Genomic DNA, 144,179 nt, shown 5'->3' on the forward strand with positions numbered 1-144,179 from the left:
GGTGAACTACAGGCACTGTTTACATCTTTGGGATCGTCTTGGTAGCCAGTTTCAATTCTGAGCTGAAGAGCAGTTCAACAGCACGGGTTTTCATAATGATATTGACCAGCTCTTTACCGATACAACTCCTCATTCCAGCTTCAAATGGAGCTAACTGAAATGTCCAGGTTTGCTCTTAGTTCTTTCTGACACATTACAAAAATTTCCGAAACAATTGGATCGGTCTCATGCGTGTCTCTGATGCTGTATAGAACACTCCATCCCTTTGGGATCTGGTGTACTGTCAAACAAGTACAGTATTATTTATTTATTCACTTACACATTTTAATTTCTGTTGTAATAAATGGGTTGCAATTAAATATAGGCTAGTGGCCCCCAAAAGCCCTTTGTCATACTTAGAAATGTCTGAATGCATTTGTATTAGATAAAAAACAAATACCAATGGGGATCTATTTTAAAGAAATATATCACAAACATAAAAGGTTAATAAGTTTGCAATGAACAAACAAGCATATTTAGTATTGTTACACTTAATTGTCAATGTTATTGGATTATGTTGATATTAATGTGATGAATCACCCCTCTGATCGACACCTGTGTGAACCTGAGAAGAACTGACTTCATATAGCCACTAAAAATAAGTCCATTGCTTCATTTTTCAAATAACATTGTGTTCACAATTAAGGTATCATTATATGAAACAAAAGCATGGCAAATTACATTTTATTTTACCATGTGTAAAAATAAACCAGACTTTAGACACATACCCTTATCTAACTCAAAGGTTTTAAGCACAGTCCTGTAGTCACCAGTCACAGTACCTCCTTCACAACACAGTCCAGGTATCTCAGTTTACCCAGATGCTCCAGCATTACATAATTCGGCTGTGACCTCACGTCCATGAAATGCAACACTGGCGAGCTGATGACCACTGGGTCTGTCGGTGGCCTTATTCTTTTGCCTGACACAACAAACACAGAAGCTGGCATTTTTAGACATGGGTCACACCAGTTTCTTAAGGTACAGTTAAATCCAACAGCCTGGATCTCTGCCCTGGCTTTAATATTGTATTTTTGAAGCAATCTTTACTTGTCTGTTTATATATATTGTAACTTAAAATTTTAAGTTAATAAAAAAAAACTTATAGGAGCAGATTAGTTGGTCATTTTTTTTTGTATAAACCACATGCTCAACAAACTATTATTTTCTAGTGTAATACTTTGGCAGGGAGTTAAATTCAGTTAACACCGGACCACCACGACCGGTATTGTGCCGAATTCTGACCCCCGCCAAATTATTACCCCCCCTAGTATTAGTAGGTTTAGGATTAGGTGTGGGGGTGGGGTTAGGATTAGGCAATCAGGTAGAGACTTCAACGAGGGGGGTAATAATTTGGCAGGGAGTCAAAATTCAGCACAACACCAGCAACAATGACATAATCCCCGTGTCCCAAAGGCTCATCTTCAGGATCCAGTGCTGTGTTACTGCTGTATCAGAGAAAAGACAAGGTGCTTGTGCGCCAGAGAAGGATGAGGGATCTTCCATTATACATCAGTGTCAAAAGTTAATTCCTTGCTTGTTTTTGTAAATGATGCAATAAACAAAATGATGACTGGCTATAGAGAATCGACGACTGGGTCATCTTTGGTGTTGCTTGTTATAAATATTGGAGGTTTTTATGGTCCACCTTCAGTGATGACATACTGACTGAAGGGCCTTAAATATTTGCCAATAATAGGCCTATATCTTCCTATAGAGAACATCCTAACTGGACTACATGGGAATTATTGAAGTGTTATGGAGTTTAGAAATATAAAGCCCTCATCTGTTCAAACATAAATATTACCTCAAATGCATTCTTCTAAAATAACACAGATCAGGCATAACATTATGACCACCTTCCTAATATTGTGTTGGTCCCCCTTTTGCTGCCAAAACAGCCCTGACCCGTCGAGGCATGGACTCCACTAGACCCCTGAAGGTGTGCTGTGGTATCTGACACCAAGATGTTAGCAGCAGATCCTTTAAGTCCTGTAAGTTGTGAGGTGGGACCTTCATGGATCGCACTTGTTTGTTCAGCACATCCCACAGATGCTCGATTGGATTCAGATCTGGGGAATTTGGAGGCCAAGTCAACACCTCAAACTCGTTGTTGTGCTCCTCAAACCTTTCCTGAACCATTTTTGCTTTGTGGCAGGGCGTATTATTCTGCTGAAAGAGGCCACAGCCACCAGGGAATACCGTTTCCATTAAAGGGTGTACATGGTCTGCAACAATGCTTAGGTAGGTGGTACGTGTCAAAGTAACATCCACATGGATGGCAGGACCCGAGGTTTCCCAGCAGAACATTAGCCAAAGCATCACACTGCCTCCGTCGGCTTGCCTTCTTCCCATAGTGCATTCTGATGCCATGTGTTCCCCAGGTAAGCGACGCACCCGGCCATCCACGTGATGTAAAAGAAAACGTGATTCATCAGATCAGGCCACCTTCTTCTATTGCTCCGTGGTCCAGTTCAGATGCTCGCATGCTCACTGTTGGCTCTTTCGGCGGTGGACAGGGGTCAGCATGGGCACCCTGATTGGTCTGCGGCTATGCAGCCCCATACGCAACAAACTGCGATGCACTGTGTATTCTGACACCTTCCTATCAGAACCAGCATTAACTTCTTGAGTAATTTGAGCTACAGTAGCTCATCTGTTGGATCGGACCACACGGGTCAGCCTTCGCTCCTCACGTGCATCAATGAGTCTTGTCCGCCCATGACCCTGTCACCGGTTCACCACTGTTCCTTCCTCGGACCACTTTTGATAGATACTGACCACTGCAGACCGAGAACATCCCACAAGAGCTGCAGTTTTGGAGATGCTCTGACCCAGTCGTCTAGCCATCACAATTTGGCTCTTGTCAAACTCACTCAAATCCTTACGCTTGCCCATTTTTCCTGTTTCACACAACTTTGAGGACAAAATGTTCACTTGCTGCCTAATATATCCCACCCACTAACAGGTGCCGTTATGAAGAGGTAAGACTGTGGTTAAGATAATAAAAAGCAAACAAATTGATCAAATGTATTTTTGTGATAATATTTTATTAAAGCACACAAATAAAAATGAGTGGGCTTTGAAACCAATTGAAGTCACTTGGGTTTGTGTAACTCCAGGTAATGCCAGTTAGAGAGTTATGGATATTGTGATTCTGTCTGCCTCATTGAAATATTGAATATCATGGTGACACTTTATAATAACTTTCATAAATAACGCTTAACAGATAATTGGCTAATGTACATTCAAATACTTGTAATGTCTTTAAACCATGATTCATCTGTTTTGATATCTGAATATTATGGAACTACTAATTTGTTAAGCAAGTCTTTAAGTTATGAGAGTTATTTTAAAGTGAAACCAATATTAGTGTTGTAAATTTCCAGGATATGGAAATATGGAAACACTCTCAGAGCTAATGACAAATGTTTTATCTTTACATTCCATTTTTTCCCCCCAATTTTAACAAAATATTGTGGCATATATACAATGGTACTTTAAATACATAAGCATACAGTTGCTTGTTAAAACTTAAATAATTTTCAGTGCAAAATGCCTGTAAAAAATAAATTTTAAGAAACAAAATAAAACCATAAGTGAATAACGAAATGATTGTGGATTTTTTTCAATGCAACTTTGCACAGAGTCTGCAGCTGGACCAATTATTGCTTATTTATTTTCATCTTGAAATGCGATTCTAAAGCATTTAAACCCAAAGCTTTCATTTCACCCTGAGAAAATAAAAATTAAATATAATTCTGTGGTGCATTTGTACATCATTCAGTGAAATGTAGCTGACGATTTTAGATTCTTTTACATTAAGAAGTGCTTTCTGTGCACATAAGTTTGAACAAAGTCTGCCAACTTTAAAGGAAAAAATGAAGCATTCTCATGCAAATGTTTTTATCATTTATAAGTTACCTAATCTGAGTCACATTCAACTCAAGGCAGACCGATGGGAAGCATGATTCCATAGCAGTGTTAAATACATTTAAAAATATTTACAATAAAAACTTCATCCTTGTTACACTAGGGAGAATTTCATACAGGTTGCAACATGACCATCAGCATCAGCAGTCACATACACACCTCCGCTCTCTCAAGTGTAGTGTTAGAGTCATTGCACTTTCACAACGTACAAAACATAATTCTCAACCTTTAAAAATACATTACAAAAAAATTACTGCATAACTTCTGTTTTTTTTTCTTCTTCTTCTTCTTCTTCAATTTACATTATTAGCCTACAGTGGTGAATATTTTGGCAGAAGACATGGAGGATGCAGTCAAAATATACCACAGTACTTTGAGAGTTACCTTACAGCGACTTGAAAAAAGGGCCAAAGCAAGAAGTATAATATAGTTTATAAGTTACGTTGTCAAACCGAGCCCAGTGTTTGGAGTTCATGTGAACGACTCTAGGAATGCTGGGACATTCCGTTCACCAGACTTCTCAGCTGCTTGACCACCGTCTCGATCAATTTCTGTTTGTCACGGTCGTTCTTCCTGAACTGGGAGAAGATGTTGTTCTTTTTACTTGTGTCTTTCATCCTGGAAAAGCAATATGAGATGATAATATAACAGTTTATAATAGCAGTTGAACATATGATGAAGACAGTATGAACACACTTCAGAAAACATCTATGTACAAACCAAAATTTATTCAGACACCTTGAACATTTCATTCATTAATACAGTTTATTCACTATAGTTTAAAAAATTGGTAATAAAATATGACAAGATCTCAGAGTTAAAGTGTGTCAGAAAAAATTTATATTAATTATGTCAGATAACACTTAAGCAAAACATGGTCAGGTCAAAGTGTCTGAATAATTTTTGGTCCTAAATTTATCAATTTTACTGGTAGTCCACTGTATGAAGAATTTTTGGGTATGTCACAGTTTACTTTATTTTGCTATCCTCACATACATAAATGAACTATAGTGTCCTGCACCCACTAGTAAAAAAAATATAAAAAATTATATCTAGTGTCTGAATAATTTTTGGTTTGACTGTATAATGAGAATCCTTAACGCGTTAAGATAATTCAACGCATCCGATTGCTCTGTTAGTACGGTTCATTTGAATAAGTGTGAACGCTGCCATCCGAAACCCCATGTGCACCAAACAAGCGGACTGAGACCCACCTTTTCAGTTCCAAACGATGTGGTTCGACGCGGTTTGACTGAAATATGAACGCAACATGGAGCAAACACATCTAAACTAATCAAAAACAGGACGTGATGTGTGTGTGTGTGTGTGTATATATATATATATATATATATATATATATATATATATATATATATATATATATATATAAAAATATAATGAGAATCCTTAACGCGTTAAGATAATTTAACACTAACAAAATTTCTGAAGCATGCAAAATTACAATCACGTAAAATTACGTAATTTACATCACACAGTTAGATAATCTTAGAAGTCGAGAGTTTATCAACAATGGCGCAAGTACCTGTAACCCTGGTAGGCTGAAATTTATTCAGTTTCTCTTCTCTGTTTGCGTTCAGGTCATTTTAAGCTGCTAAACTCAAAGTTTTCAGTCCAATTATCCAGTAAGTGAATTCATTCAAACAATCAGTCCAAAGCAGCGCAAATGTAAAGTAAACCAGGGTTATTACATCAGAGATGGCAGAGAAAATAGAGACTCATGGCCAGTTTTCAGTGAATTATTCATTCGAGTGTGTGTTTTGCTTTAAAAGGTGCAATGTGTACATTTTAGGAGGATCTACTGACAGAATGCAATATATACATAACTATGTTTTCAGTGGTGTATAAAGACCTTACATAATGAACTGTTATGCTTTTATTAACTTAGAATGAGCCATTTGTATCTACATACACCATGGGTCCCCTTACATGCCATTTTGTGCCGACATGTTTCTACAGTAGCCCTAAACGGACAAACTGTTCTACAGAGTGCGTTTGCTTGACTGGCTACTCTCTGCTGTCTCAGACGATGACATCTTTGTCCTGTGTTGGCCACCGTAGCTTCTCTATATTGCAATTCGCAATCTCACTGCTAGATGGCGCTAAAATTTACACACTGCACCTTTAAAACACAAGCTCTGTGATTTGAAGCTTGTGAAATACAGACTGAACGGAACATCAAAACATCCCACCACTGTATGGCCAGATGATACGCAAACTATGTTTCTTGGCTGGATATAGCAAACCAGCGTCTCGCTAGTAAAGTTTTGATGAATGCAGACTCTAATCAAGGTAAAGACGATTGAGGTGACGTACAGGAATCATATAGTAAGCACGTGTGAGTCCGTGATATTGATGCACAAACACACCGTGTATGCGCACTCTCGACGCACTGTTCGCACATTGTATTTATGCAGACACATTTCAGTACATTGTTTTCACACACATTCAGGATAACGTTGTTATTTGTCATGTGTATGTTGCTGTGTTTAGTAATTCTGAATGGATCCGGAAACTGTAGTAGGTATATGCAGTCAGGTCAAAGCTGTTGGTTTAGTTGGTTTTCAGAGAGGTAAGAATCATTAGTAATGATTTAGTTATGATATAGTGATGCATGACTTATGTATCATGATATGTGAATTATTCATATTATATTATTATTCAGCCACTCTGTACAGTATGTATGCTGAAATGGGTGTGGGATGAATAAATGATGGTGAAATAAATGATATTTATTCTAAAAATACTATTCACATCTAAGAACGCAAGAGTCTATTCATGCAGCATATCACATTACTATGGAGAGAAAGAAATCCATGTTGGATCTACGTACCCCCTGTTGACCCTGGCATTGGTTAGTAAAAAAAAAAAAGAGAAAGAGGACGAAAATTATATATTAGATTGAAAGGACAAAGCAGAGCTCCATTGTTCTGATCACTCCGTCTTTTGTTCAATGATGTTTGAGGTTCTGTTCCAAAACTAGCGAGTTGCCAGCTGCCTTCTAAGGGAGTGTTCACACTTGGCAGGTTTGGTTCTATTAAAAAGAACTCTGGTGCGATTGCTCTGTTAGTACGGTTCATTTGAATAAGTGTGAACGCTGCCATCCGAAACCCAGTGTGCACCAAACAAGCGGACTGAGACCCACATTTTAAGTTCCAAACGATGTGGTTCGGATGCGGTTCGACTGAAATATGAACGCAACATGGACCGAAGACATTTAAACTAATCAAAAACAGGACGTGTTGTCACAAGACGTGACCCTAAAAAAGGACAAGCGCATTTAGCCCAGCACACAGCATTGTTGTGGATGTTCGGTAAGTTCCGTAGCAAAAATGTGTCATAAAAGACAATTTTTTGTTTTGTGTCTTTAGGTTCAGTGTTAAAATTGACAGCGTGAACGCTAAGTGAACCAGAACTAAATGTATCATCATAGGCAGAGAGTGAACCAACTCCAGGGTAAAGCTAAAAAGATGCACTTCCCCTTTAAAAACACATTTAAATAGATTTACATGGAATATTTCAAAGTTACTGTCACCGCACAACCTACACATCCCAGCATAAATGCTCCCAAACAATAATTTTTTATTAAATCTACATTCACAAACCACTGTAATCACTAAAAAGCTGTCGCTCATCTCAGTTCATCGCGATCTCACAAAATTCCGTTATAATCAATGAAGCTGACTGCACAACGAATCTCGTATTTACATAATGTCTACACTTACATTGAGCAGATTTGCGAGCATGCAGAACTCAGAATCCACTTATTGCTCAAAATGTCAGAGTTTTTGTTCAGTGCTAACTTAAACACCTCTGATTGGCCATTGCGTTCAAGAAATAAACAGATATTTTTTGTGATTGGCTACACTGCTCAACGCTGCAAAAACATATTGTTAATAGAAACCTTTGATGTTCTTCAGAGTGCAAACACAGATATGCACTGGATCGTTTGCCAGAAACTGTTTCATCAATATGCTATTACTGAGAAAACTGATCCTAGACCAGCAGTTATAGGCAGCTTTTCCCTCTAAAGCAATCAGAAGCATCAGCAGGCAGCGGTTTGAGAAAAAAAATTCCACGCTAGTCTCAAGTTTGTATCCAGGGGAAGGCTAAGCCTTGCCCAGCCTTACACATGCTCCACCTATGATCATTTTCTTTTTTTGGTCTAGACCAAAAGAACCAAGAGAAGCAAATTACAAGTGTGAACACACCCTAAGGATGCATGATAAACATAATGGTTAAGCAGTCTATGAAGCTCAACTGATTTCAATGGAATTTGATTTTAGCATTTCTTCACTGAAGGAAAGAGTAAAAAACAATACATACTTCTCCAAAAGTGCTAGCGCAGTGGAGGGGTTAACCCGCAGGTACTTCGAGGTGGGCTGTCCATAGTCTGCCAGGTATGTGGACCAATCCCACACCATAAACAGATCTAGAAGCTTCAACACAGGAAACAGATGTTCCACATAATCAATGGATATACATGGATTTACAAGGATTTTTAAATATAATTTTATAGAGATTGCATACATAATTCAAGCCAATTAAATATATCAGAGCTGAGAATACAGTGAAATAATCTAGAGTCAATATTCAATATTTTATTTATTTGCATGACTTTTCCAGACCAGATATTTCTGACTTTTTCCATGTAAAAACCCTAGAAGTGCACTGTAAAAAATCCAACACGCAAAAAGTTCTTCTAACAAATGTAAAAAAAAAAAGAAAAAAAAAAGCTTGAACTATATTTTTTAGTGGAGTCGGTTTATTATTTTAAATATTCAAGTATATGTTCAAAACCTGTCCAAATGCATTGTAGCTTTAAACAATTATGTGGTAACTTTTATTAAAAATTATCACTGCTTTACATTTCAGTGTAAACCCTGGAAAGCCTGACATATAAAATAAATTGTCAGAAAAAATATATATAAATATTTGCAGTAACAAAAAAAGTTTTCTAAAAAGAAGTGTGTGAGGTCATACACTAATAGTGGGGGTTAGTACTAGGGCACTTATTGGGGAGCTGGGAGCACTTTAAATGCAAAAGGAAGAGAAATCCCTCCGTGACCTCTAGATAACCCACAGAGGAGCTAATCCTGGCTCCACGGTGCTCTGGTCAGTGGGCTCCCTGCCACTTTGCAACTCTGATTCAAAGCAAGGCTCTGGACACATTGAACTTAATTTGCTGGAGAAGGGCCAGATCACTCACCTCTATGTATGCAAATCAATATCAATCAATGGGGGGACAATTCTTGGATGGCTCGTTCATTATGAAGGGCTGGGAGAGGAGGGTTCAGGGGGCTAATAGCACTTCACACCTACTATGTGGTCCGTATTGAGCAGGTCTGTTTTTCGGACCATTATTTAGTGCTGTTTGCTGCTCCTGCTGGGCTGTGACAATATTGCTGCTAAACACACCAAGACCCTGCGGAGCATCATGGGCAACAAGATTGTGCTTGTAAATGTCAACATTTGCAGACCCTGGGCTGGGCGATATAGCTAAATCAATTGAATTTGTACTTATGCATTTTGTAGATGCTTTTAACAGAAGAGACTTATACGTCATTCAAGGTATAAATAATACGAGTTCATTGGATATCAAACCAATGGACTTAGATCTTGATGTTTTCAGGCTTTTGAGAGTATTTAATAATAGGGTTGGGTGATGTCTATCAAATAGGCATCAGACATTGTCTACAGTAAAACATCGCGATGGACGATGACATCTTTAACGTTTGAGTGTTAAGCTCAACTTCTATTGGAATTAATTAAAAACGCTCACTCCGCTCCGCACCAGTGGACATGTGCCGTTAATGTGGTGCGTGTCTGGAGAAAGAGAGAATGCGCATGGAGCTGAAAGGGCTTGAATGAAGCGTGTTTGACTTTAGGAAAAACTACTAGAGGATATAGCGTTGAAATTTCATTACCACAAACGATCCTGAGTGCTTGTGGTGTGATCCGCTGTTTTGACGCACTGCTCACTTCAACTAGAAACAGTAAAATGGTGCTACTATTCTGTCTCGTGGTGCGGATCAGGGCCCAATTGCTACTCAAAACTAGCCCAAAACTAGACCAATAGCATTTCAGGGGGGGGTCCTGTGGTAAAAATCGAGTTCCGGTGGGTGAACTCTGCATTTTTTTGGGGGGGTTTCCCTGGTAAAATTCGCATTCCAGGGGCTAAATATCACGTTATTGGGGTCGCTTTAAAACGCGGACATGAAAAACAACTCGCGGCAACACTGATAAAGTAGCCCAATTCCGTGGGTAAACCAAAGACTTGGCAATACTGGTCTGGATGGAAACATGCCGGGGCCCAGATGTGGACCGCAGTCTACCATTTGAATATCAGTGGTTTAGTTTGTGTAAAACATCTAGTAACCTATAATTAGTTTGCCGTTTTTTGCACAGTAACATCTTTACTGTTTAAATTGTGTTCATTGAACTGTTTTGAATGTAATTTGTATTGTGATCAGGAACAACATTATGTTATTATTACCTGTTCAGGAAAAAAAATTAATTATTTGAAGTAACTGCACGGAAATTGAAAGCATGCATTGTACTGGGCGATATAGTGTGATTAATCAAGATTTTATTTTTGCGGGCGGGTTGCGGTTTTGGGGGGGGGGGGGGAATCAAGATGCCGGCTCAACATTGTGATGTCTGTCAGCCATCAGCAATGAACGACTGCATTGTTTATAGGCCCAATCCTATTCGATAATCAATCCCAAAGTCCGGGACCACACTGAAAATCTGGGATGTAAAAAAGGTTTTAGGATTTAAAAATGAATATTTAAAAGAATAAAATCAAAGAATCAAAAGCAAAATCTAACATTCTGCACTATTTCTAGGTCACTAATCAAACATTATATACATTGTTCGTGTGTTCTTATTTAGTATCATTATAATCCCAGTAAAGTGCATTTCTCCCACAGATCTCACTGCTACAGTTTCACAAGCCCAATATAACCTGACACAGTTCACAGTGAGCGCTCTGCAGAAAAGTTCATTTCTGAATGTTTTAGCTGAAGATACTTAAGGCGGCATTTATAATAATTATAGCGATTTTGTAATGATTCAATGTTGTGTTTTAATTGCTAATTGTTGCAAAAAGTACCTAGATAGTGGAAAAGCTGGACTAATGTGAACAGCAAATCTATTGTTATACTACCAAAAAAAGGAGCAGCGTTGCTACTTTTAGTTACTTATTCGTGACGCTGGTGAAAGTGAAGAACACAGTAAACTAGGCATGTTCAAAAATGTGCCTTAAGACATTTTAGTCTCTGTTAAGTGATGTGAACAAGTGCATTTTTACCAGTATTAGTACAAGCATCTGCAGCCCTGCACAGTATCACCTTACAGGCAACAAGGACTTAAGGAAATGTTTAAAACACGACAGAGTAAACAAAAGTCTCCATTAGCCGCTGCGTGATTGGCAGGGACACTGTGACCTCTCTATTCGGTGTCGGCACATGCTCAAAGAAAAAAACCGTTAGCCCGGAATCTACTCCTCGTCAGCCTTTGATAGGAGCTCTAGGGCAGATCTGCATCATAATGCGTGATGGGAAGGTTATCTACGCTGGGGGGGTTGGGGTGAATAGGTAAATTCTGATCGCCAGCATTCTGCTCTCCTTATCTCTGACCCTGTCCGAGCTCGCTCCGCCCGAATTGGAGCCAGAGCTCGCTGAGTGCACTTGAGAGAAGCTGTCAGCAAATCCTCCAAGAAACCAGGCGAGGATCAAAGCGGCGTCATGCTAATGGTAATGGAGAGGTCTTGGCGAGCAGCCACAGTCGTGACGCCACCCCGACCGGAGCGTGGCATGCAGATAAAGCCAGAGCTGTGCGTTCTTCATTTCCCATGAACAGGTGGCATATGTGATTCACAGTGAGGTTTGAAGGGAGCGTACATGTATAAATTCACTATATTTGTTTTTATAGCTATCAATTTGCATATTGTTTGTAGGACAAATTGAAATATCCAAATAGAAAATCGTAGAAAATACTGAGATATATTGTATATCACCATTTAGCCTAAAAAATACCTAGATAAGATTTTTTGGTCCATATCGCCCAGCCCTAGATGGAGTCGGTCAGGATGTTCTTTACTACTGTGCGTGTGATTGGAAGACACTGGCGTCTAGCTTTCAGAAGCTGTATTACATCAAAAGAGGTATTAGATACCAGAGGGATTTTGCAATTAGTAATGCCACACCCTAATAATACTTCCCTATATGACATAGCTTTGTAGAAGAAACCTTGACATGACCTCGGTTTACACCTTAAGCACCTCAGGCCCAGATTAAAAGTTCAAACTCCAAGCAGCACAAAAAACAGCAGCAAACGAAGAAGTAGCATAATGAACCCCCAATGTGACTAAGTGATTTCCCCTCCTGAAGGTAAGAGTGTTCAGGTTGGGATAATCCATTAGTGGCTGTTAATGCTGCATGTTCTCCACCCTTCCCCTCAGCTCCACTCACAGGGACTGTGGATCAAGAATAGTCATGTCTGCAGAGAGGTCTGTACCTGTCGGAGGTCAATGAAGGCCAACTGCAGCGTGTCCCCCTGGAATCCTGGCACGGGCTCTGAACTGGCAAACACTTCAAAAGGAATAGGAAAATAGTTCATATGAATATGGGTTATTTAAACAATATTTTGGAGTGCATCATGTAAAGACATCAAACCAGATCTTGAACAATGTTTACAAAGCATTAATATTACTCTAAAATGTTATTCAAGAACAGTGTGGCTAAAGAAAGCCAACATATCCATCCATCCATCCATCTCATCCACCAAACTCAGGTCAGACATCTATCTATCCATTCATCCATCCATCCATCCATCCATTAATTTCAAGTCAGACATCTATCCATCCATCCATCTATCCATCCATCCATCCATCCATCCATCTATCTATCTAATCCACCAAACTCAGGTCAGACATCTATCCATCCATCCATCCATCCAATCCACCAAACTCAGGTCAGACATCTATCTATCCATTCATCCATCCATCCATCCATTAATTTCAAGTCAGACATCTATCCATCCATCCATCCATCCATTAATTTCAAGTCAGACATCTATCTATCTATCTATCTATCTATCTATCTATCTATCTATCTAATCCACCAAACTCAGGTCAGACATCTATCCATCCATCCATCCATCCATCCAATCCACCAAACTCAGGTCAGACATCTATCTATCCATTCATCCATCCATCCATCCATTAATTTCAAGTCAGACATCTATCCATCCATCTATCCATCTATCTATCTATCTATCTATCTATCTAATCCACCAAACTCAGGTCAGACATCTATCCATCCATCCATCCATCCATCCATCCAATCCACCAAACTCAGGTCATCCATCCATCCATCCATCTATCTACCAAACTCAGGTCAGACATCCATCCATCCATCCAATTCACCAAACTCAGGTCGGTCATCCATCCATCCATCCATCCATCCAATCCACCAAACTCAGGTCAGACATCCATCCATACATCCATCCATCCATCCATCTATCTATCTACCAAACTCAGGTCAGACATCCATCCATCCATCCATCCATCCAATCCACCAAACTCAGGTCATCCATCCATCCATCCATCTATCTACCAAACTCAGGTCAGACATCCATCCATCCATCCAATCCACCAAACTCAGGTCAGCCATCCATCCATCCATCCATCCATCCATCTATCTATCTACCAAACTCAGGTCAGACATCCATCCATCCAATACACCAAACTCAGGTCAGACATCCATCCATCCATGTATCCGTCCCATCCATGGTTTTCAAAAAAAAAAAAAAAAAAAAAAAAACAGAAGATCAAAGATCTTGGTCATATCCCAAAACTCATGTCTCTGTTCCTTCACTTTCCTGTCAACTATCCACTGTGCCACTATATAGTAAAATCAAAATTCAAACAAATCAGACTCACTCACAACATGGGAAAAGTATTTCTGTAGGTGCATCTTAACTCTCTGTGTTTTGACTAGTGTAAGATGAACTGCCGCTAATGGGACGAACACCACTCAGACCTTAGAGAAGGGTCAGGCGATCCCAGCCATACCTGTGCAGTTGAACCCTAACAAACTCTACTTCACCCTGAGACATCTGTGACCCGGGGCCACAGGTACGAGCACGCACACACGGCCTTTTCACTTCTGCTGACAGTGATGTAGCGTGACTGAAACTTTAAATGGCCAAGGAGCAGAAGATGCGATGCTAGAACCAAAGAGCTGTCTACATATTAACATTATTGATGAACACTTTGCTCTGACATTTCTATTGTCCCATTCAAAACGAAAGGAGCTTATGTGCTTCCCCAGGGAGATATCAGAGATGAAACCTCAACAAGATCAGGTTCTGCATTTCACAAAAAAATAGAGAATATTATAGAGACTTGAGGAACTTTGGACTTGGGACAGTGTCATTTTAAGGTCAACCCCACTAGTAGACTCAAAATGTAAGTATTTAGAGCCTAAGCATCTAAATGACTTAAAGTATTAATTTCTTTCAGAAAACATCTCATTTTGTGTTCCACAGACAACAGCTTTGTCAAATGGCTTTGAAACAGCATTAAGACGTAAATGATTTTTCTTTTTTTGGGTCAACTATTCCTAATATGGGCGGGTAATGCATGCAAAAAGAGCAATTGTAAGATGAATGAATGTTAAAATGGATAAGTGACTAATGTTGCACTAAACAGTTCCATATCAGTTCGTATCAGAACAGGTGTGGATTTCCAAGAGCAGGTGGAGTGCGGGTAATCAGGAATGTTTCTTGAAAGAGTATAACTAAGATAACTGCTTCTGAGAACAGCTGATAATATCAATAATAGCTGCTGCATGAGTGCATCTACCACCATGCTGCGCTTCACAGAGCAAGAAACCAACATGCCCGTCTGTTAGTGTATTAGCCATACTCTGCTTTGAAAATGGTTTATAGTAAAGCATATTTTGAAGGGGGTCTGTATAATTAAGTAATGAACAACAGCAGAGAGGAAGATACATTCAAAACAGCTTCAGACGACTTTGAAAATTGAATATTGAGTTATTTTATGGTTCTTTTATGGTGTGAATGACAAGATGGGTAAATAATGACATAAGCTTAATTATTGGGTGAACTGTTGAAATGAGCGTGGCGGTGACATTGTAAATATGCAATTATTAACTACTCACGTTCACACTGTATGACGTCCAGGTTGAACTGCTGAATGGCTCCCATGCTGATCTGTTTGAGCTCAGTATCCAGAAGCATCTGCATCAGCGATGTGGCTAGGTGCTTACAGGCAGACATACACGCCGTCTGCGCCACCTTACCCTGAGGAGCGGCACACAAACACACCAACAAACCGTTACTACGGGTGTCCTACCGTTTGTATCAGCGTTGGGGTCACCTCCACTTTCTTGATGTCTTAATGAATTCGTAGTATGAACTTGAAACTGTCTCTGAATAGCGATTTCACACCTTTTTCTTATATATTCTTCTTTTCTTACACCAGCGTTCAAAAGTTAAAGTTTTTGAAAAGTCTCCTATGCTGACCATGGCATATGCACTGTTCAAAAATACAGTAAAAACAGTAATATTGTCAAATATCATTAATATTTCGAATAACTGCTTTCTATTTGAATATATTCATATTTAATTTTCAACACTGATAATAAGAAGAAACGTTCCTTGAGCAGCAAATCAGCATATTAGAATGATTTCTGATGGATCAGCTTCGGAAAAAAATTTGAATTTCAGCCTTGCCAACACAGGAATAAAAATTGAGCTTTGCCATCAGAGGAATAAATTACATTTTACAATAAATTCACATAGAAAACAGTTATTTTTAATTGTAAAAATATTTCACAATATTGCTGTTTTTACTATATTTTTGATCAAATAAATGCAGCCTTGCTGAGCATAAAAGGCTTATTTCAAAAACATTTAAAAAAAAAAAAAATTATTCCAGACATGTAGAGTATATATATATATATATATATATATATATATATATATATATATATATATATATATATATACAGTGGGTACGGAAAGTATTCAGACCCCCTTAAATTTTTCACTCTTTGTTATATTGCAGCCATTTGCTAAAATCATTTAAGTTCATTTTTTTTCCTCATAATGTACACACAGCACCCCATATTGACAGAAAAACACAGAATTGTTGACATTTTTGCAGATTTATTAAAAAAGAAAAACTGAAATATCACATGGTCCTAAGTATTCAGACCCTTTGCTCAGTATTTAGTAGAAGCACCCTTTTGATCTAATACAGCCATGAGTCTTTTTGGGAAAGATGCAACAAGTTTTTCACACTTGGGGATCCTCTGCCATTCCTCCTTGCAGATCCTCTCCAATTCTGTCAGGTTGGATGGTAAACGTTGGTGGACAGCCATTTTTAGGTCTCTCCAGAGATGCTCAATTGGGTTTAAGTCAGGGCTCTGGCTGGGCCATTCAAGAACAGTCACGGAGTTGTTGTGAAGCCACTCCTTCGTTATTTTAGCTGTGTGCTTAGGGTCATTGTCTTGTTGGAAGGTAAACCTTCGGCCCAGTCTGAGGACCTGAGCGCTCTGGAGAAGGTTTTCATCCAGGATATCCCTGTACTTGGCCGCATTCATCTTTCCCTCGATTGCAACCAGTCGTCCTGTCCCTGCAGCTGAAAAACACCCCCACAGCATGATGCTGCCACCACCATGCTTCACTGTTGGGACTGTATTGGACAGGTGATGAGCAGTGCCTGGTTTTCTCCACACATACCGCTTAGAATTAAGGCCAAAAAGTTCTATCTTGGTCTCATCAGACCAGAGAATCTTATTTCTCACCACCTTGGAGTCCTCCATGCGGGCTTTCATGTGTCTTGCACTGAGGAGAGGCTTCCGTCGGGCCACTCTGCCATAAAGCCCCGACTGGTGGAGGGCTGCAGTGATGGTTGACTTTCTACAACTTTCTCCCATCTCCCAACTGCATCTCTGGAGCTCAGCCACAGTGATCTTTGGGTTCTTCTTTACCTCTCTCACCAAGGCTCTTCTCCCCCGATAGCTCAGTTTGGCCAGACGGCCAGCTCTAGGAAGGGTTCTGGTCGTCCCAAACGTCTTCCATTTAAGGATTATGGAGGCCACTGTGCTCTTAGGAACCTTAAGTGCAGCAGAAATTTTTTTGTAACCTTGGCCAGATCTGTGCCTTGCCACAATTCTGTCTCTGAGCTCTTCAGGCAGTTCCTTTGACCTCATGATTCTCATTTGCTCTGACATGCACTGTGAGCTGTAAGGTCTTATATAGACAGGTGTGTGGCTTTCCTAATCAAGTCCAGTCAGTATAATCAAACACAGCTGGACTCAAATGAAAGTGTAGAACCATCTCAAGGATGATCAGAAGAAATGGACAGCACCTGAGTTAAATATATGAGTGTCACAGCAAAGGGTCTGAATACTTAGGACCAATGTGATATTTCAGTTTTTCTTTTTTAATAAATCTGCAAAAATGTCAACAATTCTGTGTTTTTCTGTCAATATGGGGTGCTGTGTGTACATTAATGAGGAAAAAAAATGAACTTAAATGATTTTAGCAAATGGCTGCAATATAACAAAGAGTGAAAAATTTAAGGGGGTCTGAATACTTTCCGTACCCACTGTATATATATATTATATATATATATACACACTGACTGCTCTTTTCCATATAATAAAAGTGAATGGGAAATGGGTCTGTTAAGAACTAAAAAGACAAAAAAGAACATAAAAGTGGTCCATATGATTCGTACTCAAGTCTTATGTCACAATATAGCTTTGCATGACAAACTGGCTCAAATTCAACCCGTTAAACTTGATACGTTTATGTTGTGTTTGTGTCATTTTAGAACTTGGTGGCTCTAGTCACCATTCACTTTCATTGAATTTCGGCCTGGATATTCTTCAAAAATTCACCTTTCGTGTTCCACTGTGGACAGACAATCATCTGGGTTTGGAACATTATGGTGAGACAGTAAAGGTGAACTATTTATGAGTGAATGCATGAAAGTATGCATAGCGATAAGTGTATGTTGATTCATTTCCAAATATATACCCATAATTCATAAAGTCCTTAAACAACATACAATCATTGGATGTAATGGCACAACATGGAGATGACAAAGGCCTTCCAACTCTTGAAAATCCACCATCTGATGGATTTCAATTCAGAAACACATACAAACACACAGTAACAAGTCTCATATCTGCAGCAGTCGTTCATGCAAGCTGACACGGCTCATAATGAGCAGGGTTATAAAGAGGAAAGAGGTGAAAGACCAGTCAAACCCGGCAATAACAGACAACACTCAAACACACATGAAACTCATGCAACAGCTGCTCCACCAGTACATGCTGACGACTAGCAAAGAAATGAATGAACAATTCCATTCGGTTATTGTACCCAAAGCAAAAAATGCAAACAAAGCTCTCTGGAAAAAAAAACAAGCCTGTCATTATCATGTTATCACGTGTTAATATCCATTAGACACATCACAGATCACTATAAACAAGATTTGTGTGTAAATTTCATGTGTAAGCAACACAAAACACTTAAAGGGTTAGTTCACCCAAAAAAAAAAATTCTGTCATCATTTACTCACTCTCATGTCCTTCCAAACCCATAAGACTTTCGTTCATCTTCGGAACACAAATGAAGATATTTTTAATAAAATCTGAGAGATTTCTGTCCCTCCACAGGCAGCTACTCAACTACCAATTTGACGCTTCAAAAAGTTCATAAAGAGATTGTAAAACTAATCTATATAAATCGAATGGTTTAGTCCAAATTTTCTGAAGAGACTCAATCACTTTATATGATAAACAGATTGAATTTTGGCTTTTATTCACATTTAAACATTGATCAGAGTAACACACAAGAATGAACTTCATTGGTTCAAGCAAGCATGCTTGAGCTTCCGTTTACCACAACTGATGTGTGCGTTGATGAATGTTTATATGTGAATAAGAGCCTAAATTAAATCTGTTCAGTTTATAAAGCGATCGTGTCTTCAGAAAATTTAGACTAAACCGATCAATTCATATGGATTAGTTTTACGATGTCTTTATGAACTTTTTGAAGTGTCAAAGTGGTAGTTGTGTAGACTGTCAATAGAGGGACAGAAATCTCTCAGATTTTATTGAAAATTTCTTTTGGGTTTGGAACGACACGAGGGTGAGTAAATGATGACAGAATTTTCTTTTTGGAGTGAACTAACCCTTTAAGCACCACATTGAACAACCAATTCCATTTAACAAACATATGCATAATAAAAAAAATACACAAAGCCAAAAAATTCAGAACGTGTAGAGCCTCGAATGTATGGACATTCCTCTTTATTTCTAAAATTTTATAAAACATTGAAAATCGAGGCTATAAAAACCCTATCGAGGCTATCAAGGCCCTATAAAACATAAAATTTTACCCTTGAAAAAACTATTGCACAAAAAAGTGTAAATGTTGCACCACAAATATAAAGGGCAACATTGTGTCCTAACCAGAATGACATAAGGGCAGAACATACTTTATGTTTAATAATATACAGTTATGCGAAGCAGGGTTATTATAAGAATATTTTCTTTACTTGATGTAAAATAAACAAACTGAAATAAAATAAAATACAATATAAAAAAAAACCTTTTTTTCCCCTCTTCCAATTGCCAGGGCAACATTTCTCTTTTTCATTTTCATTTCATTTCACAAATCTGATGTATTAAAATAACTAAAACTGAAATAAAAATTAATAAAAACTATATAGACATTTAAAAAAAAAAAAAAAAAAAAAAACTATAATTAATAAAACTGGCAAAACCACAGAACTAAATTATTAAAGCTTTAAAATTAAAATGAAAACAAGAAATATATATATTAAAAAAACGATTTTAAAATATTAATAAAAACTATAATAGTATCTCAATAATACTAAAATAATACTGATGTGGAGTGGACTAATAGACCAATGAGATTCGACTGTGGGCGGGACCCATCACAACACCAGATATAAAAACCAAGCGATCAACAAAACATCTTGCCATTTGTCGCATCCCGTTGTGTTAGAAAAATGTGAATGGTTTTATTAAAGCATGAGTTGAACAGCTATCTTATTTATGCTGTGCTCATCTCTTTCAACCACAAATGCAATCATTAACGGACTATATTTATACTGTCTAGGTTTGCTTATATTAGTGAATTAGTGTGAATGAAGTTAGCTGTGCTAACATACAGATTATATAACATCTAAGTATACTTATTAAAGGTAATTATGTATAGCTGTCCTGATAGTGTAGTAGATTAAAATGTTTCATTATGCAGCATTACTAAAGCAGCATTCTGATTTGAGACACACTCATTGTTGAGACTATCATCTTAAAGGGACAGATCACACAAAAAACAGTGCGAAACAACAGAAGATAATTAGAAAAATGTGCTTTTTTCCATACAATGATACTCAATGAGGTCCAGCATTGTTCTGGACCCCATTCACATTTATTTTATGGGCAAAATGTTATTTAAAATATTTTCCTTTGTGTTCCGAAGAAAGAAAGAAAGTCATACAGGATTGGAACGGCATGAGGCTGAGATAATGGTGACAGAATTTTTGGATGAACTGTCTCTTTAAGTGCTGGTACTAGTGCTAGTGAATCTCAAGTAAGAATGGCACGTGTGTTCTGCAGATACTGGTATCAGCTTCAGACAATCATGGGCAGCAGATCAGGGGTAGCATGCCAATCGATCTGGTTTACATTCTGCATTACACGTGAAAAGGGAAGCAAAACAAGGCTGGCAGCAAGTCCACAGAGCTGACATGAACATGCAGTTTTAATGTCTTTTTTTTTTTTTTTTTTTTTTTAATAATCGTAATTTTTCTCTTCCTCCTCTATAGTTTGAAGAGGGTCTACTTACCGACATTGCAGCATGATCATTGTAGTTATTCTGAGCAGAAACCCCAAGAAAATAAAACACGGACAGGGAAAGAAAGTATAGCGATAATAAATGGACAGACAAAGGAAAATCAGAAATACCAAGCATGCCTGGCAGAAAATAAATCAAAGGATACATTCACTTACAGGAAGTATGTTACATTGTTGAAAAACCAAAGCATAACCAACTTAAACTGGAGGTTAAAGCAATTTGTTTAAGAGGACAGGGCAGCTGAAGAGAAATGCAAGCAAGCTGTATTGTTCTTTTTTAAATGGATGGGTTGGGAGTTATCTGTGCTGATTATGTGAAAGAATATACAGAGATTTGACTGGTTTTAGGAATGGATGTCTAATGTGAATCTTATATTTGTGTAATGACACCTAAAACACCAAACACGACATTCCTGTGCGCTTATGTTTTGATTTACACCTAATGTCAAACAGTGGAAACTAGAAAATGTGTCATTCTGGAGGTCTACTAGAACATCCGCCCAAGTATGACCATCTAAACAGCTACAAATGCAACATTGTTTGATGCCACACATGCAATAACACACATTACATGAACCAACAGGTGGAGAATGATCACAAAACAATGACCAAACTGCATGTAAATAGGATGATTTGGAACTCACCGGAAGGTGCGTGAAGACTTGGAAGGTGCTGCGCAGGAAGTTAATGAGGTCCATAAGGTAGCCGCTGGCCCTGCCGTCCGACTCCGCCATGCCCCATTCATAATCAGCAAGCTGAATGAACTCATCGATCTTCTGGTTGAGTTTGGTGTATATCTCTCCTTCAGCTGCGTGTCTGGCATCCTAAAAATAAGAAACCATGCAACTTCCTCTAGATGTGTACAAACACTGGTGCAACCAATTGGCAATTGAATCCTGGAATGCTTTTAAACAGTATTGAAACGATCCATTTTGCAACCAATATGGGTGTAACGGTACACGTATTCATCCCGAACTGTACAGCACGGACATCACAGTTCGCTTCATACAGTCAGACGACGAATACAGTCAGTCACAGGCGATCCACACTCCAATCCAGAAGGGGGCGTGCGCGGTAATGCGACGCTGTTTGCTAACCGCCACAACAGGAAAGGAACAGAAGAAGAAGAACGGATGATCTAGATATGTGTGTAATCCCTCAACCAGGGATTAAATAGTTAAAAGACTTCAATAAAACAGCCTGAGAATATCTCACGTAGCATTACATTTACCTCAGGTAAGTCATTTAGTGTCGAAGCTTGTTAGTTCAAACTAGAGAAATGAACTCTAGAGGGGAGCATTTCACTAAATATATGCACTGTATTAGCTTTTTATATTCATTATATTTACTTTACCTGTTAGTAATGTCTTAATTATTTAATATACGTTTAAAAAAACTGTCATGAAAACAAGTTGAACTGTGACTTCAATACTGAGGTACGTACCGAACCATAAAGTTTGTGTACCGTTACACCCCTAGCAACCAATATATGTTTGCTTTTTTGTTTAACTTTTCTACAATCAAACATATTTTGCATGCATATCTAATGGTATGCATTTTTGGATCTTCAATGGTAAAAAAAATTCTCTATCAAATGCAAATCCAAGTTGTAAAACAACAAAATTTAGAAAAGGGGGGTGAATACTTATGCAACACATTAACTTGAGCAATGCCAACATGCTGCTGCATGCTAAATGACTCAAAAAGAGGTCACCTGATAACACCTCAGTTTAAATACATTTAACACACTGGCATCAAAACAAGCTCTTCATGGAGTTCATGAAGCCCGAGGCGGCTCCTGTCCCATGCTGTCGATGACAGCTTTACTTTGAGCGCACTGCTCCAGTCGGCTGATCTCTGATCAGAGTGTGCCCATGGCGGTAATTCGAGTGAGTGAAATGTGTAATTAAAGAACATGTCTGTGAATGACTTTACCTTGAAGGTGGAAAGCCCGTAGAGTCTTGTGGTGTGAACCGTTTCCGGGGAAACATTGGTGATGTTCGTGATAAAATCCTCCAGGTATTTACACGCGTGCTCTAAGTGGGTGGTGTTGATGATAATTTGAACTAGCTGTAAAACATAACAGAAAGGAAGGTATAAGTTATTTTTGAATTGGGCTTTGCAGAGAGAATAAGTCATTGCATCAACACTACCTCTGTTAATCCTATGTGCGGCTTTTTGATGAGGTTTTGTAAGCAGCTGCTCAACGTCCTCGTCAGCAGCAGGTTGGTGGATTTACGGAGCATGTCGTCAATCTCGGTTGAGCTGAAACACAAGTTAACCAAGAAATATGTCCAATCATTGCACTCTTAGGCCCTGTTTACACCTGGAATGAAGATGCGGTTTGGTCGATTGGATCACAATTGGACGACGCTAAATACAGGTGTAAAAGAGGTCTAAAAAGTTGAGCTTGTCCACTTTCGACCACTTCCAGAGGTAGTCGAAAAAGCATTTGACTGGATTGCTTTCGTAGTGTAATTGCTCATGTGGCTGAATGTGTTCGAACAGCCACAAAAGACCGCCTACTCTTCGCCTACTGACCTAACATGTAAATATTATGGGAAGCGTGCTAGCCAGAAGGGATTTAAACTGTCAGCTGAAGACTCAAGTTGACAAAAAAATGTACCAAGCACAATGTTCTCTCACCATTCCTGATTTCTAACACTCAATCACAGCGTTAGGCATGGTCTTGTGGATATCAGAGCGGAAATGAAAGCTGCTGCTCTCTGTACGTTTTTCCGTCATCTCCAGTCGAGATCATAAGTAAATTGCACAAGCTTATTTTGTTCATTAGATTGAAAGATCTGGAAAAAACATACATTTACCTGCCCATAGACCCGGCCCTTGAAGAAATCAGAATATAAGTGGTTGACAAAAAAAGATGGATTAAACCACCAGATTAACCGGGTGTGAATCTCCCTTGTCTACTTGTAAAAAGATTGAGCAAAACGCATCTTAATACCAGGTGTAAACAGGGCCTTAATCTATAGTTTTGAGACCCAAAAATGGACACTGCAAAAACTGAAATTTAGGAGACATCAAGGCAATTTTAAGCAAACTAAAACATAGGATGCACAAAATATTTGTGTGAGATGATAATATGCTTTCCCTTAATTGATAAATTTGATTTTTCAAAGAAAATTGTTAAAAAATATATAATTATCATCAATGGACATGTACCCTAAATTGTAGAATGACTCTTATTTCAACCATAAATTATTCTGATTGGTCAGTTGCAGCATTCTGTTGTCAAATAATTTTGTATAATGACATTAAATTGACTTTTATCAGGCCACTGATTTTCTACATAACTGTTCTAGTTTCAAAACAATTTTTCATGTCCATTTATTTATTTAGTAAGTAGACAATGGACATGTCTTCGCAAATGTACTTTAGCAAGAGAGCAATGTGCTGCACCGCTACTTGCCAGAATTAAATTATCTTGTTAACTGAAAGCTACATTGTTTTGAAAACAGCTTAGCCACTGGGGAATGTTAAAAAAATTTATTTGCATCGCATTACTCCCCAAAATGACTTTCTTCTACATAACACAAAATAATTTATTTTTAAGAACATTAGGGTAGAAACAACACTGGACACCTTTGACTTTCATTGCATGGACAAAAAAAAAAAAAAAAACCCTTTTCAAATATCTTCTTTTTAGTTTCACAGAAGAAACCATCTTTTTAACTCTGCTTGCCGTCTGCACTCATCAGGGTTGACCGGGTCCACAACTAGCCCTACTGCTGCCCGGAACGCTTGTAAGGTGTGAGTGTTTACAGGACACTGCTGGTTGGTGTTGATTTTACAGTTGGGGACTGCATGTCTCAGTGTGAGGTGTTGATTAGGAGGAGTGATCAGGTGGGAAACGCTCCATGAAGAGGTGCAGAGGTCGCTCATTATCGCTTGCTTAAATAACAAAGAAACCATTAGAGAGGAGTGTGAAATCTGCAGTCGTTTGCATTGATTAGCGGAGGGACAGGAGGGGAAAAGACTGTGTTAGATCAATCCATAAGTGTTCTGACAGCCTCTTGTGGGTCTCTTCACACTCTTCTCACTGCTCAAAGCAAAAGAAGTTTCATCGTTTGGCTAGTATTCTGTAGAAAATCCTTGGCAAGCACCAGTGAGTGCACTTGCACAACTTCGGTGGAACTTCATAAAAACGCACAATGCCGCACACGAATTGATTAACTGATCATTTCTTCCTCTTTACAACTAAAATAGCATGAAATAAACATGAATGAACATTACGTTAGGGTTGTTGAAATAAACAGTACAAGTTACTGAAATGTATCATGTCTAATGTAATCACTCAATCAGGGCTCCAACCGTTGAAAGACATCAATAAAACATCTTGTTAAGATAAAATAACTCGAGAGGAAAATTTTGCTAAATATATGTACTATATTATGTATTCATTATATTTTTACTTTGTCGTCTTCATTATTTAATGGATGTTTGAATAAATCTGTTGTGAAAACAAGTTATTACAGCCACCATTTACATGTTTATATTTTAACACCGAATTGGAACCAAAATTATTTAATTAAAAAGCTGATATAAAATGCCCGCATTTTACTTTCGCTTTCAAATTAGACTGTGATTACCGGTATTGTCACACGTCGATTAACGGGTGGGAAAACTTCCTCACCATCACATAGTGTGACGTAATTTTGAACAAAATCAGGCTAAAACAAAGTTCGTTTCTGGAGTCCGAAACAGCTTGCTGGAAATGCTCGCTCCAGCTGGTAAACACCTTCAAACTACCATCGGTCCATGGCGATTACGTAAATGGTAGGTGTGGCTCTGTGGTTTAATCTTCTTTGATGTGAAAATCTTCTCTGGTTCATTTCTTCTGTTCAGTCCGTCGAGGTCAGACGCGAGTAAAACGGCTAAGCTGACACACTGGAGAGCTGCTTTATAGTAGAAATTGAAGTTGCAACTCTAATTGAAAGAGACACTGACACTGTTTTATCATGTTTATTACTGTAAAGCTGCTTGCTTTAAAGCAATCTATTGTATAAAGTTCTACATAAATAAACGTGACTTGACTGGAGTGCCAAATTGCAGAGCTTGCACAGACATATCCCTGTCATTAAGATCAGGTGCTTTCTTTACTGCGGTTTTCTCACTGCTGTCATTTTGTTGTGCATTTATTTTGTTATTGAGAGGAAAGTGCGCAGCACATATTTACATATTCATGAAACACCCCACCCCTCAGTGTGGGTGGTGTCGGGATTTTCGCTAACAGTATACCACTGCATTGGTATTTCAAACTTCTTTTTACCCCTAAGCAAAGAACAAAAAAAAGAACTTCGCCGTGAGTGGGCCTTAATCTCTGCTGCTGAGCAACAGGGCTACTCGCCTGGAAGGGATGGGGTGGGAGGTAAAATCCACCAGCTATGTGCACTTCTAACCCTCTGGGAAAGAATTTGGGGTGCCAGTGACAAGCACAACACAGACCCCTCACAACAGCCAGCCGAATGCCACAGAGCTTAAAGAGAACAAATATTGTCAGAAGGGATGGCTGGAGGTGGAGGGGAGGGTGGTGGATTTAAAGACAGTCCAGACCCATAAATGTAGGCTTCCCATGAAGACAGTTATGTCACAATAACAGCTCCACAAGCTTATACTGACAAGAGATGAGTGACAGGACTGAATGACTAACTCTGCTCTTAAGTGTCTTCTATTGGGTTGTTTGGTTGACAAGAGCAATTCTGCATCCAAAGCAGAATTTCCATCAGTATTTTCATTTTGTTGTGAACAGGAACTAGCGTGCTGGATGGAATGAGACTGAAAAATGTTGAATGTCTGCTGATGAAGATTCATGGGTGTTGTGGAGTCTGCTCACCTGCGATGGAGTGACTCTGAGAACTTCAAGCTGGCGTAAATAAACTCCTTTACTTGAGAGTAGATTTGAGGCACTGACTGGGACATGGGCAGCTTCTTTGGAAATTGTTGCTGTTCAGTGAAGAAAGATACATGAAATTACATATTTCCAAGAATTTATGAATCATCATTTTTGGTAATTATATTCATTCAGAGACTATTCTACTATACAAGACACTATACAAGGCACTAATTACTTCAATTAATTGGCCAAAATGGCGTTTTTGAGTGTTTGACAAACCTTTTCTATCTCTGCATCATGGAAGGGGAAGCGACTGACCACAGCCTTATACTCCTCTTCATTCTCCACTGGAATGGGGCTGTAGTTGTCCTGCTCAAAAATATCCCTGTTTCAGCAGAGAAAACGCAGATGTCATTGTATAACAGAGAATATAACCATATAAATTCACTAACATCAAAAACAATGCAGTTGTGGTTCAGTTCAGCTCACCTGAACACCAGGGCCCATTTCTTGAGCAATGTTTCATTGTACTGATCTCGAACCTCAAACAAAAGGTCAAAAAGTCTGTTCACAGGGAAGCCATAACCCTACAAAACCAAAACAATCACAGTGAGTAAGCAGCCCAAATATCAAAATAAATATCAATAAAATGAAAGGTAATTGGAAATCAACGATATGCTTTAACTAAAACATGAACAAAGAATACCTGTAAAGTGTCTGCAAATATAACTATCAGGTTCTTCAGTTCTAGGACCAGGTCGGGATCATTGCAGTAGGACTATTGGGTTAAACAAAATAATAATAATAAGAAGAATGACAATAAGAATGACAACAAAATGGCGCAACTTCACAAAAATAAAAGAAATAAAAAAGAAATTAAAATTGAAGTCAATTTTACCATAATGCACAAAAATAAATAAAATAATTCTCATTATCATAATACAAAAAATTCCAGATATAATATTTTTCCTTAATAAAACCATAATAAATAAATAAATAAATAATGTGCAAATACAACCATGATTATTTCAGTAAGATTTTTTTTCAAATAAATTAATACTTTTATTCTGCAAGGATGCATTAAAAAGATCAAAAGAGAAAGTGAAGACATCTATAATGTTGCAAAAGATTTTTCAAATAAATGTTGTTCTTTTGAACTTACTATTCAACAAAGTAACCTAAAAATGTATCACGGTTTTCACAGAAATATTAAGCAACACAATTTTTTCCAACACTGATAATAATATTAGAATGATTTCTGACGGATCATGAGACACTGAAGACTGGAGTAATGATGCTGAAAATTCAGCTTTGCATCACAGTAATAATCTTAACTGTCTTTAAAAAAAAAACAAAAATAGGCTTAATTTTAAATTTAAGCTTAAATGTCTTTCTTTTTTTAATTTTGGCGTGAACGTTCTTTGATTAAATTCACCCCTACAACTGCACAATAAAAACTTGTGTTCTCCATTGATTCACACAGAGGAATATTCACTGAACCACATTTCTGTGGACCAGATTAGTTTAGGTTCAGAATTTCCCTTTAAATGGGTAACTCACAGCCAGTCACTTATTGATCAAATACACTTGTGTCTTAATGAGTTTTTAGGTTACATTAGCATCTAAATGAGGCCGTCCAGCCCTCCCCCCGTTGCTGATGGAGGCCTGTCCATGAAGTTAAATAGGAGAGAGCAGCGCTTGACCCAGGCAGGGGAGTGATGACTGACAGGGTTAGTGAATGTCTGAGCATACAGGCCTGCCCACCCACTGATGTATGAAACCACACGGCACCGGGCGGCACCGTTCCCCAAAACAGCAGCAAAGATGATTTGGACAAATCCTTGAGGATCTGTGAATAATGCTTTTGGATTTTTCCAAGTGTTCACACCTTTCATTATCACTAAAAATACAAAATAAAGCTAGAACAGAAACGTGTTGCTGCCAAATTAATGCAGTTCTTCTCAGTCTATGGAAGCTTGATTCAACTACAAAATAAAAAATAAACATGTTAATTCTGAGATTATATCTCACAATTCAGACTTTAAGTCTGAATTACTGCAAGTTTATATGTTGCAATTGCAAGTTACATCTCACAATTGTGACTTTTTCCCTCAGTATTATGAGTTTACATCTTGGAATTTAGACTTTTTGTTTTGGAATTTTATGTTTACATATCGCAAATCTGATGTTTTTCCTCAGAATTCTGAGTTTACATCTCTCAATTTTGAATTGTTGTCTTGGAATCCCGAATTTACATCTCACAATTTTGACAATTTTTTTTCTGCCATAAAATAAAAATAAAGGCAATTGCAGTTCTGATTTTTTTCTTGTAATTGCGAGTTTATATCTTGTGATGGAAAAAAGCTTCCATACAATCAATTACTAATGAGCGTAGTTAATGATTCACAGTAAATTGCAGATGCGAATTTGTCCTAACGCTACGAGATAAACCATAAGGCTGGCATCTTCAGCATTCGCAGGGATCTCCAGAGCTTTTAACCATGAGCCAGACAAGTCTCTTCCAGGTTGGTGGGGTTTAATAGTGAGGGTGGTTGTACAGGAGCTGCAGGTTTGATTTACAACCCCTTGCACTAGTGTGATTCTCTTGTTAAACATTTAGATAGGGCACAGTGGCCTGCCTCTCAGACGCAGGGAGTGAGTGCGTAAATCACACGGTTAAATAAGCACTGGTCAAGCTGCAACACACGCCGTCACTCCACACTTCAGGACATGATGTACTTCATTGACAAAGCATGTGAACGTGAACACACACACACGTCACGTCATGACATACACATTTTTAACATAAAACCACATTTTATAAACTAACCAATTTTGTTGTCATATATAAAAACAAACAAACAAGAAAATGCTTCTATGAGTGTATAAATGCAGCCTGACCAGTGAGTTACACACTCAAAGTTCCCACACTTTTGACCAATGACTCTCCAAGATTTTTCCAGACATTAATTATAACTATTAAGATTTTAAAGCATTTTTATAGAGATCTAGGGTTTTAAATTTGCAATTAATAGATTTAAATGTCTGTACAATCGTCTCCAAAAACGATCTATTTTATTCTTTCAGGCAGCTCAGGAGCTAAGAGGGCTTTAGTCGTGTCTTTCAGTGAAGTTTATTTTCAAAACAAGGCATTTGGAATGATAATTGGAAGCATTTCCTGGTGAGCCCTTTCAGTGGCCATCCATTCAATCTGATCTAATGGAGAGGTCAGTTGGGCCTAATGAGGACAGATTGCAACAATAACAGCAGATTAACTGTGAATATTCTAAACTGCCGGGGCTGAGAGTGTGTTTGGAGGGCCAGTCAGTTGTAAATCAGTGAGGGATTATGCAAATACCCTGCGGCTGGAGCTCACAGCCTGAGTCCTGCGGCCCGAACAAAGGGGTCAAGCCTGCTCTCTCCCACTGCTAGCTAACTTTCAATCACAAAAAAAGAGACTCGGGCCAGAACACAGCAGAAAGAGAGAGAGAGAGAGGTAGGGGGGGATGTCAAAACCTTGCATGAGGCTCCTTAGTGCATCCCCCGCATACTCAGACTCAGTCGAGACTAGTGTTGTCAAAAGTACCGGTACTTTGGCACCAAGTTGATACTTAAAGGGACAGTTTAGCCAAAAGTTTAGCCAAAAATTCTGTCATCATTTACTCACCCTTATGTCATACCAAACCCATAAGACTTTTGTTCATCTTCAAAACACAATAAAGAATCTGAGAGATTTCTGTCCCTACATTAAAAGTCTATTCACCCAAAACTCAGATGATTCAAAACATTCATAAAGAGATTCTTAAGATAACTGTGTTCACACCATGTCATAATTAGCGTAATTACAACATGTGACATTCTACTAGGAGCTGTTCATGTCCTCAGACTTGTAATTATGCATGTCCGTTAGAGCTGCACGATTAATCTCGATTCAATCACCCACGTGATCGTATTTTATTAATGACAACAATTCGCCCTTGTCTATTAAACCTTTGACAAAATCACACCGGAACATTAAAATCTGTGTTCGTGCTGCTGTACTGAGCCACAGAGAGCAGTTTTGAACCACACAGTAGTTGTTTTTGTGTTACAAATATTCAAATTATCACAGAAGTACTGAGATAAAAGTTTAAAGATAAGATATAAACACTGATGTCTACAATAGCAATCAAAATGGAGCAAACCACCTTTGAAACTAACTTGGCGCTTTAAATAAGTCGTATCAATTACATCTTATGCCACTAGGTGGCGACATGTGACTGTTAAAAAATGTATTTGCCATTGAATCATTCATTCAAAATATTTGTTCAAAAACACTGATTCCAGTAATGAAACAAGTATTTATTAATGAGTCACTGACTTCATTTAAAACAATTTTTTTTTTAATTTATTCAAATTGAGCAATTAGAGTCCAGCAATTAATATTTTGTCAGAACCTCTAGTAAATTACATGTTGTTTTGTTTATATATTCAGAATTGTGAGAGAATCGTGATCTCTATTAGAATCCAAAAAAATCGTGATTTTCATTTTATCCAGAATCGTGCAGCTCCAGTGTCCATGGCAATATTATCAATATTAAAATATTAAATGAATTTGCAAAGGTTAAGTGGTACAGCAATCATGTGGTACAAGTCGGACCTCTCAGAAAATTTACAAGTTGTAATTACGAGTTCTACGAGGACATGAACACTTTTTACAAGTCGTAATCAAATAATGAAGATATTTTTAATGAACTCTGAACGATTTCTGTCCCTCCATTGACAGCTCCGCAACTATCTTCAAAAACTATGCTTCAAAATGTTCATAAAGAGAGTAAAACTAATCCACATGAATTGATCGGTTTAGTTCAAATTTTCTGAAGAGACTTTATATGATGAACAGATTTAATTTAGGCTTTTATTCACATACAAACATTCATCAACGCACACATCAGTTGTGGTAAACGGAAGCTCAAGCATGTTTGCTTGATGTGCGAGAACCAATGAGGTTCATTCTCGTGTGTTAGGCAGCAAGTTTGAGCTTCCACAAGGTTTGTTCTTGCGCGTCAAGCAGGTTAATTTGAGCTTCTGTTTATGTTCGCTGATCAATGTTTATATGTGAATAAAAACCTAAATTAAATCTGTTCATCATATAAAGCAATCGTGTCTCTTCAGAAAATTTGGATTAAACCACTCAATTCATATGGATTCGTTTTACGATCTCTTTATGAATTTTTTGAAGCGTCAAAGTGGTAGTTGTGTGGAATGTCAATGGAGGGACAGAAATCTCTCAGATTTCATTTAAAATATCTTTTTTTTTTGAGTCTAATGGGTTTAGAACAACATGAGGGTGAGTAAATGATGACATAATTTTCATTTTTGGGTGAACTAACCCTTTAAGTCTTACAGTGTAAGTGCAGTAGACCTGCCACATGTTCTGTTACCTGTACTATGTTTCTTAGTTTTTCATTTTATTAACTTTTCATTTGATCTTTTTAATGCGATGACTTAGTTGAACAATATTTGAAGACTACAATAATGTAAGATTTACTTATAATTATTATTAGCATTAATAATTTCCTAATTTCATTTATAAAATATTTTTATTTTCAATTAGTTAAAAAAAAAAAAAAAAAAAAATTAGTTGCAATAGTTTTCGCTATGGTACAAAAATTGGTACCAAGAACCTAGATATTTTACTGGTATTGGTACCAACTACTGCAATTTTGGTATTGTGACAACAGTCAGGACGACTGTGTGTGTGCGGGACTCACAGAGTGTGTGCGGAGCACTGCAATGATTTTGGACAGGGCCATATTCCACAGCTCATCTGTGAAGGCTCTGGTCACCAGACCTTGTGTGGCATGTAATATGTGATCTTCCACCACAAAGAACCTGCAAAGCATGATGGGAGTTGGAATTACATGGTGTAAATCAACTTTGTAAATAAGAAAAGTACTCACTGCCCTGCACATAAATAACTTCACAAATAAATCCAGATTTAACTTACCCAACAATCTGATTAAAGTACTTCCTGTAGCCCTCCACTGTTTCATGCTGGAGTGAAAACGTACAATTAAAGCATATAAAAACAAATAAAATCAATGGGATTGTTTAAAGAGCAAAGAATACTAACCATGTTAGATTGAGGCTGCAGAACCAGTCTTGCTTGTTTTTTTCTTTGTTTCCTATAGTAATTTTCAAATGTCTCTCTGTCTCCCTAAAAAAAAATATGAATATGGCATTAAAGTGGGTTTAAATAACAAATTAATATTCATCTAATTTGATTGATACAAGAGCATTTATCTTTGACTTGCACGGTATGTAATAGTGCATTTTACCCCAGAGCAAATCGCATCTGGAATTTATCAAATGAGACTCTGAGAACTGAACTAAATCTTGTGTTGAAACCAACCTAGGCTCATTGTACATTTCTGAAAAACCAGAAATATGCTGCTCTAAGTAAATTTTAGGGTTGTCAAAAGTACCGACTTCAGTACAAAGTCATTACTGAAATGTAAAAAATGTGATGATACCAGCATTTCCCCCTAGCGTTTTGAGCACTGTTGAGCGGATTCTTAAACACCTCTGATTGGCCACTGTGTTCATACGCTCAACAGATATGTCTGTGAATGGCTACAATGATCAATGCTTCAAAAACATGTTGTAAATAGACATCAATAATGCTCTTCACTGAGCGCTTACACAGATACACACGGGAGTGTTTGAAAGCAGGCATCTATCAGCGGATCCATCTAGAGATAAGATTTTAAATTTCAGTACTGACTTGGTACTGAAGTCGGTACTTTTGACAACCCTAGTACATTTTTCTGCTCTTTTCAGGTTACATGTCAACAAGAGGAGCTTTTTTCCTCCATTGCAGATCCAGGTTTATTAAACAGCCCAGGGTGATAGAAAAAAATGTGCCTGTGGGTGTATTTTTGCAAAACGATATTGTATTACCTGTAGTACGTTTCACAGCACTTCCAAAGTAAAATGTCCAGTGACTGGCGCTAAATAGCATGTTCAATTTTCTCAGAAACAGTTAAAACGTGACTGTGGTAACATATTATTACATTAATTGTTGTACACATCATGGTAGTTTGAGAATGAAATGTCCAGTGAGTGGCGCTGAAAAATTAATGCTGTAACGTGTTTGAAATTAACATACCCCTACGCTAAATCCTACCCTCAACGTAACCAATAGTGTTAGCAAAAGCAAAAATGAGAAAAAAAAAAAAAACACTTTTGCTGAACCAATCATGCCACTTTAACTTGCTTATACAAGGCTGTGAGCTCTTTTATCAAGTGTTGTGAGTCTCGTACCGCAAGTCTAATGCTGTACCAGGTGAGCTACCGAGCAAGTTTACTACATCAGAAAAGCCATACATATGGAGTTGGTTATGTGATGCAAATCTCAAAATGTATTAGCATACAAATCATGCACTATGAAATAGGAACTGCTCTGAAATAAGTCTTTATTCATTGATTATTTGGCCCTGTAATCATAACTTGTGTGAAAAGGAATAGCTGTTGCCATTTTGCTGCCTCTAGTAGTCATTTTAGCTGAAAACTGCATTGAATTGTATGCATAGTTAAAGGGTTAGTTCACCCAAAAATTCTGTCATTCCACACCTGTAAGACCTTCGTTCATCTTCGGAACACAAATTAAGATATTTTTGATGAAATCCGAGAGGTATATGACTCGTCCATAGACAGCAATTTAACCACCACTTTATACGACGAATTCATATGAGGCTGAGCCAGGAGCCAGCCAATAATGAGTCAGCGTTCTGATGTAGAACCTGGAAGTGCTGAACGTAAACAGTGTTTGAGAATGACACAGAAGAGAAGATATTGTTAAATAAAGTCCTTATTTTTGTTTTGTTTTTGCGCACAAAAAGTATTCTCGTCGCTTCATAAAATTAAGGTTGAACCACTGCAGTCACGTCAACTTTTTTAACAATGTCTTTTTGTACCTTTCTGGACCTTGAAAGTGGTGGTTAAATTGCTGTCTACGGAGGAGTCATATACCTATATATAATGTGTTCTGAAGATGAACGAAGGTCTTACGGGTGTGGAACGACATGGGGGTGAGTAAATAATGACAGAATTTTCATTTTTGGATGAACTAACCCTTTAAGTTTTTGCAGTTATTCAGAAATGTAGGCAGAGTCAAATATATATCCAATAAGCAAGGGTTGGTTTAAACATACAATCTCTCTGAATGTTAATCACCTGCGCCACCCCCCCCCTCTCTCTCTCTCTCTGTGTGTGTGTGGCTGGTGAATGGCCCTTGGCCCCTGCCAGCACCTGTGAGCTCTCGGGTAGCACAGCGGTCAAAAGCGCTCGTGTTCTCATTAACTGAACCATTGAGGGGAAAGCGCTTGACTCATCCTACGCCCAGTGAATGCACTGCAGTTTGTGCACAATCTGAATGCCGAAGCGAAGAACTTTTTCACTGCTTTGTTTTTACGGCGAAAAGGGGGTTACTGCTCGGTCAATCCCATTAGATGCTGCAGTCTGACCCCTTTTGTTGGCGTGGTGATGGACTCTGGATTAGTTCTGACCAGATGAGCGATGGCACCAAGCGCTAACAAACCCGATCTCACCTCTCTATAGTTTGCGTTTGGTTTAAGGCAAAAATAATATTGATGGCACAACTATCCAAACTCTGGAAATCCCTTTGCTTATTTAAGCCTTTAATGTTTGAGGAGCCACTTGGGAGAAAGCGTTTCAGTGAAAACTCTGGGCACCTATTAGAAACAGATCAACAGGAATGTTCTCAATAAAACACATATTCTGTTGTAATGCAGAACCCAAACAGGATTTCATAACATGTTATGAGATGGGCTGTTGTTATATTGGTTGTTCACTGTGTGCACGGCATGTCTGTTGTGAAGGAGACACTGGGAATTACCAGAACAGTGTAGATGTGAAGACATCGGTATACTGGTGAAAAATCCACCAGATCCTGCGCCGTCAAGACCTTAAAAAGAAAACGAACAAGGTTTAAGGAACATTTCTTGACCTGGGGTGCATTTCCCGAAAGAATCGTTGGTCGCAAGTTCCGTCGTTATCAACATAGTTTAACAAGTTCAACGAGTCCTAAACCATAGTTCCAACGAACATTCGCAAACAGCATAGAAAAGTTGTGTGGTTGGAATTAGGGCTGGGTGATAAATGATATCAAATCGAGATCACGATACAATTTACGTCAATAATGATGATAAGCGACAACAGCCAGTCAGTACATGTCGCTAATAAGTGATTTCTGTGTGTCTCTGTGTGAATGAACGGCACGGTTTCGTCTGATACACAAAATTCACACAGCATCTGCGTCTCAATATATGAGGACATGAACACATTAACTTCATCTCCAGAGCAGCTTTGAGAGTCACTTCACAAGCTTTTCACTGTTTCATTTGAGAAAAACTACACACTGAAATTAAAACTAAAACTAAAAGATCTTCACGAAAAACCATCAAAATAAAAGTTCGGTTTAACATATGACAGAAATATAGGAGTTTAATTGTGAACAAACAAGTTTACAGGTTTACATTCAATCTCAAGGTCTAACAAATATGTGGAAAGCATTTCCTTCCCATTAAAGGTAAATGAATATTGTGATAAATATCAATACTGTATGATATGGAAAAAAATAAAATATTGTGATAATATTTTTGGTCATATCACCCAGCCCTAGTTGTAACGGCAGCTCTAACCATTTTTCTTGTTTGCGTGACATGTGGACTTAATAGATCCTTATGTTGTGCAAAATAAGCAAGCTGACATTCAGTACAATCTAGATCTTTTATTTGGAATATATACAAATGTCGTTTACGTCTTTTAGTTTGTCAAGAGATTTAAAGTGCCATTTCTGAAGAATTTCGGGCTCTAGTACGTAAATAATAAAATAATAAAAATGAGAATTCTCTTCAGATGCCATGTCTGTAATTTATGGCAAAAAATCTAGCATTAATTCGATCTCAAACTGATTAATTAACTGATTAATTACTCCATCTGCGTGACATCATTAACCAACATGGCTGAACGACAATTTTGCAACAATACGGTTTCGAGAAACAGTCGTGACTAGCTAGTAGATATCTTCAACGATGCATCGTACTATGGTAGTGAAGCAGCAGGGTTACGTCATTGTACGGGAAACACACCCCAGAGCGGCTTTCCTGGCAATGGATACCACTAAACAATGATGCTTCAAGTATGCTTTAAATAGACTTGATCAAACAATATATAGAAATTTAACAAAATATTCCTTCAATAGCAGGTCCTGTTAAAGGCATAACAGTTAAATTATGAAACAGATTGCAGTTTACACCGTATTAACATACAGTACCGGTCAAAAGTTTGGAAACTACTATTTAAAAACAGTAATATTGTGAAATATTATTATAATTTAAAATAATGGTTTTCTGTATTAATATACTTTAAAATATAATTTAATTCAAATAATATTTTATTGATGCAAAGCTGAATTTTCATCAGCCATTACTCCAGTCTTCAGTGTCACATGATCCTTCAGAAATCATTCTAATATGCTGATTTGATACTCAGTAATTATCACAGCTCTGCTGCTTAATATTTTTTTGGAAACTGTGATACTTTTTACAGGTTTCTTTGATGAATAAAAAGTTAAAAAGAACAGCATTTCAAAAATATTCAAAATGACATATTCAAAATAGAAATCTTTTCTAACAATATAAATCTTTACAATCACTTTTTATTATTTTAACTCATCCTTGCTGAATAAAAGTAATCACTGGTTTCAAAAAAAGAAAGAAAAAAATGACTGTCCCCAAACTTTTGAACGGTAGTATATATGTTACAAAAGATTTCTATTTTAAATAAATGCTGTTCTTTTTCTTTTTCTTTTTTTTTACTTTTTATTCATCAAAGAATTCTAAAAAAGTATCACAGGTTATTAAAAAAATATTAAGCAGCACAACTGTTTTTTTTTCTGTATTTTTGATCAAATAAATCCAGCCTTGATGAGTATAAGAAACTTCTTTTAAAAAAAACATTAAAAATAGTAATGTTTCCAAACTTTTGACCGGTACTGTACGTCTTGAAATTACATAATACATATTTTGCATTAAAATTGAGTATTTTATTAACACTTTAAAATATACACACATAGATTTTATATGTCAAATGTAATTTTGGGATTAAATCTGGACATTTTCCCCCAAAAAACTGGATGCTGATGCCAGATATTAAACAGGGCCACGGTATAGTGCTTCAAAAAAACAATCATTCATTTTGGACACATTGATGCTAAACGTTCTCAAAATGTGACAGTACATCATACCTCCTCATCCATCTCCTCTTCATCTGCTGCCTCTGTGCTCAGGCCGTTGTGATGGAGGGGTGTTCGGCCGTTCAGACCATACAGAGGTTTGGCACAGCTCAGAGAGTCCTGCTTCTGCACCGCACTGTTAAACGTACGGTGCTGCTGAGCCTGCGAGACACAGGGTGACGTAGAGAAGACCAACAATAATGCCAGTCACGTCATATGTATTGTACTAACGAGTCTGCAACTTTAGATTTCTATTAGCTATGCGTGCTACAAATTTAGTACACATTTCAAAACCTAGTTAGATGTCTACATAGACAGCATTTTAAAGCATCACGGTTTTGCTCAGGCTGTTCCAAAAGGTAGGCATCATTAACATGCTAAAGTCAAGCTCTACTGAAATCAACTGAGTGTAATCTCCCATGCACTTTGTGTGATATGTAGACGCCTATGTACAGTAGTTATGTTTGATTCTTGAACTAATCTTTCTTTTAAGTCAGTAACCGGTTGAGAACCAGTTCGAAATGAACAAATCTAATAGAACAGACTCAAAAAGAACAAAATGATCTGGTTCTGTCGAAGTTTTCAGAGGATAACTTTTAACAGTTAGATCCGGATCATTTGGTTCTTTTTTTGTCAGACATGACCAAAAAGCAAGACTTTCAGGTTTGATTTGTTCATTTTGAAATGGTTCTTTGGTTCAATGACCCATCTGGACATGCTCATTGGATCATTCGGTGCCGTGCAAGAAGCGCGAGTGCTACTTCGGATGTGAGTTTTGCGTCATCAACCTGGAACTAAAGTTTGATTCAGTTTGATTCTTTGCACTGGTTTGATCGCGCAAGTATCGAACATAATTAATGTACAGCATCCCAAAACAGTCACTTTCAATTTCAGTTATGATGCTAACGTAATGTAACGTAACGTAACAACATAATCCCACCTGTCTCATTGCGGTTTCACCAATCTTGTCTGAGTGTTTTCGGATACTCTCCAAGAAGTCTTTCAGGTCAGACATGGAGATCTCCTTAATCTCCTCTCTGAGTTTAGGAAGTGTCTCAGCCATAATTTGGCAGAACCTGTACTGGCTCACTCTGGGAATATAAATGTTTTCTAGCTGCTCCATAGTTTTCAATGCAGAGTAGTATCTGAAATGGAAAATATTCATGTCAGTCAGCATACTAGACCCTAAAATCCCTTAAAATCACTGAAATTTCTGTATGATAAAAGCAATATGATGATCAATAAAGAGTAAGACGGGATCAATATTCTTTAAAAAGCAAAAATCTGGGTTACAGTGAGGCACTTCTTAGGGGTGTAACAATGCATTGAAAAAATAGATGCATCAATCAAATAAACAACTGGAGTACCTCAGTTTGTTGTGTATGGATAGTAGATCTGCACATTTTAGAGAGCAAAGACTGAATTCATTGCTTATCTCAATGCACAAACCATATCATCAGATGATTGATGATCTCATGATCACTTTTTTCTTCCTTTTTTATTTTTCAATTTTATTTAAAAAAACTAAAGTGTATATTTTTTTTTAATGTCTCAATTGGGATACAGGATTTGCAATTTTCATGTTATATTTTGGATGCATTTTTGAGTTAATATAACTGGTCGTGTAAAACAGGCACATATCTTCGTAAAATCGATCGCATGCCCCTGAATCTAATCAAATTGTGATGTTTTGAGGTATATATTGTATCGCTGGCTAAGAGAATCAATGTCAGATCATATGAATAACAATCAAGAAAAAGAATCTGTAAATGTTAAAAAAATACTCACTGTTCCAATAGTACAGCCACAAGATCTAAACAATATGCGTGTTAACATGACTTTGGTGGAAAAAAAATGCTTACTAACCTTTTCTGTGTAAAATCATATTCAATTTTATACCTTTGTTGCCATAAAACCCTAAAATGACTGTAAAAATGACAACAACAACTTTACAGATAAAATAAGTTAACAGAAGAATTAATGTACGTATTTTTATAAAATTATACATTTCACATTTCTCAAAAAAAAAAAAAAAAAATTGCCTCATTCACTTTCATCATAAGTGCCTCATTGCAACCTAAATTTCTTTTTTTTTTTAAAGAAAATTAAACAAAAGTATTTTTTTTTGCCATAAACACTGTTGATTTAGTTTAACTTGTATCGAAACCAGAAAATCTTTAATATTATTTGTCAAAGTTTTTATAGTTACTACAGTCTGTTTATGGCTAATACAGTGCACTCCACTAATATTGGCACCCTTGGTAAATATGAGCAAAGGCGGCTGTGAAAATAAATTTGCATTGTTTATCCTTTTGATCTTTCATTAAAAAATACATAAAATTCTAACCTTTCATTTAAGTAAAACAATTGAAAATGGGGGAAAAAGCTCATTATGAAATAAATGTTTTTCTCTAGTTCACATTGGCCACAATTATTGGCACCCAATTATTGCAACGTCCTTTTGCCAAGATAACAGCTCTGAGTCTTCACCTATAATGCCTGATGAGTTTGGAGAACACCTGACAAGAGATCAGAGACCATTCCTTCATGCAGAATCTCTACAGATCCTTCAGATTCCCAGCTCCGTGTTGGTGCTTCTTCTCTTCAGTTCACTCCACTCATTTTCTTTAGGGTTCAGGTCAGGGAACTGGGATGGCCATGCCAGTAGCTTCATTTTGTGCTCACTGACACATTGTGTTGGTTTTGATGCTTGTTTTGGATCACTGTCCTGATGGAAGATCCAACCACGGCCCATTATTGGATTTCTAGCAGAAGCAGTCAGGTTTTGATTTTTTATCTGTTGGTATTTGCTAGAATCTGTGATACCATGTATCTAAACAAGATGTCTTGGACCTCCAGCAGAAAAATAGGCCCACAACATTAAAGATCCAGCAGTATGTTTAACCGTGGGCATGGGGTACTTTTTATCCATGTGTGCACCAAACCCATCTGGTGGGTTTGCTGCCAAAAAGCTTTTTTAGTTTCATCTGACCATAAAATCCGGTCCCGTTTGAAGTTCAAGTCTTGTCTGACAACTGAATATGCTGGAGATTGTTTCTGGATGAGAGCAGAGGATTTTTCTTGAAACCCTCCTGAACAACTTGTGGGGATGTAGGTGCTGTTTCATCTTTTTTTTTAGGCATTCTGAGACTCAAGAATCAACTAATCTCTGCAATTCTCCAGCTGTGATCCTTGGAGAGTCTTTGGCCACTCAAACTTTCCTCCTCACCACGCATTAGGACGACTTAGACACATGTCCTCTTCCAGGCAGATTTGTAACATCTTTAGTTGATTGGAACTTCTTAATTATTGCCCTGATAGTGGAAATAGGGATTTCAATGCTTTAGCTATTTTCTTACAGCCATTTTCTATTTTGTGAAGCTCAACAATCTTTTGCTGCACATCAGAACTATATTCTTTGGTTTTACTCATTGTGATGAATGATTAAGGGAATTTGGCCTTTGTGTTTCCTCATGTTTATACTCCTGTGGAACAGGAAGTCATGGCTGGACAATCTCATATTCATGATCACCCTGGTGTGCTAAAAAAATGTAAATATGAATGGGAATATACTTCAGAAATATTTTACTCATAAAAAATTCTAGGGGTGCCAATAATTGTGGCCAACATGTATTGGAGAAAAACATTTATTTCATAATGTGATTTTCCCCCCACTTTCAATTATTTTACTTAAATGAAAGGTTAGAATTTTATGAATTTTTTGAATGAAAGATCAAAAGGATAAACAATGCAGATCTATTTTCACAGCCACCTTTGCTCATATTTACTAAGGGTGCCAATATTTGTGGAGGGCACTGTATAAAGTGTCTGGGTATCACAGGTGGGCATTTATCAGCATTGCACAACAACACTACCACAACAAACTCTGGGAAGAATAGACCAATAACTGTCACATCATTTTTTACTTGTATTATTTAAAAGTGGAGGTCAAATTTTCCTTCTAGGAGGTCTTTTTCCATCTATATCCAAACCAAAGAATTTTTGTTTTTAGAAGTTATGCAACATGGGCTCAAAGATAACAATCTTGCAAAATGTATGAATGTGCCTGTCCATGTTCAACGTATTAATACAATTATTAACTTGTACCACAATAGCCAGTGCCTCTGAATGCTCCCTGACCTCACCGCTCTGTAGTGCGCGTGCGTCCGTGTGGAAGGCCAAAGTGGCGCCCTTCCCAGCGAGTGTTACATGTGAACTGCGAAAGAATCCCTGCCTGATTAGACCATGTCCCAGCCTAGTCATTAGCGCGCAGTGGCGACACACAGATTAATGGAAAAACACATTGCACTAATTGCCTCAATTTGGAGGAGGCCTGTCATGGGCCTGCCGGTACAGGGCAGTGCTGTGAAGAAGGGCACACACAAGGTCAATTGTCTTTGCGTTTGAATAGTTTATTTATTCATGATGTGTTATGACTGACTAAGTAGACATTAATGGACAAAGAAGGGTCATTATTTTCAAGTTCAATGTGACCTTCCATTCATCCCTTCATTCCAGGAGAAAAGAAAAGGGTTTGAATGTGTTTTTAGCTGAATTATAATAGTTCGATTGATTTTTTTCAGCAGAATACTGAAACTTTCAACACGCTCCTTTACTTTTTAAAGCAAAGGCACAAATATCATGTTCTTTGAAATGAAAACTATTAGATATCTTAAATTAATTACTATTTTACATAAAATTATAACTTGTTTTTTATATACACAACATAAAAAGTAGACAACTTTTAATGATGAAGAGTTCAAATGTCTGCTCAATTCATTGCAGAATTCATTTTTTAATTATTTTAATTACCAATCACATACTATTTCATTGCTTTATTCAATTGTGACTTCAAGGAAGTGACATCATTTGGACCTTTTCTACAGCAAGCTATAAATAGTCTCATTCCTTTTTCTCAAATTTCACACTAATTGTAGTTTTGACTTCATTAATCAAGCTCATTCATTCAATTATTAATCACAGATACTACATGATCATGAGAATTATTTTTTCTTAAATTTATGGAATAGGTTTATCAATAACTAAAAACCAACAAACCAACCTTTTTCCTAAACAAGCCTACTTAGTGACAGTATCATTTTGACAAAATTTTTGACTAAAAACTGCAAACCCCAAACCTAACAACTTAAAAAGCTCATATAATATTCAGTTTGACATCATGAGGTGGATGAAAAACATTTTTGAAGAGTTTCAAATCTATTTCGTCACCGTTAAATGACCATGACTGATTTGCAATCAAGACAAAAACTTACCTTTTCGATTCAAGCTGCTCCTTCAATTTGCTGTACATTTCCAGGACTGCAGAAAAATAAATAAAAGAGGGTAATACAGAGGAAAAAAAGACATTGTATTAACAATAAATCAAACTGAAACATTTTGTTCATTCGGTGAACTGAAACCACTTCCTAAATATCTATTATTGCTTTTCGAAAGAAACAGACAAAAGAAACCACAAACTAACTTCATTTATCTACAGCATCGTCCAATAAGTTTCTTGATGAAACCACTGTAACAACAGAACATCAAATTCTCTTTCTGTCTAGTACTAACAGCTAGGAATTGTTGTATTAAGTTTTAAGTCCAAGAGATAAACACTGAGCACTGTTTAATGAGGACCTGGACTCATTACTGTAATAAGAAACCATGGGAACATTCACATTTACAGTTTCTTGATTGTTTTTAATAGTCTTTTGATGGAATCTCTAGAGTGGTTCCAGGCCATACGGCGAGATTTTAAAGAGCGCCTTTCGGTTACACGAACGCGCCGTCTCACCGGGAATGCAGAGCTGCAACTTCTCCACAGTGGTGGCCATGTTCCTCTGTTGAACCCGGCAGCGGATGACCTCCTCCGTTTGGGCCGTCACCTTACATAAGGGAAGGTCAAAGAGTGTGAAGCCCTCTCAATTAACGAGACAGTCCTCTCTGTGCTATTGTCTGATAATCGACATTCTTTTCTTCTGCCCATCTAACGGCAGACATGCTAACAAAGCCAGACTGTGCCATACCTCCCGTCCGGCGTCTTGAAGTCTTCGATTGGTGTCACTCACTTGGCCCTTAAAACATAATATCACTTTTGTTAGACAAATAAGCCCACGATTCCCTGTTGTAACTGCTCACCCTTGTAATCAGATCATACTTCATGAGGAGTCAAGAACAAAGCCATGCAAATTCAAATTAAATGTGCAGCGGGAACTTGAACTTTTGGTCGGTAGGGAGCTTTTATGGCCAGTAATCACTTCTGACAGCCCTTTCTAACAGATTCTGTGACAAACTTCTCAATTTTACTTGGGATTTTTGAACTTTGGTTGTTCCTCTGGCTCTGTCAAACAATTCAAATCAATGACCCAATTGACCATTGGTCCCTTGTTGGTAACTTCAATGAGCTCTATGTGCCATTCATTGTCTGGGGTAAAATGCGGATAGCATTTTCTGGTAATTAAACATTCTTTTTTTTCTTCTTCTTTTTTTCGGCTAAACACAAACGCTGGGTGGCTGATTAACAAATGTGAAGACCTCCACACCACTGCGCCAGTATAGTGCCCCAGGTGCAGGGACCGCACGGCCGCAGACTTTCCCACATATTAAGTCTCATTAGGTCATCGTAATAAGGAACCGCTTTTTGAGTTATTAAAAAACTCATTTATTCGTGAACAAAGAGGGCCCAGCGACCTCATTGATGCCGTATGTGCTCTCTTGTTATCTGAATATGCTTTATATAATGTGGGTCTAATTACGAGGATTGGTGAGCCACTCCTGTGCCGTTTGGTCACCATATTTCACTCTGGGAAGTGGAAAGGGAGCTAAAGAGAATTGGCGTGCGATTCCAGTGCGAGGTCTGGAGCGCGCTGCTGAACCCCATGAACGCGCAATGACCAATCTGTCGTGGATGAAAGCTAGACACTTTGGGCATCTCTCCATCCAATGGGAGTTTGCGGAAACCAACAAATAATAGCACAATAACTATGCAAATTCAATTGTGCTACAAACTTTGTTCTGGAGAATGGTGCTTAACCTTTCTTAATACAGTTTCAATTTCTGTATACTCTACTGTAGAAGAATGCATATGTTCTGTTATTCAAAAGCCTATTTAAAGGCTGATACTGTCTAAACATGCATTTGAAATGAAATACCCCTTTCTATGGGCAAAATACCCAAAAGTCATTAGCAACATTATGTTCAAACAATACTGAGAAATAATTGTTTTATCATGCTAGTAATTCATTGTTAAAAGTAGGGCCGGACGATTATGAACTAAAATTAAAACCTCGAATAACTGAAAATTTTACCTTGATTACGAAGGTTTTTTTTTTTTTTTTTGGCCCTCATTTTCTGACATAACAGCTCACTTTCAGCAGTTATTTTATCTATGGTTTGTAACATTTCTTACAGATTTCTGCTCGTTGTAAATCAGATAAAGATAAATTAGCACAGTACCAGTAAGTAATGAGAGCGATTGTGTGTGAATTAGTCATACTGTCTCTCTATTAATTGTGAAGCTGTGGGTTGTAAATAGTTCCTTCAAAAGTAGAAAAATATATGCTATAATAACTTTTGAGTTTCTAAGCTACTTTAGTGATAAATCTCAGGAAAGCGATGACAACTAGTTTCTGCTCCTCAGTGCGCGAGCACGGTAGCTTGATATAATAATACACATCCGATCGTCTAAATCGTTTTAATGTCTAAACTGGCAAACCTTAAAAAAAAAAAAAAAAACATACAACTGACAAAGTTTAGTGAAGATGCAAGGCTCATCGCTCGCATGCCATCACTATATGTTGAACCGGCGTTCACCTGCGTGTTGACTGGACAGAGTCAAGTGGCTACAAACGCTAGTTTGTTTTAACAGGATTAAAAAAGTAGGAAGTATTAACAGGATTAAAAAAACGAAATAACTGACATGGGAAAATTACGTCAGTTAGAGGTCCTGAATTTCAGTTTCGATTACATTTCAATTAATCGTCCAGCCCTAGTTAAAAGGCATGTTCTTTTTAAAAAAATGTTTTTCACTAAATGAACACAAGGAATAACATTTTATTTACTATTATTTTTCTTTATACACTACTGTTCAAAAGTTTAGGATCAGTAAGATATTTTAAGATTATTAGTCTTATTCAGCAAGGATACATTAAATTAATCAAAAGTGACAGTAACACGTTTATAATGTTACGAAAGATTTCTATCTCGAATAAATGCTGTTCTTTTGAACTTTCTATTCATCAGGCCCTGAAAAAAATTATCCAGGTTTCCACAAAAATATCAGAATATCAAAAATATTCTGTTTTTTTGAGCAGCAAATCAACGTATTATAATGATTTCTGAAGGATCATGTGACACTGAAGACTGGAGTAATGATGCTGAAAATGCAGCTTTACCATCACAGGAATGAATTACATTTCAAAACATCCTCAAATTTATTTGAAATTGTAATAATATTTCACAATATTACATATTTTACTGTATTTTTCATGAAAGAAAATGCATCCTTGTTGAGCATAAGAGACTTATGTCAAAAATGTAGAAATCAAACTTTTGAACAGTATTGTATGTACCAATATAAAAAAATACAAAGTAATAAAAAGTAATATTTACCTACATGTATTTCTTTTTACAACATTTTAATATATAAATAGTGGCTGATGGACTAACAAGGCTTTTTGAATTGATTCTACTAAATTTTTATGGAACTTAATTAAATGCTAAAGCTAAACAAGATTTAAAAGGTGCAGTGTGTAAATTTTAGCAGTGAGGTTGCGAACTGCAAACAACTGGCAGCTCAGAGAAGCTACAGTAGTCGAAGTCAAAGATGTCATTGTCTAAGACAGCAAAGAGTAGCTTGTGTAAAGCAATGAGGTTTCTTTTTACTTCTAACAAAGAACGGCCTCTGCTTCTAATAAACCAGACGACTACTACTACTACTACTACTACTACTACTACTACTTTGTGCGTATTCAATATTGTGACAATGCAAGGTATATTCCAGTACCATGATTTTACCATCTGATACTATTATAATACCATGGTATTGTCACAATATATAGCAGGAAAAAATTTCTCACTAATAATGAGTAACATATAATTTCTAATCCCTAAAATAATTTTGATCATGATTTCCACGTACCATCAGTTTCTCAGCATCCGCTCGGACTTTCAGCAGTTCTGTGATGGCGTCCACGAATCCCTGATGATGGAAGTTGCACATTTTCTCAATCTCTCTGTCATGGTTGCGTATTCTGGCATCAAGTTTCTCCATAAACCTTTTGTGTGCGTTGGGCTGATCATCGTAAACGGATCTATAAAACAAACATCAAATGAACATTAAACTATTTCAAACAACATAAAAATCTAAATCTTCTTTAAAGATAGACTAAAGTGTCCCAGAATTCTTCATGAATGAAACATGTCAATGGCGAATTTGACATTTTTAGATTTATAACCCCTTCAAAATGATCTGTATTTCAGCATGAATGGCTCATAAATGTCATCTCATCTTCATTAAAATCAACAATACACCAGACTTTTTCATGGAGAAGCACCACTTTAGAAACTGTAAAACACCTATTTTTATGTAATTACAGGGCAGAAACACACTTGGCGCTGATGTTCACACCTTGTGTTTCCCCTTCAGATACACACACACACACACACTTATCCTTCAATACTCTGCAGGTGGTGTTCTCAATCTAAGAGCATGTATGTATCAGTAGCTGTGGTAGCCTGTGTACAGCAGTGAGAGCTGGCGAAGTGAGGCCAACAGATGGGCCGCTTCTTCATAGTGTTGTGAGATCACAGAGTGTGTTGCCCTCCTCACTGCTCCAGATGGCCAAAGAGAGCCACCTCTCTCAGTGAAGAAGAACAGTCCGAGATGATTCAGGGTCTCACTTTCTGGCACAGACAGGAAGTGTGAAGGGAACTAACGCTGTACAAGTGCTACATGAGTTATCATTTACAATGTGAAACAGTTTTATTTTCGTAAAGTAATGTATTTTAAAGCAAAACAAAATGGGCCATTCAAAATGTTCTTTTAATTTTGGACTTTTTACCCATTAGTGATTGATTTGATTCAGAAAAGTGGTAAAAAATGCCATGGTACTACCATGATTTATAACCCAATGGGGGCTGTAACACATTTCAAGAGGCTCTATGAAAAATCAGAGAAAAAAAAATATTTCTTCTATAAATGTATATCTTAAGATATTATTTAAAAATGTTTAAGACAATATTTTAACAAATTTCTCTGGTACAATACAGTTCCCTAAAACTAAAACCATTCAAAAACATTTTCGTTACTTGAAATAAAATAAATGTTATATTGAATAAAATAAAAACTTTATTTTATTTTAGCTAGTTGCCAAGGTGACATCTCATTTTCTTTTAGTTAAACTTGACATACTAAAATAAACTAAAACATAAAAAATAAACTAAATAAAAAATGAAAAAACAACAAAATAACTTGAACTAAAATGAAAATGAAAAATATATAAATAAAAAATATTTTTTAAGTATTAATAAAACCTATAATATTATTTAAATTATAATAAAATAACTGGTGCAATGACAATATAAAAGACAACTGTTAAATTTTGTTGTCTTTACAATAGAACACTTAAAGGGATAGTTCATCCAAAAAATGAAAATTATGTCATCATTTACTCACCGTCAAGTTGTTCCAAACCTGTATGAATTTCTTTCTTCTGCTGAACACAAAAGAAGATTTTTTTGAGAATGTCAGTAACCAAACAGTTGATGGGCCCGAATGACTTCAATAGTATGGGAAAAAAAAGTCAATGGGGTCCATCAACTCTTTAATTACTGACATTCTTCAAAATATCTTCTTTTGTGTTCAGCAGAAGAAAGAAATTCATATGGGTTTGGAACAACTTGAAGTTGAGTAAATGATGACAATTTTCATTTTTTGGATGATCTATCCCTTTAAATATTTTTTTACACACCACATAATTGGGTTTTTTATATTCACATATATTTTATACATGAGAAAATGTAGCTGCCTTTATATTTTAGGAAGTGAGTCCCTCAAAAAAAAAAAAAAAGGATTGTATTTGGGGGTCCTTGACATTATTATTTTTTTTTTTTTTTTTTTTGCCTGCAATCCATGAACATTGTGAGTGAAAGCCACTGGGAGGGAGGGGGTGGGTGATGGGGCTGGATGGTGGACTCATGAATAGTTCTCCAAGTTCGCCATCCTGTGGGCAACAAGGGAACACAGCATGTTGAATCTGATGCAGCCACAGATCAGTGGTTCTCAGGTGGTTCTGCTCCAGGAGCCAGAGTTTATACTGAACATGAAGCAGTTACTCAAGTAACAGAAGTGATGTACAAAAGTAATAAAGACGTCCTTAGAATCAAACACTAAAATTCATTAATATTACTATGTATCGAATAGACCCAACAATATGACAGTCCAAACAACATTCAGAAGGGGAACGCATTTGCATACATATGTATTATATATATATATATATATATATCACAAACTCCTGCCTACTCTGCTCTGATTGGCCAGTCTGTTGTGATTAGTCTATCAGTTACAGCGTGTCAGAAACAAAACACCCATTACCATATCTGAATTTCAGCACAGGAGGCTTCCACTCGAAAATGTCAAAATGCCTTTTTGAAGAGTATTCACACAAACACAGTGAGTTATATTTTAATTAAGAGTACACAGCTGAGAAGGAAAACGCGTGTGTAATAGTATATTGGATCTGTGCATTAGCTCTTAAAGTGACAGCAGACTAATATACCTGCTGCAGTCAGTCATTTTGTTAAGTTAACGTCATTTCGTTCTGTTGTATTTATTTGCCCATTTTGTTTGTATTTACTTTCTTTGTTCTTATTGTATTGCTGATGGTTTACTTGTCTTCTATAACTGTTTTGAGGACCTTTCTTACATTTGTTAACCCAGTATTAGTTTTTGCTATAGTATGGATAATTCTGAAAATTCACTGCTATTTAAAATGACTAATATTGTGAAACAAGACTTTGATCATGTCGCCCACCAATAATCATATTAAATAATCGTGATTTCAATACCGATGAAAAATAAGCATGATTATGATTTTTGACATAATCGTGCCGCCCTAGTTGGCACTATGCAACTTTTTTACAAACCTACATAGGTCTGTGCAGGAAGTTAGACTGGAATTACTGACGACTCATTTCAGGCAGTTCAGAATTGGTTCTTTCTTTTGGGAGATAAAAGCTCCATTTATCGCAATTTGATCTTTGAAACTTTGCACACCTTTTCAGGGCTCGACAATAAGAACTGCCCGATGGCCCGGGGCCAGTGTGTACGACGCTCGGGACAGTTGACGGAATGGTCACTTGCCCGATCGGGCCAGTGCTGTAAGGTGTGTGTTATATATCGTCTATGATATCGTAATTGTTGATTTAACGATCTGACATTATAGAGTAAGTCCCTCACTTTACAAAAACCAAACAAAAACACAACCATTGAATGCACGCATACACTAGGGGCAAAAATGCCCCAGTATGTCTTTTATATTTATATAATTTAATATATATAATTTGGTTAACCAATATTACACGAAGAGCACCATTTTATCCAAATATAAGCATGATTACAAAAGTGATAATGATTTTATACAAATGTACAGTTTAATAAACAAGCAGTTTATATTAAGTGACTTACATTTTAGACACCAAATCGCTTATTTCGCTCTATTTCGCCAACGAAAATAGTTCCAAACAAAGTCCACTTCTGCGTCTCTGAGCAACACTTCCTGAATGAATCAGCTGTTTGAATGAATCGGTTGAATCTCAATGACTCGCTTATTAACAGGGACTTGCTGCCACCTACTGGCGGGTTTAATTTTACATTTAAAGTATCTTTTCATTTTATAAATAATTTCAAATAACAGTATTTAACGTTTTATATTTCCAACAATTCAAAACATTATTTATGCATCTGTAACTGCTCTTGACTGATTCATTTTAATAAAGTTTAATCTGTAGTTCTATAGTTATACATTAGATTACAATTTCTGTACCTGAAACAGGTTTATGCCTACAAAAAAAAAAAAAACATGAAAGAACTGTTTATTTCATTTGTTTATTCTGTTGTATTTATTTGTGCTATTACTTGTAATTTGATTATTTGTTCCTATTTTATTACTTACTCTTTACTTTAAGTGAGTTAATCTAGTAGCTTTTAGTGAAAAAAACAATAACTTGGCTTATTTTATAGGCCTATTTTCTTTTCTTTTCTTTTACTTTATTTTTTTTTATTGTGGGCCCAGTCAAGATTTTTCCAGGGCAAGTAAAAATTTGAACCACTGGCCCAACCGGGCCAGCAGAAAAAATCCTTAGCGTTGAGCCCTGCTTTTACATTCACAAAAGGCTACAGTACACACTACATGAAAGGTAGTATCTGAAAAAGCACAATGGGGCACTTTAAAATAGAAGATAAATTAAGCAGAACAAAGTGTGGTGACATGGTGTTGGGCTAACAAAGTTCTGCTATTCTTTTGCTTCCTTGTTTTATTGAGGTGACTGCCTTAACTGAAAATGTAAAGTAACTCATTACAAAACATTATGGGCCAGATTTACTAACAGCTTGCACCAGCGCAAACCCTCTTTTGGCGTTAGAAACTTCTGTCAGGATTTACTAAAGACATGCAGTGAAAAATCAGCACTGAAAAGGCGGCTGTCTGTTATTGCATATGCATTTGTAGGAGTTTACCTTTCAGATGCAAAATTTATGGGAGGAGAATGTTTAAATGAATCATGCAAGGTAATTTACTAAGGTTTGCGCTAGTCAATTTACTGGTATTTGCGCCATTATTTACCACCCAAAAAAAGCATGTCTTAAACCAAACGCTAATTTGTGCTGCTCTTGGTAAATTGCGTTGGTCATTATGGAAATGATCCGGCTGCGTCTGTGTCCTTTAATTTGTGTGTCGTCAGTAGATCATGCGCAGAACTTTCCACTCTCATCTGAGCTTTTTTGGATTTGCTCTCTCAAGCTAATTTGTGCCGTTTAGTAAATCCGGCCCCCAAGAATCATGATAAGAATAATAAACTCAAGAAGGTTCCAAAATTTACTCTGAAGCTCTGTTCAAAGATCCATTCAGACAGGATAAATGGTTTGTCCCTCTACGACTCACATGTGAGTATCAGCAGAAGCAGGTGCTTCCTCTGTTCACAGGAGTGTTTGTGTCAGAGGCAGAACTTGCTTTGAAACTACTTTATGAGACATACTGGAAATGTAGCATCTGAACAGTGTCAGTAATTAGCATGGGGTCATATGAAGCAAACTGCATTAAGTGATCTCAACCAAAACTAGACAAAAATAAAGATATTCATAATAACAAATTAGCAAAGTCTTGGATAGCTCAACGCTAGTAAATCCGCCAGCTGGCTCTCTCTATCGGATGCCAAGAAGAAGGTTCGGATGAAATCCAGGTTGCCATTGGCAACACGGCCTCAACGTCTAGACTGAATGGCAACCTTTAAAATGGCACTACACAATGTTGCAAGTTCTGAGTGATTTTTACCACAATATGATACAATTGCTAGGGTGTTCTGAGTGGTTGAGAAACCAGATTTGAAATGTTCACAAAATATTTTCAAAAATCTATTTTCTAACTGAATAGAGGAAATGATGAGTGAGCACCAGATCTTTTCAATGGTCCACAACAGCCAAATATAAACTAAACAGCCCCAGTGTTAATTTCTTGTTTTTGTCATTGTTTCTTGTTTGACGAAAATAGCCTTTAAATTAAGTTGTCGTATGCACACACACACACACACACACACACACACACACACACACACACACAAAAAGTACTTTAGTTTACCAGTGTTCATTCACTGTTTGGCTACAGCTCATGCTTATCAAACTGGTCAATAGAGTGCATTAGAGCCCGTCCACTAAGAACTTTTTCCATTGGGATTTTTTTTTTTTTTTTAAAAAGTCTTTGTTACAGCGTTATAAGCCAGGAACCAAACCAACAAGCAACGAGGTGACTTTTAAACATTGCTTCCAATTAGTTTGTAATAAGAATTTTAAAAAGAGAAAAGAGAAGGATTTAATGGCTTTAAAGGGTTATTAGTTCAGTGTTTCCCAACCTTTTTCTTGTCATGACACAGCTTTGATAAGTGAAAAATCCCACGTCACACGTTTTTCTTGTTGAATATTTAAACAAAATCTCATTATATAAAAGATGAAGCGCTATGCACAGGATATTTAAAACAGCATAGGCCTATAGCCTAAATACTTTGAATGTTGCGATCCTGTCGGACTTATGATAGCTACCTGAATCGTAACAAAGCACTGTTGGCCAGAGGAGAACTGGCCCCCCGACTAAGCCTGGTTTCTCCCAAGGTTTTTTTCTCCATTTAAACACCAATTTGCCACTTGTCTGCCACCTGATGTCACCTGATGGAGTTTGGGTTCCTTGCCGCTGTCGCCTTTGGCTTGCTTAGTTGGGGACACTTGACATTTGACTTGACATTTGATATTCAACAGTGCTTTGATCTGCCTGCATTGACACTATTCTTTTAAGAGCTGCTGTGCAGCTAAATAATGTACCAGTTATCAATGTAAAGCTGCTTTGACACAATCTACATTGTAAAAAGCGCTATATAAATAAAGGTGACTTGACTTGACTCAAACATGCTGCGTAACACATGAGAATGAACCTCACTGGTTCTCGCACACATCAAGAAAACATGTTTGACCTTCCATTTACCACAACTGATGTGTGAGTTGATGAATGTTTATATGTGAATAAAAGCCTAAATTCAATCTGTTCATCATAAAGCGATCATGTCTCTTCAGGAAATTTGGACTAAATCACTCAATTCATATGGATTAGTTTTACGGTCTCTTTATGAAGTGTCAAAATAGTAGTTGCGTAGCTGTCAACAGAGGGATAGATATAGCTCAGATTTCATTAAAAAGATCTTCATTTTTGTTCTGAAGATGAAAGAAAGTCATACGGTTTTGGAACGACATGAGAGTGAGTAATTAATGGCAAGATTTTAATTTTTGCGTGAGCTATTCATTTTATGAAGAAAGGAATTACAAGTATTGGGAATGACATTGGGTGCTTTCAAACTAGCACTTTTGGTGCACACCCGGGTTCGATTGACGTCAGAGTTCAGTTTGTTTGATGATGTGAACGCTGTTTTCCGAACTCGGGTGCGCACCTGCAAATGTTAAAAAGCCCCAACGCCACATAAAAAGGGTGGTATGGGGTGTGGTTCATTTAAACTCTGGTACGGTTCGCTGCTGATATGAACGCAATCATACTAAATTGTGTTGAAAAGTGATGATTTTTTTTCAGGATACATTTTTAATTCTGGAGCCCATCTGTTGCACTCTATACCAACAGCATGTTTCAATTAAAATTGTTTAATTATCATCATAATGCACCTTTTTGTGAAATAGGTCTCCATTATCAATGACAAAAATTTGACAACCTAGGTGGAATCTTACTGGCCAAAACGCTGAAATGGAAAACTGTAAAAATGGAAAGCTTATATTGTAAGGCCTAGACCAACTAAGCTGTATTCAGCTTTACAAAACAGTTTGCCCTATATATATATATATATATATATATATATATATATATATATATATATTATATATATATATTTTTTTTTTACATTTATCTATCCCCTGTGCGGTTACCTGTTCGGCCTTTTCCTGCAACCCACATGGAAAATGCTGAGGGCCAATTTCTATAGAAAACACGCAAAGCTTTCTAAAATCGGTACCCACTTCCACTGAATTTCAGGTCATATTACACCCCATAATAGGATATCCTTTCTGCGAATCTGCACACATGCACACAGAACTACTATCAGCAGGACCATGTTCACAACGAGTTTCCTCCTTCCTGTTATTGAATTCAACAGACCAAAGAGCAGCAAGTTCCGGACAACTGCCAGAAGGTACTGAAGGAAATAAAGACAGAGCGAGTAAAAGTCAAGCCTCTTCATTTACGTCTCAAACACAAAACACAGAACATTAGGCTATACATTTACAACTACTGCCACAGGGTAGTTAATGAAACCAAACTACACCCTATTATAACATAAGCTTGAACACAATCCCTGTGTTTACATGCACTTTTATGAAAAAAGGCTTGGGGAATTCCAGATTATTCCAGGGTTTTTGCAAAAAGCAGCATTCTGAAACATCATGTAAACGTGAACAGTGTTCTTCTTATGCTGTTTAAGGGATTAAGACAAAATGGTTTACCACACCCAGTTTTTTGCCAGAGAACACAGCACATGTGGTCATATAAACGCATAAGTGACATTATTACAGGTTTCTGAAGATAATCTATAAGTAACATGGCTGAAGTAACGGAAAAGTGTGGAGAAAGCCGCTTGATGATGGCGGCAAACATTTATTTGGGTTAAAGGGATAGTTCACCCAAAAATTTAAATTCTGTCAACATTTATACACTCTCATGTCAATCCAATCCCACAAGACTTTGGTTAAACTTTAAAACACAAATAAGAGGTTTCTATCCCTCCATCAATGTAACCAAAGCTGAAAGAATGCAAAAAGGTTTGTCGTAAAATGAATCCATATACATATGGGTATATTAGGGCTGTCAAAATGGCTGAAAAACTAAACTTGAATTTTTATACTTAGATATTACTAATATTTTAATTATATTCTAATTTAAAAGGCATAATTTCAGTTAGAGGAAAGAAAGCTTTTGGCTTGTCTCTTGAGGCCACAAGAGGGCGCAATAAGCAAAATATTAAGCCACTGCATTAAATTGTTTATTCAAAAACAATGAAATAATGATTGTCTGTTAAAAAAGAAAAAAAAAAAGTGCATAACGTTTAAACTAACGTTCAGAAATCAAATATAATTTCGGAAATTGCATAAACAATTATGAACATAACAGCATCATATATTTATGGCATAGTTTAACACAAAGAGCCGAAGCACGATCACACAGTGTACTTTTTTGCATTTAAAACACGACATACAGTGGAACGAAAAAAAACCCCCCGCAAAGTCTCGAGACAAGTTTTTTTAAAAGCTGGACTTCTTAAACATGCGGCTCTCTTGTGTGAGACATGTAACCAAGATCTTCTCTATTTCTGCAATGTTTTGCATCTAGCACCATATCTAGTGGGATCAACTGAATAGGCTAAGAAAATCCAAAAAAACCACAACATCGACATCATGGCATCTCGTGCGCCACTGCCTGACACACACCTAAAATTCAAATGCACCGTTTTTTGCATTCGAATGTGCATTTTTATTTTAAATTCAATGAATATTCAAAATTCTAATTTTAATTTGACAGCCCTAGTGTATATAGTGCATAAACTGCATTTTTATTTATTTATTTATTTTTTATATATATTGTAGCCCAATAGTACTTGAAACCAAAAAAAAAAAAAAAAAAAAAACATCATTGAAAACAAATGCTTCTTGCTAGAAAGCTGTTTGAGACATTAAAGTATGTTTGCACATTTTCTTAAAGGCAAAGTTCACACAAAAATGAATATTCCGTCATCATTTATTCACCCTCATCTCGTTCCACACCCTTAAGTCTGTGGTTAACCTTCAAAACACAAATTAAGGGTGTATTCACACCAGGAAAGTTCGCTAGTTCACTTGCTTTGGTCCGGACCAAATACAAAATGTAATTTTTTTTTTTTTTTTTTTTGGTGTGGTTCGCTGTCACACTACCCTTTTTGCAAGTTAACCAAAATTTGTAAACAAAACCAAACGTGTGCTAAAGTCATCCATTCATTGGACAGAAATTCTCACGCAGAGAACTATACCAGAGTTCATTTGGAACCGGACCAACACCACCTCTTCAGCTGGGTCTCGGTATGGTCGTTTGGTCCACACCCGAGTGCGATTGCTGTATTCACACCTGCCCAAAAGATCTGCATCAAGGGGGGGAACGAACTTGAGTTCGATTCAATCTAACCAAACAAGACAGATGTGAATACAACCTAAGATATTTTAAATGAAACCTGGGAGGTTTCTGTCCCTCCATTCTTGAAACTATGTTATGTTTAACGTTATAACATGTCTTTACATTACTTTTTACTTGATGGTTACACCACTTGACCTTTTGAAATGAAATAATTAATTTCAATCTAATATGACTTTGATTTAGTGGAAAAATCAGTTGCTCCAAAATCCCTTATTTTTTTAAATCAAACTGTTTGCCAAATTTAAACATTTAGTACAACCAAGTGGAAAAGCTGAGGCACACCATGATAAAGCACTTTCCGTGCACACCTTTGAGCTTACAAGGTAATATAAATATGTTAAAAGCAGGTGAAGTTTTCCTTCAAAGACTTGATAGGTAACATTTCTGAGGTCTGTTGAATGAGAAAATACAGATGACGTACTGGTAATGATTAATGTGTGAATATCAGTAAAGAACGTGTGGCCTCAGGACATGTTGCACATGCTGGAATGTCGACAAATTTGCATGTCCTGAAGATCTGCTTTCTAGAGGCCTTTATCAACAGCTGGTTTGGCTAACATCCAAAAGAATGAATCTCTCAATACAGTCACAGTTCAATATCATGAGATCAACTAAGTAATATGAGCCATCTAGAACTTCTGTTATATAACAGAAATGTCTCATTTTTATTCACAACAAATTGCAAAGTGATTTATGGCTTCCAGAAGTTTAAGTTATAGCCTAAATGGCTACTACTATCTTGAGAGTTTTCTAACAATATTCACATTCATATTAAGATCTAGATGAGAGCATGCACTCACAGTGCAGAAGGTCAGCTGAATTCTCCTGAAATAATTTCTATAATAATGATCAAGCCAAAAACCCATAAATCCATGGTGTGATGTAGCCAAACTTAAAACATCATAACGACTAAAGCTAAGGGGCAGCTGTGGCCCAATAGTTAAAGAGTCAGATTTGTAACCCGAAGGTCGCAGGTTTGAGTCTCAGTACCGGCAGGAAATGTAGGTGGGTGGAGTGAATGAACACTCTCATTACCCACAACTGAGGTTGAGCAAGGCACCTAACCCCCAATCACTCCCCGGGCGATGCAGCAAAACCAGCTGCCCACTGCTCTGCGTGTGTTTTCACGGTGTGTGTATGTGTGCACTTGGATGGGTGAAATGCAGAGCACAAATTCCGCGTATGGGACACCATACTTGGCCACACGTCATTTTGACTAACAATCTCATGATGAGATACAGCTATGCTCTACTGGAAAAAATATTAAGTCAAGATCATGATTCATGACATCACAAATTCTAATGAAGTAAAAATCAAGTCAAAGAAATGACTTTATCAGAAATCATAAAGCCGATAGCCTCGTGGGCAGCATGCAGTCATATAGCGCCATTGCTCTTTTCGTGAAACGAGTTCGAGTCCCGGCTCGTGGATCTTTACGGATTCCATCATCCCATCATAAAGCCAAAGTACTCATGATGGGATGCTGCAGAACAATAACGAAATCATGATTTTAATCAGAAATCATGAAGCCAATGTCATGACAGGATAGTTGAGTGCTTCCACAATCATGATTTTCATTTTGAAATCATAAAGCCAAAGATGTCATGACGGGATGCAGCTGAGCGCTACTGAAATCATGATTTCATGAGAAATCATGAAGCCAAATATATCATGACAGGATACAGTTGAGTGCTTCTGCAATCATGATTTTTACTAGAAATCATACAGCCAAAGAGGTTATGATGGAACGCAGCTGAACTCTACCAAAATCATTACTTGTTTTCTTTAGAAATCATAAAGCGAAAGATGCCATGATGGAATGCAGCTGAGCGCTACCAAAATCATGATTTTGTCAAAAAAAATCATGAAGACAAAGATCTCATGACAGCACACTGAAGAGCGCTACCGAAATTATGCTTTTTTTTTTTTTTTTTTAGAAATCATGAAGACTCAAATGTCATGATGGGACACACCTGAGCACTACCGAAATCATGATTTTATCAGAAATCATATTAAAGCCAAAGATCTAATGATGGAATGTAGCTGGATGCTTCTGAAATAATGATTTTATGAAAAATCATAAAGCAAAAGATCTCATTATGGGATACAGATATACGATACTGAAATCAAGATTTTATAAGAAATCATGAAACAGGATGTAGAAAATCTTTACTGGACTAAAAAGCATCATCATGAAATCATGATTTCTACCGAAACAGTCAAGCTGAATATCCCATGATGAAATGCCACTGTGCTGAAATCATCAAATTGTGAGCGACATCATGATTTCAACTGAAATGATCCAGCTACAGCTGAGCTCAGAGCAGAATATTAATGTCCAGCTCAACCCAGACTCATTTGCTAACGCCACACCCACCCATATTTCGTCAGCTTTCATCCTTCCGTAGTTGAAATGTGTTTGGAAAAGGAAATAGAGTGTATACTGGAGTATTTAACCTGAAAGAGCTGTCCATTTGGGAAAAACTAAAGCTATTTTCTCCGAGCTTTCCACCTGTCGACAGCCCCATCATATTCATAATGCAGTGAGACCGTCACTGGGCCTGTACCGCTTCACCTCAGATGTTTACATCTTATATTATTAAATCACAACACCAGACAGATAGACATATGCATGGCACAATATGACAAATAATTCACACATCACATCACCCGATATTACTCGCTGAATGACAGAAAAACAACGACCAGCAGCCCGTGTCATTGAATGTGTGTTTGAATCAGTGTCAGGACAGCATACAGCGACCATTCAAAAAAATCATATGGAAAAACACGAAATCACATCGAATCGATCAGTACTTTATTTAATAGCTCTATCAGCAATGACAAAATCCTGCTGAGCTGCATCTTTAGCAAACAAAGGCCTGCTTTCCATCCATCAGACAGGAGAAAACATCACACCACCATCTGAACGTTAAATAAAAGCAGATGATGCACATCTCTCACCGTAGCGTCGGCCCCACGCACGCCGTGTCCGTGCTCTCGATCTCCTGTAATATTCGTTCATGTTCGGTAATAGTCTCCAAGCTTTCGCTCTCCGCCATGTTGGCTCTAATCGTCACAGTGTTCATTTGTGACAATGCTGAGAGAGATGCAGTAACACGAGCCCACCGAAAGGGGGAGCCAGTCTGGCAGCTCGCTGGGTTTGCAGGCCAGAATAAAGGGTCAAGCTAAAATAAGTGGAAGCTTGTAAAAATTGTGTACAACTCTCTTTTCTCATCTCAACACTTTTGATGAATAGCTATGCTCTTAATTTTGTCATTTCATCTAAATTTGTAAGATTTAGTCAGTCAAAAAGGGGTTAATTGATCTAATTTAGTCTCTGGAAAATAGAGTTCTATGACATTAAAGTATTGAATCAAAATAATTGTTTTTGTGTGTGTCTATTTGTTAATGAGGCATTTGTGGAAACATTAATGTTTTTAGATTTGTGGGAAAAAATATTGTTTTTATTTTGAAGTGAAAAGATAAAATTATTATTATTATTTTTAAACTTACCAAAAAATCAACATTGATAACAAGAAAGGATCGTGTGAGACTGGAGTAATGGCCGGTAGAATAAATATACCTTTCAGATGAATCGCTTTTACTGGATTCTGCTTTGTCTGACATTCATTATTCACTAAATTGTAAGAACATCATTGCTTCTTTGAATAATTTTACATTTTGTTCTTTGACAACTATATTAGCAAATGGTTCTGTTTATTTCCCTTAACAACACACTGGCTAATGCATCATCATCATCAGTGTTGGGAAAAGTTACTTTTAAAAGTAATGCATTACAATATTGCGTTACTCCCTTTAAAAAGTAGCTTGCATTACTTAGGTACTTTTTGTGGAAAGTAATGTGTTACATTACTTTTGCGTTGCTTTTTCTCATCTTGGCTGGGCTTGCTTGTTTGTTTTTATAAACAAAAAAAATTCTGTTTTTCACAAATGTGAAGGCCCTTTCATACCAAAAGTGAAATGAATTAGCATGAGGCTGAAGGAAATGCAAATTCACTCCTGTACATTAGAGGGCGCAGCTCAAATAAATCTTTCAGCTGTGCTTCCATTCTGGATTGCAGAAGAATGGGATGCAGGAGAAGAAAATTCACCATTTTTAGTTCAGCAATAAAAACAAAAAAATGAATCAAATGTGATATTTATCCAAGTCGATTTTGCTTAATAGTATGGTTGAATTGGACCATCAAAGGTCAGCAGCAAAAACAATAAAGTGCCATTGCAGGTTCCTGAGTTTGCATTTCACTTTTTTTATTCATTTTGAGGAATACTGAATCTGTGTGATGAGTAAATGCATGTTCATATTTAGTCCAGAACTACAATAACCATCATGTTTACACACAACGCCCTCTGCACTTATTCATATTTCTCTCAAAATGATGACAGGAGAGCCGTCAGTCAATAAATGGGAAAATAAAGTGTAACTTCTGTTACTTACTTGAAAAAGTAACTCAGATTTTTTTTGTAAATTTAAAAGCAATGTGTTACTTTACTAGTTACTTATAAAAAGTAATTTAATAACGTAACCCGCTTTACTTGTAATGTGTTACCCCCAACACTGATCATCACCATTCTGCACATGCTAAACATATCTAAATATTTTACAATTTGCAAGTAAATGCACATTGTTCTTAAAGGGTTAGTTCACCCAAAAATTAAAATTCTGTCATTATATACTCACCCTCATGTCGTTCCACACCTGTAAGACCTTCGTTCATCTTTGGAACACAAATTAAGATATTTTTGATAAAATCCGATGGCTCAGTGAGGCCTCCATTGCCAGCAAGATAATAACACTTTCAATGCCCAGAAAGCTACTAAAGACATATTTAAAACAGTTCATGTGACTACAGTGGTTCAACCTTAATGTTATGAAGTGACAAGAATACTTTTTGTGCACCAAAAAAACAAAATAACGACTTTATTCAACAATATCTAATGATGGGTGATTTCAAAACACTGCTTCATGAAGCTTCGAAGCTTTGTGAATCTTTTGTTTCGAATCAGTGGTTCGGAACGTGTATCAAACTGCCAAAGCCTCGTGATTTTAGTAAACGAAGCTTCTTTAAGACATAAGTGTTCCGAAATTTCAATGTTTCACCACTGGGGGGCGTGACTTTGGCAGCTTAATACACGCTCCGAACCACTGATTCGAAACAAAAGATTTGTAAAGCTTCGACGCTTCATGAAGCAGTGTTTTGAAATCCCCCATCATTAGATATTGTTGAATAAAGTCGTTATTTTTTATTTTTTGGTCTTTAGTAGCTTTCTGGGCACATGAAAGTGTTAATTATCTTGCTGGCAATGCAGGCCTCACTGAGCCATCGGATTTTATGAAAAAGATCTTAATTTGTGTTCTGAAGATGAACGAAGGTCTTAAGGGTGTGGAATGACATGAGGGTGAGTAATTAATGACAGAATTTTCATTTTTGGGTAAATTAACCCTTTAAACCTTTACAATTTAGCTTTCCCAATATGAAAATATTTGTTTCTATTCTTAGACAGTACAGTAATGGTATTTAACGTATTTTGCTGGTGTTTAAATATAACATTAGGGTACGATTGTCTTATACAGCACCTCTTCTTGGCATGCCTTTCACAATATGGTTGCATTGTCTGTAATGATTAATAAGTCATAAATAAGTATTATTACATGTAATTGTGGGAAAAGAGCACGTACGGTTAATCCATCGAAAACACTATTATTTTATCATTTTACCTCAAAGTCGTTCCTAGGGGCAGGTCTACTGATTCCAGTTCTGCAAAAACATTCCCATAGACCTTTCCTTCTCCTTTGTCCTCTTCTTGGGGACTTGTGGGAGTCTTGAGACTGCTACTGCTGCCGTACATGTCTGTGTGTTGTGTTGGGAGAGCTGCGCTCCAGCAGGACATACATATACTATGGTCAGCAGAAAAATGCAACTAAGGAAAAGGGACAGACCTTGTGATCACTAGTACTTTGAATCCAACAAAACAGGCTTAAGTGCTGTCCTGTTAAATATTTCCCAATTGTGCTTCAAGATTTTTCACACTTCTGGACTGGGATCTTTATTTTATGGTACCCGAGTTACTATAAAAGACTCAGAAAAGGTGTGTAATATTGTAAAAATAGTTTACAAATGTTTATGACAAATTCATTTATAATGTATTAAAACTGTTTGTAAGAATGAACTCAAATCGTACAGCATATGTCTTAAATATATTCACAAAAGTTATAATCACAAAAAGTTTTTTTGTTGTTGTTGTTGTTGAAGGAAGTCTCTTTTGCTCACTAAGACTGCATTTCTTTGACTGCATTATTCAGAAAATTAGACTGAAGACTGGAATAATTGCTGCTGGAAATTCAGCTTGGCCATCACAGGAATAAATTACATTTAAAATATATTCACATAGAAAACAGTTATTTTAAACTGTAATAATATTTCACAATATTACTGTTTTTATTGTATTTTTGACCAAATAAATGACTTGGTGAGCATAAGAGACTTCTTTTGAAAACATTAAAACATTTGTAATGATTCCAAACTTTTGACCGGTAGTGCAGATTCGGCTTATGAAACTGAAAAGTGAACAAAGGAAGAACTCAACAGAGAAATAATGAAATAATTTACACCATAACAGCAATGTTTGATTGCAAGAAGAATTGTCATTTTGCACATCATCTTACAAATTACACAGATTGCAAAACACTGTTCTGTTTGCAAACTTATGTCTCAACAAATGTTTCCTCACTGCTTCACAACAACAAGAAGAGTTTGTGACCTAAAGGAAACAACCTGATGAACTCTTCATGAAAAGATAAAAAATGTTTAACTACACATTTAACTAACTTCAGTTTTGTCATGTTTTTATTGTCAGTTTGCGACTGCGCTGGGGAGGGTCACACAGCCTAAAAGCAATCTGTAAATTCATCGTCCTAGTGCATTATATAGCAGGCTATCTTCCACATATAGTGTCTTTTGGGCTTATTTGGTTATGTATTATGGCTACACTAGTATTTAGCATTTAATATATAACATTTTATGATATGTTTGTGGGGAGTCTGGTGCCAATGCCAATTGTCATAAGGTCTATATAATTGAAGTAAATGTAAATACACTACCGTTCAAAAGTCACCAAGGCTGTATTAATTTGATCAAATGTACAGTAAAAACAGTAATGTTGTGAATATTACAATTTAAAACAACTCTTTTCAATTTAAATATATTTTACAATGTAATTTATTCCTGTGAAGGCAAAGCTAAATTTTCAGCATCATTACTCCAGTCTTCAGTGTCACATGATCCTTCAGAAATCATTCTAATGTTCCGATTTGCCTCTTATTTCCTATTATCAATGTTGAAAACAGTTGTGCTGCTTCTTATTTTTTGTACATTTTTTCATGAGTCTTTGATGAATAGAAAGTTCAGAAGAACTTTTTTTTGTTTGTTTAACATATTTGAATCACCTTTCATAATGAAATCTTCTGTGTTGGTATATTGATAATTATAATTCAGTGCCGCTGACAAACATGTGAGTTTGTTAACGTACATTAGAGAACAGCTGAATCACATGAGGATAGAGGTATGATGTAACCAGCATTGTTTACAACCAAAAATTAGACCAATGTTTTTTTGTTAGAGAATTGTACACTTCTGTTTTATGAACTTAAAAAATGTTTGCTTTTACTCAGATAACAAGTATCTAAGCACAATATCAAGACAAGCACAGACAAGTGTATCACTTTATCCTCACAAAAGCCCAGGATGTACAGTATTTCCATCTTCACCCACAGGAAAATTAAACAATTGCACCTGTGAATCACAATGAATCACTGAGTCACACTTCACAAAGAATCAAAAAGGCACATGTGATTCAGCGCGCAGCCCATATATCAAAGGTTAGGGAAACATTCTAGCACTAAATACAGGATCAGTCATGTACAATGTTATCTGAGCTGGTCAGGAGTTGTAGAGCAGGGTGTGAGGGCATTGTGTGTGCTCTGTGTGTGTGTTTTGCACAAAAAAAAAAAAAAAGAAAAAATAGATGTTACATTAAGAGATTATTTTAATTTAAATTTTTACTAAATCAATTATAACTAGAGGGGAATGTAATATGTGGCACACCAGAAATTGAACACCATATTAGTTCAAAGTTTTGTCTGATTAACTAAGTTTTGAAACTTATAGCTTCCCAAGTGACCAAACTAGTAGGACATATTTCTTGTTATGGTTTTCATTGTTTTATGATATTCATTTATTACTAATATTCTGCATATATGACATTGACTCCATTTGCAATTAGTTATTTAAAACTAAGGCAGCTCAGGAAATGTGAAATAACTTTTATTCAGAATTAAATACATACACGTAAAAAAAGATTGTTCAAGAATGTTCAATTAAATTAATTAAGGCATAAAGCGTTTTGGCATGTTGATTATTTTTCCAATCACACATTAAGATGTTTTACAAAAAGATACCATAATAAGCACTACTTTAACAGACAAAAACCAGCTCTTACTCAAGGCCAAGCAGAACAGTGTATGTGTGTTTTTTAAAGCATGGTTTAAAAAAGCACTTTGTGATTCAGCCACCCCCACACTATAAAAGTGAACGAGAAGGACTGTAATTTGTTTAAATGAGTCACATGATGATTTCACGTCTGGTCATCTTCTTGGAATGGTGGGTGGTCTCAACACAACCTTCACTGTATCTCCTGCGACCTGCAATGTAAAAAGTCAACACTTTACTAATAGGTGAATGTAAGATTTCTTTTTGTAGCTTACATTAACATTACAGAATAAACTGTTTATTATATAAGCGTACAATACAATCACTTTCAGAGTAAACGCAAGTAACTAACTTGATCTGTCGTCCAGGATCCTGTTGCTAAAGATGGTTTCACTGGTGGCACAGGAGGTGCAGGCGGCTTGATTCCCTACAATTACAGAGAGGATTTTCTTGCTGAGAGAATGTATAAACAACTACACAAACACAATGAAACTATGTAAACATCATTAGCTCTGTTACAAAACCTATATCATAACTATATCATTTACACAAGGTGGATAATGTGTTAATTTTACACAATTAGATGTGACATTATCAAACCGAAAATACAAGCTTTTACAAACTGGGGAATGAGTCAATAATTTTCAGTGGTAATCGACTATGTGTTTGTCTGAACAATGTCAGACTGCAGGCAAGGGGTTGCGAAAAGGTAGAAAATAAAAGAGCTGGATCTATTTGCAAGCAGTATCTTTAATCAACAAACTCAGGATGATGCATCTCTCAGGATCTCAAGAAACAAAACACGATGAACAGAGCAACCACATAAAACTGACAAGATCTGACAAAGACTGAACAAAACACAGGGATATAAATAGACAGGTGGAGCCGAAGAGACCGTGCAACACCTGGAGACAAAGGCGGGGCCGTGGTGATGAGTGTCTGAAGAGGAGTCAGGGTGCCGGAGGACTGAGGCGGAGCCGATGTGACTGAGGTCTGAGGTGGAGCCGAAGGGGATGGAGGGGCAGATGGAGCCAAAGGGGTGAAGGGCCGAGGACAAAGGCCAAGAAGTCTGTGGCGAAGGCAGAGCGATGACTGACCAAGGCAGAGCCGGAGTGATGAGGACGCCCGGTGGAGCCTTAAGGACGATGGTCCCAGGTGGAGCCAAGGGAGGAAGGAGCAAAGGTGGATCCGAGTAGTCGACGAGCTGATGTGGAGTGACGGGCTTGGAGGTTCGAAGTGGAGCCAGGGGGTCAACACACCAGGGTGGAGCTGGCAAACAGGAAGCCCAAGGTGGATCCAAGCTTTTGATAAGTGCCAGCAAAGGAGCCGTTAAAGGGCTGGAGGAAGCCAGTGGACGACGGCCCCAGGTGGAGTTAAAGGAGAAAGGAGCCAAGGTGGAGCCAACTGGTCGACGGGCTGATGTGGAGTGATGGGCTTGGAGGTTCGAAGTGGAGCCAGGGGGTCGACACACCAGGGTGGCGCTGGCAAACTGGAAGCCCAAGGCGAATTGGAGCTTTTGATAGGTGCCAGCGAAGGAGTCGTCAAAGGGCTGGAGGGAGCCAGTGGATGACGGTCCCAGGTGGAGCCAAGGGAGGAAGGAGCCAAGGTGGTGCCGACTGGTCAATGGGCTGATGTGGAGCGACGGGCATAGAGGTTCAAAGTGGAGCCAAGGGGTCGACACACCAGGGTGGAGCTGGCAAACAGGAGGCCAAAGGTGGATCCGAGCTTTTGATAAGTGCCAGCAAAGGAGTCAAAGGGCTGGAGGGAGCCAGTGGAAACAGGGCCGAAGAACTGGATAGCACGGGCAGAGGTTTACAAGACTACCTCCTTGGCTATGACAGAGAGGGCACAGAGTTAAAAAATGGCCTCTCTGGCTGATACAAGACGGACAGAGAGTTTAAAAACGGCCTTCTTGGCCGATACGGGACAGGCAAAGAGTTCAAAAATAGCTTCCTTGGCCGATTTGGGATTGGCAGAGAGTTCAAAAGCAGCAACCTTGACCGATATGGGACAGGAAAAGAGTTGAAAACTGCCTCCTGCAGCGTGCATGATGCATCCTCACTCTCTCTGGTGGTGAAGGGCAATCCACACTGATGTAATACCCACTCGACAAAATCGTGGAATTTCCCTCGAGGGCCTGTTGATTCAGATCTGCCCGGAAAAACATGCAGAGGCTGATGTCATCGTAGTGCATGAAGGGGGTCAGATCTATAATCCTCTGTGTGTGCACCTCGAGGGACTGATCCCACTTTGAGAAGAGGAGGATCTGAATTGCTGCTACATCCATTTGTTAGGTGAGATCTTCTGTCAGCAATGGGTTGCAAAAAGGCGGAAAATAAAAGAGCTGGATCTATTTGCAAGCAGAATCTTAAATGAACACAAACTCAGGCTAACACTTCTCTCAGGATCTCAAGAAACAAAACATGATGAACAGAACAACCACATAAAACTGACAAGATCTGACAAAGACAAAACACAGGGCTATAAATACACAGGGACACACTAGGGATTAAACAAGGTAATTAACTAGACACAGGAGTCACACGTGATGGAAAATCAAAAACCATGGCAACTGATGAACAAAGACAAAAGAAAACTGAACTGGGAACAGTGCAGAACTAGCTTAAACCAAACTCAAACCCAGAACAGGTGTAACACAGACAGGGCGGAATGGACAGAAGGAGGGTTTGGAAAAATTTTTTTGCAATGACAGAATTTTCATTTTTGGGTGACATTTTTTAAACATCATTAATTGTATTTTACAAAAGAACGGTCACCAAAAAAATGTGGATTTCTGCTATCAACAGTTCATCTCACCTGTTTAACTGTAATCTGCTGCGGTTGTGATGGCGGCTTTTTTGGAGGCTGCAAGTAGAATATGAAAACAAATGCATTTTTATGTTTGTACAGAGATGCAAAAAGACTGCTTGATTCTTTCCTGTCCCGGAAGGGCATTTTATGTGAAACTACAAGTATTTCACCCTAGTTTTACCTTTAGTCTGTCCATATGCCTTTTGTATATTGCACACAAAATTGGAAAGCATTGCTGTAACAATTGTGGACTCAAATCTTTGAACAATACTAGAGTTATGTTTGATTAAGTAGTGATTAATTAGATATCCATGAGCAGAACTTGTTCAACTTTTCAACATGTTCAAGTACCTAAAACTTTTGAACAGACAGAAATTCTGATCCCAAGTCCATTCACAATTTACACAATTTTAAATGAGTTACACAAAGTTTTGGATGAGTTTCTTCAGCAGTCTATTATTCTTGTATGAATCATTTTAGATTTACCCAGCCCTAAAATGGCATGTTAAAACTGTGACTGGGTGCATTACGTGTTGGCCAGAAGGTCTAGATGGGTAGTTCCTGACCAGAATAAGCCATTATGCAAATAGCCAAAAGTACGGTAATATTTATTTGACCCTAATCCTAGTTCCTAATATATTTCACATTCAAATGTCTCAAATAGGGAAAAAACTTTTACATTTCATGCAGTCAGAATAGATTTTTAGATTTAGATCATAATAAATGGGCAGCATCATAATGAAGGTTGTACTAACTGGGGGGGCAGGACGGGCTGGGCCCACTCTAGCAGTTAGAGGGGTGCAAGGTTGAGTTACGGTGGTCCCCATGAATATGGGCTGGCTGATCTGAGGGCGGTCATTATTGGCACTGTTGTTCTCAAAAAGAAGGAGCTGCCCTGAAGATGGAGCTTTTCTGTAAACAAACAGACAGACGTAAAATGAACAGACAGATTATAATCACATAAACTCACAGCTAGTCAGAGATAATGACCAATGAATTTCCAAGACACTTTCAGGAAATCAATTGGATGGTAACTATGCAGCATAACATGTTTTAAAGATGCACTCAGTAATTTTTCCTTCATTAACAAAAGTTTTACACACAAGTCATGAGTAGTACTTCTGAAAAAATGTTGAGATCTCACATGAGATAAAGACTCCAACTTGCAAGTTTTATGACAACATTTACTATCAGAGTTTTTCTAAGAACTGTGGCGCAACACATTTTAAGGAACAAAATCATGATGAGTCTACCTATTTTTTTTTCACACATTTGTTGATCTTATATATAGGCTGTGTTGTTTGTCTAGAATATGCAAAGAAAAACAGCTAAATGACACCCACTGTCATAGGGTCAAAAAATCCATCCAACCATTCATTCTCAAAACCTCTTGTCTTATGTATGTCATTTAGGCTAGAGGAGTACTGACCCTTGACTGAGCCTAGTTTCTCTCAAGTTTTTTTTTCTCCACTACTGTCACCTGATGGCGTTTTGGCTCCTTGCCACTATCGCCTTTGGTCTGCTCGGTTGGGGTTTAAAAGACAATTAATGTTCTGTAACATTATCAATTTAACCGCAATGACATTATCAAAATATAGCTGCAAGCAGCAATTAAGGGGCCAAGCATAACAGAAGCAAACAAGGAAGCTAGCAGAAGAACAACAGTGTCATAATGGACCTAACAGCAACTGAGACAAAGACACTGCATGTCAATTTTGAAGTCAATCAGACCAACAGTACTGTGGTTACAGCCAATTTCATGTTTTTTTCAATTATAGCAACACCAAGTGGCGCAGTCCCACCGATTTTTTTGTGTGTCCTCAGAGTGCCCCCATACATAAGCATGTCAAATTTGGTGAAAATGCCTCATTTCGTTTAAAAGTTAAAGACATTTATATGTATGAACACATAAAAAGAGTTCCGTCTCGATCTGACTTATGGTTTGTAAGATATTTGTGAATGTTTTAAACGCTAAATCGGTAAAACGTTGCTCTAACCATAAGGCGAAACCTGGTTTGTTTGGTATCGTTGGACTCCCGTGAAAATAAGTCAACCACAAGCATGTAAATAATTTTTTCACCCCTAGGTGGTGCTGATCTGAAACTTCTCAGACTCCTTCAGGGCATCGTGTCGATGATCAATACCAAGATTCGTAATGATACGTTCATGCGTTTGTAAAATACAGCATTTTACTATAAAATTCAAAATGGCCGATGCCCCAAAATTGGATATCATTCAACTTGGCATGACGCCTTGAATCTAACGACCATTTTTATGATTTTTGGACAAACCGGTCAGAAGCAAAAATAGCCATTTCTTGTATCTCCGGACCTGTAGGTGGCGCTGTGCTGAAATGCAGCATGTAACCTTAGGTCATGCTTGTGCTGACATTAACCAAGTTTGGTCTGAATACGATAGAGCGTTGAGGAGATAAAGCCTTAAGTCTATATTCACAAGCGCTACATAAAATCCGTTCGCACGTTTTTCGAAAATGGTTTGACAAATCAACTTAAATTCCACAACTTTTTGTCGGCATGGTCTGAAGATAATCTGGTTCAATTTTTGTGAAAATTGGAGCAACGGCCTAGGAGGACTTAAAAAAAGTAGGTCAAAAGTTATAAGCATAAATATAAGTGCAAGTTTGGACAGTTGGTGGTGCTACAGGGATTGAGTTACAGACTCCAAATTTGCTATGGTGACAGTTCAGCATCTATCAGTGTGCCAAATTTCATAACTTTTCCGCAAGCGGTTCTATGGGCTACCATAGACTTCCAGAGCAGAGGAGGAAGAAGAAGAAGGCCAACGGATACAATAGGTGCCTACACACCTTTGGTGCTTGGCCCCTAATGAGAACAAAATTTGAACTATATTGACCTTGATAATGACACTAATGTTACTGAACCAACACTGAACTGACTTGAACTGAAAAATGAAACTAATGTGGTCTCCAGAGCTGCTTAAAGTTGAAGTGAATTTGTTTCATAATTGATGAACTTTGCAACACTGACGCAGTTACTGAACTGAATTGAAACAACACTGAGCTAAATTGAGATGTATAATGACACTATTATCTTATTCTGTAGAGCTGCTTTACCGCTGAAATTTAATTTGTTTCATAATTAATTAATTTTACAACATTAACACTGTTATTGTCCTGTTTATTCATTTGAAGCTGCTTTTCTATACTGTATAACGTATAGAAGTATGTTTCCCTGCCTTTCGTCTCAGGCCAAAGGCAGGGAAACATGCTGAAAGGATGGCCAGTGGGTCAAAAAAGAAAAACTATATAAAATGGTTTATTGCCACTAAGAAATACTGGTTGGGAAAAAAAAAAGTTCATTTAAGACCGTGTGCATACAATGTCTTACATTTGGCAAAGCATGTCAAATCAAACAACTCACGTTTTGTGGCTGATGATCCCTTTTCTTTTTTTACGATAAAACACTACTCCACATATTAGTACAAGTAGAGCGATTGCAACTGCTACTGAGATGCCAATGATCTTTGGATGTACTAAGAAATTGAAAACAAGAGTAGAATTTATTAAAATGGCACATTACACAGGTCATTTAAATGCATTTATGAATTTTCAGAAAAAAAGAGTGTTTGAGTTTGATTACCTGGTGGCGATTCAGAATATTTGAATTCACAGAAAGGAGGTGCCCAACCAGGCTCACAGTGGCATTGTTTTTTATGATTACAAATCTGCAAAATAAGAAACAATAGCACTTTAAATATGGCTTTTTATATTATGAATTATAAATATGACATTTTCCTGTTTGTTTCAATGCAATGGAGGTTTGATCTCACCCCTCTACCGCTGCATTTCAGGGAGCAGTTTTCATCACTGCCGTAAACATTCAGGTCTTGGCACATATAATTATAGCAAACCTGTTGAAGCATAACTGAGAGATTTCATATTTGTATCTACAAGACAGACCTGCTGTGATAGTTCAAATAAAATTCTTACATGCTTACCTTATTATGTCCACATTTTGTGCCAGTAGGAACCATGCTGAGGGTGTCCTCCTCTGATTGTTCCCCAGCTATGTTGCACATTCCCCTTAATGTTACTATGACAGCTTTCTGACCGGTAATGGGGTACTCATTCCCTCCATCACAAAATATCTTTCCACACATCATGTTTCTATATAAGGAAAAAAGTGAATTTAAAAATCAGTTTAGTCTACAACCGGTGCTATAAATACTGATGCTGGAAAAGTCATTTTGTGAGCTATTTTCACACAGAAAATGATAAAAGATCACATACGCTTTAGTACAGGCTCTGTAGCCATCTTTGGTCTTTCCACAGTGAGAATCATTTTTTCCATATGTGTTGTGTAAAAAGCATGCTTCAGAAGCCTTTTTGGCACCTAGTGACATAATCAGAGACACAACATTGAAGCAAATATCAATTCTTTTAGTTTTTGAAGAATGAATAACTGGCCCTTTTTTGGAGATTTGGTAAAAGAATCAGCTAATTATAGTCAACCTTTCTTTCAGCACATTCAATTCAGACTGCAAGGTTCATAACTTAGCTTATAAAGCAATTATTTTGCCATTGTGATTAGACGCCATGGTGCAGCGCACAGTATTTTTGTAAACTCCCAATCCTACAACCCAGATTTGAACCATGATTGTGTTTCTGAACAAAGTACTATTGTAGGCCTAGGTTACTCTAAGGCAGGGTATTCAAATTACTTAAAGTTAATTTTCAAATATTTTAACAACACATTTGCATGTTTTCTGATATTGGTTAATGGTCATACGACATTATATGATAAATTAATATAGGGCATCCTGACTTGTCCACAACTCAATATTGTAAATATTTTGTCATATATTGTGATTTGAGCTGCAAAATGTGTATCATATATGTCATATATATCATATAAAACATATCATATAGCTATCATATAGCTGATGAGCAGACTCTACTGCTAAAGAAAATACTTTCAAGGGTGTTCACACTTGGATTCACTCTTTACAAGAACCAACTAACACTACAAATACTTATTTCTCAAACTCTTCACTTTCAAACAAGCTTTTAACATGTCAAATCATCAAGATTTTATTTTGGCAGAATATTGGTGAAATGCTGTAAGCTTCTGCCCACAAAAATGTTGGCAATTATGCAAACGTGACCATAAATAAAGCGAACCTAGTACACATTGCGTTCCCAAATTCATATTAAACTCACAATGCAAATGAGGAGCAGCATAAATGTTGGAGAAGTTTTGGACTCATGCTTACTTGTTCCCCAAAGTCTTTGGCAGTGCTTGAGGTGTGTGGGGCATTGGCCATTGTAGCAGTAACCACTGCCAGAGCTGCAAGGAATGCCATTCATCTTAAAATCATTCTCTGGGCACTTCTCTGAGAGCCCTGTGCAGTACTCTGGAATGTCACACTCATTCACAGCTTCTCGACACAAGTTTTCAGCATCTTTTATCTAGCATGGAAAGAGAGAAATGAAAATCTGTAAATAACAATAATTGTCAACCACAGCCTACCATCAAATTATCTAGAGTTAATGTCGTCCCACATGCTTAACACGTAAATATAAACAAGGCATTGGATCACTTGCACAGCCATGTCTCTCACGCATTTTAGAAGTAAACAGGTTGAAAAGATAATAGACAAGTGTAGGTGATGAAGGAATGGTTTGGAAATTTTGGAAAAGCTTGGAAAAGCTTGTTTGCATTAAACATTCACTGCAATTAGATCCACCTCTTTTATTTTGTGTTATTTTAACCAACACGCTGACAGAGGGACTGCACAGTAGTGACTGTAAAATTAGGTTATTTAAAGGTTTTCTGGTCGAAGTTCTACCAGTGTTGAGACTTTTGGCAATTAGTTGAGTGCTTTTTGACAGAAGCTCGAAGCTTGAACAGAAGCTCGCATGACATTTTCAAACTCTTTTTGCTGCACACTATACGGGAAGCCAATGGCAGCAGTCGAGTCTAATTTACAGATCCTGGGTCCAAATCCCATTTGTTCATTTGCTCTCTTGGATCACTCTAAAAAAGGCATATATTCTGCTGAGACTCAAGGAAATCTATTTCTTTGCCCCAGTGTTTATCTCAGAGTGTTGGTCATACAAAAGCCTAAAAGAAGAAAAACCATCAAGTTTCTCATGAAGGTGTTTGGAACACTAGCCAATGTGTATAGTAGACTGGCTATCTAGAATGTAAAAAGAAGCCATAGAAAGGTTGTCCGTTCATTTCCCACCAGAGTCACTTTGGCAATTTAAGTGCATTTTATGCTAACTAACCCTTTAAGACACTTATGGCGCTTTTCCATTACATGGTACGGCTCAGTATGGCTCAATTTTGGGGGGTTTTCCACTGTGTACAGTACCTAGTACCTGGTACTTTTTTTAAGTACAACCTCAGTTGAGGTTCCAAGCGTGCCATACTGGTGCTAAAATGTGACATGTAAACACTACCAATGTCATTGGATTTGCGACACAAGACACCAAACCCGCTAGATTTAAATAGACAGCAACAGCCACCGCAGTAGCATTTGTTTGCACGACTTTTTTAAACAAAAGTAAAGCGAGCTGAATCATACCCCGACTTTCACTTCCCCAAGTTAAGTTAAGTAAATAACAACTTATAAATTGTGTCTTTACTTCGCATGAAGCTGTTGTATGACTTCACAAGACTTGGAATATGAAGAAGAGACATTAGTCTCTTTTTGATGGTACTTTTGGTGTTTTTTCGTCCTTTTTAGAAGCTTGACATTGTGAATCACCATCCACTTTTGTTATGTGGAAAAGAGCAGCATGAGCATTCTGCTAAACCTCTCATTTGAAGGATGGTGAGTTGCCATTTTTGGGTGAACTATTCCATGAATAAAGACATGTTCTATAGTGTAATTTATAGTGACATTTTTCAAGTCATTTTATTTCACCACTCACACAAGCTAACTTCATACCAGTCATTTTATCCACAATGCTCTACAGTGAAATGAAAAACACAAAGTCACTTATGGACATTACCTGGCAATTTTTACAGCAGTCTCCGTGAGCACACTGTGAGCCTTCCGTGAGTTGACAGGTCGTGGGATTACAGCATGGATTTTCACATTCCTTAGAAGACAGTAAAACACAGTCATCAATGAGATATCAGATGTGAGTCAAAGATTAACCTACATTAATGCATTAATGATGTCATTTAAGGATTTAAGGATCATTTCAAAGTTGGGCATCACTGAGTCACTACAGACACAGGATGTGTGTGCAATACCTCCACTGTTCCACAGTCACACTGCTCGCCAGGGTCCAGGAAAGCATTACCACAGACAGGCCCACTGTAGAGTCTATTTGAGCTGGGTCTGTCCAGCAGGCAGCTGGGGTTGGCGCTGTCTAGAAACACACTCAGCTGCTCCAGACTACAGTCACTAAACTGCTCCGGGAACTGCGTGCTAGATACACAATTTCAGAATATGTCATTTGCAGACAGTGCACACTTTAAACTGCTACAAGGCAGAGCAGTCCACATACATTTTTGTTTGTTTTTTACTACGATCTATCTCCAACGGAACACTCACATAGTGTTTTCATAGTGAAACCTAAAGTTTTCATGACATTTCTTAACACACTTACAGTATCTCTCAGAAGTGAGTACACCCCTCACATTTTTGTAAATATTTTATTATATCTTTTCATGTGACAACACTGAAGAAATTACACTCTGCTACAATGTAAAGTAGTGAGTGTACAGCTTGTATAACAGTGTAAATTTGCTGTCCCCTCAAAATAACTCAACACACAGCCATTAATGTCTAAACCGCTGGCCCCAAAAGTGAGTACACCCCTAAGTGAAAATGTCCAAATTGGGCCCAAAGTGTCAATATTTTGTGTGGCCACCATTATTTTCCAGCACTGCCTTAACCCCCTTGTAGAGGTCTGCGCGGGACTGTTTTTTTCGTCCCGCTCCCGCAATGGTTTTATTCCGCACGCACCCGCTCCCGCCTAAAATTCAATCTGTGTTCACCCGCTATCCGCATATAGTGATTTTCTTCCCGACCCGACGGGTCCCGCTAAAGATTGTTTCCAGAATCTCGTGTTTAATCTTCCCCTAAAGAAAGTGAGTGATTGGGGATAGCAAATATAAAATGTTGCATACACAAGATTTGTATTTGTTATTTGTCTATGATGCTGTCAACACCCTAAAAATGTCAGAGAAAAAATGTCACAAAGAATAATAGGCTAAATATCACAGAGAAAAGTAGGCTAAATTAAATAGCCTACAACATGTCCCTCAAAACTATAGGCTATGCCAAAATTACATAAATGAAAACTGTTGGCTTACTAGCTATAGCCTACTGCAAAATGAAATCTTTTTTAACATCCACGCAAGAACAGAATGATGCTGACTGACGACCGTTTCAGAACGTCTCTCCTTCAAAATCTGATCACAAAGGTTGAATGTTCTCTGAAGGTGCACTCGCGCAGACCTCTAATGCAAATAACATATCTTGCCAGCTTTCTCAGGACAGGGAACTGGGGACTGTGTGAATGCCGCCACTGCAGAAAGTTTTGTTCACTTCAAGTTCAAGCACAGATGCGCTGATGTCAAAGCATCTCGGGAGCGACCGGGTTATTGTCAGACCGTCCGTTCCCGCCTAAAGTACACTAAAGTTACCGACCGCAATCCACCTTTCATTCAAAATTTAATCCCGCGCAGCAAGAAATCTTATCGGGTCCCGCGGTTTCCATGGGAGAGCCGCGGGAATGCAGACATCTACCCTCTTGGGCATGGAGTTCACCAGAGCTTCACAGGTTGCCACTGGAGTCTTCTTCCACTCCTCCATGATGACATCACGGAGCTGGTGGATGTTAGAGACCTTGCACTCCTCCACCTTCCGTTTGAGGATGCCCCACAGATGCTCAATAGGGTTTAGGTACCCTCAGCTTCTTTAGCAAGGCAGTGGTCGTCTTGGAGGTGTGTGTGGGGTCGTTATCCTGTTGGAATACTGCCCTGTGGCCCAGTCTCCAAAGGGAGGGGATCATGCTCTGCTTCAGTATGTCACAGTACTTGTTGGCATTCATGGTTCCCTCAATGAACTGTAGCTCCCCAGTGCCGGCAGCACTCATGCAGCCCCAGACCATGACACTCCCACCACCACGCTTGACTGTAGGCAAGACACACTTGTCTTTGTACTCCTCACCTGGTTGCCGCCACACGCTTGACACCATCTGAACCAAATAAGTTTATCATGGTCTCATCAGTCCACAGGACATGGTTCCAGTAATCCATGTCCTTAGTCTGCTTGTCTTCAGCAAACTGTTTGCGGGCTTTCTTGTGCATCATCTTTAGAAGAGCGTTCCTTCTGGGACGACAGCCATGCAGACCAATTTGATGCAGTGTGCGGCGTATGGTTTGAGCACTGACAGGCTGGCCCCCCACCCCTTCAACTTCTGCAGCAATGCTGGCAGCACTCATACGTCTATTTCCCAAATACCACCTCTGGATATGACGCTGAGCATGTGCACTCAACTTCTTTGGTCGACCATGGCGAGGCCTGTTCTCAGTGGAACCTGTCCTGTTAAACAGCTGTATGGTCTTGGCCACCGTGCTGCAGCTCAGTTTCAGGGCCTTGGCAATCTTCTTATAGCCTACGCCATCTTTATGTAGAGCAATAATTCTTTTTTTTCAGATCCTCAGAGAGTTCTTTGCCATGAGGTGCCATGTTGAACTTCCAGTGACCAGTATGAGAGAGTGAGAGCGATAACACCAAATTTAACACACCTGGTCCCCATTCACACCTGAGACCTTGTAACCCACTAACGAGTCAAATGACACCGGGGAGAGAAAATGGCTAATTGGGCCCAATTTGGACATTTTCACTTAGGGGTGTACTCACTTTTGTGGCCAGCGGTTTAGACATTAATGGCTGTGTGTTGAGTTATTTTGAAGGGACAGCAAATTTACAATGTTATACAAGCTGTACACTCACTACTTTACATTGTAGTAAAGTGTCATTTCTTCAGTGTTGTCACATGAAAAGATATAATAAAATATTTACAAAAATGTGAGGGGTGTACTCACTTCTGTGAGATACTGTAAGTACACTTTTAAAAGGCACACTTCATAATTGTCCAATTAAATGTTTTACAATAAAGTACATTTTAAAGCATTATCTTTTAATAATCTTAATTTGTCATGCTTTAAACAAAGTACACTTATTTTTAAGTGTTGACTAACATACTAAAACATCATGTAAAATACTTGATTATAATTTTAACTGTGATGTGTGGTTTGCTATTACATTTAAAGTTAATGTACATTAAATGTACTAAATTACAACTTCATCATTACAAATGTGTAATAACAAATATATTTACTGAAAACATGACATACAGATTTCAGTCGAAATTACATTAATGTATATTATTAAGTTTACCATAAATGCTTGTCAGCAGAACACTTTAAACATATTTCAAAGACAAAAAGTAATTATGAAATTATATATAAAGATGTACTTAAGTCCTACTTAAGTGGGTCAAGAAAGCACTCTTAAGTTCCACTAATTGCATTTTATATTTAAACTATAATACACTTTCATTTAACTGTAAATAACATGCAATTAAGCATCAGAAAACATTGCATTCAGTTAACACTTAAGTAAATTTTAAAGTATATTATTTTCATAATAAATTGTTTTTTCATAAGTGTGATAAAGTGTACTTCTATTTCACAAGGGTAAGAGGTTGCTTGGGCATTGTAGGTTGTTGCTAGTGTGCTACTATGTGGTTGCTAAGGTGTTATGAGTGGTTGCCAGGGCATTCTTGGTGCTTATAGGCATTGATCAGTGGTTGCTTAGGGAGTGAGTGTTTGGTAGGTAGACAGATGGCAGGCAGTTACCAGACAGACATATCTGACTTCTAAAAATGAACAGTAGTACATTGAAAACACTGTGTAACATTACACAAATACCGCTTACCCCACACGCTCTGTCATGATACAGATGGAATTGTATAAAGTGTCTGAGCCACAAGTGCAGTGATCTTCATCGTGTGACATGCCCATGTTATGACCCATCTCATGCGCAATTGTAGATGCCAAGCCCAGTGGGTTCTTATTATGATCCTGAAAAATAACAGCATATAGCCATTTATGGAATTGCATTATGTAATTAATGTCTTTGAAGAAATAATATTTTTTGTTCAATTATAGGAAGTAATTGGAAGTCATAAATACCTGATTGACTCCCGCTGAGCTTTCCGCACACATTGCATATTTGTTTGCCAAACCAACTGTGTCACCCAAAAAATCAATTCCGCTAGAAGAAAAGAAAACCAACAAATAAAACAGTACCACTTTATATTATGGTCATGTTTGTTAACATTGATTAATGCATTAGCTAACATGAACTATGAGCAATATGTTTTTTACAGCATTTACAAATCTTTGTTAATATTAGTTAATAAATATATACAATTGTTCAGTGTTTGTTCAGGTTAGTTCACATTGCATGAATTAATGTTAACAGATACAAATGTATGATAATTAATTATTGTATTAGTAAATGTTGAAATTAACATTAAATATGATTAACAAATGATGCAGAAGTATTGTTTATTGCTAATTCATGTAATGCCATCAACTAATGATAACAATCAAGTGTTAGCATTATATTAAAGTGCACTAGGTTCTGCTATGCTACAGTGTAGTGAACGTCTTAGTCATCCAGCTGAGTAAATGGTTCATATACTCACGTCACAAACTGAGCGTTGTCATGCCTGACCCTTTTAAGCAGATTGCTCTTTCTCCACTTGATAAACCGACTAAGAGTGTCATCAGAACTCACACTGACTACAAACTGGTCGTGTTTTGTCCAAACCTCAAGACCCACCAGCATAACCCGGATATTATGGGGTCGATACAACTGAAAAAAGAATAAGATGTTTATTAAATTATATTTCCTTAAGACATTTATTAAAAGGGACCTATTATGCCTTTTTAAACTAGAATACTAGAATAGGTTTTCATGCTTGAACATTCAAAAAACACATTATTTATCAAATATTTTACATTGTTGCAACACCTATCTACCAAGTCTGTCAGTAACGCTCTGTTTCATTCCTTTTATAAAGCCCCTCCTTCCCGAAAAGTGCAATGTGCTCCGATTGGTCAGTTGGACCCATGTGTAACTTGTGATTGGTCGAGCGCTTCAAGAAATGCCACGCCCCTTATTGTAACTGTGAGTTTCAACACACTACTAATGCAACTCAACCAGGACTTGGCCCTTTTTTTGTGCATGCCTTGGGTGGGAATTATTTAAATGAGTAATATTGTGACGTGTACGTTTCCGGAAATAAACTCAAGATTACAGTCAAGGTGTTTCAGGAAATTCAGAAACAGTGCACACTTATATAGAGAATAACTCCCTTTGGAGTGACTTTGTAACTTTGCAGACCTTTCTCATGCTCAAACAGCAGCATTACACACTAAAGAAAGTTGACAAAACATAATAGGACTCCTTTTAGCTGATTTTCAAATATTGCAGGTTTGACTCTATTAATGTAAAATATATGAATATTTACCTTGTCAATGTGATTTGCAACCTCCAGCATCCTGGCTCTGATAATGTCCATGTTAGAACCATAGTTTCTGTACTAAAGAATAAAATATAGCAATCACTTGTTTACCTTTTTTGGAAAATGTACTTTTTAGCTTTTGCTTGAAGTATCATGATATTCTATCAGCAAGATTTTAATGCCTGGATATTTGCACCACCATCAGTCATTGAAAAATTCATAACAGATGATAAATATATACTTAAAAGCTTAAATTCTTACCTCAGTGTTATCGACCACAAGAAACAATTCCACAAATCTTGGAGTGTGAGAACTTTCCATTTTCTAAGAGGATATATCAATGGTTTAAAATCTATATATAATTTCTTTCATATGCAGAACATTTGTGCTAGAAGATCTGATTACCCATCCTCTGGACTTTAAGGGGAGTGCCACTGGTGGTTCATGGTCATAAACAGTGGTTTCTGGTTCACCACAAGAGCTTCTCTTCCACCTCAGATGTTGGTGCTTGTAGAGCGCATGATCTCCATCAGTGTGGTTGGTCAGGGGCTCAATCAGGTATACTTGATTTTTCAACCTAACAAAACCTCTGTGGACAGAGGACAGAATGCTGCTGTTCAAGATCATATAAACATGGCCTGTAATACTAGCACATTTCCATTAGAAAAGCGTCTTGTAATAGGAGCATGCAGTTGTGCATGATACCTGATTCCAGAACAGATTGTCACACTGACTGAGGAATCTTCCAAATCCTGAATATGGCCATGATAATAGCAATTTTCCTGATACAAATGATACAAAAGTTCATTTCTGATCATCATCTTCGAAATACAGATGTGTTATACATCTTATAGATAATTATTTCCGTTTCTTTTAGCACATGGGAAATGGAGTTGAGTGCAGATGTTGGTAAAGGAAGTAGTTTATCTACTGTATGCATCTAGAATACTACAGAAAATACTACTACTACAAATAGTATGAGAGGTATGAAACATTGGTATTGTTAAATTAAAGTAAGTTACCTTTAAATTTGGATTTCTGCTCACAATCAATCCATCATCTTGATAGTATATTTCAGTATAATTATGTCCAATGAGTTGCCTAAACCACAGTAAATATTTATTTAGTCCTACTTTAGAGTACAATTGTATATTTTATTCTATTAAACATCAAAATGAAATGTAAAGACAGAAGCTTTAATACACCCAATTGCAACACTCACCTATTCTTTTCCAAATGAATCATGTGATTTTCCCCTCCAAAGAATAATTTATATGCAAGTCTATCAGGATACATTTCATGGCTTTGTGGACTTATATCAGACTGTACCTGCAATGGATTTATATGTTAATCCACACATAAACAGCACAACTCCTTTTTTTCAGGCATTACTAGCTGCTGTAACTGAAAGATCAAGGTGGTAAACGGAGGTACCTTCCTGATGCTCTGTCTTTTAGGTCTCACCACATCAAACTGCTCTACATGAGGTAAAGTATGGATACTTTCTGCTACACATCCTGATGAAGAATCAAAATATATTTCAACGTTTCACAAATACACTAGCCATACCATCCACAAAAGAGTTAACATCCTTGATAAAAGACGTTAAAAAAAATTAATAAGTTGGGAGCTTCTAATACAAATTCTAAAATAGCCTATTAACTGATTTGCTATCAACAAGAATAAAGATAATAAACTAACAAACTAATAAAGCTACTCTCAAATCGGGTTGTAAAGTTACTCCATCACTATACACTATTTATAGACCTTTACTAACTTACTAATACTATAGGTATCCCATTCGCAGGAAATGTAAATTGCCTTTATATAAATATAAATAAATTAATAAAATAGACAAATAGCGACCGGTTAAACCTTTCAGCGCAAATATGCTTTATAATTAGAGGCATTAAGGAGTAAAACAGACATCTTCATAATTAAAAGAATATCATCTACATACCCCAAAGACAAAGACAGCAAAGTACACGAGCTGTGAAGGCAGAGCACTGCATGATTACTGCGCGTTATGGTACATGTCTGGCGAAGCACATGCCAAAAGATAAACTTGAGTTCCGCCCAAGTGGGCTGCATTTTCACTTTATCAGGACAAACGCATAAAAAAAAAAAAAAAAATTAAAACGTAGAATGACCATTAGCATGAATCAGAAGTTTTGAAAGGGGCGGGGTTAAGGGACGTCACGAAGGGTCGAAATAATAATTATTTTAATTTGACCAATTTAAATGTTTATTTTTAATTCTGTGTCAATGCAAAAATTCTCAATGTCATTATGGAGGTGTAAATTATTGTACATACTGCTGCTGAAATAGATCCTCGACGACGTTGTCACGTGGCAGCTAATACTTTTCTCGGCGCTGGTCTTGGTGGACCAATTACAACCGTTTGTGATGACAAGATAAATATCTCTGTAAATCCTTTTATATTGACTGATGGGGCGAATTTTGAAGTTCACTGTTTTAATGTTTTAGATCACAATCTTTGAAAATTAAAGAATTAAATTATTTTAGGTTTTAGTGTGCAAAACAGGACCTGAGATTTCAATTCGTCTCAATGTAACGGTTGGTGATTTGGGCCTCGCTCCGAGCGCCCTTGCATGAGCACAGTTGTGTTTCCTCTTTACCACCCAGTGGGACAGAACGCCACATATCCCGTAACTACAGTGACTCATATAACATTACAGGAAACACATGGTGTAGCATTTGTTTAACATGTAGTTATAGCTTTTACCTTAAGAGTTTGTTTAATTCCTTCGTAATCTTATTATTATTGTGCAATTGATGTAGGCTATGTAAATGATTTTAAACACAATATTTATAAAAGTACTGTAGACCTGAACAGTCATTTGCCAGAATTTACTGAAATAAGGTTCAAATAAACCCAAAATATAATTATGGACATTATCTGAAGGCTTTTTTCTTCCCCAAAATAGGTTGAACACTCATTAACGCATGTAGGCCTAATGTTATGACTTGAATAAATAAATTATATCACCATCAGTCCCATTTTTCCCGAAATTCTTTTATGAAAAATCTTTTTTCACTTGCATATCACAACCACTAGAGGACAGATCATAGACACAAATTTCTGCAATACACCACACAAGTAGCTTTGGTGTCTCAGTCAGTAATAACAAGCATTACACACTAATTCACTACGTAGGCTACATTTATTTAGGCCTATTTATTTATTGCTAGATTAGAGACTTTTACTTTGTCTCTTCTTGAGAAATTGCTCTGATATATGAAACAGAGGACATTTTCTCCGTTTGCTGGTTGATTGTTGAAGGATTCATATTTTGACATTTAGTCTTTGAATGCTTATTTTCTGAAGATGACTAAATGTAGAAGAATAACAACTTGGGGCAGTGGTTGGCCAGTGCCAAAAATCATACTCTATGAATGATGTGAAAAGCAAGAATATAGTTTTGCCTGCTCTCCATACACCATGCCAGAGAACCATTCAACAGTAAATCAGGAAGAAAAAAGACAAATAACAACAAAACAGGTGGTTCCACTAAATTAAATGTCATGGAAAAAAAAAAAATAATAATGTTATCTAGTGTGACACTTGAAAAGAGATTATCTCCTAAAAGGGAGAGATGAGTGTAGAAATGGGTGTGACACCTGTATGTATAATTTTAGTATATAATAGAAGTTCATGTAAAGGTAGATTACATTGCTTCAGCTATGAAATCTTGATTAGATATGCTGTCAATAGATGCTATTTTTAAATGTTTTTATTAAATGTCCTTCTAGCTAGTCTCTTTGCCAATAGCTTGGATTTTTTTTTCTAATTTCCTAAACTGCAATAATTAGCATGAAATTGCAGCTGGCATTCACAGTGGTTGCTTGTGTGATTCACTGACTCATTTAACGTAGAATGTGTCGTCATAGTTCTCACGAAGTTTTGCAATCAGAGGCAAGACTGTTTAACAAGCTGTAAAAGACAAATGGTCCTTTTTAAGAAGTGCATCATATGCACAAATCTTGCTGATGTCAAAGATATAATATAATACATCATATTACAGCAGATGGAAATGATCCTTTCAGAAAGCACAGTAAGTAATATGTATTCTCCAGAGATGACGAATATTTGTGTGAGCTTTGGCACTGCTGTTCAGATGCTGTCACTAAGGTTTTAGTAATTCTTTTATATTATTTTCAGACTGTATTGATCATTTTCTGTGACACAGCTACAGAACTGTCACAGAGATAGTGTTTGTTCTCAGGCCTGTTTCACACTCCACACAAAAGCAGCGTGTATTTATTTCACGGCCAGTATGTTAGCATTTTGGATCTATGCTTCTCGACTGATTTTGCTTTAGGAGCCAGATTTTACTTCAGACATCCAGTGGCAACCAAACCAAAAATATCCTTTTTAAAGCATTAAAAGTAAAATGTATTAACCATATAAAGCCTGACTCATGAAATCTTAAAATCTTTTTTTAATGGAACAGTTTATATAAAAGAAAATCTTAAAATAAGTTTGCCTGTGTGTTTAACATTTTGTATCATATTTGATACATCTGGCTGGTATGGCTCATGATATCATGAGAATATAGAGTTTATACTTGAGGGGAAAAAAACAATTTTATTTAAAAGGCAATTTGGTACAGATCCTATTACATACACAGCCAAAATTAAGATGAAAATCTGATAGCCTATAATATAAATCAATGAAATTGATAATGGTATAACAGACTACTAGCATAAAATGCATATAAACTGTCACTCTACATGTATATCTCCCAATAATATGTCTTAGTAAGATGACATTTAAATGTTTAGTTTTATGATCAAAAAGCTCTGTATTTTTTATTGTGGGGGGTAAAACATATAATGCAATGTAATACAATGATGATTGAAAGATAATAAACAGGGGTGCACATAACTTTTTTGGTCTGGTTCTCAAGGGAGCACCTGGAGATGTTGCTAGGTACTCACGCTTTATGCGACACACTTATCCTAATCTTCTTTTCTCTCGAACATGGAAGATGATGATAATGCTTTTTTTTATTTTATTTTACTAACATTAATGACACAGACAACAGCAAGAATATTAGGCTGCTGTCACTTTAAGAAGGAAAGCACAGACCGAATAACTGACACACATCCGGTTTCTTTCTCAACTGTTTACTTATGACACAACCGAGAGAATTCAGTAACCAGTAATTCAGAGCACGTATCAAACTGCCAAAGTAACAATTTTGGTAAACGAGGCTTTGTTACATCATAAGTGTTTCGAAATGTTTCGCTAGGGGGCGATGATCTCAGTAAACCCATGAACTAGTGTCTATATGATTTTGACCTGATCTCGGTGCATAGACGTTTAATTTGTATAATAAAAAGGAAGAGTTGTAGTTAAAAGTCTCTTATTGGTATGATTAACCAAGCTCTAAAACAAACAAAACAAGCCCTACAATTTAATAAAATAACACATTATAAAGGCCCCTAATATTTAATGGAATTAGATGATATGTTTATTGCTTTGTTTATAAAACATTTTAATTGTTTTGTATAAGGTGTTTTTATGCATGTTTGAGCTGAGTTTTCATTGCCTTTACACCATTCTGACCAGCAGACATCACCAGCGTGTGGCGTTTTAAGCACTTCGAAGCTGTGAATAATTTTGCAGAGCAATTGGTTCAATTGATTCAAATTTTTGAAATACTTTGTTTCTCCCATCACTACTACATGCAACAGTCACTTTATTTACCAAAATTTACCAAAAAATAAACACGTTGGAGCACAGAAGAAAAACTGAATGAGTCAAAATAAGGGCTATAAATACACAGAGAAACTAAAGGGCTAAACAAGGAACAGGTGAACCAAATCAATCAAACAATGAGTAGCTATGACAACAAATGAGAACATTCTAGAAACCATGAAAATAAAAAGGAAACAAAGAGTTACAAACTAAAAGTCCATGAAAACGAAACAGAAACCAAACTGAACGTTAGAGATACTCACATTTTAACATGATTTATTTTAAAAGTTGTTATGAAAGTAAACCTTAGTTGCTTCAGTCCAGTAAATGTTCTTCTTGAAATATTATTAACTATATAAATTGTATTGTTATGTTTACCTTATATAAATCAGTAAAGATTACACAACTAAAAGACACATGTACCACAACCTAAAGATGGACATTTCTACAATTATAAACTAATAAAAGTATATTTTAAAATTTAAAATAGTATTGTACTTGCCAAAATAAGTATGAACTGTCAGATGACAGAAGGCATATAGACTGTGTACAACAGGTTTTTCAGCAAATGTTTTGATTATGCTGATTATTTAGAGGCCTTATATAGAAATATGATACAGCAGGCTTTATAGAGTTTATTATGAACTGTCTAGGGCCAACACTATGCATAAATATGAACATAACACAGGATAAACATTGGTTATTTTGGCATCAAAATGTATTTTGATTTATTTTGATGGTTCATCCAATATAAGCACATAAAAGATTCTGCTGTCAGCTTGCATTATATTATTATATAAGAATACTTGTCTCTACACCACATAGCGCTCAAAAGATAGAACATATTTTATTAATACACTTATATAATCACATTTTTACATCTACACGTATGTAAAATATTATAGTAAAGCTTGACGTCATTTTAAAAGTGAGAAAAAACTGGTTTGGATTCAGACCATTTCATTTTATGGATGTGAAATTTTCCTGGTATATTAACGATTGTATAAGATATGCTTAATCAGTTCCATGGTCATTGAAATATAGCGATGTCAAATCCACCTGGAAATAAAGATTTAATTTCTTCTTAATTAAATGTTCATCAACCCAGAATAGTTGTGTTTATATGCAATGGAAAAATAAATGAAATACTTTTACAGAAATAGAGTAATCAGTGTTTAGTTTAAAATGCTCCAGAACATGTTTAACTCGATATATTCTATGCATTCTATGAATTGTTTTTGCACCTGCTAAGATACTTGCAGTCCCTTGTCACTCTTTTTAAGGAACAGGGCTCTTCAAATTAAGGGAGCCCTTGGCAGTGCTTAAGTGTGTGTTGGTGACAGGGAACTATGGGTAATTTGCAAGTATCTACTACTCCAGGTAGGCAGCCCTGCAGGTGTTGAATTTAACTTATCAACATCATTTACCTTTCTCAGATAGTGGTAACTGCATATCCAAAAAACATGATGATATATAAACATATATGATATAAAAACATGATGATAAGATGATATATTACAGGATAGTTCCCGATTTGCTTGTCATGTGGTTTGTTATGGAGACTACAGTTTTGGGAGTCTTTTCCCAGCTTGGCCTAGACCCTGTGTGCCTGACAGCGGGATTAAAATGACATTACATTCTCCACAGATGGGCAAAGACTTTCAAAACTGCAGTCTTGAGGATTTAGGCTATAAACCAGAGAAAGTGAAGCCATGCTTCCATTGCCTCTTCTAAACACATATATGGAATCACATGATTTTAAAGTAACATTTCAATGAAGTCTATCTTAAATACTGTAACCAGCAAGCATTGCTTTTTAGTTTCAGTTTGACTACTTTTGACTACTACTTCAAATTTTAAAAGTCTATTTTTAAAAGACTGTACTTGCATATAATAATTTTAAAGTCATCATGAAATCTTTTCTTCCCTATTGTGATGTACATCTGAGTGAAACGGCTTCTTGAACTAGAAAAAAAAATGTAGGGAGGGACTTGATTTTGTCTGTCGGGAATTGAATGGATCGTTGAATCACTGAGGTTTGCTATTGGTCAGTTTCACGTGAGTGACAGGTTGTCCCGCACTCGTGCCAGTAAACACATCAGAGAAGAGAAGAGATGGTGCTGCATGAGAGAGGGGAAGTTATTTTGATTTAAGATTACATCATTAAGATTAAATCATTTATAATAAACACTGCAATATTTTAATAAAGAATAAGAATTGTCCATTTAGATTTCATGGTGGTTTTAATCAAATATGTTAAATGTATATTAAATACTTAAAGTACACTTTCATGACTGTGTTTCTTAACTCACTTAAGTACACTTTTATTAATAATAATGTCAAATTAAAAGTTCCACTTTAAAACACATTTTAAATCATTGTTTTAATAATCTTTCATCATGCTTTGAAGAAGTACATGTAGCCTATTTTGATGTTTTGACTAACATACTAAAGCATATGTAAAGTACTGTAGTATGTTATTTGATATTACATTTAATGTTAATATATTTTACAACCCAAATTTTGGGAATGTTGGGACGTTTTTTAAATTTGAATAAAATGACATACTTTCAAATCACATGAGCCAATATTTTATTCCCAATAGAACACAGATAACATAACAAATGTTTAAACAGAGAAATTTTTACAATTTTATGCACAAAATGAGCTCATTTCAAATTTGATGCCTGCTACAGGTCTCATAATAGTTGGGACGGGGGCATGTTTACCATGGTGTAGCATCTCTTCTTCTTTTCAAAACAGTTTGAAGACTGAGGTTATGAGTTTCTGGAGTTTTGGTGTTTGGTGTTTTGGTCCCATTCTTGCCTGATATAGGTTTCCAGCTGCTGAAGAGTTCATGGTCGTTTTTGACGTATTTTTCGTTTAATGATGCACCAAATGTTCTCTATAGGTGAAAGATCTGGACTGCAGGCAGGCCAATTCAGCACCCGGACTCTTCTACGATGAAGCCATGCTCTTGTAATAGCTGCCGTATGTGGTTTTGCATTGTCCTGCTGAAATACACAAGGCCTTCCCTGAAATAGACGTCGTCTGGAAGGGAGCATATGTTGCTCTAAAATCTTTATATAATTTTCAGCATTCATAGTGCCTTCCAAAACATACAAACTGCCCATACCGTATGCACTTATGCACCCCCATACCATCAGAGATGCTGGCTTTTGAACTGAATGCTGATAACACACTGAAAGGTCTCCCTCTTCTTTAGCCCGGAGGACACGGCGTCCATGATTTCCAACAAGAATGTCAAATTTGGACTCGTCTGACTATAGAACACTTTTCCACTTTGAAACAGTCCATTTTAAAGGAGCCTTGGCCCACAGGACACAATGGCGCTTCTGGACCATGTTGACATATGGCTTCCTTTTTGCATGATAGAGCTTTAGTTGGCATCTGCAGATGGCACGGCGGATTGTGTTTACCGACAGTGATTTCTGCAAGTATTCCTGGGCCCATTTAGTAATGTCATTGACACAATCATGCCGATAAGAGTGTCGTCTGAGGGCCCGAAGACCACGGGCATCCAATAAAGGTCTTCAGCCTTGTCCCTTATGCACAGAGATTTCTCCAGTTTCTCTGAATCTTTTGATGACGTTATGCACTGTAGATGATGAGATTTGCAAAGCCTTTGCAATCTGACGTTGAGGAACATTGTTTTTAAAGTATTCCACAATCTTTTTACGCACTCTTTCACAGATTGCCCATCTTTACTTCTGAGAGACTCTGCCTCTCTAAGACATCCCTTTTTATAACTAATCATGTTACAGTCCTGATATCAATTAATTTAATTAGTTGCTAGGTGTTCTCCCAGCTAAATCTTTTCAAAATTAATTGCTTTTTCAGCCGTTTATTGCCCCTGTGCCAACTTTTTTGAGACCTGTAGCAGGCATCAAATTTGAAATGAGCTCATTTAGTGGATAAAAGTGTAAAATTTCTCAGTTTAAACATTTGTTATGTTATCTATGTTCTATTGTGAATAAAATATTGGCTTATGTGATTTGAAAGTCTTTTAGTTTTCATTTTATTCAAATTTAAAAAATGTCCCAACATTTCTGGAATTCGGGTTGTAAATGTACTACATTGCAACTTCATCATTACAAATGTCTAATTAAATAAAATACATGACAAACAAGATTACATTCTACAAAGTACATTTTAGTTAATAAATAAATGTTTGTCAGTTGGCAGCACACTTTAAAGGGTTAGTTCACCCAAAAATGAAAATTCTGTCATTAATTACTCACCCTCATGTCGTTCCACAGCCCTAAGGCCTTCGTTCATCTTCAGAACACAAATTAAGATATTTTTGATAAAATCCGATGGCTCAGTGAGGCCTCCATTGCCAGCAATGTCACTGAACCTCTCAAGATCCAGAAAGGTACTAAAGACATCGTTAAAACAGTAGAGGTGACTACAGTGGTTCCACAATAATTTTATGAAGGGACGAGAATACTTTTTGTGCGCAACAAAATAATAAAAATCACGACTTTGTTCAACAAGTTCTTCTCTTCCATCTGGTCCTCTGACGTGCGTTCACGAAAGCACCATGACGCATGCGCAGGAAGATGACGTAGAAGTCGGCGTGAACTAACCCTTTAACATATTTCAAAGGCAATAGAAGACAATACATTACATATAAAAATCTAAAATCTACATTTAATCTAAATTTAAACTACAATACATTTTCATTTAATTGCAATCATGCAATCAAGTGTCCAAAACATTACATTCAGTTTGCATGGATATTCTTAGTTACTTCCATACTATTTTTAAACGTATGCTTGTTTTTCACAAGGCATCTGCTTTTCAGGGAGAAGCAAACAGATTGACAGCTGAAATTGCTTCTGTATCTTAAGAAACGCTTCATGAGCACAGGTTCAAAACAAGAGGTTTGCCCTCTGTTTAAAAACCAATCATTTAATTTCATCTTTAGAATTTTTCATTTGCAAGCCAACAAAATGAAATGCCCCCATCAATAACCCACTCATCTTTACCGCTCCATTGCATTGATTGTGAATCCAGAATACCAATAGCTTGCTGCAGAGAAACCACATTACAATTTCAAATGTCTCTGACACTGGACCAGGACTGCAGCATTTGCAATGCTGTATAACATTCATCTTTTTCTGCTTCATTGATGAGTCAGTCATTCATTTTCAGACTTGATATACAGTTTCATATCAGCTTTTCACCACTGAGAGGAGGCAATGAATGTTTTATTGTGTTTTTTTTTTTTTTTTTTTTTTAAATGACCTGACACATTAAGAACCCTATTTGTTCATGTCTGTTCTAATATTGGAACGCAGAAGAAATTATTGCACTGATGAAAGAATCATTCGTTTGTACTAAAAAGCATTTCAGTGTGAATAGAGCTCAGTATCTTTCTGGGAATTAATTTCTAGGCAAATATACAGTAAACTTTGTGAATTTGTGAAGTAAAGTATAAAATGAAGTGAAGTATTCAGGTCAAAGATAAAGCTAACTTGTAATATTCAGCAGGCAAATGCATAATAACATAATCACTGTAAAACTGGATAAACGTTGCACAAAATAATGATGTGCAATTATGTAAGTGTGCCTGATTTTTACTATTAACCTCACATTTATATGCAAATCTACTCCTTTGTGTCATAAACCTCATTCTCCTGCTTCTGTGCAGCTCTTTTCAAATTATTCCAACTCGGTTATGGTTAATTATAGCTCTCAGGTTAAATTATTATAAACTATGCTCTTTTTTGACTCCTAATTTCCATGTTTAGATAGCGTTTCCAATTGTGATTGTTTTATTAAAGCTATGCAATTATCCTGGAAAGATCAAAATGATATATGATAGAATAGAGAAAAGACACTGTGACTTTAAACATGGGGAAAAGTTTGTGTGGGGACAGAGCAATTTGTATTCTCTTAATGAATATAGCTGTGGTATTGGAACAAACAAGCATTAACAACAAAAACCACCACCACATTTTCCTAAACACCTGTCTGTAAATATGGAGTGAAACTGACCTGATCCATATAGTCACTGCATGCAATAAAACAAGATGTTAACAATTAATCATGTTTTTTAATTTTTTAAACATGTGGCAGATTTATAGCTAATGAGAATCCCAGAAAATGTAATGGATATCTGAAGACGCAAGACTTGTTTAAGGTCATTAAATCAACAATTCCTGATTCAGAAATTGTTAAATATGTGAAAGGATATTATTTAGGGTAAAAAAACCCTTGTTGCTGGGCTTCTAAAGGGCTCACAGAAAAGACCATCTCTGTGATCAAAAAGGTCATTAAAAACCAAATCATAAAATACATAAAATTTTCATGAGAGTGTTTTTAAATATACAGTGTGTTTGTGTGTGTGTGTGTGTGTGTGTGTGTGTGTGCATATTGTTGCATATATTTGCATATTTTGCTATTTCACTATTGACCCTATCGCAATTACCTTTTGCCCCATTTATATTTACATAAAAACAAGCTTCTTGTATTATTTCTCTTCACACAAATTGTTTTTCTCACACAAAAATCAATAAATAAAAATAGGCACCTTTTCCTTATGGTGTTTCCTTTAGTGTTGTTGTACCCTATTTCAGGATTTCTTAAAGGTCCAGTGTGTAATATTTTATACATAACTATGCTTTCAGTGGTGTACCAAGACCTTACATAATGAAGCGTTATTTTTTTATTACCTTAGAGTGAGCCATTTCTATCTACATACACCATGGATCCCCTTACATCGAATTCGCCATTTTGCGCCTGCATGTTTCTACAGTAGCCCTAAACGGACAAACTGCTCTACAGGACGCGTTTGCTTGACTGACTACTCTCTTCTGTCTCAGACGAAGACATCTTTGTCCTGTGTCGGCCACCGTAGCTTTTCTATGTGCTTCGAAAGGGAGGGGTGAGCGGGGTGGACTGAGCCGTTGGTTGCAATTCGCAACCTTACCGCCAGATGCCGCTAAAATTTACACACTGCACCTTTAAATGGGGGTTCATGAAGGAACTGCAGGGGGTTCGTGAGAGGAAAAGCTAATAATCAATTTTATCCAAAGTAAAATTTAAATAAATAAATGGGGCTGAACAATAATCGCAATTTAGCTTAGTGGTATGTAATAAGGACTGAAACATTACACTATACAAAGAGGTTTGAGTCCACTTTTAAAGTCCAGCTACAAAGTGAAAATAAAACACTTAGGCCCTATCATGCACTCGATGCAATGCGGCACCAGGCGCAACACAAGTGTTTTTTGCTAGTTTCAGCCCGACGCAGTTATCATTTTCATGTCCAGCACCCACATTGTTTAAATAGCAAATGTAATAGCTCATCTGTTCGCCCATGAGCGTGCTGGTCTGAAAACGAAGTGTGTTCAGGCGCATTGTTGGCGTGTTGCTATTTTGAGGCAACTGAAAACGACTGTGCCACTGACCAACAAAAACCTGGTCTAAAGTCAATGGCACAGTGTTTTGTTTTGTTTTTTTGTTATTTAAAGTGTGTTAGTAATATGCGCCTATAGGCGGGTGCACAACGCATGTACACTCTGCTTATTACACACACAAGGACGCGCAGCAGCACACAAACATGCCAAATATTAAAAATAAAAGAATTGCAATGTAAAAGATTATTATTGTGTACATAAAGATAAAAATGCATACATATCATAATGGATAGTCATTGAATGTATCAGAATTACCTATTTGCAGTAATGACGAATGAAATTGGCTAATTATTTGACCAATACACACATATATTTAAACTGACTCATCAGGTTGAGGGTGTCTATATTCCACCATGTAGCGAATCCGCCATGGTGCAAGCGCACCTGGCTTTTAAAGGGAATGGGAGATGACATTCTGATTAATTTATTACATGTTGCGCCCAAAACACAACCATGACTCATTAAGAGACTTATTACAACCCTTTTGGACCATTTTTTACCGACGTTAAACTAGCAAAAGTGGATTCGGACACGCCCTAAGTGCACCTGCGCCATGCGTTTAAATCGTTAAAATAGGGCCCTCATCCTACTAATAGAAGATTAAATATTTTATCTGTGTACTTGCATGCCATGTGACCTTTAACCAACATCAGAGAACGATGAGAATGTGTTGTTAAAATAATTAAAATATTAACTTAAAATACTTTCACAGACAGGGCTTAGCGTAAGCCAGGATTAGGCCTTAGTTCAATTAGGGCATTTAAGTAGCTTTACTGGTGTGCATCATGAGACAAAACTATGGCAATGACATATTTTAAGACATGTCAGTGCAAATTGCTTTCAGTCAAGACAGCTCAAACATGCATTTTAGTCTGGGACTAGTTTAAGCCTTGTCTGTGAAACTGGGGGCTTAAGTAATTAATTTACATCTAAGGAGTTTGGCTGACAGAAAAAAATTTGGGAACTCCTGCCCTACTTCGTATTAATACAATATCCTTAGCTGGTCAGTTGCTACTGTTCTTAAATGACAGAAGAAATAATGAGGCTCAGTAGTTTTATTGTGTTGCTGCTGTTGGGGACTTTTCTTCATACAGACTCTGCCCTACAAACCACTTTATTCCATCTTAGGTGGGCAATTACCCTGATCGGATATAAAAAGGAGATTTGAAAAGAACCCATTGGGTCGACTGACACATTAAATTAGACCCAGCAGCTGGGCTTAAGAGATACGAGGTAGGAAGCCCGTTTCTTGTTTTACAGATGGATGGCTTTAGATGTCAAGATGAGAGAGAGAGTGTGTGTAACTGCAGCCAAAGTCTGGTGAGAAAGCATACTATAATTTATTGAGTGTGCTCACAAATGTCTCCTCCATCCTCAAAATACAAAGCAGAACATGGCATTAATGAACAACCGCAATGAATAACAAAGACTCCGGTTAGTGCAGAACATTTCAGATCATTCAAAGGCTGTCTATGAACATGAACAGCCTAAAATATTAAACTTCATTGTAGAGGGGTAAAGAGAAGCCATACTTGAGTAAATGTACAGACCTTACAGCGGAAATGACTCCATTACGAGTTACAAGTCACCAATTCCAATACAACTTGAGTAAAAGTCTTAGAGTATCTGATTTTAACAGTACTTAAGTATTTGAATTTAAGCTCAAAGATGCACTTTGGTCCTCAACGCCCAAGAAACAGTTGATTTGTTAGGAGAGCAATCATGTTTTTTTTCTAAAATCACTAAACTGAACACCTCAATATTGCAATAAATCAAGGTGGACACAACAGCCTCTTAAACATCTACAAACCCTCAAGTCTCAGTTAAAAATGTCATGAAATCAAAATTGACCCTATTTACTTTGTTAGCGCACATTATTAGCCTTGTAGTGAACAATTAATCTGTGCAAGTTAAAGGGGTGGTTGATTATGATTTCACTTTTTTAACTTTAGTTAGTGTGTAATGTTGCTGTCAGAGCATAACCAACATCTGCAAAGTTACAATGCACAAAGTTCAATACAAAAGGAGATATTTTCTTTTAAAGAAATCGCTTTTTAAGGACTACAACAAACGGCTGGTAGGGACTACAATGAGCTTCTTCCCGGGTTAGTGTCATCACTAACCTTAAAATTATGGAATTAATATTGTGCCATAATTAAACAAACAAATCCAGCATTTTGCAAACAAACACGATCTGCTTTGCAAAGGAAAACTGAACTCACAGACAGAAAGTGATGTTGACAGAAACGCATGTTTCGGGGCTTCTCTCGGGAGACTAGCGTACATTGACCCATAGCAAAGCGCCATCTGCTGTTTTAGAAGAGGAAGTTGCTCAACTGCATTTGTGAGAAAATCTGCCTGCACACATTTGTGAGAAAATCAAGCCGAGCGATCTCATAAAAAGACAAGTGTCTCACAATCGTAACAGACGGGTGTGTTTGTATGCACTAGATTTGGTATTTGTTCAAAGATTACATGCCATTTGTAGGATGGTTTGTATTTATTTGTGAAATATGATGTAAGCTCATTTATTTATATTTGTAAAACAATACATTTATTTGTTACTCCTCTGCGTTTTCACTCAAACTGACCTCTGTATTTGCACATCACTTTCTGTTTGTTTGCGAGTCGAGTTTTTCTTTGCAAAGTGTTTGTTTGCAAAATGCTGGATTTGTTTGTTTAATTATGGCACAATATTAACTCCATATAAAATTTACATAAACCCTGTCCCCGAGAACATGCAACAAAGGGGTGAGGCCATGTTATTGCAATACAGTACTTAACACAAATGCAATAGCATGTCAGGAAAGCAAGATGACAACATAAGTTATAACCGTAATTAAACTAAACTATAGTTCTATCTTCATGCAGCATATATTCTCTGGCTCTGTAGGATCTTACAACAGTTCCCACACGAGCGATTTATAGATTATCATGACAGAATGCGCTAATCAATGACTTTAAGATAGTTAACTCCACATCAGCTACATAAATTCATCAACTAACTATTCAGAAACGTCCTGTTGCATTCTACATGTTGTCACTTCTTTTTTTTATTATTGTAAAAGGCTGAAGTTTCTGACATTTTCAGTGTGTCTGCTTGTGCGTGAGGTAATCAGAGCTGCTAACGCAAGCTCTTGAAACTCCGCCCTCTTCTTGGGATCAGCAGCTAATTTGCATTTAAAGGGACACAAAAACACAATGTTTTTGCTCACCCTCAAAAAGTGACAAATTTAACATGCTATAAAAAATGATCTGTGGGGTATTTTGAGCTAAAACTTCACATACACACTCTAGGGACATCAAAGGCTTATTTTACATCTTGTAAAAGTGGCACTGTATGACCCCTTTAATACACAGAAAAAATTTTTGTTTGTTGTGGTAATCTTTAATCAAAATCTGAAAATTTGCTTTTGCTCTGGATTGGCGTTCCTTCTCTGATGACGTCAGTTTGGCAGCTTGGGTTGAATATCCTTAACCACTCCCCTCCAACCGTCAGTCTGCTATGAGCGAGGGATGGGGAGGTCTAAATCAAGGTCTAAATCAAAAAAGTCTCTTCATTATAATGTATAATAAAATAATGTTAAGTAAAATAGTCAAAGCCTAATTGCACTGGATGTGCTGGTTCTGGCCTCATCACCAGCTGCAGCCACATCCTCAGCTTATACAGTATATGAAACACCTGCGATTCAGCAACTACCTGCTAATGCACTTGCATTCACGTAAAGTATAGCCTGTTGACAAGTTTGGGTGAGTAAGGGCAAAAACGCACAAGATATAGTACCTTCAATGCCCTATAGATGGCGATATTGCTTCTTTTGTAGCAGAAAACTGCTGCAGAAAAAGTTAGGTGCCATGCAAAATGTAATGAGTAATTGCATTACTCATCACAAATGTATTGAAATAAATTGTACATATACACAGGGTTTGACATTAACACCCGCCAACCCACCAAATGCGAGTGGATTTCAGCAGTGGCGTGTAATGCAGTCACTCCTACAAGATCTTTGGCGGGTTGTATTATATATACAATATTGATACTATAATTTCTGAAATGCTTCTATTACGCATTTTCCACCGAATATATACATGATACCAGCTGCGCTTTCTTGCTCTCTCATCTCTCCGACAGCGAGTTGACACAAAAATCTGCCTCCACTCACTCACTCGTTTAATTTGCTCTGGATGAATATTGTTGGTGTTACATGACTTGAATTTAGGCATGGATGCATATTGCGCATAATTTTACTCATTTCCGCAGATTTTTTGCTCACACCCAAAGTGTGCGTACACAAAGAGGCTATCTGCTTATTGCGCTTGAACAGTCAAATACACACAAAATAATGTCAAAATGCCGGTCTTGGCGAGTATTCACTTTAACACAGTCAGTAAGTGAATGTAAACAGTTGAAAAGGAAAACGCATGTGACAGCATCCGTGCGTCAGGCCTTAAAGTGACAGCAGCATAATATACCTGCTGCCAAATTTTGAAATAATATTAAAAGTGGTTAGTGAGTTTGGAAAACCACTAGTCACAGTGCCTGGTGAGCAAAAAAGTTAATGTCAAACCTTGCACTTATTTAAAAATGTAGTAAAGTAGGGAGTAAAAGTTGCTAATATTTTTTATACTCAGTATACAAAGTTGCCAATAAGATACTTAAAGGTGCAGTATGTAGGATTTATGTCCGCTAGAGGTCGCTAGAAGCCTATTCAAAACAAAGGCGTAGCTTGATGACGCCAAGTTTGAGCGCGGAATCTTGGGACATGTAGTCTTCACCTCAACGGATGGTGCAAAAGAATAGGGATAGGACTCGGGAAGAAATCATGTTCATAGATGCGATTATTAACGTTACTGTAGTATGAAGCAGCGCAGTTTGAGTGTTGTGGGAGCTGAACGAGGCCACTGGAGCGATTGCGCAACACACGCCTCACGAGCAGCGGAACTTTTATTATGCCGCAGTCGCCGGCGCTGCTTCCGCTTTTCCGGTCATGAGTATGAGGTAACACAGCTCTGTTTAACATATTAGATACATTTGAGTGTGTTGAAAATGATGTTATAGCGTTCGCTCAGTGGCTGCTGTGAGACACTTGTTTGAGACACACTGCAGTAGGAATATCATATCATATTTTAGAATATCATATTAATAAATGCTGGGTGGCTTGTGTTGATAAATGGCATGCAATTCATTTTAAAACGTATTGTATGATGGAGAAAATGCTGTATTACTGTTACTAAAAATAAAGCTGCATCTGATTATTAGCTACTTGACAAAATAGTGTTTTTCTCTGAGGCATGGTAAAGCATGGTACTCACAAAAAATCAAGAAAATTAGATTTAAACCATAAGACTAAATGTGTTGAGCTATATAACAACAATTAGTTTTCTGTCTATAAATTAGGGCTTGCATAGACTAGTCGAGTAGTCGAGAGATCGACTATTTCAACCACTAGTCGGCGCTGTCGGAAACAATCGACTACTCGAGTGTGCATTAACCATAAATTCATTTAAAAAGAGAGAGAGATACGTCACAATATTGTAAATCTTTCCGTTTTAAACCAAGAAGGGGAGCCAATGGACATCACACAAGAAGCAACGTGCAAACTTTTGCAAGAGTTATGCCGTGAAAGCTTAACCTCGGTCAGTAGGCTATTCAAAGTGAAAGTAAAAAGTGATGGAGCTGTCTGACGCTGCATTAACGGACCATATTCTCTCAGAGACGGATTTCAATAAAATATGCTGATAACGGTATATAACTGTCTTAATTTATTCCATTATTTTTCTTGTGGCCCGTATATAGTGAAACAAATGAGAATAATGGTATTTCGTGTTAAACAGGTTGTATTTTTTAAGTCGGTGCTTGAAGTAGGTCTTAAGTTTCATTCATGATTGCAGTCAGTGTTAGGAAATATTATAGACTATTAATAATTTTAATTATAGGACTATAATTAATTGTATAATAGACCTAAAAAATGTTTAAAACATTTTCAAAGATGAGCTAATAGCCAAATCTTTTATTATCCTCACAGTACGTCAGTTATGTGGTGATGCGCTATGAAATTATTGCGGGGCAAATTTATTAATATTGATTTAATAATAAAAGTAGCCTAATCTAATAGTAATAATAATAGACTAGAAGAATGTAACATGCCTACATTAAATAGAAATATTATACTATAAATATTTCAAAACAGTTGTTCTCTTGTCTATTAAAACGTGTAATATATTAAAGCGTCTTTGGTGTGTCCATGGTTTCTATACAAAATAAAACCGGAAACCGAGGCAGACCAAGGGTTAACGCGGGTATGACGCAATTGACAGGTGACTCCTCACACGTCCCAGAGCCTTTGTTAAAACTGCAATTTTCTCACTATTTACAAATAGTTGGAAACATTTGGGATATTGTAAGTACTCAAGTGAACAAAATATATAACACTGGGTTAGTGGTTTTTGGATACTTTACTGCAAAAATCTTACATATTGCACCTTTAAGTACAGTAACTAATTACATTTACTCCAATACTTTACAGCACTGCTTTATTGGATATTTTATTAAAAAGTGACTGCTTGCAAGTCTATAATCTGTGATTAATTAACCCAAACACCTAATTCACATTTTTAATCTTATTTTTATAGTAACTATGCCTGAAATGAAAAGGTTAAATTGCTACTTTGCATACACATTACTTTGAAGACAGGTTGTCTTCCGGGCTTTGTTATATAGGTGCCAACACACAGGCACAAGGTTTATTGAAATATGCGTTAATATGAGTTTATTCACTTCATGAGGTGTGAATATTTAAGCTGCAGTAACCGACTTTTCTTTTGCTTTGAAACAGGACTGAATTGTTGACAGCACAAGCTCTTTGAGGTTATTAACAGAGGCACTACATCCATTATGGCACTCATTTATTTTGAATGACTGACGGGAGCCCATTTGTGCTAGACATTCAGTTTAAATAAATGTAATCATAGGACACTCTTGAGATCTTTTAGAGCAAAATAGAGGTCCTAGTCCCTCTGTTTCCACTGCCTATAACTGTGAAAAATGTAAATAATGATAATGATTCTGGGCTATTCAGCACTCATGTAAGAGAAAATATCTGTGGGCCTAATATATGTGCAAAAATAGAGATAGTTTCTTACTGTGCTTTTAAACAAGGACATTTTAATTGCTTTATCAAGCATGAGACAACACATTATTCAAATGCAATGTTTTTACATTTAAACAGAATTTTTCTATTTTGCAAGCCATATCAAGAGAGACTATTATATTTTTTCTTTTATCAATGTATGTGTATTTCAAGCTTCAGACAATATTATTGTGGCAACACCATCATTTTACTATTTAATTGAAAATTAAATACTAAGTTTTGTCTCGAAAACAATAAAATGAGATGAATGCAGAGCATTACATGGCTTATTCAGGTATTTAAAAAAAAAAAAAAAAAACATCAGCACCTAAGTGAAGCTAATGTCATTTACAACAATCAGCACTTATATGTAATGTAGTTTTGATGTATTGATGTATCTTGCCTGTTTTCATTTTTTTAAGCAAATTATGCACAGTCAGTTTTCAGTTAATGATGTAAATCTGCCTTAATTATTATTTCTGAATAAAGCCAGCATGCATGCACAGATCACATCTTCATGCACAGAAAATCTTTTGCGCTTGAGGATAATCTTTGAATCCCATTTGTCCTGATTAGTGCGAAAATTTAATTGCACAGAAAATTAAAGAGATCTGTTTGTCAAAATTACTGGGTTGCTATACACTGTCTATGCTCCATCTTTATGACAACAAATTATCACCTATATTAGTCACACTAGAAGCGGGAAATTACCTGAATAAATCCATTACTCTCCGACAGAGTCATTTTTTCATCAAAATTTTAGCTTGTGTGACGGCAAACATTAAAACAACAGCATTATGGTTCTCTGCAGATCTCTAATTTGTCATTGACTCTTAAAAATAAAGCTTCCACATAGGGGTTTTCACGGCGATGCCATAGAAGAATCATTTTGGGTTTCTCAAAGAACCTTTCAGTGAACAGTTCTTAAAAGAACCATTTTTTCATAGTATGAAGAACATTTTAAAATGGGAAACACTTTATTTCGATGGTCCCTTTTGAACATTCTGTTGACTATAAGTAACTTTGCAACTACATGTCTGCTAACTGTCATTAGAGTATTAGTAGACTGTCTGCTTAATATCTGCTAACTCTTTATTGTGATGGTCTAACTTTGCAAGTACATGTCAACTTATTCTAACCCTAACCCTACCAGTCTACTAACACTCTACTAACACTCTAATTAGAGTTAGTAGACATGTAGGTGCAACGTTATAGTCAACAGAAGGTGTTGACCATCAAAATAAAGTGAAACCAAAAGTGTTCTAAGAAAGTTTTTCTGACGTTCCCGTTACGTTATGAAAACATTATTTCTGAATGTTCTCTGAACGTCCATTTTCAAAATGTCAATTTTTTAAAAATGTTTAAAAACATTCCAAGGAAACATTCCAATTTATCATTCAGCAGTAATTTTGGGAACGTTACTTTAAAAAAAAAAAAAAAAGTAATGTTTTTGTGCTAACGTTTTGAGAACATTATTAGACCAGATAACTTTGAACGAAGGTTCCATTAATGCTACTGAAAGAACATGTGTTCATAACTTTGAAAGAACCTTATAAGCCAAAGTTCTGAGAACATTCCCTGTTAGCTGGGAAAGAACCTATGGAGGACTGGAAAGATGCCATGGATGTACAATATAGATGCTAGTAAAGAACCTTTTATTTTTGTAAGAGAACTGTTCTGCCCACCAAATAGGAGCTATAAATCTAAATTTCTAGTGTCTTCAAAATGTATAGGCTAACAGTAGGAATATTTATTATACAGGGATCTTTCTATTTCTGTTGGGGAGAAGTTGGTGGAATAACAGACAACCACACGTCAGGGCTAAAGCCCCTCAGCGGTACCATTAATCCTGGCTTGAGCCTCACATTCTGGGTTTCCTTCCATATCAGACTGCAATTTTCCACTCATATTCACTGTTTTCAGAACAAATCTGGTATTCATTTATTTAACAGAAAATAATTACAAACAAAATAGCCAAGATAATTCACAGTAACACTTTATAATAACTTTGATTAATAACTATTATTATTATATTATATTATATTTTAGTTTGGCTTTTAAAAAATATGTTGAAATGTACATGAACTACCACTCTATTAAGGATTAATGATTTATCAATGAAAGTTATTACAAAGCATCGCCCTTTTCACATTGTTTCAAGTCTGTCTGTATTCTCCTTCTCCCCCAGTCAAATACTCTCACACACAGTCGTTGCAGACAAGCTTTTACTTCTGGTCAGTCTGAAAGCAGTGTCGCTCCTCGTTTCTGAAGCAAACCTCCCAGATGAGCCAGAGTTGCGCTGCTGGATTTTAGAGGCCGAATTTCTCATTGAAGACTTATTGGTCAGACTCATGACAGATGAAATCTTCTCTCTGTAGCTTTCTCTAAATCTTCTGGCCGATCTGTACAAATTTCCAACAAAGCAGTAGCAAAGAGGGTTGAGGGATGAGTTGGTGAGACCCAGCCATTGCGCAAAGGGTCTGCTCTGGAGAATCCAATGATGTTCAACGTTGCTCAGCTCATCATGTCGATCAGGAGAGCTGGGAATGTGGGAGTCGATCCAGATATCCACGGCATAGAGCGGCAGCCAGGAGAAAGTGAACAGCAGCACGAGCGCAAAGACCATTTTGGCGATCCTCTTGCGCGTTTTCAGGCGCGATGTTGAAGAGGTTAGCGCGAGCTGGTTAGGATCTGATATTGATGATGTGCCTCCTCTACTCAATTTCCAGCAGGTCAAAAAGCAAATGACCAGGTTAAAGACCACCGGAAATCCATACAACGCGCAGAAGAGTAAAAAGTTGTAACCCTGGCGCAGTTTGACTTTAGACCAGCTCTCCAAGCACACGGTCACTGTATGCAGTCCGTCTAGTAGGGAAAGCGTCTTAGTCGTGTTCATGAAAAACAATGGCAAACATAGTGCAGAAGATACGATCCACACCACAGCAATCATGCATATCATTCTCCTGGCCGTGAAGAAAGATCTGGCGTGCAGGGGACTGTGGACGCTGTAGTATCTGTTCAAACTGATCACGGCCAGACTCAGAACACTGGCAGAGACTGATACCGCTTGAACGAACGGCACAGCTCGACACAGAAAGTCGCCAAACACCCACGCGTTATACACCTGATGTCCTAAATTAACCGGCATGCAGACGCAAACTACCATCATGTCACACACCGCCAGGTTGACCAGGAGTCTCCTGGTGGCTGAAGCTCCAGACAAGCGATTCCTCCGGCGCGTCAGGACCCACAGAGCCATTATATTCCCCACCAGTCCGGTCACGAATGATATCATATACATCACCATTAAAACTATTGTGTCAGGTTCATGTCCCGCAAACAGAAAGTCGATGGAGAAAGGCGTCAAACCATGGGTAGTCCAGTTCTTTTGGAGATGCTCCCAAATAGAAAAGTTGTTGGGCAACAAGCGTCCGAATGTGCTGTAAATGCTCGAGGTGTTCATGTTTCCTCTGTGTGCCATTTCATCTGACCATCCGCTACTTAAGGATCTCCATAACGCCCCCACCCTCAGGAATATGATAAAGGAGAAATGATTCACCAAAGGGAAAAAAATCAGTATTCCATAATTTGTTAAATATCAGATAATGTACGCGTGTAATTAAAATATCTATTAGAGTGCAGGATGCTTATTTTTATGTATAAATTAGAAAAGTGCAGTTTCAATGTACGCAAGCCTATCTATCTATCTATCTATCTATCTAAATACAATGAAATATAAAATAAAATGCACAAAAATATTATTTGTGGATAAGAGTTGTTATATAGCAAGTATAATTAGCGTTGTATAAATACAATTAAAGTAAATGTACTCATTTAGATAGCTAAGTAAATGATGTGTTTTGTGCGATTGTGTGATAGTCTTCCACAACTCCATTAAAGGCAAATAGCCGCCACACAGGAAGAATTATGGGAAAACACACACACACTAATGTCTCTCACTTACTCTTTCTCACATCTGACAGTTATTAACCAAATGTAGAGGTGTATGATAAACAAGATCATGAAAATGTATTTTCAGTCATGAACACGTATTCCCCAAGTTATTCACTCCAACAATGCTTTGTCAGTTAACCTGCAATGTGTTTAATGTAATATCTTACAGTTTTTCTCAGTCGCTATATTTCTCAAATCACATTTGGAATTCTCAAACCTACTTGTTCAACCTCCAGATCATCTAGTCACTAGCGCACATCATAAAAGCAATTTCTCCTTTTTGAACAAATTTCCAGTGCTTTGATACATTCATGCAACTGATTATTTACAAATGTCTGCCATTTCCTACATTATCAATTGTTTGTCAGTTAACTTGCAATATGTTTCATGTAATATCTAAATTACAGTTTTTCTCAGTTGTTTTGGTATATTTCTCAAATCACATTTGGAATTCTCAAACCTACTTGTTCAACCTCCACACCATCTACCCCATCTAATCATAAAAGCAATTTCTCCTTCTATTGAACACATTTCCGGCGCTTTGGTACATTCATGCAATTGATTATGTACAATTGTCTGCCGTTTCCTACATTATCAATTGCTTGTCGAATTGATCAAATATTATACTGGTTCTCTGTTGAATAGTTTTCCCCAAAAAACATCTAAGCATTAATTCATTGCATAAATCATTACATGCAAAATGGTTAAACTAGTTGTCTTAATTTATTAAGCATATTTTCTATACATTTCAATTAGACTGTTTTTTGTAAATGTGTAATTACACAGGTGAATCTGGAATTTAACTAATGTAAATGTAAATGTAAAGCATTATATCAAGCAATGATTAATCAGTTCTCTAAATAACTCAGAGGTCATTTCATGACCCATCATTTGATAAACACATATAGACAGCACAACACTATTGCAAATTAATGGAAGAACAACAAGGAAATGAACAGGGTCAACAGCTGGGAAGAAGAAGAGGAGTAAGGATGCATGCTAGAAGGGCAGAGAGGCTAAACAGAGGAAGTGATAGAAGAGGCCAAGGACATAGGCACGTTTCTGATGAAATAAGGGGCACTATTGTGCACCATGTTCTCAATAGCCTTACAATAGCTGTGGTGGGTCGAAGGGTGCGGCTGAATGTTGGGAGAACAACCATGTCCTCAATCATTCAAACGTTTCGTAGACAGAACAGGCTTGAAATCCAACATTGTGCACTCTATTATAATACTGTATACTTACTCTAATGCTTCATATTACAGTAGTCCACTTGCATTTTACAGTTTACGGTAAACACACTTTATACAGATACATACTGTATAGTGTATGTCAGTGTAGTGTGGTAATCCAGCACTCTTGACCCGGAATTAAATAAATAAACTGTCTTAACAGTTTTTCTCAATTGTTTTGGCACATTTTGAAACAGTCTTAACATTTTCACAACTGTTCGCTGAAACATCAGAAAGCTATTGCATGTCTGCAAAATGTAGTTACTCACCCAAAACATTTAATTAATGTTTCAAAACCTAGTTTTTCTGTCAGTAAATTGGCCAGTGCCACCAAAATAACAAGTGTTTTTGTCATCGTGTGAGCCACACTGGTCAAAATCTTTAGATGCTTTATATAATCTTTATATACAAATTGCATTTGTTTTCTACTTTTTAGTTGACACTGTATGTTTTCTACACTGTACAATAATGTCAGTGCTCAATGCTCTTGTGTATCAGCAGTATGTAAAAATTTTAAAGGAAAAGTCAAAAAGAAAATGGACATTTGGTCACACTTTATATTAGGTGTCCTTATCTACGTACTCACATAAAAAAAGTATGGTTTACTTACTGTATTCATATTGTATTGCAAAACACATTTGCTGCTATTGAGGTGGATATGGGTAAGGTTAGAAACAGGTTTAGTGGTATGGGTAGGTTTAAGGGTGGGTTAAGGGGTAAAAGAAGGCTCAACAGTGTAATTACAGCTGTATTTTTTTTAAAAATAAGTACAATGTAAAAACATGTACACAATAAGTGCATTGTATCAAATGATTTACAATAAAAGTTAGTACAAAGTAGTTAAAGACACCTAATATAAAGTGGGACCAAACATTTTTATTTATACAGCACATTTATTTTGGTAGAAATGTGCTGCATGTAAATTGAAAGTTAACAGTTGCTTGTTCATTTTTACATATTCTATTACAGTATGTCTTCCCTAACAACACACATTCTTACATATCTTCCTATTTCTTTTTCACGAAAACATTTCTACAAAAATAAACTGCTGTTGCTGTTTAGGGATTTAGACATTCTTCCATGTTCAAAAATGGCAGTGATTGTGCTGGGCAAACTCCATAGAGCCTACTGTATGCTTCCAAACTTGACTGGTTGATCGGTAAGATTGTTATTCCTATTTCATTAAAATGGCAGGCCATTTGCCAAATCAGCAGATATTACAAATATTCCATGTCATAGGTATTTATGGAATATACATGCATGTCTGATAGATTTTGATGACTGAATGGATCATTTTGCATGTGTGGAGGCTCATACGATGAAAGCATGTTTAGAAGTTGTGAAGAGTTTGACAGTTTCACTTAGAATCAACTCATCAGTTTTGATCAACAAGCCATGTGCATTTAGATATTCTGCAAATTGTAGACAATTGTACTTACTCTTTTGCACACATGTGCCAAAACACATGCAAATTGCTTAAATCAATAAGAAATCCAAATCTGATGTGAACAAGAAACTAATTGTTCAGAGACCTGAACTTATTGTTTTGAGAAAAAAAAAGTCTCGTTCGAGAATTGAGCCAAAGCGATTGAGAAAAATTGTAATAAGCCAAGGAATGCTCTGGAGAATGTGGGGGCTCTGGAGAATGACGAGGAGTCGACAGAGGGAGACATCAAGAAGGAGATGATGTAGGAAGGAGCAAGAGAGGAGACGACAGAGGGAGAAGCCAGGGATTAACCCTGAGCAGAGCCATCAGGACGAAGGACCACGGTGGAACCGAAGGGGTGAGGAAGTGCCAGGAGCCTGATTGACTGTGGTGGGGCTGGGAGAGGTACAGACCCAGGCAGAGCCAAGGAGATGAAGACCCAGGGCGACACCTTTGGACTGGAGGGCTGAACCGGAACCACAGACTCGTGGGAAGGTGAAGTCGGAGGGATGAGGGAGCCTGGCAGAGCCTGAAGGATGAAGGACCACAATGAAGCACAGCGAGCGTGGAGCCAAGGTAGTCTCAGCCTCAGACGTCACACCCACGGACCGTTCTTTAACGGTCCACCTGGAAACAAATGTGTGACGCCAAACCCCATCATGGAAGAAGAACGGTGTCGTGTTTACAACTGTGATAATGAGCGCTTACCAGGATCAATTAAACTCTGGATTTTCAAACATATGTGAAGTTTGCAGCTCCATTGTTACAGTAAACTAGCACAACATTCTTGAATGAATAATTTATTAGATGCATGCCGGTCTTTTATTGTAGGGACATCGACTTTACATTTTCACGCCCCAAAATATGACGTGAAACAAAATGAACTACGATTGGTGTAATGGTCACTTAGAGCATTTACGGTAATTTGAGGTAGAATGCATCTGAGAGAGATGTGAATGGTGAGCAGGAGAACAGATAACCGCTCTACTGACCTTGTACTCTTTTCCTTTTATTTTCCTTTTACTATTTGTGACCTAAGTTGAATGTTTATTTGTATCCTTTATCTCACTCAATCCCCATGTATGCGGACGAGTGTGACGATGTTTAAGTCATTTTATTAAACCCGGATAAAATATGCCCGCTCTCATCTCACGTGCATCATTTCCTCAAGCTCCACACATTTGTTTTTCTCTCTGGGCAACAACAATTTAACTCTGCATTACATGGGTTGCATTACTTGTCAGTCAAACTTCTCTTGGGCAGTCCTTGGTCAATGAAAGCTGCGATGGAGTCCAGAGGCTTGGAGGCCTGAGGTGTAGCTAGGAGTTTGACACACCAGGGCAGAGCTGGAGACCTGGAAGCCCAAGGCAGATGCGAGCAGCAGGGCAGAGCCAGTGAAGAAGGAGCCAAAGGGCTGAAGGGAGCCAGCGGAGGTGGGGCTGAGGAAACTGGATGCCGTTGGCAGAGGAGGAGGGAGTTGGAGGCTGGACAGGACCATCACTGACAAAGGAGACATGGAGCTAGGCGGGACCAGTGGCGATTGGAGACTGGATGGGATCTGCAGGGATTGGAGACTCTGGGAACAGATCCTTTCCAATTTCTCAAATATTTCAATGGGGACCGAGCACAGCACACTCACTTCAGTGATGGGAGGATGGATGGGACTCCACTACATGCCTTCAAACTCCACTAACACACCCTCCAAGACGGACATTGTTGCTGGCTCTTGCACCTGGTCAGACTTCGTTACAGGCTCAGGCTCTGGGATGAAAATGGCCACAGGGGTTAGCTCCTGGAAGGATGTAAGGGCCGGCTCATACATCTGGTCAGACTTGGCAATCTTTGGCTCTGGCTTTGGGTCCTTGACGGGGTTAGGCACTGGTTTCGTGGTGGGCACTGGCTCGAAGTCTGCGTTGGGCTCAGGTGTGAGGTCCTCTGGGTGGACATCCTGGAACATGAGGAGTGGGCATGCAGGTGATGATGTCAAAGTCCTCTTCAACCACCCCCATCATCATGGGGGAACCCACCAGCCATAGCAACATATTTCTGGAGCGTGCAGCTGGAGTTTCCCACCGGCATCATCAACTTACCAGTCTCTTCCAATCAATACCCTTCCTAATGTGTAAATTTGTACTGCTGAAAATAATTTTTGCCATACAAAAAAAGTGCTGTCTTGTGCATTTACAATCACTGTCAGCAAAACCGTTGCCATAGTTTACATCATGAAATACTGTCAGAGTACACTGTTATATTGACATTAACAATATGGCTAAGCATTTTGACTATCTTTGTGAACAATGACACAAGGACTTATCATTCTGATGGCACTAAAATGTACATTGGCATAAATACTTTTGAGAGATAAACTATGGATTTTGAGCAAGTTACCATCTTTTGCATTTTCCATTGTGTGCTGCTGTTTGTATGAATTGTTTTGAGAAATGCAGTAGCATCGTTTGCAAATGTTAAATGATTAGTTCACTTCAGAATTCAAATTTCCTGATAATTTACTCACCCCCATATCATTTAAGCTGTTTATGTCTTTCTTTATTCAGTCGAAAAGAAATTAAGGCTTTTGAGGAAAACATTCCAGGATTTTTCTCCATATAGTGGACTTAAATGGTTACCAACGGTTTGAAGGTCCAAAGTGCAGTTTCAGTGCAGCTTCAAAGGGCTCTACATGATCCCAGCCGAGGAATAAAGGTCTTATCTAGTGAAACAATAGGTAATTTTCTTAAAAAAAAAAAAATATATTTTTAACCAAATGCTCGTCTTGCACTAGCTCTGCGATGCGCCACGCATTACGTAATCACGTTGGAAAGGTCACGCGTGACGTAAGCGGAAGTACTGCAGTAGGGCAAAAAACTCATCAATCAATCAATCATTTTCATCCAACATCGTTGTTTTACCTTTTTTTTTGTTCAGGCCGTTTGCACATTTGCTTTGTAAACACTTGGTACTTCCGCCTACAGTACGCGCAGGGTTTGAAATTAACACCCGCCAACCCGCCAAATGCAGGTAAAAATCAGCTGTCAAATCACCAGCCAAATTGGCAGGTTACTTAATTGTTTACTCACTTTGCTGGGGAAGTTCGTGTAAGCCAAATCTGCGCAGATTTAGCGCAAACACTCAACTCATGAGTCATCGTGGCTGCGTCCGAAAAGTGGAAAATTTTGCCTTCAGAGGACACATTTCAAGGTAGTAAGGCATCAGTCTGAATACCATGTTAGCTTCACTTCCTGTCTCCTGAGATACCTTCATCTGATCGATTTTTGAAGGCAGCATATATAGATGTATCCTTTACTGCCTTTGATATCCCACAATCCTGTGCTTTCCATTCTGTCACAGTTGAGCTAGAAAAATAAAGATGGCGTCCGAAAGTTGCGTTTGCTGGTCAGTTTCTGTGTAAATGTATGTTTTTGACCAACATTTTCCACTTTTGATGTCATTTCTTTGCTGTAGATCATTAAACCGTTACGCTGCCTCAGAAGTCTGTCTGAAATCAGTTTCGTGAGGTGCCTTCATCATGCTCAAACACTGCCTTACAAGTCATTGCCTGATAGGGCAGCAAGGCAACAAGTCAGCTGCCTAGTTTTTCGGATGCAGCCCGTGATGTATTAATACAGCGCATTGCGCATAATTTGCGCATATCTGGCTTACTTGAACATACACGTCACTAGGCAACAAATAAAGCCGCGATGGTTCATTTTCATTGAAACGAAGCATAATAATGTGGCGATACATTTGGTTAACAGAAAAGACATTATTATTTTCCAGTACAACTTTAACAGACCCTGGCTTATCCTGAAACCGCAGGTTTGTTTTTTCCGCGTGGTGTTTGGTGTCCTTTGTAGGGGAGAGCAGCGACTGTACCATTTTTCAGAAAAACTTAATTTTTCAGAATTAAACTTAAAAAACTTAAAACGGCACCTAAAATCACACAGACACACACACACACACACACACACACCCAAACAGACGCCCAGCGTAGACTAGGACGTCACATTACAAATGTAGAACGACTTCAGCATAATTTCACTTTGAACATAAGTTGCACATTGTTACTTTCAAACCCTTCATACCTGATTATGACCTTGTTACTATGTAACTGCAAACATGTTTTTTCCCTTTATCTTTGAAAAAAAAAAAAACATGTACATTTTACTGTATTGATCTGTCCACCTAAAAAAAAAAAAAAAAAAAAAAAAAAAAATTGTTGAAAAGGATAAGGATGAAAGAGGAAGGAAGGAGATGGCTGGATGACAGGATTTTGTTTGAATAAGAAATTAATATATGAAATCCAGATTTTATTTTGTATATATATGCTGTGATGTAGTTAATCTGGTTTATGGTTGTTGTTTTTTTTTTTTTTTTTTTTTTTGGCTAGTAAAAGTTCTGAATGGCCGGTAACTTTAGTAGCCAAATTGGCTACTTGGCTCATTTCAAATCCTGGTCACGCGTGACCTATCCAACGTGATTACCTAATGCGTGGTGCAGAAGTGACTGAAAAAAACTGTGATTGGTTTTGTCTTTGACTAAATGGTGAGTCAATATTAGGTCATCAAATAAGGTCAATCAACTGCTAGTTGTCACTTTTTACAGTGATTTTGCAGCGGTGATTTTCCAGCACATATAAGAACTATAAAATGTAAAAACAATACAAAATCATTAGTTCCATCTATAAAATCTCATTGCATTAGTCATGTTCGAAGCCGTTGCTATAAACAGCCACTGTTAGAGGCTAATGAGCTATTTCATTTGGCAGAAGAATCGTTCATTATGAATAAATGTAATTATCTTTTGAACATTTGTGTCTTTTATCATATTGCTGTTGCCACCATTTATGAAAGCAATAAGCCACTCAAGGCCACATTACAATGTGTTCTCAAAGACATTTTTGTTCTTATGCCTATTGTTACATTTTATATATGAAACTTTTAACAAATCATAACATGACTATACATTTGCCTTAATTGCCTTTGCTATTTTATTATTTATGAACAGAAATCCTTATTATTTCTTCTTCACACACCTCAAAACTAACACATTGTGTTCCAATCCACCAAGCAGCAGTGATGAACAGACTTACATAACCGTCCTGCTGTCAAAGTGTTTTTATTCACTCATTCACATCATGCTGACATGTCAGCTTCAACCTACAACATGACTAATTTGAGAACTAATAATGATTTGTTCGTCATATCAGACACTAAAAGACACTGCTTTAGTAAAGTATAGGAAGGCAAATGATGTGATTTGAGCGTCACTGTCTTGCAAAAAGATTCATCTGACAATTTCCATCACATCTGATGGAACAAATAGATTTAGCCCACATATTTATTACTTTCTTTACATCACAAAGCAATGCCTGATCTACTGTAAATGCACTGCAGTGGTGTAGTTTGTCCTCCACTCGATAAGCTCATTGCATTTAATGATCAAAGTGATTATCTTTTGCTATCTGTTAGTAATAGAAAAGTGTCATCCTTCACAAATAATATTTGTATCACTTCTTTCCACCACCTAAATGATGTTAAATGTAAATTATTATGTAAATTCTGTATTTTTTGCTGTGTCCTGTCATTTTTCAATTTTTGTTAATAAAAGCATTAACTGGATGCAACAACTTGAGGGAATAATGTAAAATCTTATGAAATTTAGTGAAGAACAGGTCTAGGCTCAAGAATTAATGTAATCTTAAAAGTTTTGATGACGCTTTACAATAAGGTCAATTCATTCACTTAAATTAACAAATTGTGAAATTTACATTGTACAGTTTTCATTTGTTAACATTAGTTAATTACATTAGTTAACAGAACCTAACAATGAACAACACTTGAACAGCATTTATCAATCTATTAATTTAGTTAATGTTGATATCAACATTTACTAATACACTCAAAAGATCAAAAGTTGTAACTGTTAAAATTAATTAATGCACTGTGAACTAACAAGAACATGTCCATTTTATTTCTTTCCCTTTATTTAACCAGATAAAACTCTCTGAGATTAGAAATCTCTTTTACAGAAGTGACCTGGCCAAGATGAGCAGCACAGCAAAAAAAACAAAAAAACTAACATTAACAAAAAACTAACATTAACAAAGGTTAATAAATGAAGAGTATGTTGCACATTGTTAGCTGGTGTTAGTTAATGCATTAACTAATGTTAACAAATGAGACCTTATTGTAAAGTGTTACAGTTACCAATGAATTATTTTACTATTAATTTTTACATAACTCAATTTAATTAATGTTACAATGCATACAATTACATATTAAAATATATTAGTATATGTAGAAATTAACATTAACCAAGATTATTAAATGCTTTAAAACTGTTCATGTTAATTAATATACTTAAAGAATTGATTAATGTTAACAAATTTAAAGTGTTACCATATTTTTAAAAATGATAATTAATGACTGATAATTAATGATATTTTTTTGCTGGATGTAAACTGATTGAATTACAAAGTGAAACCTTAACAGAGCTATTTATCAGCACTAGATTTGGAGAAACTTTATAATGGGAAACTCTTGTAGAAATTTATTGCAGGATATTGATAAATTGATTTTAAATAGTGTTAGAAATGTGATTTACTTGAACTACAAACAATTTCATGGACAAATTGCACATGACAGGCTGACATCTTGGCTCATATCAGTTTCCGTTTGCAGAAATTGATCTAAAATTAAATCTTGTGTGGAAAATGACACCGTTTGTACCGCCAGCGTAGCATGAACTTTCGTGCATTGTTAAGGAAATCTACTAGATAATCACGAAACCAGTTTCCAGAAACCGTATTGCCGCAAATCTGTTATTCAACCACGTTGGTTACTGATGTCACGCAGGTGGTGGAGTAATAACTTTTTTTAATGAATCTGTTTGAGATCGAAGTAATGCTAGATTTTGGACATGACATCTGAGGACTAATTCTCATTTTTCTCAGTTATTTTGCCTTCTGTATACCTGCCAAATAATCAATCAATCAATCAATCAATCAATCAGTCAGTCAGTCAGTCAGTCAGTCTGTCTGTCTGTCTGTCTATCTATCTATCTATCTATCTATCTATCTATCTATCTATCAGCCTTCTGTCTGTCTACCTGTCCAATCAATCAATCAATCAATCAATCAATTAGTCTGTCTGTCTGTCTATCTATCTATCTATCTATCTATCTATCTATCTGTCTATCATCTGTCTACCTGCCTGTCAGTCAATCAATCAATCAATTAATCAATCAATCAATCAATCAATAAAATAAATAAAAAGGGCAATTTTGTGTATTATCATGACATGAAACTGTCCCTCAACAAATAAGACAAATTTGTCATGCATCTTCAAGCTACACAATGTCAAAAACGTAATTATATGTCAAGCAGTGTAGGAGTATCATTCCTTTAATCCAGTACTCTAGAGCAGCACAATCGGCAGCAGTCAAAAGGGTCATGTGAAATTAAAAGACACCAATTGTTTTTGCTGTGATTTCCTGTTTTTGAGTGCTCAGGTTTCATCTTTACAGATGGTTTCATTCCCCCATTGACCTCAAACTATAAACCAACAACAGCACTTCAGTTCTTTCACCATCCACTGACAGTTTCAAGATTATTTGTGGCTCGAGAACGCCTCCATCTCTATTTTTCATTCACCACTCGCTTCTTTCACACATTATTCATCAAAGGATCCATTCGAAAGCGCCATAGGACATTTGGATTAGATTGGTGAGATGGCACTTTTTTTCTTTTTCTTTTTTCACAAGGTAATGCCTTTAGTGGTGAGTCATTTATTGTGTTTATCATCCTGGCAAGCTGTGCTCTGTACTGATCTAGAAGTTAGAAGAGAATCATTGACATGAGTAATCTTCTGGCCTGAAACATCTGAATTGTTTAGAATAACACCAGAGTGCAAAATGAGATCTGACTGGGTTAGTTGGGAGGCCAGAGAGAAAAAACCTTCTGGATCTGTTTTGGATGGGTATAAATTTTTCACCTATACGTCTCCTGATAATCACCTCAGGGTTCTGTTCACAGCAAACTCAGATTGTCCAGATGTGAGACATGTCTTCAGAATCAATACTGTGACTGATGGAGCTGACAGTCTTCAGGCTCTGGGGTGTTTGTGGTGAAATTGGAGGCTCAAAATGAACATGAGGAACTCTAGAATGTCTTGTTTGGTTGTATTTTGGAATGACAAATGAATTAATTAAATAAACAATTCTTTTATTTAATCAATTGATTTGTATTTCCAAAGGTCATACTAAACCTTACCACAATTTATTTGCTCTTTTATATGCTTATTCTGAGAGAAGAATTCTCTTTCAAATAGAAAGATCAAAATCTACTTTTTTTTTTGCCCACGAATAAACATAGGCAATAAACATAATAAACATAATCTTTGTGTTTGAGTGTTCATTGAATAAAGACTTTTTGCAAGATCCTTACCTCTCCTGATCCCTGCTCCATGACACCAATAAAATGAAATATGTTTAAGTTGAAACACTAAAATTTACTTGAAATAAATAAAAACTAAACTAACTAAAACTGAAATAAAAAATAAAGTAAACTAAATAGCAATATTTAAAAAAAATTTTTTAAAAAAAATAATAAAATGAAAAAAGCACATAACAATTAAACTGAAATGTAATAATTCAAACTATTAAAACTATAATAAAGCTAAAATTAAAATTGAAATAATAATTGTTATTATTATCATCATTATCTAAAATGTTTTATCATGTGTATTATTACATTAATGCTGTACATAGGCTATAACAAATCTAATCCAACATATTCTACGAATGAAACAAGTATGACTAGGTGGATATTTTAAAATAATTTTAATAAAATATATATTTTAATAAATATATAACAATATATTTTCACGTAATAATGACTTATTTTCTCATAATAATGAGAAACTTTCTCGTAATAATGACAACATCTCATTATAACGAGAAAGTTTCTCGTAATAAATCTGGTCAAATCTCAGCAAACATATGGCACATTCTGCAAAAGTGGAATCCATAATATCATTAAACAACATTATTGATAAGTTATCAGTATATGAGACGGGATATAGTCTTTTATTCATTTGTAACATTAATTTGTATTTTGTGAATGAACAAGCAGCAACACAGGATGGTAATCCAATAGATAGAGGAATGATAAAACAGCACACACCTCATATCCAAGTCTGTTAAAGAACGCTTCATCTGGAAAGCTGTCTACAAACATCTGCTAAACATATTTTCATAACGTCTAGGCTAACCTGCACATCAAATAGCCTAGACTCATCCGTGAAATACGTGTTAATATTAACACATAAACCCACACATTTTATGTATATTCCTTCATTAATCTGATAGTTTTGTAAGCCTTTTGTAAATTCATGCAACAGTTTCCACCGGTGAGCACAAGCAGGCGTCGTTCATTACCACGGTACCACCTTCTCGTGCGCATGGAAAAGTACTGAAGATATGATAATTTATAATTGATGTTATTTAATGATATTATAGTTTGCACTTTGTAGATTACACTGACAGAAAACAACTGTTCTGCAGAACGTGCCACGTTTGCTGTGTTCTCGCATTTACACGGCTTTGATGTCGCTAGCACGCCCTTCTGCTCCGCTGCTTTGCGCATGCGTAGACGTTTCTCATTATTACGAGAATGTTTCTAGTTATTATAAGTTTCTCATTATTATGACATACTATATCATTATTATGAGAAATTATCTCAATATAATGATATACTAAGTCATTAATATGAGAAAGTTTATATTTTTTACTCAACTGTGGCGGAAACGGGCTTCTGTAATTTTATGATTATATAAAAAGACATTTTATCAAAATGATCAGTAGGAAACCATTGATGTATTGAATTTGGTGACAGTACAATGTGTTACAGTGAAGTTATTTGAATGTTTTTTGTAGTAGGGGAGCGCGGGGCACAAAATAACGCGGGGTTAGTTGTAACACACGTGGTTTAAATACTTCCACACACGCTAGCATGAATTTTTTATTCACTAGTTGCCATCGACAATATAGAGAGAAAAAATTGCGCCAAAATTCAGAAATCTTTGGAAGATATCACTGAACATTTATTTAACAATAGCAAAGTAAATTTATTACTTAAGCTAATTTTTCATCTATATTTTTTGTGTGTAACACTGCGTTACAATGTGTCCCATTAGTACTATTCTATACAGTTACGATACAATTGGCATGATCAACTTTTATGAATTTCTGTTGAGAAACCATGGGGGAAAAAGTGAATAAAGACTGAGAGGAAGAACCTGAACATTCAGTAAATATTATTTAAAGAAATGTTTAGCATTTATAGCCTACTGTCTCGTCTATTTGTCTCGTGTTCTATGAGAGCTGTGAGTGGAGGGAGAGGAGTGTTTTTGTTCAGCTCTGTGTTTTTCTGAATGTCTGGATATGTTTCATCTGTTTGACTGTATTGTTTTGACCTAGGTTGTGTTTTACAGAGTGTTCATTGTCGAACTACAAAATTATTTAAATTTGAATTTCTAAAAAAATGCTATTATTTCATATGAAAAAAAAAAAAAATAGTCTTTTATTGACAAAATATTTTAGTTTGTCATGTATATATTTTTAATTAAATTAGATAACATTTTTAGCTGTCATATGGTCATTTTACAACGTGCCCCATCACATGTTATACGCTGACCGTATTCTTTATAGGCTGCTTAAGTCCAAGTCCAAAGTAAAACTCTGAACCGCTCAACGTACTGTACATATAGTGTAGAGCAAGCAATAAATTATTGCATGGCCAGTCGTGCCATAGGCCGATACATAACGCTACAGCACTCTGGGTGAATACATCAACACCCCGCTCCACCCCCCGGCTGTACTGGTGGTACGATCCACCAGCGTACAAAAACAGAATAATGAGTCATTTTTTATGTTTGTTCAAAAATCTGATTCGGACCCAACAACCCAAACTTGTAAAATCGAAAATTAAACTTAGTGACAATTATCCGTTTGTGAATTATTCTAAAGAAATGGAAAATAAAGTTTGAGGCCAACTTTTCATTTGGTTCATTTAACTGCAAAGCGTTATTACATGTTTTCTTATACTGACTGTAAAAATCTCGATATCATTATTTGTATATAGACTTACTTGTAAACAACAACAAAAACTAGATTCTGTTTTGTTTTATTTTATCAGTAGGAGGATTACAAGGGAAGGACCTTTATTTTGAAAAATAAAGCCTTTTGGCGGAATTTTACAAATTCACAGTTTCTGACTTCCTATTATTATGGTGTTGTCAGTTTCACTACTGTTATATCAACAGATGCGTTACGTGCTGTTCAGAAGGACTAATAAGACTACTACTAGATAAAATAAAAAGGGTATTATTATAGGTAAACAAAACGTTTTATTTATGAATGTATATAAAGATGGCTAGCTGTAAATAAATAGCATCAGCAAATTCGTCGATCTAGTTCTGTTGTTTGTGTACGTTAACTGATGCATTCATTCATTCATTCATTCATTCATTGAGTTTGTTCTCGTTTCTCAGTTGTGGCTATTTTTGATTTCAGGTTCTGGTTTTATCTGAAGTCATCATGAGTGAATTCAGAATTCACCATGATGTTAATGAGCTTCTCGGGCTACTTAATGTCCGCGGAGGAGATGGTGCTGAGGTTTATATTGATTTACTGCAGAAGAACAGGACTGGATATGTGACCACTACAGTATCTGCACACAGTGCTAAGGTGAATGTGTTTCATCTCCCGTTACACGTTTTCTGAATGCACTAGACTAATTCACATTGTCTTTCAGGTCAAAATGGCAGAACACTCCAAAACACCTGAAGACTTCTTGAGGAAATATGACGAATTGAAGTCAAAGAATGCACGCAACCTTGATACACTGGTGTATCTGCTCTCCAAACTCACTGAGGATAAAGAGGTATGTTTAATGAAACTCTTAACAAGAATATTTCAATCTCCCCAAAACCTGTCAACCTGTCATATGTCTGGGTCACATCATGTGAGTGACAGGTTGTGAAATCATAATCAAGTACCCCTTTAACTTTCATGAAAATGTCAAAGCAAAAAAATCTGATCCTAAAACCAGGTTTTTTATTTTGATATTGGGATATTGTGAAATTGTGACCTAGACATTCTTATCTAAGCCACAACTGCTTCTACTCTTCAGACTTTGAAGTTCCTGCAGCAGAATGCCAAGGAAAGATCGGAAATGTCTGCAAATGCAGCATCCACCACCACCACGTCGTACAGCATTCCTGCAACCAGCAGCAAAATGTCAATGCAAGAACTAGAGGAATTGCGGAAAAAGCTGGGAAATGTCACAGCCAGCTCCAGTGTGCCACAGGTAGTATAAGGAAACGCAAAGATGACATTAATGTCCATTAATTCTGTACATTGCATGAGTTAACAATGGTTTTATTTTCCTGCACAGTCTTCTGAAGCAATCCGTAAAATGCTGAGGGACCGGCATAATAAGAAGAACCCCACTCAGCCGAACCCTGTGTTTCCAAACTGGGTGTATGACCGGCCTGCTCTGATTGGGGATTTCATCACTAGCCCCACCCCAGTGGGAGATCCCGTGGTGGCTATTGGTACGTGACAGGCCTTTCCAAACTTAGAGCCCTAGATGAATAGGGAATTGTTACAGAGGTGGAGGTATAGAATTTGATGAGAGATTATAAATAAATGTGGACACTTTTAATTTCACCTATACTTTACATATTACTGAAGAAACAATAGATACCAAATCTGGTTATAGATGTGACTGAATTCTTAAAGACGCCATAAAACAAAAGTTGTGATCGTTTTTTCTTCAAATTGAAATGGCTTCTGAAAAAATGTATGGCAGGACTTGATTTTGTCCATCTGTTTTGGTTTTCTAATTGCTGGGATTTCTGTACTTTATTGTTCTTGAGGGCAATTTGTTTCGTAGACACAGTATAAATCCATATATGTATGGAATAATTGATGACGGGCCATTGAATTATTAGAAAATAATGCACACCCGAGGTGGTAATGTGGCCACGATGCGAAGCAGAGTTATTATCTACATTAGTCCAGTTACATTATTTTCTAATAATTCACCGGTCCGGAGTCAATTATTCCGCTTAAACCACGATTACCACACCTCAAGACACTGTTCAGATGTTGTATTTCAATACATTTGTCAGGTTTTTGATTCCAAAACCTCATTTCAGAACTAGTAACGGAGGCTTGAGCCTTGATAGCAGAATAATACTGTTATTAACGTATTTTGTGGCAAAAACCATGACAATAATCTGTCGTTATCATCCTATTGTTTACTATATTTATTTGCAAGGTCTGTGTCTTTGTGGGCTTTGGTTCTTTTGCGGTTGTCGGCTGTAAGGACCTTTTGAAATAACTGAAATCATTTTGCGAAGTGATATGGAACTGTAATGCGGTCAAGACCTGCCTAGAACTACTTTAGCCGTGCGTTTCCCTGAAAATAACTGCACACCTTAGAACGTTCATCAACAAATCAGATTTGAGCAGTCAACAGCCCCGTAGTATAAAGTAACATAACATAGGGCTGGGCAATATGGCAAAAAATAAAATCTCGATTTTTTTTTTTTTTTTTTTTTTTTTTTTTTTAGAACGATTGAGCGATTCACGATTTTTTGTTTTTGTTTTTTTTCTGTTTAACTAGTCAACTTAAAAACTTAACTACAATATGATTTAAGTAACATTCTCTTTATGAACAATCTGGTTAAAAAAGTTCCATTCTAAGTGCACCACACATGAAGTGATCAACATGGTGTAAATGTAAAACAATTTGTTAAATATCTTTGCAGAAATATGCCTGAAATATGAAGGCAAATGTTGTACAAACTTATCTTAAACATATCCTATATACTCAGAAATAATATAAAATAAGAAAATGCTAAATATTTCTTAGCCAAAAAGTAATAGCAATAAATAACACCAGTAATAGGCTATTATTAACAGCAAATGCTTTGTAAAAACAGAAAACAGCAGCAGCTTTCAGCCTGTTACCATCATGCAAACATGAAATATCAAACAGGTTTACAGGTTTTTGCAGTCCATTGAACTATTTGTCCTATTGTTTTTATGTTTGGCGGACATGTTTAGGTGTTGCACTTGTGTCTCGCGTCTTATGCAGCGTCTCACCCATGAAACGGGATTCTAAAAACACGGCGGTCAAGTTAAAAAAAAAATTAATCAGTTAATCGGTTAATCAGGCGCGCCGGCGCAATCATGAGGTCGGTTCATTTTCTTCTCCTAATACGGTTATCATTGCTGTATTGTCGCGATTTCTCGATTTAAAAAATAATAAAATCGAGGCAAAACATCAAATTCGAATTAATCGAAAAAATCGGAACACATTATAATCAACCATTTAAAAACATTATTGCTGCAGGAACAAAAAACTATTTTTGTGTCTATTTGATTTACATGAAGGAAGTTTAAATCTTGGCTTGAGAGGAGAAGTTAAAATTCAGTACACATTCTTACCCTATGAATTCATATTTGTGCAATATTACTTTAATCAGTCCCCACTATCTTGGGGACACAAAAAACGGCGTCTTCTCAACATGTCGACAACACGAACCAAACTCTTCCAATCTCAGCTACAGCTACAGTGTTTGAGGGCGAGGCAAAGTAGACGTTGTTTGCAGGCAGCCAATGAAGACCATATGCTGGCATTATGCAAATTTGTTACAAACCTACATAGGTTCGTGCAGGAAGTAAGAATGGAATTACTGACGACTCATTTCAGGCAGTTCAGAAATGGTTATTTCTTTTGGGAGACAATAACTCCGTTTATTGTGCACTTTGATCTTTGAAACTTTGCAGACCTTTTACATTCACAAACAGCTATATTACACACTACATAATATAAGAAAAAGCATAATGGGGCATTTTAAGACAGGTTCAGTAAAACAGGTATAAAACATTTTCACACAGAAGTTTCCTTAGAAAATGCATACGCTAATGACATCAGTGTTCACATCGAGGTGAACAAAATTTAATTTCATGTAAGTGAGTTGTTTCCTGGAAAAGAGGGCTTATTGTCCCGCCTTTGTGGCAGTGTCATCAGAGAAGAGTTATTGTTTCATGAGGAGGGGAAGTTAATGTTTTTGATTAAATTACGAAGGCACATGAATAAAGAAAATTAATGAAGATGGGCCCGGATAAATCATTTATAACAAACACTGTAATATACCATAAAAATAAGAATTGTCAATTTGAATTGTTTTCATGGTGACTTTAACAAGTTTCATTACAGGTACAATGCCGCTGGCTGCACAGGAACAAGCTCTGGTTGAGGACCTGCTTTTTGTTTTGATTGGTGTGGATGGGAGAGACATCACAGCTCAGCCTGTGCTTGGCAGACAGAGCCGCTCCTTCATAGTAGATCCTTCCCTCGACACGTCCGTCAAAGAGCTGGTCAACCGGATATTGCCGGTCGCATCTTGTTACTCCACTATCACACGGTTGGTGAACGATATTATGGTTAATAGTTATATTACTTGTGTGTTTATATTAATAAACAAGTTAAACAAAATAAACCAGTTTTGTTAATAATGTCAGGGGATTTTATTGGCCCAGTGAAATGATTCTCTGAAAAGCATTGATATTTCATGATCAAATTTTGCATGGCTTGCTCACGCTATTAATTTGCAAAATCCATGTCCAGCTTCACAGAGGAGAAGTCATCGTTTGAGTACGGTCAGGTGAATCACGCCCTGACTGCAGCCATGAGGACTCTGATGAAGGAGTATCTCATCCTGGTGACACAGCTGGAGCATCTCCACAGACAGGGCACGCTCTCCCTGCAGAAGCTCTGGTTCTACATACAGCCCACCATGCGCACCATGGAAATCCTGGCCTCCATTGGTAAAGCTGTTAAAATGTGTGGTTACTGTTAAAAGAGCAGCACTCAGCATTTTGGATGTGTCAACAGGACTAATGTGTTCATTTTTACACTTCAAGCTTGTTCTTGCTCATGAAAATTACACAAAAACAGCATTCTGGTCAATTAGAGAAGTAAAGTTTCTCAAAACAAACTTTGATGTTTAAAATTTGATGGTTAGGCAGTGACCGTGTGATTTTGAATGTTGTTAGCATGTTTTAACATTTTTTAACATGATACTAACATGTTGCTAACATGTTTTAACACATTGTTAGCATGTTTAGCATGATTCTAGCATGTTTCTAATGTATTGACACATCACTAACAAATTTTTTTTTTGCACATTATTAGCCTGAAGTAGCAGTTTTCTAACATGCTTTAGCATGGTGGTAGTATAGTTTAAGATCTTGCTAGTGTGTTCCTAACATGTTTTAGAATATTGTTAGCCTGTTTCTAGCATGTTTTAGCATTTTACTAGCATGTTAACACTTTGCTAGCATGATTTAACATAGGTGCGTCCCAATTCGCGTACTTATGCACTATTCTATGATGTTTTTAAGTATAAATAGTGCAAGTAGTGTGTTCACACTGAAAATTTCAAAAAGAAAAAGTACACTTTAAATACCCAGATGATGCACTAAATTAACGAAAAATGCTAATGCGCTTTCTCCCTGGTCTCTTTCATGCAGCCACCTCTGTCGACAAGGGTGAGTGTATGGGTGGCTCGACACTCAGCCTGCTTCACGATCGTACATTCAATTACACCGGAGACAGCCAGGCTCAAGAGCTCTGCCTCTATCTGACCAAAGCAGCCAGTGTCCCCTATTTTGAAATACTTGAGAAGTGGATCTATAGGGGCATCATTAAAGACCCATACAGGTACAGTGTGACCCCTGACCAACAGGGCTTTGAGCCATTCAGAGCTCTATTGAGAACAGCTTTTAAATGACAGATTCTGAATTTAAATCAAGGTAGCAAAGGATGCTGAATTTTAATTGCATTTTGAATTTAATGTGTAACTGCTGGGTGGTTGTTGTTAATACATTTAACTTTTTAGTATGAATTACCAAATAAACATGTTATATACACAACATATGGACCCTTTTCACATTTCCGGGGTTCTCAGAAGCAGAAGACTTCAGAGTTGGGTAGAGTTTTTTTGTGGTAAATAGAAACTACAGTAAATATATTTTTTGCATTCCCGTTTGCTTCAATAGCAAAAGAAAAAAAATCCATTATAGCATTTCTGACTTTCTGTGATAAATGTTATGTTATTTTTTTATAGTGAATTCATGGTTGAGGAGCATGAGCTGCAAAAAGAGAAGATTCAGGAGGATTATAATGACAAATACTGGGATCAGAGATACACTATTGTCCAGCACAGGATCCCATCATTCCTTCAGAAAATGGCAGATAAGATTTTAAACACAGGTGAGGCATTTTTATATACAAAGCATTAGCTCAAGGCTCAGCATTTTATAGGGTTGGTTCACCCAAAAATGAAAATTATGTCATTATTTACTCACCCTCATGTCATTCCAAACCCGTAAGACCTTCGTTCATCTTCAGAGCACAAATTAAGATATTTTTGATGAAATCCGAGGGTTTTTGATGCACACATAGGCAGCAATGTCACTGCACCTATTGAGGTCCAGAAACATCGTTAAAATAGTCAACGTGACTACAGTGGTTCAGCCTTAATGTTATGAAGTGACGAGAATGCTCTTTGTGCGCAAAAACAACAGTTCAAATTGTTAAATAAAGTCGTTATTTTGTTTGTTTTTCGCACCAAAAGTATTTTAAACCACTGTAGTCACGTTGAGGGTGAGTACTTAATGACAGAAATTTAATTTTTGGGTGAATTAACCCTTTAAGACATTAATAGAAGGCATCTGCCTATGTAGATAGTATACAGCAAAAGATTGTGTATACTAGAAAGCAATTCTGGAGCAATGGTAAGAATGTCAAAAGAAAAATTCTAACAATTTCTAATGATTGCAATGCTCAGCTGAAAAGAATAGAGTAGCTAATTGCATTTTTTTCATAAACAGTCCTAACTTCTTTCTAATTTCAGGCAAGTATCTGAACGTTGTGCGAGAGTGCGGCCGTGACGTTACCTGTCCAGATGCCAAAGAGGTTCTCTACACACTTAAAGAGAGAGCGTATGTGGAGCAGATCGAAAAAGCATATTACTATGCCAGCAAGGTTCTGCTTGACTTCCTGATGGAGGAAAAGGAGCTTGTTTCACGCCTGAGGTAAAACTTGAAGTTTAAAGTTGTGTGGGGTTTTTTTGTTGTTTTTGTTTTTTACAGTGTTTCCTGCAGTAATTTGAAATCAAATCAAGTGTATTTGTACAGTATAGCACTTTTAACAATATATATATATATATATATATATATATATATATATATATATATATATATATATAATTTCAAGATAGTTTTATAGAAAATTTACTTTAGACCTTAGTGAACAGAAAATCAAATAACAAGTGAAATAACCCCTTAACAACTGGATCAGTTTGACTGATTCACTAGTAACCCAGAGTTGGTCATCTAAAAAAGTGTGTATCTGGATCAGGGTGATCCAATCCAGTTTTGCTTTGAAAAACCAGCAGAAAAGTAAGATGGATTACCTGATCCTGGATAGCAAAACATGGGATTTCCAAATCCAGATCATTCTGATCCAGATTAAACTTTTTGAACAACTGGCCCCAGTAGTTTATTGTTGTTGTCTGCTCGGTTTCTTTTGCAACTTTGAAACAAAGTCCCACTTTACTTAATATACACATAAATTGTAAGAATATCACTAACACTGATGAATAAACAGTATAAGGTAAGGCAATTAAATAGCAGTCCCAAATTAACTTTTGTTAATACAGTAAATTTAGTAAGTTGGTAGCCACCACAGTCATCAAAAATATAGAAAATGACACAAAGTAAAAATAAAGTAGTATTATGGGTTAAGGTTATGGAAACTACTGTTACCTTGGCAAATGCACAATACTAACGTGAACTGTTAATAAAACATGGATACTGATCCTGATGAATAGAATGAACATCATACCTGCGTGCAAATCCTTCCCAGCTACCAGTTTTGTAACTACGTAAATATGACGTTGCATGCTCTTCTCCGTCTGACAGAAGAGTAAACAGTTTTAACACGTCTTTCAAAATAAAAGTCTTGCTTTAGTAGAACATTAGAATTGCATTTTTTTGGTTGTTCTTTGCCTACACACTCTGCGACCCACTCAAAACGGTCTTGCGACTCACTTTTGGGTCATGACCCACCCGTTGAGAAACATGTATACACACAAAAAACCGAAGTATACTTTGGGCTTAATATGAGAAACAGATCATTTGGCATTGTTTAACAGCTGTGAACTGAATATATCAGCATCACTTCTTACATTTGTGGTGCAGGTCAATCAAGCATTACTTCTTAATGGATAAAGGAGACTTTTTCGTGCATTTTATGGACCTGACTGAGGAGGAACTGAAGAAGCCGGTTGATGACATCATTCCTCCGCGTTTGGAGGCACTGCTGGAGCTGGCCCTGAGGATGAGCACTGCCAACACAGACCCCTTCAAAGATGATTTAAAGGTTGAATGCTCATCTGTGTTCTCAGCAATTACTTTGAAATCCAAATGAACAGCAAATTGTAGTTCAGTTAAATTTTTTTGCCTAAAGATGTGTTTATGTTACTCAGTGTTTTTTTTGTTTATGTTGCGCTGACTATTGTGGCAGTTAACCTCAAATTGCACTCCTGTGTCCTAACCAGACATGATGCAACAAGATTCCAGCCACAAACAATTGTCTGTCCACACTGAATGTGAAAAAGGAGTATGGTCCGACACAAGAAACTACAGCTGCTCGATTAATCAAAATACAAACGCAATTGTGATATGGCTTAGTGCAATTGTCAAATTGAAAAGCTGCCATTTAATTAAATTAAATATATATGCATTGGATGTGTTTCAAAGTGAAGCATGGCTCTGTGTTCTTATGAGAGCAGCTCATTATCCTCTGGTTTTGTTTTTATTTATATTTTTACTTAGTGATATTAATAATAATAATCAGCAATTTATCAGATGTGTATAAAAAAAATTAAAAAAAATAGATTTTTTTCCCCGTAAATCATGCAGCCCTAAAAGAAACCAAAATCCAAATGAAAAAATCCAAATGAAAAAGTAAATGACATGTGGCAATTTAACACATTTCCTGTGTGAAAGTGGCTGTTGTCACCCATCTAAATGGTTATTATTTGGATGGATGGTTGAGATTCTTCTTAACGAATGAAAAATTATGTGCAAGTGCCCAAAAATAGGCAACAGGTCATTGCAATATTTAACATAAGTGTTCTCTTCCAGATTGACTTGATGCCCCATGATGTAATCACCCAGCTGTTACGTGTCCTTGCTATAGATACCAAGCAAGAGAAAGCCATCATTAATGCAGAGCCCACAGAGGTGTCACTTAGCGGCCTGGAGGCTTTCTCCTTTGACTACATCGTCAAGTGGCCACTTTCACTCATAATCAACAGGTAATCAGCTTCCCTAAATAGCTGTAAATCTTTCATTTCAAGAAACTCAGCTTGGGATTGTAGCTATGGCCCTGTGCCTCTTTAAGGACCTGTTTTGTCATCATTTACCCTTCACATGTTGTTTCAAAACCTGTATTCCATGCATTTAATGTGTGGTCAAATTTACTGTTGTTTGGCGAATTTTTGCTGGGGGAGATCCAGTTATTTCGATAAGAATCCACAAGATCGCAAAAGTTGCATATTACATACTATGCGATCGGAAATGTTTTGATCAGAAATGTTGCACGTAAAAACAATGCGATCGGAAATGTTGTATGTTACACACAATGAGATCGCGAATGATTTGATCAGAAATACCGCACGTATAAACACTATACGATCTGAAATGTTTTGGTCAGAAATGTTGCACGTTACACAATGCGATTGGAAATGTTTTGATCAGAAATGCCGCACATTACACACTACGCGATCTGAAATGTTTTGATCAGAAATGTCACACATTACACACTGCGCGATTGGAAATGTTTTGATAAGAAATGTTGCACTTTACACACAATGCGATCTGAAATGTTTTGATCAGAAATGTCCACATTACACACTACGTGATTCAAAATGTTTTGATAAGAAATGCACGTTACACACTATGAGATCGGAAATGTTGTGATCAGAAATGTTGCATGTTACACTACGCGATCTGAAATGTTTTGATCGGAAATGTCACACATTACACACTATGCGATTCAAAATGTTTTGATCAGAAATGTTGCATGTTACACTATGCGATCTGAAATGTTTTGATAAGAAATGTCACAAGTTACACACTATGCGATTCAAAATGTTTTGATAAATGCCCTGCGTTACAGACTATGCGATCAGAAATGTGATCAGAAATTTTGCACGTTACACTCTGTGATCGGAAATGCTTTGATTAGAGATGTCGCACATTACACACTATGCGATTCAAAATGTTTTGATAAATGCCCCGCGTTACAGACTATGCAATCAGAAATTTCGCACATTACACACTTTGCAGTCGGCAATGTCGCACATTACACACCTTGCAATCGGAAATGTCGCACATTACACATTATGTGATCAGAAATGTTTCAAATCGGAAATGTACATTCCCGTGTACATTTAACCAGTGAGGTCGAAATGTATCCCCACACAGATTTTGCAGTGGGTTCAAGTAAGTCATGTTAATTTGATGTGTTGACCAACACAAAGCTGCTTGGTTTGAACTGTGCTTCATACACAACACTATTGACAATAAAATATGGACCTTTCTTTTCCGCAATATTTCACCAAAAATTCACTAATGTGACGGCACCTTTACAATGAACTACTCCTTTAACACAATGCTCTGTTGTACAGGAAAGCCCTGACAAGATACCAGATGCTCTTCAGGCACATGTTCTACTGCAAGCATGTGGAAAGGCTGCTCTGTAATGTGTGGATCAGCAATAAAACAGCTAAGCAATATTCACTTCACTGTGCTAAGTGGTGAGACTATATGTATTTAGTTTTTGACTTTGAACTGTGTCATTTCAAGTGAGCATCTTATTAAGTAGCTCTTGTTGATTGTAGGTTTGCTGCTGCCTTTGCATTAAGACAACGGATGCTCAACTTTGTTCAGAACATTCAGTACTACATGATGTTTGAGGTTATGGAGCCCACGTGGCACATCATGGAGAACAACCTGAAGTCTGTGAGTCAATAAAACAAAATCCAGCTACATCCACTTATCTACCCATCTATTTACCTGTCTATCTATCTATCTATACACATATAAACACATTAGTGGTTAGAATGTAAAGAGCACCATGATCATGGTTCTCTCAAATAATGGTAATCAGGCTGTTATGTAATAATCGTGATAGGTCTGGCTGAGCACAAAAGTTTAAATTAATTCACAGTGTGTGCTTAAATCACTTGTCTTTTTTAGGCCTCCAACATTGACGACGTGCTGTGTCATCACACCAGTTTCCTGGATAACTGTCTGAAGGACTGTATGCTCACCAATCCTGAGCTGCTTCGGATCTTCTCCAAGCTCATGTCTGTCTGTGTCATGTTCACCAACTGTATGCAGGTAAAAATACAGACATTATGGAGAGAGATAAAAGTACTAAAAACCTGTTAGCAAATATACTACCATTCAAATGTTGGCGGTCAGTACGATTTTTTTTCTAAATGTTTTTGAAAGTCTCTTATGCCTACCATGGCTGCATTTGATCAAAAATATAGCAAAGATTGTAAAATATTATTACAATTTAAAATAATTGTTTTCTGTTTTAATACATTTAAAATGTAATTTATTCCTGTGATGGTAAAGCGTCATGTCTCCAGTCTTTAGTGTCACATGATCCTTCAGAAATCATTCTAATATGATGATTTGGTGCTCCAAAACATTTACTATTATTATCAATGTTCAAAACAGTTTAATGTTTTATTTTTTTTTATTTTATTTTTTTTTTTGTGGAAACCGCGATACATTTTTTATTTGCTGCATAGAAAGTTCAAAACAACATTTACTTATAGAAAAATATAAATCTTTTGTAACATTATAAATGTTTTTACTTTCATTTTTGATCATACGTTCTTGCCTAATACAAAAAAGTAATAATTTCTTTATATAAAATAGAATCTTACTGACCCCCAACAGAATGGTAGTGTACATAATTTGAATTACATTTTCTAGTATCATTTTTTTTGTTTTAATATTTTATATTTAATTATAAAACGGTTAGTTCCTGTGCTTGATTCTGATTGGTCAATAGTTGTGTTTTATTCATGATAAAATACGGCTATGACCGCTTCACCCAGCGGTTCTGTGTATCACTACACAACACCCTTAGCAACCACTCTTAGCAGCGTAAACTGTATGTTCTCAGTTGATATTCATTGAAGCTTACTGTATTATGTAGAAGTGTTGTGAGAAAGAGTTTGATTGAACGAGTTTATTACCTGCATTCAGATTTAGCATTTTCCTTCAGGTCAGTCCTGTTCATGTTCATAATAAAAAATATTTTTAAATGTCCGCTGCAATATCTTGTCCTTTTAACAGTTTTCCCGTGACTGACAGCGCTAGTCAAAGCATTTGTCAGTTGCGTCTAGTTCCGTGTTCACAACAATTCAGTCTTTTCAATGTAAAAGTCTTCGCAATTGACTGACACACTCATAAAGACAGTCTTTGCCGCCATCTAATGACGTAATAATGTAACTTCTGTTGCTGTTCACGGTCAGGGACTATTTTTTCCGGTGGAAGGAAGGCTTTTAGTGATTTTACTTCATGAAAGTTGTATTGATACATATTTTTTGGCTTTAATATTTGTATTGTGTGGCAAATGTTTTATAAAAGCAATAAGGTACTCGAGGCTAGTGCTGTATCGTGAATAAGTCACGGCTGAAGGGCTTGCAGGCACTCCACTTCGCTTACTTATATAAGTTATCATCTCTGATGGTCACTATAACGGAATTGTGTATTAGACTACATGTTATGAAATGCAGAAACTTGCTGTTATTTTCATAATGAAGGTTCTCTTTAATGTCAGGCTGATGCTGGAGAGTTCATGTTGATTGTTTTGCAGCGGTTCACTCAGAGCATGAGAATAGACAGCGAGATGAAGGCTGAACGGACAGAAGAGGCAGAGAAAAAAAGACTGGCCTCTAAAGTGAGTCACTGGCATTGAATCAGTTATTATACAATACCGAAAATAAAAAGGCACTTTAAAAACACGCTGTCATCACTCATGCCATAATCTGCCAAAAGATAATAAACCACAAACAAATTACTCATTTTTTTAATATATATATAATCTATTGGTCTTTATCTCAGTTCCTTTCTGAGCATGTGGATGCCCTCCAGTCTGACTCAGGGTTTGAGGGGACCATCAGCAAGTTTGACAGTAATTTCAGCACCTTATTGCTGGATCTTTTGGATAAGCTCAGCATCTACAGCACCAATGACTGTGAACACAGCATGATCAACATCATCTACAGGTGCGTTGTGGAAAGAACCTTTCAGTGCATGTATTAGTGCTTACTGATTTAACCTGGCCTTAATAGTGACAATAGAAATGTGTAGTGCAAGCTTTTGAAATCTCTTACTTTTGAAGAGCTTATATAACCCTCATTTAAATTCAATCTTAGAGGTGCTATGAATAATGAGGTTTTTTTTGTTTTGTTTTTGTTTTTTATAGGCTGGACTTCAATGGCTTTTACACTGAGAGACTGGAGCGAATGGCCATTGAAAGGAGCCAGAAGACTGCTGCATAGCATTGTCCATCATAAAAATCAGCTGTGTTTTTAAAGTGTTCAGTGTGCTGATGTTGCCTCTTTTTTCACTTACATAAATCAATTACTATTACGCTGTGCTGTAACAAAGCACTTAAGAATTTCTCCTCTATTGGGAATATATTTAATGGTCTTGTACAAATTCCACTCGACTGAAAACCCAATATAATAAAGTAAAAATGTAGCTTTGTCTTCTATTCGTTATTTTTCTTTCTCTGCCTCTTATTCTAAACCCAGATGTATTACTTTCATAAACTTATTTTCACTAACAAGAGAAGGTGGAGCCACAGCGTGCTCACAGTATTTACATGATGCTATACTTGAATATGTCTGTGACAATACATACTAAGTATTGGATGGGATTGGATGATCCAGATACAAACTTTTCCAGATAACCAAATCCAAATGACCAGTGCTCGAAATAGGGCAGCTAGCTATGTAAGTGTTTTTGACCGCTGTTTGGGGGATTATTTTATGGGGACAAAATCTTTATTGTAGTTAAAGGGTTAGTTCACCCCAAAATGAAAATTCTGTCATTAATTACTCACCCTCATGTCGTTCCACACCCATAAGACCTCATCTTCGGAGCACAAATTAAGATATTTTTGATAAAATCCGATGGCTCAGTGAGGCCTCCATTGACAGCAAGATAATTAACACTTTCAAATGCCCAGAAAGCTACTAAAGACATATTTAAAACGGTTCATGTGACAACAGTGGTTCAACGTTAATGTTATGAAGTGACAATAATACTTTTTCTTCGCCAAAAAAACAAAATAACGACTTTATTCAACAATATCTAGTGATGGGCGATTTCAAAACACTGTTTCTTGAAGCTTTGAAGCTTTATGAATCTTTTGTTTTGAATCAGTGGTTCGGAGCGTGCATCAAACTGCCAAAGTCACGTGATTTCAGTAAACGAGGCTTTGTTACGTCATAAGTGTCTCAAAACTTTTCGAAATTTCAATGGTTCACGTGACTTTGGCAGTTTGATACACGCTCCGAACCACTGATTCGAAACAAAAGATTCGTAAAGCTTCAACGTTTCATGAAGCAGTGTTTTGAAATCGGCCATCACTAGATATTGTTGAATAAAGTTGTTATTTTGTTTTTTTGGCACATAAAAAGTATTCTTGTTGCTTCATAACATTAAGGTTGAACCACTGTAGTCACATGAACTGTTTTAAATATGTCTTTAGTAGCTTTCTGGGCATTTGGAAGTGTTTATTATCTTGCTGTCAATGGAGGCCTCAATGAGCCATCGGATTTTATCAAAAATATCTTAATTTGTGTTCTGAAGATGAACGAAGGTCATCTTCGGATGTGGAACGACATGAGGGTGAGTAATTAATGACAGAATTTTCATTTTTGGGTGAACTAACCCTTTAAAGGCTTAATAAATAGACTACTTAAATCAAGTGCGAACTATAAATGTACATGATACAAACGTTGCAATATTTGACCAGTTTTAACTTTGACCTTCTCTTGACCATATATGCATACTTGCTGCTTTTCTTTAAGCCAGCTTGGGCATTTCCAGTGAACTGTTAGCTGTCATTCTGTACTCGCTGTACATCGACACAAAACCATCAATGGTTGACTTTTTTAATTAATGTATTTATATTTCAACGCAGTTATCACACTTGCCTAATTTGCCAATAAACCAGATTTATTGATTGCAATAAAGACAAGGCTAATGGGAACGTTTGTATTAGAAACGCGGTGTCTGTAAATAGACACGCACACGCAACATTTTTCGAGCACTTGAAATGTTATTTTCGAACACAAATCGAAGGATGAGGGATTTACTGTTCACAGAAGCAAAGCAGAGCAGCACAGCGCTTTCGTTTGAATGCGAGGGAAGCAACTGAACATGACGAGACAACAGCAATATTTGCCTACTGCTTACGATAAAATGTCAAACGGCAGACATTAATTCACAGGGATGCAAACTACTACTGGCCTTTTTTAATTTATCAGGTCTTAATGCCATCTACGTCACACAAGGCACAAAGAAACAGCGGTTCAGACCGGAGATTACAGAATGTTTGTATAACTGTTTCCAGGCTTTCTTCAGTATTTCACTTGTCTAATAAAATGATAAAATGTCATTCTCAAACTTAAACTAAATCTGACGACTTTCATTTTCAAGTCCCGTGACTAGGAAAGTGAGTGTCATACAATACAAATAAAATATAATTTGCTTATTAGTTCACATGCATTATTTTATAGCTATATACTGACTCGCGATCAAAAGTTTGAAATAATAATTTATTAATTAAGACCTTTTCGATGTTTTTGACAGAAGACGGCTGAATTTATTTGTATAGCCTACAGTAAAAACAGTAATATGTAATATTAGCTACATTTAAAATAGCAGTTTTCTATGTGAATTTATAGTAAAATGTCACTTATTCATGAGATCAAAGCTGAATTTTCCAGTCTTCAGTGTCACATGGTCCATCATTTTAATATGCTGATTTGCTGCTTAATTACAAACCCCATTTCCAGAAAAGTTGGGACATTTTGTAAAATGCAATAAAATCAAGAATTTGTGATTTGTTAATTCTCTCGAACCTCTATTTAACTGACAAAAGCACAAACAAAAGATGTTTACCACATGTTTAGCCGTGTTTACCACAAGAGGAGCATTTATTGGCTCATATTAGCCATTTCCTGTAATATTTTTTTCCTGTAATAGTTTCGCTTTTGAATAAATATTAAACATTACAAAATCACTAGATTTAAAAATACATTTTATCAAGGTGAAGTATGAAGTACCACAAAATCTCATGAAAAACAATATTTTTTCTTGTGAATGAATTGCACAAAGCAAGCACCACACTTCTCCCTTCTTTTATAATCACTGAAGCTGTCAAGCTCAATGATTTTGGCACACTTGTGAAAACTCACATTTCATTCAATTAATCTAACTAAAGTGCACAATAAATCTTTAATTTACATTGTGTTGATGCTTTTTTTTCCACATGAAAGTGTGAAAACAGATGGTCGAATTTTGCCGACGAGGAACACTGAGACACGTGTCTCTTTTCTTGTCTTCTTACGTTTGAATAACTAAATTAACGCTAGGCCTAACTATTTAAGATAGTGAAGATCCGACACACCAAGAAGTTACATTTCACCGGAAGTTTTTCAGCTGGCTTATATTATTGCGGAAGTTCTTGAGAGCGTTCTGTGCATATGGTCCCTGGGGATCAGGGTATCCTGACTTTTTTGGATCAAAGGTATCTCAATTCTACTAAAAAGTTTTGAACAGCACATGCTGAAGGTTTGATCCAGATCAAAACCAAGACTGGATGGATTATGCGATCTAATCCGATTTCAAAATCCTTTTTTCTTTCTTCTGAACAACCCATTTTCAGTAGGCCTATTTGATAGCAGAAATCTGATCAAATTACTTTTGAACAAATTGGTTGAGTGGATTGTTTAGTTTAGTTACTAATAATACACATAAAAATGACAGTTACTGGTGTTATGATGTATTTCAAACTGCAGAAATAAAATCATCGCTACTAATACACAGACTTCCAACCAGTCTGAATGTGCAAACTGGCATAAGCGGAGTAATGCGAACAATAAGAAGTGTTACGCCCATATAAGACTCCACTCGGCCAATCAAGTTCGAGACTGCGGTCACGCCATCTACGCTGTAGAAAAAGGCGGTCACGCCATCTACGCTTCGGAGAAAGGCGGTCACGCCATCATGCTTAAAATATATTGCTATATTGAGGTTGCATAGTAGGGTAAAGGTATGGGCGCTTGGTGTCGATAGAAATATTTTAAAAATTCATAAAAAAAAAAAAATAATAAAATCAAATTGTTTTCTGCAAACTCCACCTGATTCTTGTTCTACATCTCCCCAAGAACCCCAAGTACCACCGGGCTCACCCCATTCCAGTGCATCCTTGGATAGCAGCCTCCATTATTCCCCTGGTCTGTTGAGCCCTCGGAGGTTCCAGCTGTCAACCACTGGTTCCAGCAGAGTGAGAGGGTGTGGGACTTGGCTCATGTGCATCTCCAACAGACAGTGCGGAGACACAAGATGCAGGCTGACACCCGAAGAACACGGACCCCTCGCTACCAACCAGGTCAGAAGGTGTGGCTCTCGACACGGGACATCTGTCTCTGCCGCCCTGCCGTAAGCTGAGGCCCCGTTACATAGGTCCGTTCACAAGGTCACCTACAGGCTCAATCTTCCACCACACTACCGCATTTCACCATCATTTCATGTGTCACTTCTCAGACCTCACTCTGAACCTTTGTTGTCTCCCCTCAGAATCTGGTAGCGATGAGGAACCTCCTCCTTTCAAGCTCGAAGACATGGAGGCCATCTACAGGGACCAGGCCATCCTCGACTCGTGGCGGCGGGGCCAGAGACTAGAATACCTCATTGACTGGGAGGACTACAGCCCTGAGGAATGCTCCTGGGTTGCCCTTGATGACATTCTTGATCCAGCTCTTCCCACCCAATTTCACACCGAACACCCAGATCGCTCAGCTCCCAGGGGTCAAGGTAGGCACCGTCGTCGCACCATCCGGCCGTCAGGAACCACCTGTGGAGGAGGGGTTACTGTCACGGAGTCGCAGCCACGCTCCACCCACTCGTTCACTCTCCCCGGAATTCTGATTCATCGCACCTGCACCTCCTCATCAGTACACATATACCCTCACAACCTTCACTCCTTTGTCTGGTCTTGTCTCTACATACACGAACAGACTCCATCAAGATACTCACCTGTGCACCTACCTGCCATTGTGGATTCCCATCTTCTGTCTTCTGTCTTCCGTCCTCTGTCTAGCAAGGCAAGCCATATTGGTCATGACTTTGGCATAAGATTATTAAAGAATAAAACAGTTAAACAACATGAAAATCACCACAGTGGTACATGGTGAGGTGTAGAACAAGAATCAGGTGGAGTTTGCAGAAAACAATTTGATTTGATATTTTTATGAATTTTTAAAATATGTCTGTATATCAAGGTAAATCGTATTAGTCATGACTTTGACATATAATTATTAAAGAATAAAACACGTAAACATAAAAAAAATCACCTCAGTGGTACTTGGGGAGATGGAGAACAAGAATCTTGTGGAGTCTGCAGAAAACAATTTGATTTTTTATTTTTATGAATTTTTCAAATATGTCTGTATATCGAGGTAAATCGTATTGGCCATGACTTTGGCATAACATTTTTAAAGAATAAAACAGTAAGTTTAAAAAAAAAAAAAAAAAAAAAACATGAAAATCACCACAGTGGCGCTTGATTAGATGTAGAACAAGAATCAGGTGGAGTTTGCAGAAAACAATTTTATTTTATTATTATTATTATTTTTTTAATGATTTTTCTTAAAAATTCTACCGATACCAAGCGCTCACACCTTTAGCTAATATATTTTAAGCGCAGATGGCGTGACCGCAGTAATTCGAGGGACCGGAACTAAAAGTTACTGTTTGAAGAGGCCGCATAAAAATCTGCTCAAGAGTGCACGCCATTTTCTTAACCCAGGCACTCTGAAGGTAGTAGGAGAATGAATGATGTCCAGTTACTTATCCCTCATCACATACAACACCCCCAAATTCATGACAATATGCCAGTATGTTCTTTTCATGAGCACAACATTGTTCATCTATGTGAGTCGTGCAATGCACCGCTAGGTGGCGCTTGTGTCTCATCTCTTAAACTTTAAAATGAGATTAGGAATTTTACGTGTATTTGGGCAAGCATGCAGGCAATATTCTTAATGATATACAATAAAGTATTTCTTAATTTAAAACCAATATGTGAGCGTCCCTTCCGCAAATATAAGTGAACTGAACAGGTAGGCAATCTGCCACATTGTGTCAGTGAAGTCCACACCCTTTACAAACTCTCAAATGGACGAGGGCACTGTAATGAGTGCACATTCTCACATACAGAGAGACATCATTATGAAAGTGCGTTGAATGAAAGCCTCTTGTGCTTTTTTTCTGTCATGTTGCGCGTGGCAGTTGAGTCTGCGGCGGGTTTGCCCAAGAAGAAATTGGGCAGTCCAGACCCCTTCACATCTGTGGTGTTTAAAGGTAAGAAATCCTTTTGTTTCATTGTAGCCATTAAACATCAAAATAGCGGCACCGACTGTTAGTTTTGACCTGATGGCTTTCGTATAATTGTAGACGAAAAGAAGAAAACCAAGTCCATTAGCAATGAAGTGAACCCGGTGTGGAATGAGGTCTGTTGAGTTTTTGTTTAAAAACTTTAACGCTAATTATAAATGAATGGGATTCAAGTTCGCTGTGTATGCCATATAAACTGTGAGATTTAATGAGATTATATTGTTTTTTTTTTATTATTATGTTTATTTGTTGTTTTTAAGTTTATTTAATGGGATTAATATCACCTGAGGCTGTGACTGCTTGCATGTTAACCTTCTGCATGGCACAGTTTAACATTTCTCCAGTTGCTGTGAGAGTTTTTGAAGTTTTGAATGCTCTTTTCCTCTTTAGACACTTGAGTTTGATTTAAAAGGTGTTCCTCTTGATTCTTCTTCCTACATTGATGTGTTTGTGAAAGACTACGAGACTCTTGGCAAGGACAAGTAAGTGTTATTCGACTGTTCAACTGAGTCATACACTCAATATTAACCAGTGTAAGACAAACAGTGTGGTGTTGAATATTGCTCCCACCCTAATCAAATACAAGTTGTATGACTACAGAAGTTTAAGCATATAGGCCTTAATAGTTTTGACCTGCTGGAATAGACTTATACACATTTTAACTCACAGTGACTTGCAATTCAGGAAAATGCAGAGAGTTTTTGCATCAGTTCATCTTCTTGGTTAGATTCACGTCTGTCACTTCTGTATTGATGTCACAGTTTAAAGTAGTCACTGCATTTCAGGGTAATTGTGAACTGTGTGAATCTCGGTTTTCCCAGTTTGATACTGTAATACCCTCCACCTCACACACACCCTCACGGCTGTGTTCAGACCTGCTCTACAATGCCATGAGGGGTGGAACAGAGGCGTTTGGTTCGCAGTACTGGATGAATAAGTGATTGTTAGTTGCTGGTCTGAAATGCAGTTCTTGCATAAAGACATGACTAGAAATAAATAGACCTAGAAGGGTCTTACAGGGCTTTGTCACCATGTTCGGCTATAAATCTCATGCATTTCCAGTTATTCCAGATTTCTCTGTGAGAACAGCATTGGAGGAAATCCAGTGGCGAACACAAAGAAATTTACATTCATGCAATTTCATGCAAATTGTCTTGTTGATGTCATGTGGGTCTGTCATTTATTCCATAACTTTATTCGTATATTCCATTTGATTTTCATAGGCATTCTTTATCTTTTATGAAGAAATTTAGTTTTAAATCGTTCTGTCATACTTTTTATGTCAAATACTTCAGTTTATTCAATTCGTTGATTCCTTCCTCTTTCGAATAATTATAGGGCTGTAACCAGTAAAATTATTTTGACATCAATAAAATAGTTTGCCATAACTATGATTATGACAGAATATTAAGTGTGTCAGATGTTACACTTTTAATTTTTTAAAATGAACAACAGTCCCATAAAGAATTTGGAATGCCATACTTGGATAAAAAATTAAAAAAAAAAGGGGGAGAAAAAGTAGATTTTGCTCCCAACCCCTGATGATTTCTCACTCACATTATATAAATGTTATCATATGCTGCCAAGTATTAATCACCATCTTCTGTTCATTGTGGTGTTTCGATATAATGAGAAATTACACTAGATGACATTGAGATGCTTTCAAACCAAGTAAAATGAACTTAGTCGTATTTTAAGGATCTCTCTGTCTCTCATTTTATTATTCTGACAACTATACGTTGGTCAGTAAAGTAAAAGAAGCGTTATGTTGAAGATACAGGATGAAAAAGCAAATATTTGGGGCCTTGACATGTAGCTTATGTTCCTGATCTCATAAGAACACCATTATACTGATGTGTTTCTTTGTTTGCCTGTTGCTGTGTTGAAAGAGCGCTAGTTATGGTGTTGCAGAATAGCACATACGTAGATAATATGGGCTAATCAGAGTAAAACACCACAGTTATTGCTTAATTTAACTCTAATATCAGTGGGATTTAAAGTGTATCCCAGACAGTGGAAATGTATGTTTAATGACTATGAAAGGGCTGGACTAGCAGTTTTCTTTCCTGTGTTGATGTAATCCCTATCCAAACAGGAATTTGGAGCAGCAGATATCTAATAGCCTTTACCTTGCATTGCAAACCTAATAGACATGAACTACAAGCTCTAAAACTAAACATTTTAAATTTCATGGGATCTTTAACTGATTTTGTTGGGCATTTTCCTGTAGGACATGTTCCTGGATCAACATCTTTGTTAGTCTTGGAACAATATTGTTATCAATTAATCAGATTTTAAGGATAGGGCAGGCGTATCAAATTATAATTTTAGACTGTCTGAGAATGTAGTTCCAGAATGTTGAAGAAATGTTAATCCGGCAACGTATTTGGCAAAATCTTGTGGGACACATGTATTTTTCTCTTTGGAACAAAAGTAGCATTGTAGCATTTCAAATCAATTCTGTTTGAGAGTCTGGCAAATGAAGAGCATCACGGCACTGATCTAGTCTGCTTCCCGCAAGGCCAGAGTTGTAGCGTATGGTGCATTTAGAGTTTAATTCCCAATGAAATGCTTTCATGTGTGTGCTAAAATACAGGGAGTGTGTTTGACATTGCTATTGAGAGGTTAGTAAATATTAATCATACTTGGAATCACCTCAGGTTAAGGATCTCAGAAATAGCATTCCATAAAGGTAATGAAATGAGGCGATATGTTCAAGGGTGTGGTTACCTTTGCTTTATATGTTTGCTTTGGCATGTTTGTTTGAAACTTAACATCATCAGGTTTTGAATATTAGTTTGGAGTCTGTTGAGAATTTCGCTCAGTACAAATATTGTTTTATTGTCATAGGATGTTGTGATGCTTTCCCTGAAAATTTTGTTCATAAGAATATATGAGGCAAAACTAAGCTCAAGAACTCTTATGGGCGTCATTCAAGAAACACAAGAGCTGATGTCTTTGTAAATTGTTTGAAAACCAATTACATTAATGTTGCATAGAATTATTAAATACAATTAAATATAAGTTTAATAAGTAAAGATTTACAAGGCAAAATTCATTTAGGTGTAAATTGTTCATAAAACCATTCTTGTGTAAATTATAGTTTAAAGGGATAGTTCACCCAAAAATACAAATTTTGTCATCATTTACAGGTTGTTTCAAACCTATATACATTTTTTTTTTTTTTTGTTATGTTGAACACAAAGGAAGATATTTTAAAGAATGTGGGAAACTGAACAGTTCTGGGGCACCATTGACTTCCATAGTATTTTTTTTTTTACTACTATGAGAGTCAATGGTGCCCCAAAGCGGCCCGGTTACAAACTTTCTTCAAAATATCTTCCTTTGTGTTCAACAGAACAAAGACAGTTTTACAGGTTTAGAATAATTTGAGGGTGAGTAAATGATGACAGAATTTAAATTTTTGGGTGAACTATCCCTTTAAGGCAAGAAACACAACGAGGTTTACACAACGATATACTAAAAAAGGAAAAGATTTTTCTATGACAACTTTATCAAAACTATCCCTGTTCACACGGATCCACGAAAACGACTAAAAACGTTATTATGCATGCCAGACAAGTAGTTGGCGATGTCACTTTGTCAAGAAAGACTACACATCTGCGCATACACATTCTTTTACAGAGCACTCACACCAAAAGCGCACGCCAATAGACTAAAGACGTAATATGCATGTGCATGCTATCACTGTTTTCACAGATTCGTGTTTTTGCGGTTTACACAGAGATGATAACGGTATCGTGTTCAAAAACTTGCACTTTGAAAACCGTTTTCAAAAGCTTGCGTTTCCAGGTTTACGTTTTTAGTTGAAAATGGTGTGTAAATGGCCCCTTGTTTTAGGCTATTTAATTATGTGTTGTTTTAGATTAGTGGAAAGAAACATTCAAAATATGCATTTAAGTGTGTATTTTATTGCGGTTTATCTATTTGTGTCTGTAGATTTCAATTGCAACAATACATATCTTTTAAAGTGAGTTTTCTCTAAATAATTTTTTTTCTTCTACACCAGCCAGAAATCTCCACTTCAGTATCACATACATACACCAAACTTTTCAGTTTTATCTATATTCTTAAGGTTTTTAAAGAGGGGTTTGTTCATATATTATGGAAGCCCGTTTCCACCACAGTAAAGTAAAAAATATGATTCTTTAAGTCATAATATTGAGAAACTTTCTCATAATAATGAGAAACTTTCTCGTAATGAGAAACTTTCTCGTTAATTTTGACTTAGTTTCTTATTATTATTATTATTATAAGATACTTTCTTGTAATAATGACTTAGTTTCTCATAATAATGAGAAACTTTCTCGTAATAATGACTTAGTTTCTCGTTGTTATGAGAAACTTTCTCGTAATAATGAGAAACTTTCTCATTAATTTTGACTTAGTATCTCATAATAAGAAACTTTCTTATAATAATGACTTAGTTTCTCATTATTATGAAAAACTTTCTCGTAATAATGACTTAGTTTCTCATAATAACGAGAAACTTTCTCATAATTATGACTTAGTATCTCAATAATGAGAAACTTTCTCGTTAATTTTGACTTAGTATCTCATAATAATGAGAAACTTTCTTATAATAATGACTTAGTATCTCATAATAACGAGAAACTTTCTCATAATAATGAGAAACTTCTACGCATGCGCAGAGCAGCGGAACAGAAGGGCGTGGCACGCTAGCGACATCCGCTGGTCAAAGTCTCGTAATGCGAGAACAGCAAACATGGCACGTTATGCAAAACAGTTGTTTTCGTTAAAGTAATCTACAAAGTGCAGTCTATCTATAGTATCATTAAATAACATCAGTTATTATAAATTATCAGTATATCTTCAATACTTTTCCATGCGCACGAGAAGGTGGGGAACGCAAAGTGGTTTCCGTGGTAACGGTGGAAACTGTTGCATGAACACGACGGCTTACAAAACTATCAGATTAACGAAGGAATATGACATGTATTCGTTAAGTTTAAGTGCAACGTCTTCATAAAATGTGTGGGTTTATGTGTTAACGTTAACACGTATTTCGCGGATGAGTCTAGGCTATTTGATGTGCAGGTTTGCCTAGACAAGGCGCTGGAAAGCGTTTCTAATATAAACCGGGTCCTAAAGCACTTGCCCAGTCATAAACCTCCATTCCAGTGATATTCCTACAGAAAACACCTTTTAAGATGTTTATGACTCATTAGAATGTATGCAAAAGACAGCTTTCCAGGTGAAGCTTTCTTTAACAGACTTGGATATGTAGGTGTGTGCTGTCTTATCATTCCTCTATCTGTTTGAAATCCATGGATCACCACTCTGTGTTTCTGCTTGTTCATACACAAAAATACAAATGAATAAACGACTATATCCCGTCTCATATTGATAATTTATCAATAATGTTATTTATTTAATGATATTATAGATTACACTTTTGCAGAACGTGCCATGGTTGCGGAGTTATCG

General features: G+C 36.9%; 5 protein-coding genes and 1 long non-coding RNA gene across 13 annotated transcripts in view; 3 read left to right on the forward strand and 3 right to left on the reverse strand.

Moving 5' to 3' along the window:
• Positions 1-3,070: 3,070 nt before the first annotated feature.
• exoc6 (exocyst complex component 6) lies at positions 3,071-62,952 on the reverse strand. 5 transcript variants are annotated; one of them, XM_051914482.1, is made up of 23 exons: positions 62,798-62,952; positions 47,214-47,385; positions 44,101-44,148; positions 43,869-43,959; positions 43,348-43,393; positions 39,015-39,219; positions 38,087-38,236; positions 35,675-35,743; positions 32,891-32,974; positions 32,765-32,811; positions 32,529-32,649; positions 27,482-27,553; positions 27,265-27,362; positions 27,055-27,160; positions 26,776-26,885; positions 23,078-23,189; positions 22,860-22,994; positions 21,569-21,748; positions 20,917-20,946; positions 15,180-15,321; positions 12,511-12,584; positions 8,317-8,429; positions 3,071-4,590 (listed from the first exon to the last, which is right to left on the reverse strand). In XM_051914482.1, exons 1-23 carry the CDS (start codon positions 62,926-62,928, stop codon positions 4,458-4,460), a joined length of 2,469 nt encoding a protein of 822 aa, XP_051770442.1. In that variant the 5' UTR covers positions 62,929-62,952; the 3' UTR covers positions 3,071-4,457. The 5 variants fall into 5 exon arrangements, with proteins under 5 accessions (XP_051770442.1, XP_051770446.1, XP_051770444.1 ...); XM_051914486.1 differs by having other exon boundaries at positions 3,071-6,835; XM_051914484.1 differs by lacking the exon at positions 62,798-62,952 and adding an exon at positions 60,022-60,188.
• LOC127523587 (uncharacterized) lies at positions 12,593-13,987 on the forward strand. Its single transcript, XR_007932904.1, has 2 exons — positions 12,593-12,786; positions 13,126-13,987. It is a non-coding gene; the product is annotated as an uncharacterized LOC127523587 (long non-coding RNA).
• A 2,429-nt stretch (positions 62,953-65,381) lies between the features above and the next one.
• adam8b (ADAM metallopeptidase domain 8b) lies at positions 65,382-83,030 on the reverse strand. The gene is made up of 23 exons (XM_051915002.1): positions 82,886-83,030; positions 82,360-82,442; positions 82,148-82,254; positions 81,948-82,026; positions 81,631-81,707; positions 81,331-81,514; positions 81,187-81,249; positions 80,932-81,003; positions 80,104-80,273; positions 79,586-79,667; positions 79,329-79,474; positions 75,626-75,803; positions 75,379-75,468; positions 73,632-73,827; positions 72,649-72,751; positions 72,357-72,525; positions 72,189-72,269; positions 71,999-72,083; positions 71,780-71,891; positions 69,134-69,290; positions 68,385-68,432; positions 65,920-65,994; positions 65,382-65,779 (listed from the first exon to the last, which is right to left on the reverse strand). The coding sequence occupies exons 1-23, from the start codon at positions 82,935-82,937 to the stop codon at positions 65,723-65,725; spliced, it is 2,466 nt and encodes an 821-aa protein (XP_051770962.1). The 5' UTR covers positions 82,938-83,030; the 3' UTR covers positions 65,382-65,722.
• Positions 83,031-101,377: 18,347 nt separating this feature from the next.
• LOC127523776 (galanin receptor 2a) lies at positions 101,378-104,796 on the reverse strand. Its single transcript, XM_051914853.1, has one exon. It carries the CDS (start codon positions 104,707-104,709, stop codon positions 103,417-103,419), a length of 1,293 nt encoding a protein of 430 aa, XP_051770813.1. The 5' UTR covers positions 104,710-104,796; the 3' UTR covers positions 101,378-103,416.
• A 14,296-nt stretch (positions 104,797-119,092) lies between these two features.
• tubgcp2 (tubulin, gamma complex associated protein 2) lies at positions 119,093-132,779 on the forward strand. Of its 2 annotated transcripts, none has more exons than XM_051915320.1 (18): positions 119,093-119,231; positions 119,412-119,585; positions 119,653-119,781; positions 120,031-120,207; positions 120,295-120,454; positions 123,133-123,340; positions 123,544-123,743; positions 124,449-124,638; positions 125,045-125,190; positions 125,834-126,014; positions 127,182-127,362; positions 128,130-128,302; positions 129,677-129,805; positions 129,890-130,010; positions 130,248-130,391; positions 131,890-131,973; positions 132,138-132,301; positions 132,502-132,779. In XM_051915320.1, exons 2-18 carry the CDS (start codon positions 119,436-119,438, stop codon positions 132,575-132,577), a joined length of 2,613 nt encoding a protein of 870 aa, XP_051771280.1. In that variant the 5' UTR covers positions 119,093-119,231; positions 119,412-119,435; the 3' UTR covers positions 132,578-132,779. The 2 variants fall into 2 exon arrangements, with proteins under 2 accessions (XP_051771280.1, XP_051771279.1); XM_051915319.1 differs by having other exon boundaries at positions 119,174-119,325.
• Positions 132,780-138,451: 5,672 nt separating this feature from the next.
• Positions 138,452-144,179, forward strand: part of myof (myoferlin) — a 44,636-nt gene continuing 38,908 nt past the window's right edge. For all 3 annotated transcript variants that reach the window (XM_051915739.1, XM_051915737.1, XM_051915738.1), the window contains exons 1-3: positions 138,452-138,677; positions 138,771-138,826; positions 139,101-139,192. In XM_051915739.1, the coding sequence (XP_051771699.1) occupies positions 138,590-138,677; positions 138,771-138,826; positions 139,101-139,192 (236 nt within the window). In that variant the 5' untranslated portion in view covers positions 138,452-138,589. The remainder of the gene's footprint in view (positions 138,678-138,770; positions 138,827-139,100; positions 139,193-144,179) is intronic.

Source organism: Ctenopharyngodon idella, chromosome 12 (genome assembly GCF_019924925.1).
Source record: "Ctenopharyngodon idella isolate HZGC_01 chromosome 12, HZGC01, whole genome shotgun sequence".
NCBI classification, from domain to species: Eukaryota; Metazoa; Chordata; class Actinopteri; order Cypriniformes; family Xenocyprididae; genus Ctenopharyngodon; species Ctenopharyngodon idella.

Coding starts and splice junctions, on each gene's coding strand:
- exoc6 (XM_051914482.1), bottom strand. CDS start 62,928: ATGTACGGCAGCAGTAGCAGTCTCAAGACTCCCACAAGTCCCCAAGAA. Junction 32,650..32,764: donor TACTTTAATCAGATTGTTGG/GTAAGTTAAATC, acceptor CATGCTTTGCAG/GTTCTTTGTGGTGGAAGATC. Junction 22,995..23,077: donor CGCACATAGGATTAACAGAG/GTAGTGTTGATG, acceptor TATGTTTTACAG/CTAGTTCAAATTATCATCAA.
- adam8b (XM_051915002.1), bottom strand. CDS start 82,937: ATGCAGTGCTCTGCCTTCACAGCTCGTGTACTTTGCTGTCTTTGTCTT. Junction 81,515..81,630: donor ACAATCTGTTCTGGAATCAG/GTATCATGCACA, acceptor CTCTGTCCACAG/AGGTTTTGTTAGGTTGAAAA. Junction 65,780..65,919: donor GATCCTGGACGACAGATCAA/GTTAGTTACTTG, acceptor TTTACATTGCAG/GTCGCAGGAGATACAGTGAA.
- LOC127523776 (XM_051914853.1), bottom strand. CDS start 104,709: ATGGCACACAGAGGAAACATGAACACCTCGAGCATTTACAGCACATTC.
- tubgcp2 (XM_051915320.1), top strand. CDS start 119,436: ATGAGTGAATTCAGAATTCACCATGATGTTAATGAGCTTCTCGGGCTA. Junction 120,208..120,294: donor CCAGCTCCAGTGTGCCACAG/GTAGTATAAGGA, acceptor TTTCCTGCACAG/TCTTCTGAAGCAATCCGTAA. Junction 129,806..129,889: donor TCACTTCACTGTGCTAAGTG/GTGAGACTATAT, acceptor TGTTGATTGTAG/GTTTGCTGCTGCCTTTGCAT.